At 37.6% G+C, this 123,566-nt stretch overlaps 4 protein-coding genes across 8 annotated transcripts in view; 3 read left to right on the forward strand and 1 right to left on the reverse strand.

Annotated features, from left to right (window-relative positions):
- Nucleotides 1–268: 268 nt before the first annotated feature.
- Nucleotides 269–18,767, reverse strand: LOC136251072 (uncharacterized). The gene is made up of 8 exons (XM_066043453.1): nt 18,291–18,767; nt 16,851–16,917; nt 9,982–10,079; nt 6,476–6,719; nt 1,053–1,287; nt 689–932; nt 437–639; nt 269–386 (listed from the first exon to the last, which is right to left on the reverse strand). Exons 1-5 carry the CDS (start codon nt 18,728–18,730, stop codon nt 1,087–1,089), a joined length of 1,050 nt encoding a protein of 349 aa, XP_065899525.1. The 5' UTR covers nt 18,731–18,767; the 3' UTR covers nt 269–386; nt 437–639; nt 689–932; nt 1,053–1,086.
- An 8,267-nt stretch (nt 18,768–27,034) lies between these two features.
- Nucleotides 27,035–72,229, forward strand: LOC136251068 (gamma-aminobutyric acid type B receptor subunit 2-like). Its single transcript, XM_066043451.1, has 15 exons — nt 27,035–27,326; nt 27,383–27,517; nt 48,140–48,310; nt 50,996–51,103; nt 51,642–51,707; nt 52,579–52,773; nt 59,445–59,678; nt 67,649–67,715; nt 67,760–67,852; nt 70,279–70,411; nt 70,464–70,707; nt 70,766–70,897; nt 70,942–71,259; nt 71,317–71,481; nt 71,937–72,229. The coding sequence occupies exons 1-15, from the start codon at nt 27,099–27,101 to the stop codon at nt 72,051–72,053; spliced, it is 2,406 nt and encodes an 801-aa protein (XP_065899523.1). The 5' UTR covers nt 27,035–27,098; the 3' UTR covers nt 72,054–72,229.
- A 9,498-nt stretch (nt 72,230–81,727) lies between these two features.
- LOC136251073 (gamma-aminobutyric acid type B receptor subunit 2-like) lies at nt 81,728–101,774 on the forward strand. 5 transcript variants are annotated; one of them, XR_010698899.1, is made up of 13 exons: nt 81,728–81,974; nt 82,094–82,228; nt 94,749–94,919; nt 96,135–96,251; nt 96,365–96,430; nt 96,512–96,675; nt 96,993–97,083; nt 98,201–98,304; nt 100,595–100,730; nt 100,783–100,934; nt 100,980–101,022; nt 101,071–101,113; nt 101,273–101,774. XR_010698899.1 is itself a non-coding variant. In XM_066043454.1 (8 exons), exons 1-7 carry the CDS (start codon nt 81,741–81,743, stop codon nt 97,039–97,041), a joined length of 936 nt encoding a protein of 311 aa, XP_065899526.1. In that variant the 5' UTR covers nt 81,728–81,740; the 3' UTR covers nt 97,042–97,083; nt 98,201–98,618. The 5 variants fall into 5 exon arrangements, 2 of the variants coding, with proteins under 2 accessions (XP_065899526.1, XP_065899528.1); XR_010698901.1 differs by lacking the exon at nt 96,993–97,083 and having other exon boundaries at nt 98,201–98,326; XR_010698900.1 differs by lacking the exon at nt 96,993–97,083.
- A 4,825-nt stretch (nt 101,775–106,599) lies between these two features.
- Nucleotides 106,600–123,566, forward strand: part of LOC136251069 (gamma-aminobutyric acid type B receptor subunit 2-like) — a 34,364-nt gene continuing 17,397 nt past the window's right edge. Inside the window, exons 1-5 of the mRNA XM_066043452.1 lie at nt 106,600–106,881; nt 106,937–107,071; nt 120,100–120,270; nt 122,791–122,898; nt 123,509–123,566. The exon at nt 123,509–123,566 is cut by the window's right edge and continues 8 nt beyond it. Coding sequence (XP_065899524.1) covers nt 106,660–106,881; nt 106,937–107,071; nt 120,100–120,270; nt 122,791–122,898; nt 123,509–123,566 — 694 coding nt within the window. The 5' untranslated portion in view covers nt 106,600–106,659. The remainder of the gene's footprint in view (nt 106,882–106,936; nt 107,072–120,099; nt 120,271–122,790; nt 122,899–123,508) is intronic.

The raw sequence follows: 123,566 nt of genomic DNA on the forward strand, positions 1-123,566 counted from the left end.
TATCTCGATCTTTTTCTACAAATTCAAGTAGCTGAAAAGTGGTCCAGCACCACGTCACCATGGGCTCCAGCCCTGCTTAGTACTACAACTATAGATTTTATAATGTGTAGTACAGTAATCAGTGCTGTCTAGTAACATTTGAGTAGAAAATCTGTGGTGCTAAAACTCAGGCCTGCTCAGCCTGTTGTTGAGCATTTTTACCGAGGCAGCTGCCTCAATGGTAGCTACTCCACTGATAACAATATCTCACTCATGAACTATAACATAATTCACCAAATTATTGATCAAAGTTTTGAAAGATTGCTACCAAAGTACTATTAACAGTTGCTAGCTGTTTGTCGATATTCTGGTTGGCTTTATTCCTTTATTCCTGCTCAGTCAACACCCTACATATAACATTACAGCCATAACAGCACAATGTAGCAACCATTCTTACTTGTGGTGTAGGAAATGTGCATCAGAGCTGTCGTGATCCAAAGCGTCAATCTGACGTTTATGAAAATAATGTTGATAGATGTGTAGAGTGGCTAACTCTTTGAACACTTGTCTAGGAGTATATTGTCTTCCACTTTCTAACAATCCATGATTTTGAAGTTTAACAATAGTGGGATGTTTACTGCAGTGCTCCACATTACATGCCTGTAAAACAAACATTTGCACATAGAGACAAAAAAATATATTTCTGGACCTCTGTCATATCTTGATAGTTACTTGGAAATCGAGCTACGTTAGGATCACCACTTAATTCAGCCTTTTGTGTAATCAACTTGTATTTTTTGAAATAACTGTGCTTGTATCCAATGCCAGCCATGATGTAAAATACTTCAGTACCAATAAGATGAGGCCACGAAAACCAAGCAACTGTCACCGATGTGATTGGGAAACAGCCAAAAGCCAACAATTTCCAAATACATGATTTTGTACCTCTCTTTCTATAATAGAAATATGCACAGTAGAATTACATAAATTTATGCCATTAATATTAATTTTATGTTAAAGATACAATTACATGACCCAAAAATAACTAAATTCTATATACATAAAATCTATACCTGCAGAGAAACACAGACAAAGCTTCCCAATGAGTCACTCCAGTGATGTAAGGCGGTAGTTAGGTACAAGCATATGAGAAGATGCTTGTGCCATAGAAATAATGTATGACCACATTATTGGGTTATATGGAGTAAGAACTGGATTATACCACTTTGGACCAGTATCCAAATCACCATTGTCATCATCATAGCACTCTTTTGTCTCATAGCTAAATTTTGTGTACATGGAGTTTCCCTACGACAATAACTTCATGATATTATGGACAGAAAATAGTTTCCACAGATCAGGTACACATAACTAGGTATAGAGGCTTTGCATTCAATCACACACTGTAAGGGTTTAATAATGCTTTTGTGACAGCCTACCAGGGGAAGTTTCCAGATTTAGTAAACCAGGGCAATAGGTACATGGAGCAGGCGAATCTGAGTGAAACTCCTCTCAGAAACTGAGGCATCATATGAATAGTATGTACTCAATTTTTTGGTGTAGTTTAGTTAACAAGTGTAAGGAAAAATAGAAATTTTACATTTGAGTATGGATCACAGAAAAAAAAGCAAAGGTCATCTACATCTGCAGCAACATATACTAGCTGCCTGTCAGTAGTATAGCTAGGACTTAAGTAGGGATTAAATGTTAACTAGTAATACTAGTTAACATTTAATCCCTACATTTAATCTAACCTGCAGTTATACTAGTCTAGTATATTAGGGAAGCACCCTTGTACAGGCTATGCCTTTTGGTGCCACCCTGTCATTTTGACAAATTAGATAAATAAATAAAAATAAATAAAATAACTGCAGGTTAGATTACCTAGCTAACTCCCTTGTTTCATTGCTTTTTTCTGTGATCCCTACTCAAATGTAAAATTTTAAATTTTTCCTTTCAAACATAATTCATTACCATCACATACCGAATCAAAAGAAAGAATGGTACCAGACACATTAATCATGCGACTGAATGTGTGTCCCAATTATCGATACTGAAATACAAAACCGCCATTCCACTTCTTTTTCAGCTACGTATATTCCACCCATATTACAAATGAAGAACAGCATGAGAAGTACCTCTGCAATCAACCCAGTCACACTGTGAAAAGTAAAGTACTATGAAGCCATGTACCACCAATCAACACCTATGTGGTAATGGAGAAGACATGGGGCACAAAGGAGGACAAATGTAGGTCCATGATGTGTGCATGTATTATAGCTGCTGAAAAGACACATATCGAACTGAAGTAATGTCAAACAGTGAAGAAATCAAGCCCATAGCATTATCCATAGTTGAGTTATGCTATATAGGCTGGAGGCGTTAGTCAAGCAGTCAATTAGCAGAAAATTTGCTTGAATTTTATAGGAAGAGTTTGGGATCGCTCTAAAGACATTTATGCATGGTCCTACCAAGTTGTTATGGCCATCTTCACTAGCTAAAAGCAGGTTGCAGGGATCATTACCAGGAGTGCTATCAATGTCAAGTTTGATTGCTTATGACTCAAATTTACATACACTATGACCTACTAGCTATTAAAAAAAATTTTAAAAGGAAGTAGGGATTGACAGTGTTGGGACAGTTACTTTTTAAATGTAACGCATTAATATTACATATTATTTACAACTGAACTATTTAGTTACAGTTACATATTACCCATATAATAAAGTAACTATAATAATATTACATATATTACTTTGTGACCACAGCCTTAAGCTGTCACGTGTGAAACTACCACTTTATCACGTGACATGATTGCGTTATTGGACAATGTGCAAATCTTGGTTATAAGCAAGAAGCTGGTGAGTAAACTTCATTCAATAAGCTTCGTTACTTCGCAGTGGATTACTAACGAGATTAGTAACTTCGTTACTTAAAGTAGCTCATTACAGTAACTTCATTACTTAGGTAACGTGTTGCATTTGCAAGTAAAGTAATTTTAGATATACCACTTTGACACCTCAGATCAAAGGAAACCACAGGGTTATATATCATATATTGCCCTGACCACAGGGTGGTATCTAGATATCGCCCTGTGGCTAGGGCGATATCATGATATAGCCCCGACCACAACTGCCTTTGATACTGAGGCAGCTACAAAGCATCAGTTCCCTTTGATTGTTTATATAGAGCTGCTTAAAGTTTTGCATTGTGGGTTTGAATTAGAGCTACTTAAAGTTTTGCATTGTGGGTTTGAGTTAAACATGTTAGGGCATTGTTGTAAAGCAAAAAGATTTGAGTGAGTCAGCATTGCATAGCTCAGCTACTAAGCATCACTAAATAATCATTTTTGCAATGTGGGGATTGCTTTTCTACAGAGTACATTTCAACTGCATGAAAAGATGCCCAACCTATATATCTATAGTATGTTCACGTTGAGCTGAATCCTGAAAAACAGCTAAACATTAAAAGTGGATTTTTTCTCAACAGAGTTAACATTTCAGCCAACCAGATGATTATTGGTAACAGCAAAGGTGTCAACAACAGACACGTACGGTTTGGCTCCATTACAAGTTCGGGAAAGGGCTGTAATGAACACTGTACTTATATGGCTTCCCCATAGGAAATGTATTGTGAAAATTTTGATTGGCCGTAAATATTATGTCAAACATTTGAACAAAAAGATTTTGAAACATTTTTAGCGGGTCAAGCAGTACTACAAATGAGCCAAATTTCAAGATCGTGTGTAATTGCATCCATGAGTTATTAAATGTTTTTGAGGGTTCAGCTCAACGTGAACATACTATAAGTGTTTATGTTAGCACCTTAGGTTACTTCATTCATCCACAAAGTGGTTATTTGGTTTAAAATGGTATCACTACAACCAGTGAAACCCACAATCATTTCTTTTTGTGCTCAAAATTTAAACCCACAATCGATGTTTGCAAACCTCTGTATAAAAGTAATGTGGTGAATGCAGTTTTGTCTTCCTTCACCTATTAGGTGAACATACCAGAGTGGTATATATTACTTATACCATGGGCACTCTGGACTTGCCTGATATATATGCTCGCGCCCTCGGGCCTGCGGCCCTTGGGCATATATATCAGGCAAATCCCTCGTGGCCATGGTATAACTATTAATTATATTACCTGTTTTTACAGCATATTTCGTTATATTACTTCGTTACCACAAAAGTAATAATTATTACATAATACTCCCAACACTGGGGATTGATATAATATACATGCTACAAAATGTAAGGAAACAAGCTCAAAAATGTTACAGCTGAAATGAGAAACGATCCAGCAATAAAAAGCAAGGAAACAAGATTAGACAACTACTTGCTAAAATGAGACACACTTCTTTTGGCTTGCATCTTGAAATGAGATCATCACATTAGCCAAAAGTAGGGATTAAAGTGTGTCTCATCTTAGCAATTAGTCGTCTAATCTTGTTCCTTACTTTTTCATTGCTGGATCATTTCTCATTTCAGCTGTAGAATTTTTTAGCTTGTCTCCTTACTTTTTGTAACACGTATATTATACCACTCCCTACTTCCTTTTAAAATTTTTAATTTTTTCAATAGCTAATTTGTTTACTTTTTTGTCTAGCTAGCTAGCCATATTATACTCTTTGTTTTTCACATAGTATAAATATCACTTGAAGTAGCTATCTTTTACCTTCGTACACAATAAGCACCTCTAAAATAATTATCATTTTGTCTTTTAAAGCTATTACAGCAAGCTTTAGCTACATTTCTAATGGCCTAAATGTCGATGAATTAACAGTAAAACATCGCTGAAGAGTCCACCATTAAGAGTGGAACCCTCGTTTTTAGAAGTCTGGATCCCTAGGTGGATCTGCCCCTCAAAGGGATTATTAGCTAACTACCTCGCAAAAAAAGCTAAACTGGTAAGACTATAAAACAACTACCCATCGTTAATACATGCTAGAGATAACTCATTGGGTACTACACCTGTTCACCTTCGTCTTACGCACAGGTACTCACACTTCGCTAAAATCATGTGTTTGGGTTGTGGCATGCGCCGCAACTATTAAGCACTGCAACTATTAAGCACTGCAACTATTAATTACCCTTCAAGAAGAACAAAGAAGCGAATGAATGATGAAAGCAAACAGCATGGTGCAGTGGACAGAACGTAATCGGAACAACAGATTCGTGAATCTGCCTTGGCTGTCTGAAATTTCTGGTGCTGTACACCTAGCGCAACTGGGTCTTACAGCAGGTAGGCAGGCAGGTAGATGATATCCAGGTGAATTTAAAAAATTTAAAACACACTGTACATCGAAACATTCGACTTTTCATATTGTTTACCCAAGGTACAGCATCATTACAGCAGTACTATTGTATTCCAGGTGATTTTTTAGGTAAAACTCATTGCAAGGCTGAGTGCAAAAATTATGAAGCCATATGATTTCTTACCAATCCCTACTTATTAAGTACTATCATACTTAATGATAATAGTATGCGAAGGACAGGATGGTCAAAGACTGTATTTGCAGCAGCACTGCACACTAGGTAAAGTATTTGACTGTTCTGTTAGAATATCCTGATAATTATCATTGTATTTCTTATCCTGAATTACACATATTAAAACTTAAAAGTGTATGTATTCTATTACCATTCTAAAAACATAATTCTAATGCAATGTTTCAGTATATAAACCATTAATTAATTAGCACGCAGTATCAAGTAATGTTTCAACCATTCCAAGCTGTGAAAAAGGAAGCCACACCTTTTCTTACAGTATGGATGTTTTGGTATAGATATAACTTATGTATGTACTTGCAAACTCCTTGTTATTTTGTCTGTCTTTGTTTTATTATCTACATGCATTCAAGACACTTTGATATCTATTGATTTTAATTAGCTACTCTAATAGAACACTAACAGTTTCCTTTGCACTCTAATATATCAGTCATTTAACATTCTAGAAGTTTCTAGAACTTTCAAAAATGCTGAATATAAGTTTGTAAAGATATATATGCAGCTTCCATTTATAAAATGGAAACTTAATGAGTTGGACAGCTGTCAGTGGTAGTCGAGTGGTGATGTTTAGTATGTGTGAGGTCCCGGGTTTGGATTTGTGTTGGTTTTCTGTTTTCCCCAGAATTCCCACCTTTTTAATACTGAGTAACTGCTATTATCATAAAGTATCTCCCCATGCAGATTACCATGCCAATGAAAAGGTTTGCACTACGACAGTTCACCAAGCCTTGCTTACAATTTCAGTTAGTTTTCATTGTTTGGGCTGTGTAGGTGTGGTAACAGATTACATTTGTTATTATTGAAAAATGCTCATCACTCACCTATTCTTTATCCAATCTGTATGAAAATTTTAATAATGAATTTGGTGTGTAGTACTTTTTGTTATGTTTAAACTTTGAAGTCAATTAAATAAAACACTTGCAAGTTACAGCACTTTATGTTCCACAAAATAAAATGGCTGCTCTACATAACTTGTGAACTTACAGCTCCCCAAAGAAGAAATACAAAAAGTGATGTGGCAAGTCCCCAAACTGGACATCTGCGGAGCAGTCCCATGACAGTATACAGCAGCACAAGAATCAACATCAAAATAAAACTTGCATTGATATCAAATACAAACTCTGAAGCATATGTCATGCTCTCATCCAGACCCAATTTAAACTGAGCCAGGAACATCATTGAAAGAGCAACATTCATTGGAATGGTGAAGAAGTGTACAAACTTTGGTCTGAAATATAATCAAATATATATATATATATAGAGTAAGCCACCAATGTTCGACCACCATGAGATTGGATGCAATATTTCTTTATCCCACTAAGAAATTTGTGCTCTTGCTATATATGCCTTTAGGCCATAGACTCTTGCATGTAAAAGTTTCAGACCTGCAGCTTTCTTCATCTGGCTGCAGGAGCTGCAAAAGTGACCTGTGCAAATGTTCTCAATTATCAGACAAAAAGTATTATTGGTCAAGTGGTACTGCTTGTAATGCTTGAAGCTGATCAGGTCTTTCTGTGCTTGATATGAAAGAGCAAATCTTATACTCTGTAGTATTATTTGTCTTGGCCATTATTGGCTGTGAATTATACAAAGCTCCAAAGTCACCTCTGCCATGCAATCTTAAATTCAACCACATGTGAAGCTCATGTACATCAAATAGCCACTGACATTGAACACAAAGCTATTTTATGAACACTGCATGAGAGCACCAGCTATGATTTTTTGTGCAAATAACCATAATATTGTATTTGTGCTTCTCTGACAGTAGCAGCCTAGCTACTGCACCTGGCATGATTTAATGGGTTTGGCCACCCTGTTTTTTAAATACCAACAGTTTCTCTCCAAAATATCTAGGACATTGTCTAGATTGAAATACTCTAATAGAGCAGTCAACTACTACACATTTGGAACAATAAGAAGGTCTGAAGGCCATGCCCAGGTATCTTTATTCTAATAATACTGTTATAATGGGTGACGTTCATTACTAAAGTGCTTAAATGTTATTCAAATGCTGATTAAATGTAATAATATAATAACTGATCATTATAATAAAGTAACTAATTGCTCTATTGGAGTATTTTGATGCTAAAGTCCTGGATGTTTTGCGGACAAACTGTTGACATTTTTTAAGAGAAATGATTAAAATGGATTTCAATTGTGTACATGTGTGCCAAGTACAGTAGCTATGCCGCTACTGTCAGAGAAGCGTAAATACAATATACAGTAGGTATTTGTGCAAAAAAATCAAGGTGTGGTCATTGTGGGTGCCCCTGTTTACTATTGAACGGTAGCTGATGCTTCCAATGTTTGTAAAAATAGTCTTGCATTCTACTATTTGATATGCATAAGTTTCGCATGTAGCTGAATTTAAAATTGCATGAAAGAGGTGACTTTGGAGCCTTGTAATTCACAGCCAATAAGGACTAAGCCAAAATACCTGCATGTATGTATTTGGAGAATAGTTGCTCTTTCATATCAAGCACAGAAAGACTTGATCAGCTTCAAACATTACAAGCAGTGCCACTCGACTGATAATAAATTTATTGTCCGATAATTGAGAATATTCACAGGTCACTTTTGCAGCTCCTGAAGCCAATTCAAGTCTAAAATTTTGCATGTAAGAGTCTATGGCCTAGACATTTCCAAAGGTATGGCAAAAGAAGGAATTCTTTTGTGGGGTTGAAGAAATATCACGTCCAATCTCATGGTCACTGAACATTGGTGGCTTACTATTATTACATTGCTAAGTTAATAGTCCTCAATAATGGCACTATGATCAACAGTAAGTACAAAAGGCCACTTTTAATATCCATAATGGAAATTAAATTATTAAAGCCATAGCAAATGTTTTCTAAATTGGACTCCCAACATGGCATGAAGCCATCTACAAAGGATATCTAGCAGTTACAAACTGTGTATAAAATATATTTGTGCTATCATGTAGCCTGGGAATGATATCAAGACAATTTAGTATTGAAAACTACAAGTTCTTGTTAGTCAATAATTCTTTCAGAGATTCGGCCAAGTGCTCGCTGATAAGTTTTCACAAAATTAAATTTCCTGCAAATGTGACAAATTCTAATGTATTAGTGCACAATTTTATTATTATAAGTACAACAAGGTCAATTGCCAGCCAATCATGTAACTGACATCCATAATAAAATTCACCAGATGATGTGATACTGTAGCTATCTGGCATGTAAAGGATGCACAAGTCAGGGGGATTGGCAGCATGCTGTCCCCCAGCCATTCAGTGGCTGTTTTATTCATAGTGGCTACTAAACTACAACTACTTTTATGAATGTGAAGCCAAACAGTACAAAGTGTTACTGAGATCAGCTGACATTACATGCATGTATGCTGCTGAAACAAATCAAGTGAAAAAATCAATTTGACTCGTACTGTACACTGCACACTGAGCTATAAGTATTTACTGTAGCTAGCTAATAAATTAAAGGCAAAACCATCAAAAACCATTCAGATTTGTTGACAGCATAGCGAAATATAAACAATACGTTTTTTCATAATCACTTAAAATCATCATATCGGATGCAAATCCCAGCCTGTATGAGCCACAGCAGCCATTAAAGTGTAACATAATAAAATAACTGGACTCAAACCAGAATATTGCAATAATAGATTTCTGCTTGAAAATTGCTTTTGAATAAAAGCACTAAAAGTGTCAAATGATCAAATGAATTTATTGTGTACTTAAGCCAAGCCAATCACAGAAATTACTATGAACATTCCTCACGTTCCTACACATTAATAATAACCTAACGTAAACACCAAGTGCTAATAGGTGAAATTTTATTATTTGAAAAGAAAAAGATACCTCCTACTAAAGCAGTCTATGGGAAATGCAAACTGCCACTCTTTGCATTGATCCACAATCAGTATGTAGTAAAATACTGTATAGCGTGTTATTATAGCATCTAAAATTTCACGCAAAATAAAATAATAGCAGCAGAAAACTAAGCAACAGAAAGCCACCACTAAAATTAAAGTTTTGCTGTTAATTATGATACACACAAAAATGTGATGTGGCAACATTTGTAACAAGCACTAACCATTTCCATTGCAGCAGGGTAAAAACAAAGTAAATTGTGCCACACAACATCATCATACATACATCATTTTTGTCTGCTGTCTTTCATGTCCATCGTTTAACCAGCCTGTATGGACTGGGAGAAAGCTTTAAAAAAAAGCTGGACCCTTGATAGAAAACTTGCAGGATACTGTAAAATTGTGAGTATTTTTTCCATCCAGAGTGTTTGGTGATGAAGCCTTCATAATGTTATTATCATGGTGCCAAAATTATCACAAATTAAATTTTAGCAAATGATCCCAAATGCTAAAATTAATGTCTCACTATAAAATTCTACTATATATATTTAAATTGTTCTATCCATAGACTTTAAGTATTGGTAATAACAGATAGTTTGGATGAATGAGGCCTATACAGTACTTTCATAAAGATAATGACTTACATAAATCCCTGATGAGTGATATCAAATGTATACATCTGATAGAGCAAGGCAAAGAAATCCCACTGCACTCTTGGAAGAATAAGCCACCATTTGATACACTATGTCAAGACAACAAGAAGTGAAAAGTCATACAAGTATTACTATACAGTTGCAACTAAACAAGTAAAGGGTAAATAAGGAATTTAATTATATTTGAAAAATAATAAACAAGCTGGGGAAATCACCTACACTTGTAATTACCTATTATACCTGTGGATATTTAATTTCTACTTCAGCCTGTAGTCCACTATAGTTAGGCACCGGCCTATTATGCCCAAAATTTTACCTATTATGCTTTTGAGCATTGCTCAAAAATTAAGCCTATTATGCTCAAAATTATGCTTTCAAAATCAAGATTATGCTCTAGAACTGACTGTTTTATTAGAGTATATCAGCCTTTCCTGACTGCTCTATTAGAGTAAGTGACTGCTCTATTAGAGTATCTCGATCTTATTTCTGCAAAATGTGAATAACCAACAAAGAAACGGTTTAATAAGTTATATTACGTGCTGTTAATTATAAAATGCACTAATAATACTATTGGCAGTGAATATTTGCTTTCTTTCAGGCGAGCGTATTGCGCATTTAATTAATTTTTCAAACATCGTCCCTATTATGCTGGCATTATGCTTGATGCTTTTTGGTCACATATTATGCTTTAAATTATGCTGGCATAATCGGCCGGTGCCTAACTATAGTATGTAGATCTGCAGGTGTAGGTGACCTCCTTTGTTGCATTGAACTTAAATTCCTAATTTTCCTTATACTTGTTTCTTCCCTTTTTGTGTAGCATAATTATGACTGCATGGTGAACCCATGCATACTGCATTTGAAGAAAGAATGGCACTAGACATAAATATCATAAAATTAATTTTCCATTTGAATGCACACCCCAACATCAATTACAGAAAGTGAAGTGGCTGAAAATACGCTTTGCATCACATGGCATTACAAACAAAAAATAGTATGCAAAGCACCTCTGCAATCAATCCAGTCACTATGAGGAATATACAGACAATTCCCATTACTATCATATAAAGAAATCACCATGCACTAACACGAATCAACACCTTATGCTGTCAGCAAAGAGAAATGAAACACAAAGGCAAGTCCATGATGCATGCATTATACATACTGCAGTATGCCAAAAGACACCTGTCAGGCTGAAGTGATGTGTAGCAGCACAAAAATCAAGCTGTATCCTTAGTCATTATTGAGTTATGCTTGTCTGAAGGCATTGGTAAGTTAACCAATACTACAAAGGTGCCATCAAGGTATTGTGAGGCTGGATATTTTTTTGTGAGAAAGTGCAAACCATCATGATCCCAAATATACAGCACTACCAATACTTGATAAATAGTATTGCACAATAATTGGACTGGGTATTAGAAAAATCATAAACTGTCCGTATTTTCTTTAAATTTTGTAGCAACCTCTTGGAAGTGTTTCTGACATTTTTTTTACATAATTACATCAGACAATCAACAAAATTAATATTCAAGAGTCATCATTTGTGATTCAAACCTGTATATTAAAATGAAAAAGAGGCACCATGATGCAAAAAGCAGCAGATACAGATATGTATATTTACTTGGAAATATGTACATGCTCATGTGCACCAAACAATCACTGAACTGCATACTTACCAGGGGCAGATCCAGGGCCTGGCAAGGAGAGGGACACAAACAGGCCAAGTTGTAGGTGGTTGGGGAGACCCAGATTCCCTTGTTAGTAGCTGCATTTTTGAAGCAGCAAATAATACACCTCTTAGTAGTATCTCACTGTTGATTTTTACTATTTTGGCCTTTGTAGATGGTTGTGAAGTCTTAAAAGTTGTTTAAAGGCTCTGAATGTCTTAAACAACAGCAACATGATAATCATTTTTAGAGGTGCTTAGTACGCACAAAGGTGCTGGGTGACAATTTCATAGTTAGTTTGACTTTGATTCACTTCGGTTTCAGGTGAATTTGTAATAAATGCTAGTAAAATGTACATATTTTCATGAATTTTATAAGCTGATCTTGAAGTTTAGTATTTTAATCAGAGGTATGGCTCCTCCACAAGGTTGGGGGGGGGGCGCCATTGCTTACTACTTACTATGTTGTTGTATGTACTGTCAGCTATTGCTATAGTACTGTAATACTGCCACTATGAGGTAAACTGGTCCTGATACAGTAGACCCTCGGTTATCCAACCCTTGTCTCATTATTCGAAATTGGAAATGACTGTTGTTTGATTGCATGATCGTTCTATTAGAGTATTTGAACCGAGCTCTGTATATAATGCATGAGCCAGTTGTCCAGGTAATTGACGTATCTGAAAACTTTTAACATTGCCTGAGTGAGACTGTTGGGATTCAGATAACCGAGGGTCAACTGAAATTAAATTTCTAGTAAAATTTGCTGACAGATAAGTATGCAGTACATATATTGACATCTATTGGCTTGAAAAATACCTAATTATATAGTATGTACAAGTTGAGCTGAATCCTGAAAAACAGCTAAAAATTAAAAGTGGATGTTTTCTCAACAGAGTTAACATTTCAGCCAATCAGATGATTAGTGGTAACAGCAAAGGTGTCAACAACAGACATGTATGGTTTGGCTCCATTAGAAATTCAGGAAAGGGCTGTAATGGACACTGCAGTTATATGGCTTCCTATAGGAAATGTATTACAAAAGTTTTGATTGGCCATAAATATTGTGTCAGACATCTGAAGTTTTTTAGCAGGTCAAGCAGTACTACAAATGAGCCAAATTTCTATATTCTGTGTAATTGCATCCGTAATGGACACTGCATTTATATGGCTTCCCCATAGGAAATGTATTATGAAAATTTTTGATTGGCTACAAATATTATGTCAGACATCTGAAATGTTTTTAGTAGGTCAAGCAGTACTACAAATGAGCCAAATTTCTAGATTCTGTGTAATTGCATCCATGTTTTTGAGGATTCAGCTCAAGACGTACATACTATAGGGCTGGAACAAAGGTAAAATTTTAACCTCCAAAGCTTCTTGAAAAAAGGCTTCAAAGCTTTATTGATTAAGTCTGTTAGTAGTAATTAATGATCAATACTGATGGGTACACCCATATGGTCTCATATTTTGTTGCAGCTGTATACAAGCTCTATAATAGTACAACTGCTTAGACTACAAATATGTTATATATACAGGGGCGGATCTAGGATTTATAAATGGGGGGGGGGGGGGGGGGGCTAACTCAAGGTACTAATCTCTTGGGTAGAGGTGTGCAAAGCACACTTCCCAGCATGCAAAGCATGGTGGAACTAGGGGGGTCTGGGGGCATGCCCCCCCCAGGAAATTTTTGAGAAGTAGATGCTAAAATACTGCATTTGGAGACATTTCCACATAAAATTCATAATATTTTCTGCCTGCAGATATTTCATATACTGCCTTTAGATTATAGGTATGGCTCTCTAAAACATTTTGCTAATGGAAAAGTTTGGGTAGGTACAGACAATCAAATACATGATGCATCCCTCTCACAATTGCACAACACTGAATAGGTGCATGTTAGAATAATAATGTTGAACGTGGAAAATTTTGAAATTTAAACAATACAAGATTGAATCTGAGAGCATTTTCAATGGAAATTGTGTACCTGAATTAAGTATTGCCATACATATTAACTACACAAGTGGATGAATGAAGCCCTTTAAACAAACCAATGCACTTCATTGTATGTATAGGTGCAGGCAGATTTGGAAAAATTCCATAACAGAACCAACTACATGTTTCCAGTGAATGTTCTATTAGAGTAGTTAGCTGACTGCTCTATTAGAGTATCTCGATCTTGTACACCTCCAATGCTGATCCGGATCCTTGTTGCATAAACTTTAGCATAAATCCACTGATAATACCTTGGAAAGATGTTTATAAGGTGGTTTTATGAGTATTTGTATTATTAGTGATCATATAATTATGTTAAGACAAAATTTCATTATAATACTCAGCATATTGATCAAGTAAAGCCTAAATATGAAGGGGGGGGGGGGGGCTTCAGCCCCCAAAGCCCCCCCCCCCTCCCCCCCGATCTGCCCCTGATATATACATATAATCCACTCAAAAACAGCCAAGCTGTAAAAAAAGAGTGTGGCTTTCAATAAAGCCTGGGTGAAAAAAGTTGTGAAATCATAGATGGTGGCCAAGAAATGGCTGCAATGATGTTAACGCTACTAAATTATAGCAATGCTGACACAGCCATTATTCATCATTGCAGCTATTTCTTCAAGTTGGCTGCCACCTTTGATTTCACAACTTTTTTCACCCAGGCTTTATTGAAGGCCGCACTCTTTTTTAAGCTACAGCTTGGCTGTTTTTGAGTGGATTTCACTTCTTTTTTGTGTTTTCAAATTAAGGTTTTGAGGCTTACTATTTCTTTTTATCTACAGATCATAACTACTACTACTACAGCAACAATGATGATCATACAAGTGATACAGAAATTACCTACTCATCCTGGACAGCAACTAACAAAGAGAGAAAACCATCAGTATTATTATTGATGAAACAAGTTGATGTTATGCTACTTCTAAAAACCAGATGCCATGCAGCTAGCTAACTCATCTGGAATTAACCATAGATAGTATATGCTACTATGAATTAACCAACTATGTATTACTATTTTACAATTGGGTAGTTTTGGGTTGTGCAATAATATTATTAGCTAATTCTCGTATTTCGTAATTCATGAAATTTCCGTAATTCGTTTAATTACGTTGCTATGCACTGCTAAGGAAGCGCTTGTTATACAAACCTCATTTACCAACATATTATGCACAGAAGTATCTTCTAAACTGTTTTATAGTTTTACTATCATGTTTTTTCCCACAAATTCTCTTGACAAAGCCTCAAAGCTACTCTTCATTTTCGTTTACATATGTAAGGGATACGCTCCCTTTCAACTCGAAATGATAGGCTATTCCTGGTAGTGTACGAGGCCTGCACCGTTGTTTTTCAGTTGTTAAATGCCTGAAAACCTCAAAGGGAAGGTAGTTTACAAAAGTCGCCACGCCCGTATTTCAGTCTGCCGAAAAGAAACCACCTCAGAGCAAAGTTCACCAGTGCAGAAGCTTAATACAGACTTCATTTCGCTTTTACTCCTTACGTAAAAGCTGCTTTTACCATTATTTAACGATTTTGCTCACGTGGGTGCGTACGGACAAACATAGATAGGTAGATAGATTGGTAGATAGGTACATACACACGTTTTTTATGAAAACAATTTCAGTAAACCAGGCGTTCGGCCGGCTGTGGGCACGCACCTGGTTTAAAAACAAACAATTTAGATAAGGGTGTCCTCAGACACATGCTAGTTACCACAAACATTATTTGCTTGTTCATGCATGTATGATGGCCACAATATAAAGCTGCATTATAGGTATTTATTTCCACTATAATGATTTATATGAAAGTGAAGGTATGCATGATTGTAGGATACATGTATTTTATTTTGCAGTGACTGTTCTATTAGAGTATCTCAATTTTCATGCAAACGTGAAATATGCAGTTGCTCAACTTTAAACAAAGCAAATCCTGCACTTTTTTACTGGGATATGATTTCCAGCTTGTTGTATCACAAGTTTTGCTAGCATAGCACTTATTATGATGATTATGATGACGATGATTGGCGTGAGTTGGTCATACTAGTCTGCTCACAGACCATCTGGGGGCAAGACTAAGTTAATACTACCAATATACCACTGATCGATATAAAAATGGCTCCAATTTGATGAAATAGCTACTAGACTGAGCTTCAAAGTGTTACAATAATAGTATGGTGCTAATGCTCTAATAAAGCACACATTTTTGTTTTCGTTGGAATCATCTAACAGAACACACATAGAATGTTCTAGAACACTAAGTTTTACTTATTGAGTAGAATTTTCATTTATAAGGTAGAAATTAAGTGGAGTGATCAGCTAGTGGTTCATTGGTTAAGGATGGTATGGAGGTCCTTGGTTCGAACTCTGTGGTAAGTTTTTATATTTTATCTCGACTTTTTTATGCACCTTTTTTTTTACCCTGCAGTGACTGCTCTATTAGAATGTCTCGATCTTGCAATTTTACACTTGTTTGGTTTTTGCTTTATAACTTTGTAGCCATAAGTATGCAGTCATCATCAAAGGCACTGCTATGATAATCAGTCTATGTACACACAAATTTTCAAATGATTCCTCTACTCGGTTTGCCCTGTAGGCATGACAACAAATTGATTTTGTTTTACATGAATAATCAGTCATAACTCATGAACTGTTTATTGAATTTACACCAAACTTGGCACTAGAATTTGCCCTTACACTACCTTGAGTGTACTAAGTTTCAAGGCGATCAGCTAATGCATTTGTGTTTATAGCAATTTTTCAAAGTGTGCGAAAAGACAAAGAATAAGAAAAAAAACGAAGAAATGAAAGCTAAATTTTGGGCACTCTTATTTCGGAAATGATTGGGGCGATTTCCTTCAAATTTGGTATGTGGGGTGGCCTACCTAGTGGGCACCTCTGCAGTGAAACTGGGATAAGGGATCACGGAGCTACAAAGGCGTGAAAATTGTGTTTTCTTTCTTCCTGTCAATATACTCACGGTGTGGTGCGGCAGCTTCTTGGGCTGTATAATATAGTTGCATGCTTCCAGGAAGCACATGACTTTTTTGACTGACTATACATACCAGTATCTATGCACATGGTTATGAAGGGTACAGCTATCTTCAAAGGCTACAAAACCTCTGAAGGTTTCAAAGCAGCCCAATATCAGTTAAAGGAATATTGGAAAATTTTTATATCAGTTCAGCACTAATAATAATACTTACTTTCCAGGGCACATTTTTCTGCAGGCTACAGCAATCTTCTGGATTGTCTGGATAGTCCTCATTTTTACTAGAAAAGTAAAACATGCGTGAAACTGCAAATCAATGTTACCTATTGTGAAATACATGCAGTAAGGTACAAGTTTAACACTAACAATAAATTAAGATTGATTGTTAATTTAACTGATACAGCCATTCCTCCTTACCGGATATGGTATGGATCATACGTACACATACATAACACCAGGATACTTATGGTGCACTAGGATACTTATGGTGGGTGATAAAGTGTCCATATTCCAATGTGAGCATGTATGAGCGTAAAGCCATGGGTTTCAGAGGTTTGAATCCACCATTTGGCTTTTGTATAGTTTTGGAGAATATGGAGCTTGAGACCTCAGGACTCCTAGGAGATCTACCATTGAATGGGATCATATTTTTAACAGTTATATTACATACAGTGTTGTCAAGTTATCACTACTTCTGTTGAGGATGTTATATAGAGTAGTTTCATGTGACTGATTAACTGGAACATATGGCAAAAACTTGTGGCATTTGTAAAGGAAATTTGTAAGTTTGATTGTCCCGCTGTTGCAGAGTAACTATCATCCAATTTTAGTATTGATAATTGCCTATTATAAGAGACTAAAGCATAATTGATCGTTTTCTGACTATGATGTAAAAATACCATGGCTCAAGTATTTTTAAAGCAGGTGCACTCATGAGCTAATAAGCATGCAAGGTTAAACTGATTTCTTACTTCATAACTGTGTCAGGAAATTCTTTCAAACACAATGGAAAAGGTAAGAAGATATCTGGTTTTGACAGCATAAAGCGGATATTTATTGCAATATCAGAAATCAGACCATGGCAGCTATGCTTTCATCCTTTTAGTACATTTATACCTACTGTATGAATATAACACTGTAGTGATTAAAGCATCTGCTGTGACAATAGAATCAAAAACACAGTTTTACGTGGCAATAAATTCTAGCCATTTTAATAGGTACACTAATTGTAATTATTTGTGCAACTGCTCTATAATTCTTTGGTGGAGAATGATCAAAATAATTTAGCCTACTACTCTAATAAAACAGTCACATAGATACTTTCACCATTCAGTGGAAACACCCTTAAAAACCTGTGAATGTCACTGACAAAGCTTAATTGAGGTAAAAGCAACGTGTATCAAAATAAGTGGCCAAGCCTTACATCATAGCTTAAGAATATGGAATCTCTAAATAATGTGGCACTTCTTATCAGGTACGCACTTGACAACATGCAAACCACACAGGCTGCTACACAGTAAAACACCTTCTATTACATAATGAACAAGACATTACATGGATGCTCTTCAAAATGCTACATTTATAGCTACAAGTTACTAAAAACTATACTGATCATAGCTAATACTGTGCTGTGTGGGTACTGTTATAGACGTACCTATAGATTGGTTTCCTCAATGTTGTTTGATTACGGAGTAGTAATTCAGTAGAAGTTAACTGGACTGTTTGAAAGTCATTCAGGAATTCTTGTACATGCTCTGATATCTTCTTCTTGCCATCGTGTTCACCGCTTAGGCACTCGAGACAGAATAAGTGGAAATTTACAACACAACCAACTACAGTTTCGCTATCGTCATTGTTTTCTTTGTAATACAGCTGTGATTTAAAGAAACAATTCAGTCCGTTAAGCATTTTGTTAACATAGGCAGCAACGGACTCCTTGAACAGGTGTGCCTCTGACAATGCGAAATCAAATTTTTGCGAGTAAACATAATCGCGTGACAGCTTGTTATCGACGATTTCTGGTTCCGGTTGCTGTCTTACGAACAGCTCTAATGTCGGGGTTGCAGTCTCCCCATCGTCTACACCAGTGGCCATCCTTTTGAAATTCCAAATGGCGAAGGGAAGCTAACTGCATAACCATGGTTACTCGACACGTGATCTTTACAGTTTAAAAAATAATAATTTATTTATTAATTTAAAATCTACAAAACAAACTATATAAGGCCGTGCAAAGTTAATTATATGTTTCTGGTCCTACCAATTCTCCAGGTGACCATGCAGGCGTTTTTTTTGTTTGTTTGTTTTTTTTCTTCAACTTTTTGATGTAGCTAGTAGCTACACTACATTTGACATAGCATTACATGGAATTAAAGAGAAAAGTTAGTGCATCTTTATAAGAAAAGAGTGTTTAAAAGAAATGAAAACATTACAACAAATTAGCTATAAACTAGTTGTATGGTGATTGTGCAATTCCGTCATTCAGTAAAAAAGAATAATGACCAAGAAGGGAACCAAAATCATATAAGTAATATTCGTGGCCTAACCACAACAAATAAAATACAACTACAGGGAAATGGAGACAACAAAGAAAGAGAAACTACAGGGAAAGGGGAAAGTCATCATCACCACCTTGCAGAGTTTAATACCTTAAAACATTATTAATTTTGTCCATAAACAACCAGAAAGCTGTTGGAGTAAATTTTTTCTGACCACTTTAGGTGAAATGCCACTATGATATGGGTGGTGGTACGATTGTAGAAAGTTCAGCTACAAAGAAACCATCATTAAGAGAGTTCAGCTGCAAACAAATCACCTGTAGGGAGTTCAGCTACAAACAAGTCACCCTGTAGAGAGATCAGCTAAAAACAAGTCACCCTGTAGACAGTTCAGCTAGAAGAAGTTACATTGTAGAGAGTTCAGCTACAAAGAAACTACCATGTAGAGAGTTCAGCTGCAAACAAATCGCCGTGCAGAGAATTCAGCTACAAACAAATCACCCTGTAGAAAGATCAGCTAGAAGAAGTTACCTTGTAGAGAGTTCAGTTACAAACAAATCACCCTGTAGAGAGTTCAGCTACAAACAAGTCATCCAGCAGAGAGATCAGCTAGAAGGATCACCTTGTAGAGAGTTCAGCTACAAAGAAATCACCCTGCTTCATCTTTTCTTCTTCCTGTGGTAAAGAAAAAAATGATAGGTTAAAAAGACAAATACAAAAAGAAATGAAATCTAATCCAAAATAGCCAAGCTGTAAAAAAAAGAGTGTGGCCCTCAAATAGGCTATGGTGAAAAAAGATGTGGAATCCAAGGTGGTGGCCAAGAAATGGCTGTGATGGTAGGTTAATGGTAAAAATTTTAATAACGACAATTCAAGTGAATTTTGTGCCAACACGTCATCCAACACAAGGATGGCCACTGGTGTAGAAGTGAATTTTGCACCAAATTCACCTGAATTGTCGTTATTAAAATTTTAACCATTAACCTACCATCACAGCCATTTCTAGGCTGCCACCTTGGATTCCACATCTTTTTTCACCACAGCCTTTTTGAGGGCCTTTTTTCACCATAGCCTTTTTTTTACCATAGCCTTTTCTTGGCTGCCACCTTGGATTTCACATCTTTTTTCACCATAGCCTATCTGAGGGACGCACTCTTTTTTTACAGCTTGGCTGTTTTGGATTAGATCATATTTAATGTAATTGCTTTAGACGATCAAACACTTATTATAACCAACTAACCTGTTGTAGTTCTTCACTATAACAGTGTTAGCAAAATGTATTTAAACCTGATTGACAAGTGTAACAAAACATTGTGGGATCAGTTTCACTCAACTATAATAAGAATAATTTTTATAAATAGATGCAAGTTGCTAATATGAAGAAATACTAAGAAATATATGTAAGATTATTTGTTTAAGTTAAAGTTAATGTTACTTGTAATAAGAAGTATGTACATACTAGTAATTATGTAAATAAGTGCTTAAATGTTGAATGCCATCTTAAACTTAGAAGTGAACTTTATGCTTAGAGTAATTTTACTGAAATTAAGTTGATAAATTCTAATTCTTAGAAAACAGTTTTTGCTGTGAGTGTCTGCAAATTCCTAGCTACTGAGAAAAAGTGTAAATTGTTTTTTACACCTTCTCTCAATAGCTAAGCATTTGCAGACATTCACAGCAGAACTGTTTTCTAAGAATTAGAATATCCAGACAACAAAAATAAAAATAAAACTTTATGCTATGTAGCTAATAATGAGTCAATTTGTGACAAATCCATGCACACTTTGATGGAGTAAATGTTGACGAACTAAATAAATAAAGAAATCATAGCTATGTACATCTAAACACTTAGCCACTGTTGAGATACTAATCAATGTTTGACATTTGACAAAAATAATGGGTTGATGAATTTAACTAATTAGTAAAAAAAAAAATTGTCAACTTTGTAAAAAATTTCCTGTCATATTGTAGCTGACTGTTTGGCATTTTTTTTATAAATGATCTATTCAATTTTGCTGTCTGTACTTATAGCTCATTCTCTAACTGTTTTCCTAGAAACTGACTGTTCTATAAGTATTGAAGTGCATATTTCAACGGCACTAGCTTAAAGTAGCTACATGTATGTTAATAGTAGTATAGCGGCGTAGCCCCAAAAATTGGCAATATTGTGCACTTTTTCATAAAACCATGAAACTTTCCACATAAATAGTTCTCCTCATGACATGCAATTTTTAGATATAGTGCCATCGCTGAGTTGACCTTTGGTGACTTTTACGGCCATTTTTGTACAGAAGATTGATCATTTTTGTCTTTAACTCCCTGAGGCAGTAATTAACTTGTTAAAACATGGTACCAAACCAAAGATCTTGCTGATAGAAACAACTTAGTTTTTATTTGAAGTCAATAGGTGATTTCATTACAAAGTTATGATCATTTGTACTAGCTGCAAAATCTGATAAATTTATGCATAATTATCTGCCCACAGGTAATTCACACCTCAAGGGCAGGTAAATTTATCAGATTTTGCAGCTAATAAAAATGCTAATGAAATCACCTATTGAATTCAAATAAAAACCAAGTTGTTTCTATCAGCAAGATCTTTTGTTTGGTACCATGTTTTAACAAGTTAATTACTGCCTCAGGGAGTTAAAGACAAAAATGATCAATTTTCTGTACAAAAATGGCCGTAAAGGTCACCAAAACTCAAATCAGCAATGGCACTATATCTGAAAATGCAGGACTACTATTTATGTGGAAAGTTTCATAGCTTTATGAAAAAGTGCACAATTTCTTGGTTGTGCCGCTATACTAGCTTGTTGCATATTTCATCTGTTGCATCCCCATCCCCTGTACTACATTTACTCCATCCCGGCCCTGTCCTCATCCCACTGTTACCCCAGGTTTCTTAGTATCAAAAATAATTATATGCACTCATGATTAATAGCCACAATTTGAAGTGGTAGAGTGAAGAGTAATGTGGGTGGTATATGTGATTAATTGTTTCTCAGGGTGGCTCCCAGGGAGTTTGGTGATAGGTTTCCAAATTTTCTGTTGCATGCACCTTAAGTCTAGGGTTTGAGGCCAGGCTTATAGGGTTTGAGGCCAGGATTATAGGGTTTGAGGTTAGGATTATAGCTAGGGGTTGAGGCCAGGATTATAGCTAGGGGTTGAGGCCAGGATTATAGCTAGGGTTTGAGGCCAGGATTATAGCTAGGGGTTGAGGCCAGGATTATAGAGTTTGGCCAGGGGTTGAGGCCAGGGTTTTAATTTAATTGTGCTGGATTATGACCAGGGGTTGCCATGAATTTCCCCACAGGGGATTCCCCACTCTCTGACATAATGAGTTGAGAGGCTTTAGAGCTGTAATTGAGATGTGTAGTGATGTGAAGGTCGAACCTCTGTTACAGTCTCTTACAGGTGAGACCCTTCAATTTGCAACAGCAAATAATTTAGCTTGAGTAGATGCTTCTGCTTCAACGTACTGGGGATGTAAACATCAGAAGGCTTTAGATGTCAAAGTGTTTAATGCTAATGCACCTTCATTATCATGGTACACAAGTATCCTCACTTTATTGACATTTTGAATATGAGAAACAACGGAAGTATGAGCAACGTATTAGAGAAATTAAGATGGGTTTGTCAAAAGACTTAATTTCTGTCTCTCTCTTCAAAACAAGTTGTCATATAGTGATGTCAAGGTTGCGTTGCAGGATTAGTTATTCTCCACTTGAGAGGAGCTAGGCCTAGGGCTGTCCACTTTCACCAGGAACACTTGATCGTGCACTAGCTGAGGGTCAGGTGGTTCCAGCTCATTAACTGATTGCAAATTGATCCTAGTATTTGTCTAGCACTTTTAACATCTTTTAGTGCTATGGGGATGGTCCAGTGGCAAGGGATGCAAGCAACTCCGGGAAAAATTATTGACAAAAATACCTTTAAATCTAGAGGGCCTGGCAGTATACTCCCCAGTAAAGTTTTGAAAATTATGTGTTCTGAGATCCTGATATAGGCTGCTTATGCTTGAACTATACAACAGATATGGATGGAATTGTGGGAGTTTGGAGGCATGCCCCAGGAAATTGTTCACATAGTAAACACTGGGATGCAATTTTTACTGTGTACTCAAAATGTGACTGTTCTATTAGGGTAATTGATTAGAGCCGGTACTTCAATCTGAACCTTTAATACCTTTGCAAGTCAGTATTAGCCTGAATATATAATTGACCAGTCTGGAAACCTCAGGAGTCCCACTGTATCTGCCCCTGGTATTACTATAATGTAGTACAGAAGTAACAGTATGACCAGGGTTAAGGAAATGGTGAACAAAGCCAAGTCTAATTGCTCACTCTGTGGTGGAAAACTCCCTATCTGGTTAAAAGGTCTAATAACTCCAGTACGAAAAGTCTTATTCAATAATGATGGTTCTCTCTCTTATATAATCGTAGAGATTCAAGTGGTACGCCCTCACAGGCCAGATTCTGGAACCACGGCTTTCAGTATAATTAGGAAATACATTAATATTACAATATTTAGATTAGATGAGACCTTGGACTTGTGCAACCCGAGGGGTCACCAACTCACGAAAAAGTGGTACGGATTTCAAAATCTTGAACAAATTTCTCAAGATTTCACGGGTTTCAAAAGATTTCGCAAAATCGAACGAGAGCTGCAGAATCTGATTTTAAATTACAGGTTGGTGTAGAGTGATAAGTTCTGAAATCACCAAAAAGTAGTGAGAGAAAGAAACAGAAGTTCAGCAGGCATGTAAGAGCAAAGCCTCATGAAATTGAGAGGAATTGTGAAGCCATATAAAACCAGGAGTAAAGCCTTGGCATAACTATTAAATGAAACCTTACAAAACCAGGAGCAACTCGCAGCTGAAGCCCTATAAACCAGGAAAGGCCAATCATTCAGGGGAAATCCCGTGCGAAACCCCTCAAAACCAGGAGCAACTGTCAAAGCTCTATCTGGTGTGAAACCCCACAAAACCAGGAGCATCTCAGTGTATGCTTAAGTCGCTTTTGTAGTTGGTGTGTTGCTAAGTTTATGAAGTTTTGCTAAGTTTATGTTGCTAAGTTTGCAGTTTGCTAAGTAAATCCATTCTTACTTTTGTGCAGGAGCAGTTTGCATGAATTCCCCAGGTTTTGTTTGGCTTCTTTCCCACAGCTCCTGGTTTTGTTTGGCTTCCACAACTCGCTTAATATAAATCAGCTTCTTTCCCACAACTCCTGGTTTTGTTTGGCTTCCACAACTCGCTTAATGCAAATCTGAAACGGAGAGGAACATCGGATTTCATTCTCAATTTAATTCTCTCCTGGTTTTGTATGGCTTCTTTCCCACAGCTCCTGGTTTTGTTTGGCTTCCACAGCTCGCTTAGCTAATACAAATCCGAAACGGAGCGGAACATCGGATTTCATTCTTAATTCGATTCTCACCTGGTTTTGTATGGCTTCTTTCCCACAGCTCCTGGTGTTGTTTGGCTTCCACAACTCGCTTAATACAAATTCGAAATGGAGCGGAACATCGGATTTTATCGATATACTTTTGGACAGTTTGCATGGATTCTCTCCTGGTTTATGTGGCTTCTTTCCCACAACTCCTGGTTTTATTTGGCTTCCACAACTCGCTTAATATAAATCCGAAACGGAGCGGAACATCGGATTTCATTCTCTCCTGGTTTGTGCGGCTTTTTTCCCACGGCTCCTGGTTTTGTGCGGCTTCCACAACTTGATTATACAAATCCGAAGCGGAGCGGAACATCGGATTTCATTCTTACTTTTGTGCCGGAGCAGTTGAGTGTAAGCTACGGTACCAGAACGAGTATAGAATCAGAATCACGATAACAACATAAGATTTCGTATTTCAGGCAGGATTTTACTGGAGGTGTACGAGATTTCGAAGCAGTTGGTGACCCCTCGGTGCAACCACAACTAGACTTCATAAGGAGAACTGTGTGGATACGGAAAGGTTAAGAAAAAATGTAAACTAAGAAGAAGAAGGAGAAAAACATCTATAAAAAATAGAAAATCTGTTGCATTATTACATACATAAACTAAGGTGTCCACTCACTGCATTTCCGGGCCAAGAAAACTTTTTTTGTGAACAGGAGCATGTATTAGCTGCATCGCTCTGCTGAATGGAAGATTTAGTGGTAACAGATGGCTGAATAAAGTCAGAAAAGCTTTTGAAATTCTAAGGCTGATAGTGGTCTAGCACAATAACAGTTATCAATCTGTAAATTCTGCAAGCAGCTGTAAGTAGCTAGCAATTCAGTATTATTTTGCTTCCTAGATCTAGCTGCTTGAAATTGAATGTGATGTTCAGAGTCCAAGGACAAGTCAGTTCCAGTAAAGCAACAGTGGATGTTTCAGAATTGTAGACAAACAATATCTGATCTGAAAGATGTGATTAACAGGTACGTTAGGTTTCTAGCACATGCGCTTATAAATGGGTACTAAGCGCTATGCTCTAACGAAGCCCGGCAAAGTGGTCCTTACTGCTGATTGCACGAATCTTTAAAAATTGCGTGACGCATGCGTGGTATGCGCACACAGGAATTAACGTGTTTTGTTTCACGGAACACGTTGCTTAGGTTGGAAATCTTAGTCCCCGACATCAGCAACCTGTTCCGTGAAACAAAATGTTTTAAAATCTTGTGTGCACACAAACGCATGCGTCACGCAATTTTTAAAGATTCGTGCAATCAGCAGTACTGCTGATTGCATGAATCTTTAAAAATTGCGCAATTTTTAAAGATTCGTGCAATCAGCAGTACTGCTGATTGCATGAATCTTTAAAAATTGCGTGACGCATACGTGTGTGCGTACACACGGAATTAAAATGTTTTTACGTTGGGAATCATAGTCCCCGACATCAGCAACCTGTTCCGTGAAACAAAATGTTTTTAAATTTTGTGTACGCACACACGCATGCGTCACGCAATTCGTGCAATCAGCAGTACTGCGGTTTTCCAAGTTCTTGCAATGCAAAGCGTCATGCGCTATACAAGCATGTGGTGCGCAGTTGTTCAACAGCAGATTTTCAGTGACGATTACAGCGGTTTTCCAAGTTCTTGCAATGCAAAGCGTCATGCGCTATACAAGCATGTACGTGCGCAGCTGTTCAACAGTGGATTTTCAGTGACAACTACTGACTCACAGGACTTCAAGGAGGCCTACGCATACAACTCGACAGTCACAGAATATTACAGGAGTTTTTAAAGAACTGCGCATACTGACACATTATTAGCGCATGACGCTTTCCATTGCAAGAACTTGGAAAACCGCAGTACCGACTCACAGGACTTTAGGCATGCCTACGCATACAACTCGACAGCCACAGAACATTACAGGTGTATTCAAAGAACTGCGCATACTGACACAATATTAGCGCATGACGCTTTGCATTGCAAGGACATGGAAAACCGCAGTACTGCGGTTTTCCAAGTTCTTGCAATGGAAAGCGTCATGCGCTAATAATGTGTCAGTATTCGCAGTTCTTTAAAAACTCCTGTAATATTCTGTGGCTGTCGAGTTGTATGCGTAGGCATCCGTGAAGTCCTGTGAGTCAGTAGTTGTCACTGAAAATCCACTGTTGAACAGCTGCGCACGTACATGCTTGTATAGCGCATGACGCTTTGCATTGCAAGAACTTGGAAAACCGCAGTACTGCTGATTGCACGAATCTTTAAAAATTGCGTGACGCATGCTTGTATGCGCACACAATAATTAAAGTGTTTTGTTTCACGGAACAAGTTGCTTACATTGGGCATCTTAGTCCCCGACATCAGCAACTTGTTCCGTGAAACAAAATGTTTTTAAATGTTGTGTGCGCACGGACGCATGCGTCACGCAAATTTTAAAGATTCGTGCAATCAGCAGTATATGGCTTGATGTGTGGCGTGGCTTAATTGCTGTTTTTGAGTTTATGCTTCAGTTTCTAGTTCAGCTTGGACCTCTTTGTCGTGAATGGCGATATTGAAGACGTTGATTATCCATGCCATTATCACTTTGGTGTTGTTGATTGATTTGTCCTATGGGAGAGATACGCTTCACCTTGGAGTGCTAGTTTCTCAGGATGGCGGTGAACGAATAGATTTTTCAGGATTCCTACCAGCTCTAGATTTGGCGCTAGAGACGATCGACAATGACACCTCGCTTCGTTATAGGTTTAATGTCACTGTTAATGATTCAATGGTTAGTGCATGGTGATGCGTACGAGTTCATCGTAAATTGTCGCGTATTTGTTGTAGTGTGAAGCGGCGTCCAGCCTACGAAGTTTCATAGATCAAATTTTCAGTCAGAATCTGATAATGCTGATTGGTTCGGATTGCTCTGTCGCTACTGAACCTGTCGCAGAGATTTCATCCAACTGGAACCTTGTACAGGTCAGTCAACCAGCTACTTGGCGAGCCAAGTTTTGACACTCCCCCTGGGGGGGGGCGAACTACATGTAAAGACCTACGTATGTGTGGTACAAACTGACAATTGAAAGGCCAAATTGGCTACTATGCAAAGTTGCATAGTTTACACTTTTTTCACATGCATGGACACTCAAAGTGAGTTCAACCCAGGTTGAGTAACTTCCAAACCCACTTTCAACCGGGTAGGTAAAACAGTGGACCCAAGGACAGGATATCCAATTCTTCTCGGAATTTTATATACTTCACAATATTCTATATGCTTGTACTAAGTACCTCTGCAAGTATAGTAGATATTTATTGTTGTATCTTTCTGTGTAAATTACATAGTCATTTTGTTATGATCAATATGTAAATTTTGCACTCAATACAGACATATGAGTATCTATCCAGTAACAAATAGAAGTGGCCTTTGAACCCCATTCACTGCATACATTGTAAACATCAGCCATTTGGTTATTTGTTGATACCAAAAAGGTGTATTGTTTAATATAATGACATAACATAATTCTTCAGAAGTAGCATGGCTACAATGTTTATGAAATGATTAAAGAATAAGATTTCTGTGTTCCTTATATATAACATCTATTGTAAAAATATCTATTCATGTTAACAAAGCCAAAATAGCCAGTCTATATTGTATTATTTGTTTTTATAGCGTAGTGCTGTCTATATAATCTAAACTAAAACAGCCAAACTGTAAAAAAAGAGCGTGGCCCCCAACACAAGGAGGCAACAAAAATTCACCTGAATTGTCATAATTAAAATTTTTGCCATTAACCTACCATCACAGTCATTTCTTGGCTGCCACCTTGGATTTCACATCTTTCTTCACCTTGGCCTTTTTGGGGCCACACTCTTTTTTTTACAGCTTGGCTGTTTTGGTTTAGATATCACTTCTTTTTGCATTGCAAGCCACAAAGCTGGCCATAAACTGGCTTTGGTGCTTCCTTTTAACTTGCTTCTTTTCTTTACTGCAGGAATTGTGAACAAAGGAAGTAATTGTGTGTATAGCTTTTGTCTAATTAAATATTTGTATATTTAACACTGAATGATTATCACATACTGTAGTTAATAAGGTGACTTCTTACATAACTGAACTGTAGCTGAAACTCTCATTGTTTGTAGCTGAATTCTTTTCAGGGTGATTTGTTTCTAGCTGAACTCTCTACAGGATGATTTGTGTCTAGCTGAACTCTTTACAGGGTGATTTGTGTGCAACTGAACTCTCTACATGGTGGTTTCTTTGTAGCTAAACTTTTTACAAGGTGACTTGTTCTAGCTGAACTCTCTACAGTGTGGCTGAACTCTCTACAGGGTGATTTTTTTGCAGCTAAACTCTCTACAAGATGATTTGTTTCTGGCTGATCTCTCTATAATGTAACTTGTTTGTAGCTGAACTCTCTACAGGTTGGTTTCTTTGTAGCTGATCTCTCTACAGGGTGACTTGTTTCTAGCTGATCTTTGTACAGGGTGACTTGTTTCTAGCTGATCTCTGGATGACTTGTTTCTAGCTGATCTCTCTACATGATGGCTTGTTTCTAGCTGAACTCTCTACAGGACGAATTTGTGTCTGGCTGAACTCTCTACAGATGATTTGTTTGTAGCTGAACACTCTACAGGGTGATCTGTTCGTAGCTGAACTCTGTACAGGGTAATTTCTTTGCAGCTGAACTCTTTATGATAGTTTCTTTGTAGCTGAACTCTCTACAAGGTAACTTCTTCTAGCTGATCTCTCTACAGGGTGACTTGTTTGTAGCTGAACTATTTGCAGGGTGATTTGTTTGTAGCTGAACTCTCTACAAGGTGATCCTCCTAGCTGATCTCTCTACAGGATGACTTTTTCTAGCTGATCTTTCTACAGGGTGATCTGTTCGTAGCTGAACTCTCTACAGGGTGATTTGTTTGTAACTAAACTCTTTACATGGTGGTTTCTTTGTAACTTAACTCTCTATAAGGTGATGTCTTCTAGCTGATCTCTCTACTAGATGATTTGTTTCTAGTTAGAGTTATAACTTTCTCTATAGAGTTATAACTTGTTTGTATAGCTGAACTCTTTGCAGGGTGGTTTTTTGATTGGTTGCTGAACTCTCCATCTACACAGTGACTTGTTTGTACTACAGAGTGACTTGTTTGTAGCTGAACTCTCTACAGAGTGACTTACTTGTAGCTGAACATTGTCTAAAGTAACTTGTTTGTAGCTGATCTAGATAAACTCTCTACACAGTGACTTGTTTGTAGCTGAATTCTCTACAGGGTGACTTTATAGCTGAACTCTATTCAGTGTGACTTATAATGTTCTGAATCTCTGTAGCAACATATTTGTAGCTGAACTCTCTACAGGGTGACTTGCTTATAGTTGAATTGTCTATAAGATTAATTGTTTGTAGCTTAACTCCCTACAGAATAACTTGTAATGTAATATAATTCTATAAAGGAGTAAGTTATAAACATAGCTGAATGCTCTATTAGGGTGACTGTTCTATTAGAATATCTCGATCATGCATTTGCTACACGTAGTTGGCTTTCAAATCATAACTCAGTGGTTTGTAATCCGATTCTTCTGTACTACTGCAAGTACTTTTTATGATACTTATTCCAGCTACATACTGATTTTCAGCTCATTGCTCTAAGCGGTTTGCCTGCTAGGCATGAAAACTAATAGTTTTTTTTATTCATAAAAATCGATCGCGTAATTGTGACACAGGATGGGTTTTGTGTCATATTATAATTAATATTATTATTACTAGGACCGCATCACATACAACCAAGTACATACACCAACGTGACAGCCCCCTGGTGAGGCTATTAGGTGGGGAAGGAACGATCCCCAAATCAACTCAATATGTCACAGTAGTGACAGATATAGCTAACACAATAGTGGCATCATAACTAAAGGCCGCCGGTAGCTAAGTGCCAGTATATCTTTGGTGTGGTAATGGCACAATGATGTGTAACACAGTGTATGTATACAAACATACAGAAGAGAACTATACATTATTGCAGTATTGTATGCAGCAATACATTATAGGCAACATCACCAGATAAAAATTATTAGCCAATATACAGCACAGTATCAACATCAACTAGAGCTAAATAAGGTTCATCAGTGGTGTATAGCAATGGCACAGTGATGGGTGACACTCTATAATTATACATACACAACTTGCTGGAGATAGCTACACAATACTGTAGGAGTATGCAAGCCAGATGAACCAGATAAAGGAAGACAGCCAAGCCAGCCAGAGCCTAGTAGTAACTAAGCCAGGTGAAGGCAATAAAGATTAAGCACGCATTGAATTGCCTGACACCAACACAAAGGAAGTTTGCCATGCCAGTTGCACAAGACAAGATTGTTTACTTGTATTTTATAGAGTAGAGTAAAGTATCAATTATCGGACAATATGATGTTCGGACAGCTGCCATTCACTTCCTGGGAATCCTGTAGCTTAGGTTATTGTACGAAAAGGTAGGCTACACCAAGCAATAATTATCCTACAATAATCAGCTTTGCATGACTATAAGCTTAAGAGTTACAGCCAATAGTATGCTTAGTCCGATAAAATCTATGCTCGGACAAAACTATCAGTTGTCGGATTTTGATTTTTACTACCAGTAAACAATGTCCAATTTATTTCAAATTTGTATGCAATATACCTGTACTCATTAGCTACTAATGGCCAAAAAATGGTTTCGTTATCTTAGCACAGAGGGAGTACGAGCCTCCCAATTTTTAGCGGTATTGTCGGACGCCCTCCGCTTTAATTTAGCCATGCCCACCACCAGAGTTCATGCTTTTTGCAACAAATGCACCAGTGCTAAATCACAGAAGAAAGTAAATAAATATCTTTCAAGAGTAGAGGTGTGTTTTAAAGTTGGTATTCAGGATATTTCTATTGGAATGCAGTATTTTTGGCACCTAAATGAAGGAGATGTACGCTAGGTGGAAAAATGAAATTACAAGGCACAACTTTCTGACCAACCACATTTGTTAGTCTTGGTGCCTCAATCACGAATACCACCTAGAAATGAAAAGATGTTCCATTTTCTACCTTCTATGGATGCACAAAGCAACATTTTCGTCCTTTTTGTTTCACCCATATAAGGTAGAGAAAGAAAAGCCTTTCAATTTCCGTGACAGTATTTGTGATAGGACACCAAGACTAACATATGTAGGTGGTCAGGAGGTGGTTTTGTATAACTTCATTTTTTCACCTTGCACGCATCTCCTTCATTTAGGAGCCAAAAATACTGCGTTCCAATGGAAATATCCTGAATATCAACTTTAACGCACACCTCTACTCTTGAGAGATATTTATTTACCTTCTTCTGTGGTTTAGCACTGGTGCATTTGTTGCAAAAGTATACAAACTCTGTTGGTGGGCATGGCTAAATTAAAGCGGAGGCGTCCGACAATACCGCTAAAATTTTTTTCTTTCACTGGGAGGCTCGTACTCCCTCTATGCTAAAGTAGGGTCCGCAACGTGAAATTTCGACCTCCGAGAATCAACTACCAAACCACCCACAAATGCTAGGCTTGGTATCACTTAGAAAATGCCAGATTGGTGTTATTTTTCATTAACGTCTTGTCGTGCAAATCGGTGAATATGCTTACAAATTACGAGATTTTTTGCCATATCTTCAAGGAAATGTCTTTTAAAGCTACAATACGCACTCTCAACCTTTCTTACTAACTGTACTCTAAACTAAAACCATCAGTGGCTGCATTGTCTAGAGCAATTTCCAGCCGCAGCATCGCGAAAATGTAATTTCGGACTCGAAAAAAGTTTCGATGCCACTGGAGCACATAGTAGCGATGCCAAAGTAACCCTCCCAGATCAAACTGGTCTGGCATGGGTCCAACTACTACCACACCAAATATCATCGAATTCCAAAATTGTTTGCCATCTGGCTGAGCTCGACGGCTGTCAAAAATTCATAAAAAATGCCGATTTTATTCACTGACGGAAATGTTTGCTAGCCAGATGTGCTAGTTTACTTCTCAAAAGCTTGCCGGACCGATAACTAGTAGCTTTCATTCCTAAAAAAAATTCCTAAGGTTGGTCTGGCAGCTCTTCTAGCGACTTCAAAAACCGCCAAATTCCGATATCCACGAATTTTGCCGATATCGACCAATTTACAATGCGTTAAAGAAATCTTGCACACCAAACGTGATGCATTGCCTCTCTAAAGTCATGCTGCATCCTTGTTTAGTTATATTCGTCCATAGGGTAGCACTGGCAGCTCTCTTATCGAGGCCAAAATCCATCAAAATACCCATCTCATCATTTGTCATCAGTTGTAGGAAGTTTTACAAGTCAAACATGCTGGTTTACCTCTCTACATCCTTGCTGGACCATTCAATCGCCTTTGTCTGTGTAGGCACCTTTCTTCAGTCTCTTGAAAACATCAGAGCATGCCAATTTGGCGCAACCATCAATACCAGTTAATGCTTATTTGTTTCATTGGTTCCACGCAAGAATGACAGGAAAACCAGCAGAAATGTAATAGAGCGCAAATGGAGTTAGTCTAGCTCTAAATATTGTACTCTACATTTTTATATAAATGATTACCGAAATGCAAATTCCAATTATCAAAAACCACAATCGAAATTTACATTCGTGTAGAGTTCTGAAGGGTGGATATTTAAAACTAGACTAACTCCAGTTGGGTTATGTAATATTTCTGCTGGATTTTTGTGGAATCAATAAAACAAAATAAGCAGTAAGTGGTGTTGATGGTTGCGCCCAATTGGCTTGCTCTGACATTTTCAAGAGACTGAAGAAAGGTGCCTACACAGACGAAGGTGATTGAAACGTTTAGTAAAGATGTAGAGAAGTAAACCAGCATGTTTGACTTGTAAAACTTCCTAAAACTAATATCAAATGGTGAGATAAGCACTTTGATGGATTTTGGCCTCAATAAGAGAGCCGCCAGTGCCACCCTATGGACGAATATAATTAAACAAGGATGCAGCATGACTTTAGAGAGGCAAAGCATCACTTTTGGTGTGCAAGATTTCTTTAACGCATTGTAAATTGGTCTATATCGACAAAATTCGTGGATATCGGAATTTGGCGGTTTTTGAGGTCGCTAGAAGAGCTGCCAGACCAACCCTATGAATGAAAGCTACTGGCTATGGGTCTAGCAAGCTTTTGAGAAGTAAACTAGCACATCTGGCTAGCAAACGTTTCCGTCAGTGAATAAAATCGGCATTTTTGACGAATTTTTGACAGCCGTCGAGCTCAGCCAGATGGCAAACAATTTTGGAATTCGATGATATTTGGTGTGGTAGTAGTTGGACCCATGCCAGACCAATTTGATCTGGGAGGGTTACTTTAGCATCGCTACTGTGTGCTCCAGTGGCATCGAAACTTTTTTCGAGTCCGAAATTACATTTTCGCAATGTTGCGGCTGGAAATTGCTCTAGACAATACAGCCACTGATGGTTTTAGTTTAGAGTACAGTTAGTAAGAAAGGTTGAGAGTGCGTATTGTAGCTTTAAAAGACATTTCCTTGAAGATATGGCAAAAAATCTCGTAATTTGTAAGCATATTCACCGATTTGCACGACAAGACGTTAATGAAAAATAACACCAATCTGGCATTTTCTAAGTGATACCAAGCCTAGCATTTGTGGGTGGTTTGGTAGTTGATTCTCGGAGGTTGAAATTTCACGTTGCGGACCCTAGCTAAAGATAACGAAACCATTTTTTGGCCATTAATAGCTAATGAGTACAAGTATATTGCATACAGATTTGAAATAAATTGGACATTGTTTACTGGTAGTAAAAATGAAAGTCCGACAACTGTTAGTTTTGTCCGAGCATAGATTTTATCGGACTAAGCATACTATTGGCTGTAACTCTGTAGCTTTTAATCACACAAAGCTGATTGTTGGAGGATAATTATTGCTTATTGTAGCTTACCTTTTGGTGCTATAACCTAAGCTGCAGGATTTCCAGGAAGTGAATGTCAGCTGTCCGAACATCGTATTGTCCAATAATTGATACTTTACTCTAAGCCACCAATGTTCGACCACCATCAGTTCGGATGCGATTTTTCTTTAAATCCGCAAAGAAAATTTCTACTGTTACTATGCCTTTGAAGAGGTCTAGGCCATAAACTCTTGCATGCAAAATTTCAGACCTGCAACTTTCTTTGTCTGGCTGCAGGAGCTGCTAAAGTGACCTGTCTGAGTGTTCTCAATTCTCGGACAAAAATATGTATTATTGGTCGAGTGGCACTGCACATAATGCTTGAGGCTGACCAAGTCTTTCTGTGCTTGATATGAAAGGGCATCTCTTATACTCTCCAAATATATGTAGATATTTGGCTTAGTCCTTATTGGCTGTGAATTACAAAGCTCCAAAGTATGTGGAATAACTTACCTAATCACATCAAAGAAATTACCTCTATTGAACATTTTAAGAATCAAATTAATCAATCGTAATTACATAAATCCCCCCCCCCCCCCCCCCGCTGTGTGAAGTCTTCGCTTGCGAAGTTGACACAGTAATAATAATTTAATTAATTAAAAAGTCACCTCTGTCGTGCAATCTTAAATTCGGCCACATGTAAAGCTCGTGCAAATCAAATAGTTACCTATATCGAATTCAAAGCTATTTTTATGAACATTGAGAGCATCAGCTACTGTTTAATAGTAAATAGATACATGCATGATGATCACACCTTGATTTTTGCCCGAATAGCTACATTGCATTTAGGCTTCTCTGACAGTAGCAGCCTAGCTACTGCACCCAGCACACATATACACAATCCAAATCCACTAAATGGGGTTTTGACTATCTTCTGTCTTAAAAATGTCTAAAGTTTCTCTTCAAAATGTCCAGGACATTAGCTAGATCAAAATACTCTAATAGAGCAGTCAATCACTCTAATATAACGTATTATCACATTGGTCTCGCGTGCCAGACGGTTTATGTGGGGGCAGCAAATAAACCGTCTGGTCACTGTTGCACACTTTCCGTGAACTCACTGGAATGTAATTAGATTACATCATGGTATTGTTTCGCGCCAGGGATGATGTAATAATTGTTCCAATCACCTCTGTGAGCAGACTAGGACGATGATTGTACTGGTAATGTCCTGGTGACGTATTTGAAACATTGCGGAACGTCTTCCTCGACAATTTCGCCGTTTCACAAATCTGTACTGAACCAAAATCGTTCTTATACAAACGCTTTTAAGAGTCCTGTACTAGGGAAACAAAGATCCTAAGCCCATGGCATTCTTAAACTTTCAAAAAAGTGATCTGTAGCCGAGATTCAGTTCTTTATTACACTAAGAATTTGAATTATTAGTGTTTGTTTCGTCACAAAGTCCGCAAAGCGATCTGATTGGCTCTGCCAACATTCCGGCAGTGGTCCCGGAATGTGTGCAACAGCGATCAGATGGTTTATTTGCCGCCCCCACACAAACCGTCTGGCACGCGAGACTATTATCACATATAATCAGTATTAATTTTAAGCGTTGTAATCAACGAAATTCACATAGTAATAGCCTTATTGAAGTGTATATGCCTTGACTTGGCCCTCAGATTTCCTGACTGCTCCAATTGTATAATAGGTGACCGTTCTATTAGAGTGTTTCGGTCTGGATAATGTTCTGGACATTATGGAGAGAAACTTTTGACATTTTTAAGACAGGGGTTAGTAAAAACCCCATTTAAGTGGATTTGGATTGTGTATATGCATGCTGGGTGCAGTAGCCAGTCTGCTACTGTCAGAGAAGCCTAAATGCAATGTAGCTATTCGGGCAGAATCAAGGTGCGGGCATCGTGCATGTATCTATTTACTATTGAACGGTAGCTGATGCTCTCAATGTTCATAAAAATAGCTTTGAATTCGATGTAAGTAACTATTTGATTTGCACGAGCTTCACATGTGGCCGAATTTAAGATTGCACGACAGAGGTGACTTTGGAGCTTTGTAACTAAGCCAAATATCTGCATATATTTATTGATTTATTATTACTGAGCAGCCAGCACTGCTGATGCGCTCAGGAAAAAGAATCACACATGTACATTACTACAATAAGTAGAAATGTTAATTGAGAAAGAGTCAGAGTCATTTAAATCAATTAGGAATTGTGGCAACAAGTTCCAGTCTTGAGCTGTTCTGGAGAAAAAACTTTTTTGGTAAGCTGTAGTAGATGTTGTAGGGAGTATGAAATGGTACTGATCAGCGGCGGAGGAAGTAGTTGATATGAGGGGGGGCTGGGCTGACCCAGACTTACTTCTATAGTTTGGTAAGGTAAGACCAAAAAAAAAAAAAAAAAAAAAAAGGTCGCAACCAACTGACAAGAGCTTTTCACCTCACTAGCTACCATTTCTAGCTGATAAACTACATAAAAATCCTTTCATAGCTCGCTACACACTGACTACTTTATTAGAGTGACTGCTCTATTAGAGTATCTCGATCTTTATCACGGTTTTCAGCCCCACTCCAAGAAAGATAATTTCGGTGTGATATCATTCTGAGGGGGGGCTTTAGCCCCCTAGCCCCCCCCTTTCCGCCGCCTATGGTACTGATGATATTGCCTGGTTTCTCTGGTCATTGGAAGATAATTGGATGGAATAGATAAGGGAATTTGGTTATGAAGTGCTTTGTAAAATGTCTGCAGTCTGGATATCTTGCGTCGAGTTTTAAGTTCAGTCCAGGAGAGATGTTGGAGCATGGAAGTAACTGAACTGTATCTACTGTAATCTTTCAATACCCATCTTGCTACTCTTCTTTGAATATTTTCAAGTTTATGTACATCGCTGTTATAAATAGGGTCCCATACTACTGAAGCATATTCCAGTTGTGGTCTTACCATTGCTAAATATGCTGCTGCTTTCACTTGTGTAGAACAATTGCTTAGGTTTCTCTTAAGAAAGTTTAATGTTCTGGATGCTTTTCCTGTTATTTTGGATACACAAGGTGACCAAGATAAATGTTTGTCCAAGAGTACTCCGAAGCATGCATGTCTATCAGTAATTGTTAAGGTATGGTTGTTCAGTTCATAGTTGTGAATGATAGGTGACTGAGATCTGGTGCATCTTATTACAACACATTTGGATACATTAAACCTAAGTTGCCATATGTGTACCCATTCTGATAGCCTGTCATGATCTTGCTGAAGGATGGAAGCATCTTTCTGGGAATCAATTACTCTATATAACAAGCAGTCATCAGCAAACAGCCGTAGTGGGGATGAAATACTTCTGATAATGTCATTAATATACAACAAGAACATCAGAGGACCAAGTACTGTTCCTTGTGGTACCCCTGATGTAACTGCTACTGGGGTTGAGGATTTGCCATTAAGAAGTACACATTGTGTCCGATCAGTTAACGATGTTTTGATCCAGTTAAATGTATTGTTTCTAATGCCATGGTATTGTAATTTCGTAAGTAATCGCTGGTGTGGAACTGTGTCAAAAGCTTTAGCAAAATCAAGCAATATGATGTCAACTTGTTTCTGATGGTCTAGAGCATGTAGAATATCTTATGTTAGGGTAATGAGTTGGGTAGCACAAGAATGACCAGCTCTGAAGCCATGTTGGTTTTCTATCAGGATGTCATTGGCATTAAGGTGGCTCATTATGTTGTGAAAAATGATGTGTTCCATTGTTTTTGAGCATATAGAAGTATAAGGGATATCGGTCTATAATTACTTGCTTCATCACGCCTACCTTTCTTAAAGACTGGACAAATGTTTGCTTTTTTCCAATCTGATGGTAGTAAACCTGAAGATAGTGATTTTGTAAAAAGGACTTGTAAGATAGGAGAAATTTCCACAGCAAACTGTTTAAGGATGAATGATGGAATTTCATCTGGACTACTGGCTTTATTTGTATCAAGGTTAGACAATAACTGACGTATGCCTTCCACTGAAAATGTAATGTCAGATATATTTGGGAATAGGACTTCAGAGCTTGGATCTGCCAGATTAGGTAAATTCTCTGTATCTTCTTTTGTAAACACTGATTTAAAATAACTGTTCAAGGATTCAGCTTTACTTTTAGCATCAGTACATGGTTTTCCATCAACAACTATAGTGGGGATTCCAACATCATCTTTATGCTTAGCCTTAATTTATTTCCAAAACTGTCTCTTGCTACCACCAAAGGAGTCATCAAATAGTCTGCTACGATAGTTGTTATGAGCTTCTTTGAGTTTGTCATTAATTTGGTTTTTGATTCTGCAGTAAGTACTCCAGTCTCCCTCACTATTGCTTCTTTTAGCAATATCATATAGATGCTTACGAACTTTCATGTCCTTTTCCAACTCTTTATTAATCCATGGCAAACCACTATTTGATCATATAGTTCTTTGAGGGACATGCTTGGAGATAGTATTATACACAGCTTCTTTAAAGTCATTCCACATTACTTCAACATCAATCAAACTTGGGTTCTGTTGTAGAAAACTGTTCTGAAAATTTAATAAATCTGCTTTTATTCCTTCCACATCAGCTTTATGATACAAAAAGGCCTCATCCCAGACCTGTACTTGTGAAGTTCTTAAGGTACACAGATGCCTCAAACATTCTCTCCAACAAGAGTAAGCTTTCCAAACCAGTTTTCGTGAAACCTGACCTTACCTCTGAAGAAAGAGCCATGGAATCTCTATTATTAAGACAAAGAAGAGCTTTAATAGAAAAGGGAGTCACTAGACAATTTATTAAAATTAGAATTCAAAGCTTATTTGTATTCAACAAGCTACATGCCAAAATACAGAATCAACAATTACATCTTACAAGTACTGATCATACATCATTACAAAACACTAAACCTTCCTCAAATTGACTATCTATCAATATAGATTCTAAGATACAAAGTGATTCACCATTGTCTATTCCTTCTCCTGATACGATTGATTCACATATTTCAGTTAGTTTTGATACTCAAGATTATACATGTGTCTCTGATGCCACAAATACTTACAGAAAGCCAAAAATACTAAGTCTTAATTGTTGTAGCTTAAGAAGCAATCTCAAGAAAGCAGCTCTTTTGGCCCTGATCAATGAATATGACCCTGATATAATTTGCGGTTGTGAATCTCATTTAGACAAATCTTACCTGTCTGCAGAAATTTTTCCCAAAAACTATAACATATTTAGAAAAGATCGCACTGAAGGAGCTGGAGGAGTTTTCCTATGTGTGCAGAAAGGTTATTCTGTAACTGAAGACCCTACACTTAGTGTTGATGCAGAATTGGTCTGGGTTAAAATCATTTTGTCCAACATGAAACAGTTATACTTGGGTTCATTTTACCGTCCTCCAGATCACAGAGCTTATCCCATGCTAGAACTCCAGACATCACTAAAGAAATTAATTGATCAGTGTTCCAGCTCACCCAATATCATACTACTTGGTGACTTCAATTTTCCTAGCATTGTCTGGTCAGATGGTCAAGGTCAAGTTTGTCCTAGCCCTAATTATGGCGCTGAAGTAAATAACTTATTCCTGGACATAGTAAGTGATACTGGACTAGAACAATATGTTGACTCACCTACTCGCCAAGGTAAAACTTTAGACTTGGTGCTTTCTACTAATTCTAATATCCACAATCTAGAAGTGGTACCAGGCATGTCAGATCACGATGCCGTAGTATTCAGTTTTTCAATAAACCATGTACCTGATCCACAGCATTAAAACAGTACAGGCAGAGTTTGGGTCACCATAAATAGCTCATTGAGCACATGGCAAAAACAGATATAGGGGAGTGCTTTTTCATAGAAGAATAGTGCATGCATGCATGCATACATACTCAAGACCAGCTTATGTGTCTAACTGGTGATACTTCTTTGCGTATTTGAACTATAGCATGGCTACCCTGAGCATTGTATTTGCCTAGGTGATAACAATCTTTGATAGAATTTTCATTGATTGGGTTTTCTAGTTTTGAGAAGGCGGAAATAACACTTTTGACATCTAGCTATAATCTGTCCTGTCTGGTGGAGTTTGAGGGGTTTTCTTCTAGGCCATACACAACAACATTCAATTTTCTTTCTGGTGGAACTGATTGATGACTACTTAGTACGTTCGTTGCCCGAGATTTTGTAGCAACAGGTGGGAGGGTTTCATTTTGTGGGCTTAGTGACAGTTCTTGTGCTCCTTCTAGTTCTGTTATTTTACTAGTTAGTTTCTTTACAGTTTCCTTCAGTTCACAGATTTCCTTATATTGTTTAGTAAATGTGCAATAGGAACACAAATAAGGAGTTGACTCACTTAGGTTATCAAAAGCAGGACGTGTCAAACCAGCACATGTTCTGTGTATCCACCCCTGGCAGTCTCCTTCGCAAAAGACTGCATCGTGACCCTCAGTATTCTCATCAGAATCCAATGTGGCGCATTCATAAACTAGGCATATCTCGTTCTGTTCTTGGGAAGACTGACTTTTCATTTTCTTTTCAGCAATTAACCTTTGAAGGAGGGGTGTTGTGAACCGGATGTTTTCGTTTAGTAGTCTTCCTAGGTTGTTTGGGGGTAGACAGTCTTCTCTACTCTAATTAATGCACACCAGATGGGAGGTAGAATCTGGTACAGGCGTTGCCATGAAGTCCAATCCAAATCTCTGATCCGTGGTTTGTCAAAACAGTCCTTGGAGTCAGAAGTAATGTCTAAAACTGCCAAATGGAAAGCGAAAATACGCAGGTCCTGATCTTGATAACCAGGTCCCTCGCCCATTTTTCTTTTAAATATATATATATATATATATTTGCAGAGTATAACAGATGCTCTCTCATATCAAGCACAGAAAGACTTGATCAGCTTCAAGCATTACGAGCAGTGCCACTTGACCAATAATACATATTTTTGTCCGAGAATTGAGAACATTTGGACAGGTCACTTTTACAGTTCCTGCAGCCAGACGAAGAAAGCTGCAGGTCTGAAATTTTGCATGCAAGAGTTTAGGGCCTAGACCTCTCCAAAGGCATAGCAAGAGCAGAAATTTTCTTTGCGGATTTAAAGAAAAATCGCGTCCAAACTGATGGTGGTTGAACATTGGTGGCTTACTCTATGTAACTGTATTGTAAAGAGCGTGGAATATATGTTTTAATGTTTTATTGTATTGTTTAATTACATATTCATGTGAATCAATCCACTGGTAGCTGGCATGGAGACTTGAGGCATTACAAACATAAAAACTTGCTTGTAATCTTACGTGTAAAGTGGCCTCTGGCTCTCCTGCTGTCCGGCACTACACGGACATCGCTAATCTTCTCCTTTGCGCAATCTGTAAATACGCAAGGGTGTGGTACTGGGCGTTATATAGAATTACACGTATGGTCAAGTCATCAGCACGAACGGGCGCGATGATTATACAGTTGTGCCTTCATTCACAGGCAAATCTATCCCCGGTTAGTTCATGTCTAGACCTTGTAGTTTTCTGAAACATTATTTATTTATTTATCTAGGACCACGTCACATACAACCAAGTACACACACCAACTAGTGATGTGCAATATACCAAAAAATTATCGACCTTGCAATATTTTTTCAATAGTGATATCATATCAAATCTCAATATTTTTATAACTGATATCAATATTTATTGTATAGTCAATATTTTGCTAAAATTTTCAATACATTGAGTAATATTCTGGTAATTTACAACTTTTTATGTGTGATTGTACAATCATGGTAGAAATGAAGCTCAGTTCTGTACAGGTTTAGCCATTTTAAAAACATCTAAGGCTTGTTATTACCTTCAACACAAATTCTATAAAGCATAGCCGCTAATTATAAACATTTTCCCCACGCAATTAATTAAAAGAAAAAATACCGAAAAAGTATCGAAATTTCAATATTTTACCAATTATCGTACCGAAACCAATATCCTAATATCGCACATCACTAACACCAACGTGACAGCCCCCTGGTGAGGCTATTAGGTGGAGAAGGCATGATCCCCAAATCAACTCAATATGTCACAGTAGTGACAGATAATCACAATAGTGGCATCATAACTAAAGGCCACCAGTAGCTAAGTGTCAGTACATCATTGGTGTGGTAATGGCACAGTGATGTGTACACAGTATATGTAATTATGTATACAAAACGTACAGGAGAGAATTATGCATTATTGCAGTATTGTGTTCAGCAATACATTATAGGCAACATCAACAGATAAAAATTATTAGCCAATATACAGTAAAGTTTCAACATCAACTAGAGCTACATAGGGTTCATCAGTGCTGTAGCAATGGCACAGTGATGGGTGACACACTATAATTATGCACACACAACTTGCAGGAGATAGCTACACAATACTGTAGGAGTATGCAAGCCAGTTGAACCAGATAAAGGAAGACAGCCAAGCCAGCCAGAACCTAGTAGCTAAGCCAGGTGAAGGCAAAAAAGATTAAGCATGTATTGAATTGCCTGACACCAACACAAAGGAAGTTCGCCATGCCAGCTGCATAAGACAAGATTGTTTACTTGTATTTCATATTGTAAAGAGCGTGGTATGTGTTTTAATGTTTTCTTGTATTGTTAATTAATTAAATATTTTATGTGATTGGCAGCTGGCACGGAGACTTGAGGCGTTACAAACATAAAAACTTACTTGTAATCTTGTTTACGTGTAAAGTGGCCTCTCGCTTTCCTGAAGTGACTTCACAGACATTTGCTAATCTTCTCCTTCGCGCAATCTTAGTTAAGCAAGGGTGTGGTAAGGTAAATGAGGGTAATTCCGGACACTCTTTAGTAAAATCGCTCTAACACTGCACTCACAATGAGTTAAGACAAACTCTAGCAATCGTTTTAAAGCCTATCTTATGTTGCATCTGCAGTACAAATTTCATTTTGATACAATCAACTGCTGAGGAGTTATGAGCCGAAAATTAACAGTGTGTAAAAAAGCAACATGCTGCTAATTCCGGACACTTCAAATAACAAGCCAGTAGCGCCAAATAGCGCGTTCCACAGGCTATACCAATCCTCTTTGAAGTATGGAGGCTAAAGTACCACTCATCTGCAGCTTACAAATCAAGTAGAAAGTTCATACCGTTTGGGAGAAAGCAGCAGTACGTATTTTTAAAAGTTCATGTAATTCTCAAATATTTTCTCTGTATTTCAACCGAGCAGCTGTTGAAAAATCGACTGCCACTCCGTCTGTGCTGCATGGATTCTTATGATTTTTAATATGCAATTAGCCAAGAGTATAACCTTCATATACTGCGATGGAGCAGTCCTAGCATTCTGTAGGTCTTAGGGATTATGTTTTTGTAATGTTGATCCCATATCATCAGACCTATCTTGGGATCAACACTACAAAAACATAATCCCTAAGACCTACAGAATACTAGGACTGCTCTGTCGCAGCTTCAGCAGGCATCAAACAGTAACAGCCAAGAGAACTTTGTATATTTCTTTAGTGAGATCGCAAGTCACATACTGTTCAGTGATTTGGAGGCCTAACCTTATCAAGGACATCACACTTATTGAACAGATCCAGAGGAGAGCAACAAAGTTTATTTTAAATGACTACAGTTCTGATTACTTTGATAGACTCAAACAACTTAACCTACTACCTTTAATGTACACCTTTAAGCTTAACGAACTAGTGTTTACACTAAAATCACTCAAGTATCCCTCTCCCTCTTTTAATATTGTAGACTACATAACTTTTGCTGATGGAAATACCAGGTTCTCCTCAAGTGGTAAAATGACCCATGTTAGAAACAATAATAATGCAGACAGACATTTTTTTTTCAATAGAATCCCTCGATTGTGGAATGCCCTACCCCCTATTGACTTATCTTTATCTATTAAAACGAACAAGACAAGGATATATAAGTTTCTATGGTCACATTTTTTATCAAACTTTAGACATGACAACCCTTGTACATTTCATTTTTATGCCCATGTAGTGGATGTTCCAACACACCCCGCCCAGGGGCGGATCCAAGGGGGTTCAAAAGGTTCCATGGAACCCCCCTTTGAGAGAGCCTCTCTTACTTGAGATACTCTAATAGAGCAGTCAAGTCGAGAAACTCTAATAGAGCAATCACAGTAGTCTTTTGAGGAGCGGTGTAGCAAGCTATGTATCTAGTTATAAATAAGGAAATATAGTTGGTGAGGGCATTTATGATGAGGGGCAGCTATTGTCAGTAGGTGATGACCTTTTTTTTTTTAGTCTTCAACCTACAGCTAGGCTGAAGTTGCAATTCCAAAGTGGAACCCCCCTTTTTAAAAGTCTGGATCCGCCCCTGCCGCCCCCCCTTTAATGTAACTCTTTAAGTATCATTAAGTACGGTAGTACTTAATGGTAGGGATCATCAAGGTTCATCATTTCCCGCCAAAAAAAATCACACGAAAAGCAGACTTTCTAAGCTATAACGGCGATTTGTCATCATTGTACTATGAAAACAAAACACACCTATGCTTTCAAAACAGCTCGAAACGCATCCAATGGATTTCTACGAATTTAATAAAATATATTATCCGAGCGAATTTTCTACTGACTGACTGACTGCCTGACTGACTGACTGACGCGTTCAGTCAAGCGTATCGGAAAACTGGGTACTGCTACAGCCCTAATTCTTTCACAGAAACGCTCAAAATTTCTGCAAGAAGAAACCTTTGACATAGCACTAAAGATACAGTGTGTGCGCTATTGTCTTACCTTTTATCCTTCTTTACTGCGGCCATCAGCCTTGGTAATCACCAGCATGGTAGGGCTTCACCACCGGGCTTACGCTAGCGCGGGGCCCAAACACTAGCCGGCCAGAAAGGTTGTCACACTAAATTATTCGAATACACGTGTTGTTTAGAAGTAGACCTTGAGAAAGAGCGAGTTGTTCAACGGAGAAGAAGGGGGCGTGGAAACAAAGAAAGCGATGATGGAGGCAGCCAATCTGGGACAGAAGTTAAAGTTACACCACCAGTGACTCATGAGCATGACACAGGACAGAACATAGCAACACAAGGTTGCAGTATTTTTGTTTATAATTATAAATAGTTGTGTATCAAGAGTAATTTGGATGAGGGACAGTGTCTATCTGCACTACAGGCACAGCTCTAAGTATCACCTCTGGCTTCCCTAAATAATTAGCCTAACCTCATCATCAACACCGATCATCGCCTATCAACAAATCAGGGTAGATGTGTGGTGATGTGTTAATGCTTTGATGAATCTTAAGCTATAACTGGTAGCTATTATAACAATGCATGGTACTTCTATGCACAATTTACTTCAGCAAAATTAGTACCATGATAAAATTAATTTGCAATTGCATCCTTATGAACTTAGCATTTGTAATAGATTTTGTTGTAGAAATGAGCAGTGCACAGATGGTAGATGAGAATCACATATTAAGATTTCTCAAATTACAAGAAAAAAAAAAAAAAATTACATTTCAATAAAGCAGTCAACAATTTCTGGTAATGAAAATATAAGACAACTATTTCTGCTGAGAAAGATTTCATTCTACATCACACCTCGCTGTATGGTCTGTATAAAAGTCCATTGTACTATGTTACTAGCATTTACATTGAGAACTTGTATGTAATCCTGGAGATTCTGCTAATATGCTGCAGGTGAATAAAAAGTACACAAACAAGTGTAACAAAAAATTTGGAATTTTCAATATGAGTAGGGATCAAAGTAATAAAAAGTACTGAAACAAGTGAGATTTACCACCTGATGCCTTACTACTACACACATATCTTACTAGAACTGCAGAGGGTCTTGAAATGCTGAAACAAGTGACATTATCTACCACCTGAAGTCTTGCTAGTACACACAATCCCTACTTCAGTGCCATTGTCTATAACTTCTCAGGAACTGAAGTAGGGATTGTGTGTACTAGCAAGACTTCAGGTGGTAGATAATGTCACTTGTTTCAGCATTTCAAGATCCTCTGCAGTTCTAGTAAGATATGTGTGTAGTAGTAAGGCATCAGGTGGTAAATCTCACTTGTTTCAGTACTTTTTATTACTTTGATCCCTACTCATATTGAAAATTCCAAATTTTTTGTTACACTTGTAAGTAATGTAATTTTTATAAGTAATGTAATACGGTAAATATAAATTTTTGATTTTTAATGGCCGGTAGCCTTGAGCTAGCGGACCATCAGTACTGTACCCTAAAGATTTTATCAATTGTACATCCCTTATTCTATACTTGTATGCAGTACTGTAAAGTTATAATCAATCAATCATAAATCTTTGAAAATCGAAAATATGAGCTTGGGCTGCCTGACATTTTCAAAGTTTTTGAACTAGCTAGACTACCCGTGATTGCGCTACAAATACGTGTCAAACTTCAAGGTGGAATAACAGTTTCGCTTCAATTTTGGTTTGTAGATAGGCCATAGGACACTGCATTAGCACACCAAATTATAGGTCCAGGGATTCTATCATTGTTGAGAATGGATCTAAGTGTCCAGAATTAGCCGCTATCCGGAATTACCCGCACTTACCTTACTGGGCATTATATAGAATTACACATATGGTCAAGTCATCAGCACAAACGGGCACAACGATTATATGTTTGTGCCTTCATTCACAGGCGAATCGATCCCTGGTTAGTTTATGTCTCTAGGCCTCGTAGTTTTCTCAAACATTAATTATTGATTAATTATTTATTATTTATGACATAATTTTAACCGCGTTTCATATTATTCTTAGTACTTGGTTGTATAATCATTCATTATTATTATTTATGACATAATCTCAACTGCATTTCTTATTATTCTTAGTACTCGGTTGTATAATTATTATTATTATTATTAGTGCTTTACGGTGACCAGCACTGAAGGTCTGAGAGCAACATGTGCTGCAGCCTTTGAATTACTCGATGGCCTTTAACTGGATTCCTTTCAAACCACAAAAAAGCACTCCTACAATAGTTACTCCATTTACATAGTATTTTTCAGCTCATTCCATCAAGGGGTTTACCATGTGGGCATGACAGACCTACAACCTTATTTTATGCAAATAATTGGTCATAACTCCGTGAATGTTTATCGAATTCCTACCAAAGTTGGTACTGAGATTCTCCTTATGAGCCCTTTACGTGTGCCAAATTTCAGCCCGATTGGAGCACGCATTCATGTTTTATGGCAGATTTTGCGAAGTGTGCAAAAAGAAGCAGAAGAAAAAAATGAAAAGAAAAAAAAACCAAACTGGCTGCTCGTATCTCGGAAATAGCTGGAGCGATTTTCTTCAAATTTGGAATGTGGACTCCCCTACCTAGCCGGCACTTCTGTAGCAAATTTGGTTGCAATTGGATAAGGGATCATGGAGCTACAAAGGTGTGAAAATTGCATTTCCTTTCTTCTTGTTAATATACTCACGGTGTGGCACACCGGCTTCTTGGGTCTCACGACACACTACCGTGTGTCTTGATAAGTTCTATTGATTGTAAGGTACTTTTTAATGGATTGCATTAACTGCGAAAACCTCCAGAAGTCACTATACAGACATATTTTTAAATAACGCCTTGCCAAAGTTTTCTGCAGTATTGAACAGCTTCTTTTAGTGATGTTCATCCAATTTTTTAATTTAGTTGCATATCTATTTTGTGAATCTGTATTTAGATTGGCACGCACTAATTTGTTTTTATTTTAGATTTCACAGGCATCATCATCGCCACGTCTATCTAATAATGAAACATTTCCACTATTTTTAAGAATAGTGTCAAGTGATGCAGAAATTGTTGCTGGAATTGTAGCAGCCATGAAGGAATTTGGATGGTCTAGAGTTGCCTTGATAACTCAATCAGAGAACATCTTTACGTTTGTAAGTTGTCTTTAGAATTTGCCTCCATAATTATTATAGGTTTTAAAATGATATTATAAAACTCTGATCTTAGGTGAACATGCTTGTTGCCAACATTCCATTCATTGGTTTTGGTTGGACTTTACAAACTTTCAGTGGGCTTTATAATATTTCTCTCTCTCTCATTTGTGCACACGCACACACATAATATATGCATGCATGTACACTCAGGGTAATAGCCAGTATCCAGGCACCAATAATATTGCACTATGGTAAAAATCAAAATTTAGATTATTATGATAGAGCAGTATTTCTAATGCAGCAGTCAAGCATATATCAATAGCATTCTGATAAACTGCAGAAATCGCTCAGGTTTAACTTTAGAGAGTTAAAATTTTCAAAAAAGTCCCCAGACTCCCCAGATTGTCATGCTTCACATGTACACTGACGTGTGCTTTCTCCTACATACATAGGTATATCATAGCTATATAGGCCTTGGAAATATAAAATATCTGGCTATGACTTCACACAATATTATACTGCTGCAGATTTCTATGAATTAATTAAGGATTACTCGTGGCCTTTTGAAGTCATACATTAAATGATTTTGTTTGTGTACACAAGAAATGTGTAAAATGAAGTCATATGCTACTTATATTCGAAGTGTTTCCCTTTCTCTTCAACACAAGCCAAACAGGATTCCACTAACTTGTACCATATGATAGCTAAAGGCAGGGCCACCCAGAGAAATTAAGGGGCCCAGGGCAAACAGTTAAAGTGGGGCCCCAGGTTTCCATTTTGAATCACAACTTCACCCAAGCTGTAAATTGAGGACCAAAAAAAAAAGGGTATTTACATGCTGACAATGATAATAGCTACCTCTCAACAACCAAATCTACTTATTTATAAGCTTGCTACACTGCTCCTCTGAAGAATACTGTGACTGCTCTATTAGAGTATCTGATCTGACTGCTCTATATAGTATATCAATCTTTTAAACAGGTATTCAAGAGGGCCTCCTGTGGGGCCCCTTTCACGCTGGGCCCAGGGTAAAATGCCCCAGTTGCCCCCCTGTGGGTGGCCCTGATATTCTTAGGTGAATGCATACATCTAAACTTGTCCTTCATTTTTTACTTTAGCATGCTGGAAACCACTCTGGATAGATTTGAAATTATAACTCACAACTCAATGTTTAGTATTAATAATACTTTTAAAGTGTGTTCTATTGTCCAAAACCTTGCGCGTGCGTTTTCATCACCATAGCTCATGGAGCCATAGTGCTATGCACAAATCCAAAAACACTGACCTGTAGAGAATTTATTAGTAAATCTCTATGCAAAATTTAAAGCCCACTTTAAAAATCTGTTTCTACTATTGGTGTAGACTTGTAAAGATATAATTACCACAAATTCCTATCACCCACCTGTGAGCACTAACCTTTCAAATTTCATATTGAATATTTAGTTGATCACGGACTACTGGACTAAATTTTATTTGCTGGTTACTATGAAATACAATAGCACCCTGGGTTTCACCTCTGGAGCAATCCTTAAACTCACCATACACCTACGTACCTACCTAAAATTAATACAGCCAGTAAAAGATGTCATTATAGACATCAAGACATCATATAGACATCAAAAGTCATCATATAGTCATCAAAGGACAACACGGTAGCATGCATGTCAGCTTCCCTACATTTGTAATAGTATTTTTTGTAGTGACTGGATTGATTGCAGAGGTGCTTGTTGTATTGGTCTTCATTAGTAATGCTGTGCAACAGGCTGAACATAGCTGAAATTGGAGTGTAATGACTACTTTCACTTTTTCAGTAATTGAGCATGTTCAGACAAAAACAATTACATTCTTTCATTTGATGCAGTATGTGCAGGTTTACCAGTCATAATTATGTTCCAGAGAAGTAAACAAACAGGTACAAGTTAGAATTTAACCAATCACAGAGCAAAGTAATGAAGCAAGGAAGGTTGCCTACACCTGCAGATATACATGCAAGTGGACATCTAATCCCTAATTCAGTTATGTGCGGTATAGACTGAAGAATTTCCACTTGTATATCTGCAGGTGTAGGCAACCCTTCTTGTTTCATAACTTACCTGTGATCCCTTAATTTAGACCACAGCAAGGTGAAATACTCAAATTTCATTGGTTACTTATACGTAGGTATCTAAATCCTGTAGATCCCTTGTTCATGTCTCAATAGATCCCTGTCTCTGGGGTGATACAAAACATGGCAATTGTGCACCTGTTACATTGGCAACGCATGGGCATTTAACTGGATAGCAAGGTGCAACTGGATAGCAAGGTGCCGTAACATGCATTACAAGGTGTATTGGGCTTGTTAACACTACATTTCTCGTGTCACAAGCAGCTGTGAAGGTACAACAACAAGCTTTGGTCTAAATTAGTTAGACATCGAAACACAGGGTTCTAAACACAGGGTTCTACGGAATTTAGAAACACTCAGGCCCTGCAGTAGCACCCTCATAGAATATGAAGAAACTTTCTATTGATATAAATCAATTTTCAAATTACAAATCATGTTTCAAGTCCCAAAAAGAATTCCAATCACATGTAAAAAACCCAACAAGCACATTAATTTGCTTATTCAATCAAAAGGTGTCTATTTATTTGGGTATATGATCATGATTCTACATGATGTGCAAAATTGGTTTGTTTTTATTCCAGTTATCAACTGATTTAAAGAGTCGTCTTGATGCAGAAGGCTTACAGTTGATAGAAGAGTTCCCATTCAACACAGATGAGAACGTAACTACAGTAATGAGGCAAGTGAGGGTAAGTTAATATCCCCTTATGTGCTGTATTTTTCTATCATAATTTATATGTGTACTAATTCACAAACTAGACTAAAACAATAATATAAGGCACAAATTTCAATGAAAGCTGTATTCAAAAATGTAGAAACCAAGAGTGGAACACCAGCTGGCTGCAGTAATGCATGGTGTTAATACAAAATCTGGCTTTACAACTTTGTAGTCACACACTGTACTTTGCATGGGAGGATCAAAGTGCCGACGAGCACTGTATTTTCTATACTGTACTACTTAGCTACGTAACTGTACTGTATGAGTCATACAGTACAGCTATGCGGATGTTTGGGGTATGCTGTCACACATGATCCAGAGTATGCTGTCACACATGCTGATAACCAGTTACACTATGAATCCCCACGCTAAGCAGTTAATGATAGTGCATACGGTCATTTAGATGTTCAGTTAAACAAAATTCTAGATAAATGGTATTTGGATAACTCATGGTCTATTGTATATACATGTATGCCAAACTTTATCTGTGATTGTATCAATTATTGTAGAGATCTCCTGCACGGATTATTTTTGTAAACATGTATGAAGAGAATGCAATCATAGTGATGTGTGAGGTAAATGTGTGTGTGTACTTGTTTATGAGTATATTATGTTTGTAACATTGTACATTAGTACATTGTGTGCATGTAATGGACTCTGTAAAACCAGCCTTGTAATCTTTTCAAATTCTGAAGTACTACATAACCAATCAGTTTGAAGCAACATCTTAATTACATTAACTTTCAGATACATACTCTTGTATTCACAGCACCATATTTATAACTGTCTCTGGGAAAACCAGTCTTATCACCCATTTAAAAGTATCGAGAAACGTCGGTTTTAAATATTCAGAGTGTTGTAGCTGGCCAATGGTGGTAGCTACGCATACCAAATTTTCACATGTTTACAACAATTTCTTACCTTCCTGATCGTCCACTGAAGAAGTAGTCAACAGCTAAGTTTCCCGCCATTTTAGATAGTTTTTATACCAAGATTGACTGTATCAGGCAAGCTCCAAAAAGGGTGGGAGGCGGGGGCCCTGGAAGGCCAGCAAGATGGTGTTCAAAAATTGAAAAGGAACGTGTTGGGATGAATTAGGCCACGTTATGGGCCATTCAGACCTCACAACTGGCTAAAATGAAAAGAAATTTACAGCACAGGTCATTGTCCAATACCACGGAGCTGTACAGCCACACACAGCCATCTCCTGGTTGGCCAGGGCTCCATTAAGACCCCAGACCACTCGTACGGCTTGCCACTGAACTTTAAAAAATCAGCCAGCAAAGGCAGACCACTTTACTCCGATTGGCTGTGACAGTGAAATTTGATAGTGCATTCATTAAGCTTTGTGTTTGTGTGAAAAAAATCAAACTTCCTGTCTTGGGCGATAAGAATGGTTATTGCAGATCCAGTGACATATACAGAATATCAATGTTGTTTGTGTAGGCACTGAGATATGGAATGATTCACCCAACATATTCGTGGATGTTTTTCAACTGGTATTCTAATGATTGGTGGAAAAATGCTAGTTGTACAAAAAATGATACAAACATTAAAAACCTGTTATCAACTTCACTAATCTTTGATCACTATCCCAGAATTGATGAGGATGATAAAAATGAAGTAAACGTGGGAGGCATAGTAAGTAACAATTGAATCTATATCATAATATTCATACAGATAAAATGTGTACATGTGCAGTGTATGTCTGTACAATGAGTGGCATTATACTTGTGTCTGTGGGTAGTGTGTACTGTATGTATACATATATCTAATCAAAAACAGCCAAGCTGTAAAAAAAGGTGCGGCCCCCAAAAAGGCCATGGTGAAAAAAGATGTGAAATCCAAGGTGGTGGCCAAGAAATGGCTGTGATGGTAGGTTAATGGTTATATTTTAATAACGACAATTCAGGTGAATTTGGTGCCAAGACCAAGCGGCACAAAATTCACCTGAATTGTAGTTATTAAAATGTAACCATTAACCTACCATCACAGCCATTTCTTGGCCGCCACCTTGGATTTCACATCTTTTTTCACCATGGCCTTTTTGGGGGCCGCACCTTTTTTTACAGCTTGGCTGTTTTTGATTAGATATCACTTCTTTTTGTATTTGTATACTGCAAAGCTGGCCTATGGCTGGCTTTGGGGCTTTTTTAACCCATGTGTTTTTTTCTTTACCACAGGAAGAAGAAAAGAAGTTAAAGATGCTTCAATTGTTTTTGATTTTATTAGTAATTATACAAATTATATACATATATTTATTACATGCCCATTATTCCCCACAGGATATTTTTTTGCAGTTGATCTCTCTACTGGGTGACTTGAAATGTAGCTGAACTATATACAGGATGGTTTCTTTGTAGCTGAACTCTCTACAAGGTGACCTCTTCTAGCTGGTCTCTCTACAGGGTGATTTGTTTCTAGCTGAACTCTCTACAGGTGATTTGTTTGCAGCTAAACTCTCTACATGGTGGTTTGTTTGTAGCTGAACTCTCTACATGATGGTTTCTTTGTAGCTGAACTCTCTATAAGGTGACTTCGTCTAGCTGAACTCTCTACAGGGTGATCTTTTTGTAGCTGAACTCTCTACAGGGTGATTTTTTTGCAGCTGAACTCTCTACATGATGGTTCCTTTGTAGCTGAACTCTCTACAAGGTGACTTCGTCCAGCTGATCACTCTACGGGGTGATTTGTTTCTAGCTGAACTCTCTACAGGTGATTTGTTTGCAGCTAAACTCTCTACATGGTGGTTTCTTTGTAGCTGAACTCCCTACATGATGGTTTCTTTGTAGCTGAACTCTCTACAAGGTAACTTCTTCTCTACAGGGTGATTTGTTGTAGTTGAATTCTCTACAAGGTGGTTTGTTTGAGGCTGAATTCTCTACATTGCGGTTTCTTTGTAGCTGAACTCTCTACAGAGTGATTTGTTTGCAGCTGAACTCTCTACATAATGGTTTCTTTGTAACTGAACACTCTACAAGGTGACTTCTTCTAGCTGATCTTTCTACAGGGTGAATTGTTGTAGCTGAACTATCTACAAGGTAACTTCTTCTAGCTGATCTCTCTACAGGGTGATTTGTTTGTAACTGAACTCTCTGCATGATGGTTTCTTTGTAGCTGAACTCTCTACAAGGTGACTTCTTCTAGCTGATCCCTCTACAGGGGGATTTACTTGTAGCTGAACTCTCTACAAGTGATTTATTTGCAGCTGAACTCTTTATGTGGTGGTTTCTTTGTAGCTGAACTCTCTACAAAGTGACCTCTTCTAGCTGATCTCTCTACAGGGTGATTTGTTTCTAGCTGAACTCTCTACAGGTGCTTTTTTGCAGCTAAACACTCTACACGGTGGTTTCTTTGTAGCTGAACTCTGTACATGATGGTTTCTTTGTAGCTGAACTCTTTACAAGGTGACTTCTTCTAACTGAACTCTCTATGGGGTAATTTCTTTGTAGCTGAACTCTCTATATGATGGTTTCTTTGTAACTGAACTCTCTACAAGGTAACTTCTTCTAGCTGATCTTTCTACTGGGTGATTTGTTTGCAGCTGAACTCTCTACATGGTGGTTTCTTTGTTGCTGAACTCTCTACAAGGTGAATTCTTCTACCTGATCTCTCTACAAGGTAATTTGTTTGTAACTGAACTCTGTACAAGTGCGTTTTTGTGGGTGATCTCACTGCAGGTTGATTTGTTTGCAGCTGAACTCACTAAAGGGTGATTTTGCTTGTAGCTGAACTCCTTGCATTGTGTCTAGTTTCTAGCTGATCTCTCTACAGGGTGATTTGTTTGTAGCTGATCTCTCTACAAGTTGATTTGTGTGTAGCTGATCTCTCTGCAGGTTGATTAATTTGTAGCCGATCTCTCTAAAAGGTAATTTGTTTGTAACTGAACTGTCTATAAGGTGATTTACTTGTAGCTGATCTCTCTGCAGGTTGATTTGTTTTAGCTGAACTCTCTACAGGGTGATTTACTTGTAGCTGAACTCCTTACATTGTGTCTAGTTTCTAGCTGATCTCTCTACAGCGTGATTTGTGTAGCTGATCTTTCTACAGGTTGATTTGTTTGTAGCCGATCTCCCTACAGGGTAATTTGTTTGTAGCTGAACTCTGTACAAGGTGCTTTTTTTGTAGGTGATCTCACTGCAGGTTGATTTGTTTGTAGCTGAACTCACTAAAGGGTGATTTGCTTGTAGCTGACTCCTTACATTGTGTCTAGTTTCTAGCTGATCTCTCTACAGGGTGATTTGTTTGTAGCTAATCTCTCTACAAGTTGATTTGAGTGTAGCTGATCTCTCTGCAGGTTGATTAATTTGTAGCCGATCTTTCTGCAAGGTAATTTGTTTGTAGCTGAACTCTCTATAAGGTGATTCGTTTGCAGCTGAACTCTCTACATGGTGGTTTCTTTGTTGCTGAACTCTCTACAGGGTGTTTTGCTTGTAGCTGAACTCTCTACAGGGTGATTTGTTTCTAGCTGATCTCTCTACAGGGTGATTTTTTGTAGCTGACCTCTCTTCAGGGTGATTTGTTTCTAGCTGATTGCTCTACAGGTTGATTTGTTTGTAGATGAACTCTCTACAGGGTAATTTGCTTGTAGCTGAACTCCTTACTTTGTGTCTAGTTTGTAGCTGATCTCTCTACAGGGTGATTTGTTTGTAGCTGATCTCTATACAAGTTTATTTGTGTGTAGCTGATCTCTCTGCAGGGTGATTTGTTTGTAGTCAATCTCTCTACAAGGTAATTTGTTTGTAGCTGAGCTATCTATATGGTGATTTGTATGTAGCTGATCTCGCTGCAGATTGATTTGTTTTAGCTGAACTCTCTACAGGGTGATTTGTTTCTAGCTTATCTCTCTACAGGTTGATTTGTGTGTAGCTGATCTCTCTGCAGGGTGATTTGTTTGTAGTCAATCTCTCTACAAGGTAATTTGTTTGTAGCTGAGCTATCTATATGGTGATTTGTTTGTAGCTGAACTCACTAAAGGGTGATTTGCGTGTAGCTGACTCCTTACATTGTGTCTAGTTTCTAGCTTATCTCTCTACAGGTTGATTTGTGTGTAACTGATCTCTCTACAAGCTGATTTGTTTGTAGCTGATCACTCTGCAGGTTGATTTGTTTCTAGATGATCTCTCTACAGGTTGATTTGTTTGTAGCTGAACTCTGCAAAGTGTTTTGTTTGTAGTTGATCTCTCTACAAGGTGAATATTTGTAACTGACCTCTCTTCAGGGTGATTTGTTTCTAGCTGATATCTCTACAGGGTGATTTTTTGTAGCTGACCTCTCTTCAGGGTGATTTGTTTCTAGCTGATCGCTCTACAGGTTGGTTTGTTTGTAGCTGAACTCTCTACAGGGTGATTTGCTTGTAGCTGAACTCCTTACATTGTGTCTAGTTTGTAGCTGATCTCTCTACAGGGTGATTTGTTTGTAGCTGATCTCTCTACAAGTTGAATTGTGTGTAGCTGATCTCTCTGCAGGTTGATTTGTTTGTAGCAGATCTCTCTACAAGGTAATTTGTTTGTAGCTGAACTGTCCATAAGGTGATTTGTTTGTAGCTGATCTCTCTGCAGGTTGATTTGTTTTAGCTGAACTCTCTACAGGGTGATTTGTTTGTAGCTGAACTCCTTACATTGTGTGTAGTTTGTAGCTGATCTCTCTACAGGGTGATTTGTTTGTAGCTGATCGCTCTACAAGTTGATTTGTGTGTAGCTGATCTCTCTGCAGGTTGATTTGTTTGTAGCCGATCTCTCTACAGGGTAATTTGTTTGTAGCTGAACTCTCTATAAGGTGATTTGTTTGTAGCTGATCTCTCTGCAGGTTGATTTGTTTTAGCTGAACTCTCTACAGGGTGATTGCTTGTAGCTGAACTCCTTACATTGTGTCTAGTTTCTAGCTGATGTCTCTACAGGGTGATTTTTTGTAGCTGAACTCTCTACAGGGTGATTTGTTTCTAGCTTATCTCTCTACAGGTGGATTTGTGTTGATTTGTTCATTGCTGATCACTCTAAAGGGTAATTTGTTTGTAGCTGAACTCTCTCCACAGTGACTTGTGTGTAGCTGAATTCTGTGTAGCTGAATTCTCTAGAGAGTGACTTAATTGTAGTTGAATTCTCTACAGGGTGCATGACTTGTTTATAGCTGAACTTTCTTCAGTGTGACTTGTACTGTTCTGAATCTCTATAGTGATATATTTGCTTAACTCTGTCTTCTTGCTGAACTGTCTATAAGATTAACTGTTTGCAGCTGAACTCCCTACAGAATAACTTGTGATGTAATAAAATTCTATAATGGAATAAATAAATTTGCCTAATGCTCTATTAGGGTGACTGTTCTATTAGAGTATCTCGATCTCGCATTTGCTACACGGAGTTGGCTTTCGAATCATAACTCAGTGGTTTGTAATCCTATTCTTCTGTACTACTGCAAGTACTTTCTATGAAGATTATTCCAGCTATACACCGATTTTCAGCTCATTGCTCTAAGCGGTTTTCCTAGTAGGCGTGAAAACTAATACTTTTTTATTCCTAAAAATCGATCGCGTAATTGTGACACAGGTTGGGTTTTGTGTCATATCTCCGTGGTCTTTATCTCGATTCCTTTCAAACCACCAAAAGGCACTCCTACGATGGTTACTCCATCTACATAGCAATTTTCAACTCATTCCATGGAGCGGTTTACCCTGTAGGCGTGACAACAAATCGATCTTGTTTTATGCGAATAATCGGTCATAACTCCTGAACCATTCATCGGATTTGTACCAAAGTTGATGTTAGGATTCGCCGTTGGACTCCCTTTCTGTGTGCTAAATTTCAAGGCGATCGGAGTACGCGTTTGCTTGTTATAGCAATTTTTGCAAGTGTGCGAAAAGACGAAGAAGAAAAAAAAAACGAAGAAAAAAAAACGAAACTTTGGCCACTCGTATCTCGGAAATGGCTTGAGTGATTTCCTTCAAATTTGGAATGTAGACTCCCCTAGCTGGTGGGCAACTCTGCAGCAAATGTGGTTCCAATCGGATGAGGTATCACCGAGATACAAATGTGTGAAAATGACGTTTTCTTTCTTCCTGTCAATATACTCACGGTGTGGCGCGCCGGCTTCTTGGGCCGCACGACACACTATCGTGTGTCTTGATCTGTGCTAAAACTACCAAACTGTAAAAAAAGGATGTAGCCTTAATTCTGGGTCCAAAAAGTTGTAAAATCAAAAGTGGCGACCAAGCAGGGGCGGTGGAGCAGGCCAAAGGGTGAGGGGGCCAGGCCAGTTGTAAGTTGAAGACCAAAAAAAAAGAAGGTCACAGCCTGCTGACAATAGCTGCTCTCCACCAGTTATTATATCTCTTTATTTATAACTACACATATGTAGCTAAGTAGCTTGCTACACTGCTTCTCTGAATACTGTGACTGCTCTATTAGAGTATCCATATCCTGACTGTTCTATTAGAGTATCTCGATTTTTATTTTTGCAAACTGTGTCCCATAAAAGTGTGTGTGAGGGGAGGGGGAGGGCATGGCCCCCTGGTCCCCCCCGTCTCCACTGCCTATGCAACCAAGGAATGATTGCAATGATGTCATTGTTAATAAATTTTAATAATGGCTTTGTGCATTACATATTAAAATTAATCTTTTAAAATTAACATCATTGCAGCCATTCCTTGGCTGCCACTTTTGATTTCACAACTTTTTCACCCAGGTTTTTGAAGGCCACACTCTTTATACAGCTTGGCTGTTTTTGCATGGGTTTCATTTCTTTTTTGTGTTTAAATACCTAATAGTTAGTCATAAACTGGCTTATTTTTACCAAGGGGTCCTCAACTCCCTTGAAATTTTGTACACTATATTTGAAATCTTGAAATCTCAAAAGTATCTTGAATCCTTAACATTTTGAAATCCTTATTAGTAAACTTAGTGGATGAATTAGCCGTAATGCATCCTTGAAGTAAGCCAATTTTCAAGGTGATCAAGCTATGCATTTGCTTTTATAATGGTTTATGTAAAGCATGCAGAAATCTAAGTCCTCTGAACAAGAGGAAAGAAATGAAATTAAGCTTAACTCAGATCATATTTCATGAATACATAGGTGAGCTTGTTCAAAGTTGGTATGTAAGATGCCAAATTTGCAGCGTAAAAATCATTCCGTTTGGAGAAGGGAGTACAAAGCTATGCATGCATGAATACCATGTTTTCTTTCTTCCTGTCAATATACCCATGGTGTGGTGAGCTGGCTTACTTGGTACTGGTATTGTATGTATGTATATATAGTGTGCAGTGTGTGTGTAAAGTGTATGTATACTGTGTGACATAACATTCTATAAATTTTCACAGACTTGGAATTATTATGAGTCATATCATGAACCAGCTTTTGCAGAGTTAGGACGTAATGCTTCTTCTCAACTAGAAGACAGTGCATACATGTTTGATGCAGTTTGGGCAGCTGCACTAGCTCTGAACAATACTAATGATAGTTTGGTCAATTTTACTTACAATGATGAAGCCTCTGCTAATATTTCTCGGTACATATATCAGGAAACAATCAAGTTGAAGTTTTTTGGGCTGACTGTAAGTGAGATTTTGTGTGCTTACTCTAATAGCACACACACACACACACACACACACACACACACACACACACACACACACACACACACACACACACACACACACACACACACACACACACACACACACACACACACACACACAAACACACACACACACACACACACACACAAACACACACACACACACACACACACACACACAACTTGTTCCCATTGTCTACGTAATATTATAGAAGAGGATGGGAGAATGGGATGACGTGCCATAGACTTTGGAATATTCTATACTCTAGACCTCAAGTAGTCACGTGACCTCCTACTAACTAAGGTAGAATGAGGTCGTGTATGGTTCAATTCCTAAGAAATGATTAGGGTTTTACCACCATTTTGTGGGGACCTATTTACCCTAATCCCCCTAACTCCCTCTCTCCTGCTACGGCACGACCCATTTCACACTAACGCACTAGTTAAAAGTGAGGACTGCTAGTGGAGGAATATAAAGAGGGAGGGATTTAGGGTGGGAATAATAATGCTAAAGCTACAGTGTAGAGTGCTGGATGTAGCAACTGAGTAATACTTTCCACTGTTTTAAATGGGCTGCAGTTGTAACTGAGCACCTATATTACTGGTTTGTGTTCAGGTTTGCCTTCTTAAATCTTGACACTATTTGATGCTTGTCTCCGCCTTCCCATGGGCCCTATACATAGTATGCATAAAGGGGTAGTTGGAAAGGTGGATACGATTGTATGTGGACACAGACACGGCGGACACAGACACAGACATTTTCAAAAAGCACTTTTACATTTATATAACAATTATTTTTCATACAGCAGTCTTCACTTCCAGATCCAGGCGCTCATCATCCATTTATAAGCGTACGCGCGAAGGACTAGACCAGCACTCCACAGAATGCCAAAGATCATACAATGTTGTACACACGCTCTAAAGTCTATTACAGAGTTATATAATTGTAGAGATTAGCTTGTATGTCCCATGCAACTTAGCTTAGCAGGCCAAATCCACAATCTTATGCCTTTTAGTATAAGGCGCAGGTGCTTATACCAAGCGTTGAAGGTTTCAAGGACCTGGCCTACAAGATTAGGTTGGGACATGCCAGCTTAATCTCTATGATATTGAATTAGATTTCTAGAGTACGTGTACAACACTATATAGTATTTAGAATGCTAGTCTATCCTTCGCACATGCGCTTATAAATGAATAAGTGCTGTGACAAGATCGACACCTGGGTCTGGAAGCGAATGCTGCTGTAAAAAAAACAACATTAGGTATGAAAAATAACTGTTTTGTAAATGTAAAAGTGTATTTTAAAATCCGTGTCCAGTCTGCATCCATGTCCGTATCCACCTTTTCCAACTACCCTATTTGTGTTACTAGCAATCTGGTTATTCCCAGTAAACAACCATCACCATAGAGACACTTCCAAGTTAACCCTGTTTAAACTTCAGTTAAACTTGTAGTATGTGTACACTATAGCTACATGTACGTATGGACACAAAGTACAATATCAAGATGCTATGTTTTATAATTGTGGCCACCCTATTATGGCCAGGTCCTTTGTGACCTTATTAATAAGATTACCTAATAGATGAATTTCATAATAAAGCCGCATGAGCGAGACGGGGCAAAAAGAATAGCGCTTGTATCTAGGTCACAATTACTTTGACAGTTGTGGCAATATGTAATGCAGTAATATCTAGTCACGATCATTGTTGTGTACCGTTTTGCCAAAACAGAAGAAAAAAGACTCCGTTTTTGTCATTTCATATGTTTCCTAAAGATATTTCATTGAAAAAGAAATGGATAGCTGCCATTAAGCGAGATGAAGGACCAGAATTTTGTGTCACAGATATAACAGTAATTTGTAGTGAGCATTTTGTAGAAACAGACTATGCCATTGGTAACCGCCAGGGAAGCACAACAAGACCATCAAGGAGCAGAAAAATGTTAAGGCGTTTGAAGAAAAATGCTGTGTCAACTGTGTTTTCTTTTCGTCCTTTGCCTCAGTGCAGACGAGAGCCTACTGTACGTGTTTACTTAGATACTACCCTGCTACCAAGGTATGGGCCACCCACATACACACAATGGCTAAAAGGTGAACTGAAAGCAACAGAAGATCTATTAGCCACAAGATTAGCCAAAGAGTCGTCCAAAGTACTAGAGCTAAAAACACAAATTTTGTCATGCAGAAATTTAGTGGAACAAGAAAAGCTGTTTAAAGGAAGTAACAAGAAAGGTATTCTTGATTTAGAATAATATACCGGATTTAACAATGAAGAGATTCTACAATGCTTAAATTTTCTTCAGCCTGAACAGATTCAGTCGAAAGAATAGAGTACTAATCTTCAACGAAGTATTGGGTATGGACCAAAATTTTCACTTAGTTATGAAGATCAGCTTCTCTTAGTTTTGATGCGGCTAAGATTGGGTTTACTTGAACGGGATCTTGCTACACGTTTTGGTATTAGTGAAGCTACTGCAAGTAGAACATTTGTCCGTTGGATCAACTATATGTACCTGTGATTGTGGTCACTCCCAGTATGGCCTTCTAGTGAGTCTGTGCAAAGGTACATGCCAACTGTATTTAAAGAAACATATCCAACCACTTTCTGTATTGTTGAATGTTGATGCAACCGAGATTGTGTGTGAAGTACAAGCATCACTTTCATTACAATCATAGTGCTATTCTTCGTATAAATCTCACACAACAATGAAAGGATTATTGACTGTGGCACCTAATGGTGCTATTATTTCTGTCAGTGAACTATTCACAGGTTCTATTAGTGACAGACAGCTAACTATACAAAGTGGCATTGTAGAAATCTTAAAAGATGTTCCTCCAGGTAAATCAATTATGGCAGACAAGGATTTTGACATTCAAGACTTATTGTTGAAGTAAACACCAAGGGAGTCACAGTGTTACATCTATCTGATGCGAAGAAGACACAAACTATAGCAAGAGTACGCATTCATATAGAGCGTGTGATTAGACAAGTGAAGAAATGTTATCATATACTGCATGACGTTGTGCTGCTTACAACCACTGGATCTATCAACCAAATATGGTTGGTGTGCTGGATGTTGACGAATTTCCACAGAAAACTAATCAATGAAGATGGAACAGATATTGATTGATTTAACCTTGGTTACTTTGTAAGTACACTTGTTACAAAAGTTAGTAGCTGTTGTTAGTGTACTATGTTTTTTGTTCCTGTACTTGTAGATATGTATAAGCATGATTAAAATAAAACACTGATGTAGGGTAGGTGGTACTGATGTTTCCCAGAATGAGGTGTTGTAGGGTATCCGCTGAATATGAATCTGATCTGGTTTGTCACCAAGCCATACTACAAAATCACACTACTCAATATCAGTGATGGCCAACTGTCCCTGTATCTGATAGTAATATTCATGTTCATTTTTCAAACTTGGAGTACCATTGGAAATATCACAACAGAAATTTGGGTGTTGGCTTACTTCTTTGATAGACTTGCCAAACACAGAATAAGGACATTTGATTTCTGCTAAGCGTAACATGTCATTCTCTTCTACCAACTGATCAGGACTAGCTCCTAAAAAGCTGTACTCTGTGTGTAGTACTAGCCCACACTCTCTGATTTTAAAGTCTTTCACCAGTGCTGATTTCAAACCGTTGTAAGCATTTGCAGCAATTGGTTCAAATTGTCTTCCATGTTGAATAGCTGGTATGTGGCTAATGTCTGGGGGATGAAACAACCACCGTATGAAGTTGTCAGTAACTTCTCTACATTTGCAAATAATTCTAAAGTTAGAGGAAGTGATTGTTCTTGTGTGGTACTCCTTCCACACCACAGATATGTTGCTTGTTCAGATTCTTCCAGTGAAATCCTTTCAGTAGGGGTGAAAGTACCACTGACCACTGAGGGGGAGTTTCACTGAGGGTACCACTGAGGGGGAGTTTCTGAACTATACTGCCACTACCACTAGCATCATTTTGAAGTTGTGCTTCAAGCCATGCATTATACTGTGAATCAGGAATATCATATATAGCCCTCTTCTTTTCGACGTTTGTACAAAGCTATGGTCTCTGAAGGAAGTGATAATGTTGGCTTTCGTTTCTTAGATATCCCGCATGCTTGATTTTCTGGTTTTCTTTTCAGTGACAACTGATATGACAACAAACTTCCTTTTGGTGCTGTTCCATAAGAAGTTTCAACATACTCTATTTCAGCGCGATCCTCTGGTAGAACACTGAAAAAACAATATTCACCATGCAATAATCTTCTAAAGGTAATTATATCAGCTCCACTCATATTCTTAGCCACATCACTTCTTGCTTCATATAGTGTGCACTTCAGTGGTAACTTTCTACGTTCTTCACTTTCTTTGGCACGTTCAACTGTGGTACTCATCACCGTCTTTCGTGTAACATCTCCTTTTCTAGGTCCCCAAATTTTCTTCTCTGATGTGCAAGATTGAGGTCTGGGTAAATTACTTTCACTTTCTGCTGGCTTTGGGGAGTATCTTTCAAGCACTAATAAGGAGAAAATGTGTGTTGGCACAGTTCCAGCAGGGCAGGGAACACAGGATGCATAATCAACAGCAAGCTGGTCATCCCTATTACCAAGTGTTAATTTCTGCTGGTACTTTGTGCTTTTGTGTTGTGAAGCCAAACAGTATGACTAAATAAACCAAGTTCCACTACAATGTTGGAGTTCAACTTGGTGAATGTAACCCCAAAAGGAAAACTCATAGCCTCTTTTTAGGGGTTTCTGCACCACAACTGTATCCTCTGAACCGGGAATCTGTTTCCCGGTCTTCAGCAGGTGGCGCAGTATGACTGTTGATGAAATTACAGGGAAACACTCAGGAGAATCCTGCCATCCACTTGCTGGCCAAGACCTTATGATACATGGGTTGTCACTAGATTTACAGCTGTAGCTCTTCCCTTTTCCGCCTGCCTCACTGTTCTCCTGGTAAAACTTAGTCCTGCCAACATAAATTAAATATTATATTCACAATTAGTACGGTATAGTTAGTAAGCTACATGGTGACTGTTCAATTAGAGTATTTTCAGTCGCAAAAAAAATGAGTTCTATTAGATAGGGTACTTGACAATATTTAGTTTACTATCAACTTTTATAAACTCGATTAAGCTAGTGCTTCATGAGTGTAACTAAGGCAAATCTTTCTATTAAAGCAGCCTTTTTACTGCTTACTCTCCCTCCATGTCTTCGTAAATATTCTTTTAAATCTTCTACCATCCATTTATCATCAATAACTTCAACTTTGTCATTACTATTCTCGCCTGTCTCACTATGCGAATCATTATGCGAATCACTTCTGTTAGTAGCCATGCCCAGTCTGGGCGGCTTGTGACTTATTATGAAATTCATCTATTATAGTGACCTGCTATGTCAAGTAATAGGTTCCTATGATCTACTTTATGACCTCATAAAAAGGTCAATGTCATCTCCCATATTTGGGTCCATGCTTCATTCAGGCCATCAGACTATTTGTACCATAATTGGTTTGTCCATGCAAGTGAAGTGCAGCACACTATTGTGTACTATATATTTAAGGATCATGAAAGTTTGTGCTTTTCTGGCCAAAAATGTCACCAGTCTCACAATACTTTCATGGCATCTTGGTAATATTGGTTAGGTATCACCACCAAACCCAAAGATTCCTTCAGTGTGACCCCAAAATGCTTCCAATAGGTTGTTACAAAATGTTTAATGCAGTGGAATTTTTTACTGACCAACCAACTGACTTACTAATACCTTCAGTCAAGCGTAACTTGATAACTGCTAAAGCTATGGGTTTGATGTTTCACTGCTAGACGTTGCTTCAGCTCAACAGGTGCCTTATGGTATGCCATAATACACACAGTACACGCATCATGGACTTATCTTTGTCCTCCCACTTAAAGTGCTAATTGGTAGAGCGGCATAGCACATAAGTATGAAGATTTTGTGCACTTTGTGAGAAAAGCATCAAACTTAGCACATAGTTTGTACTTCCAGTGGCATTCATTTTTGGATATGATGCCATTGCATATTTGACCTTTGGTGACCTTTATGGAATTTTAACGTTGAAAATTTATCGTTTTTGTCTTTATTTCCCTCGGGCATTGTTGGGTCTGGTTGAAAGAAACAACTTCGTTTTATTTTAAGTCAATCCAGGGACAGATCCAGACCTTTTGGGGGGGATTCTGCTCTGGAATATGGTAATTGCATATTCAGTCTAGCTACCTTTCAGTAATATTTCATAGGGAATAATTACTCTCCAGCAATGTCTCACTGTAAAATCTTACCATTTTAGGCCTTTAGGAATGCACTGAAGTCTTTGTAAGTATTAAATTGCAATAGCTTTGAGACCATCGAAGTAATAATTATTTTTAGAGGTGCCTATTACATAAGAATATGGTGGGTAGCAGTTTCAAGTGATTTTGCAGTGAAGAAAGGTAAAATGAGTGTTTTGTCACTATTACTCTTTTCAATGAGTGCTTATTTGACTGATAAATTGATTTTGGTGTACAGAATTAGAGAAAAACTTGGCATCAGCTCATCAAATAATATTAAGGCTCTTCCAAAAGGGGTGTTTCATGAAACCCTTTAAACCCCCTGGATCCTCCCCTGCAATCAGTAATTTCATTCCAAAGATATGATCATTTGTATTAGTCATAAAATTTTACAAGTTACCTTCCCATTGGTAATTTACACCCCAAGGACAGATAGCTAAATTCAAAGAATTTATGACTGATAAAAATAAAATAAACATAGCTTTGGAGTGGAATGAGCTATTGACTTCAAATAAAAATCAAGTTGTTTCTTAGGTTGACATCTTAAATTTGGAACCATGTTTTAACATATAAAATATACCTCAGGAAGATGAAGACGAAACTGTCAAATTTTCAATACAAAAAGCTGCAAAGGTCATCTTAGTTTAAATCTACGATGACTCTATATTAGAAAATGAATGTTATTAGGAGTACAATTGATATGGAAAGTTTCATGCTTTTCTCACGAATGACACAACTTTTATGCTATGCTGCTCTACTAAATTCACGGTAGTGCATTACAACTTCCTTGTGGTTGGCTATCACACATATATAAATATCCTGGATATAAAATGGTTTTATCCCATACACTTGGATGGTGTTATTGTTATTACTGTTGACCTCGGCTCCTCGTGTAATAAAAATGTGACTGGATCTGCAAAAAACGGTCTTATCGCCCAAGACAGGAAGTTTGATTTTTTCACACAAACACAAAGCTTTATGAATGCACTATCAAATTTTACTGTCACAGTCGATTGGTCTGCTTTTGCTAGCTGCTTTTTTCAAGCACAGTGGTGAGCCGTACGAGTGGTCTGGAGTCTTGATGGAGCCCTGGCCAACCAGGAGATGATAGCTGTGTGTGGCTGTGGAGCTCCATGGTATTGGACAATGACCTGTGCTGTAAATTTCCTTCGTTTTAGCCAGTTTTGAGCTCTGAATGGTCCATGACTTGGTCTAATTCATCTCAACATGTTCCCCTTCAATTTTTAGTAGCATCTTTCCTGCCTTCCAGGCCCCCCGCCTCCCACCCCTTTTGGAGCTCACCTGATACATCCAACCTCGGTTTAAAACTATCTAAAATGGTGGGAAACTTAGCTGTTGACTACTTCTTCAGTGGATGTTCTGGAAGGTAATAAATTGTTATAAAACGTGTGAAAATTTGGTACATGTAGCTACCACCATTGGCAAGCTACAACACTCTGAATATTTAAACCGATGTTTCTCAGTACTTTTAAATGGGTGATAAGACCAGTTTTCCCACAAATAATGTCACCAGAACATATGTATAGTTTCCATTTTTGTACCACAATGATCACGATAGCTGATCTCCATTTGAAAATGTAAACAAGTCTTAAGGGTATTTACAATATCATGCGTAGCTATAATATTATATAATCTTGTTAACTTCATAGGGCAATGTTTCCTTTCATGAAAATGGTGACAGACCTGGAAGAGTTCGTGTGTTACAATACAAACAACGTTAGGTCAGTAATTAATGAAAGAATTGTTTAATTCCTTTGCAGGTGGTAATGATAGTATGTTAGTGAAAGTTCCAATTGGAAGGGTTGAAAATGGAAGCTTAAAGTTATATGAAGGTGCCAGGCCAATATTTCCAGGTTTGTAGTCTTTAATGATATGTTAGTTTGTATCACACACACACACACACACACACACACACACACACACACACACACACACACACACACACACACACACACACACACACACACACACACACACACACACACACACACGCACACATACAAAGCAAAGCCTATAGCAGCCATGTGAAACACAGCTATTGCCACGCAGCGAACTAGCACTGGGATGCCTGTGCACCACTCAGACAGTTGAACTTTGTGCAGGTAAATCCTCCTGGGGCAGGGCTAGTTCCCACAGGAGGACTGTTCAAGTCTCATAGAGAGAGGCCACAGAACCTGAAGTTTCACAATGATCCAACACCGCTAAGTGAGACAAGGACAGTTGGCCATTTGCTTCCCCAGTAAACACCAGGTACCCATTGATGTTACAGCTGAGTGGGCCGCTTCCCCAGATAACACCAGGCCACTACACAGGTATCCAATATATAGCTGGGTAGACTGAAGCAATATAAGTAAAGTTTCTTGCTCAAGGAAACAACACCAAATAGGCATAACCAGGCATCAAACCTGGAGCCTTTTGATTAACAGGCCAATGCTCTAGCTGCCTCTCACACACACGCACGTACACACATGCACACATATGTTCACTCACATCCATGTATTGACATGGGTTAATTTACATTGTCTGTGATTTATGCCATGTCACACTAACATGAATATACAGTGCATTCTGTGTTTAAATTTTCAACTTTTAAAAGTTTAACGTTTTGAATTAGTGAACCTGTTTATTTTAATACAAAACACTGTGTTCAATTTCTCTAACACAAAATATGCTACTTTAGTGCAACACAAAAATGGCAGAAATATTCTAATCAATTGATCAATTACTTGTGAGTTTTTAATACTGAAGGCCCAATGAGTGTAGATGCACTGTCAATTAACCTTTTTGCATTGGCTGGATGATCCACGTGTACTGTAGAGGTGTGCGATTATCTAGATATATTTGATTATCGAGATATCATAAGACTTATCGAGATAAGGATGATAGGTTTATTAATCTAGATAATAGTAAACTCCCGTAAATTATTTGTATGCCTGATGGTGTAGGCACCTCCTGGGGGCCTCAACTCTCCTACCACTTGGGAACAGTGTTAAGACAAACATTATTCACTTTTTTATAGTCTTCAAATTTCAATTTGCTTACGTTACTGATTACAATATTGGCAGTTTACTAAAGTAAATAAATGCTTCAGTTATCGAGATATGTTAGATAATCGAGATAAGTTCAAAGGAAATATCGAGATATGTTTAAATTAGTCATCGCACACCTCTAGTGTACTGTATGTCTCATTGAGATGTGCTCGGACTGGGTGGTAACTTGGTATTATCATTGTATGCATAAGTGATATGTGACCCAGTCTGGGAAAACCGGGCTTATCGCCTATTTAAAAGTATTGAGAACGTCAGTTTTAAGTATTTAGTGTGTTGTAGCTCACCAATGGTTGAAGCTATGTGTACCAAATTTTCACACATTTTACACCAATTCCTTACCTTCCAGAACATCCACTGTGCAAGTAGCCAACAACTAAGTTTCCTGCCATTTTAGATTGTTTTTAAACTGAGGTTGACTGTATCAGGCGAGCTGCAAATTGGGTGGGAGGCAGGGGCCCTGTAAGGCGGGCAAAATCGTGTTCAAAAATTGAAAAAGAAGGCCAAGGATGACTTAGGCCAAGTTTTGGGCCATTGAGGTCTCAAAACTGGCTAAAATGAAAAGAAATTCACAGCAGAGGTACTTATTCAACACCACAGAACTGTACAGCCACATACAGTCATCCCCAGGCTGACCAGAGCTCCATTAAGGCCCCACATCACACGTACGGATCGCCACTGTGCTTGGGAAAAGCAGCCAGCAAAACCAGACCACTCAAGCCTAGCTGAAATTAATTTGCTATTATAATATTATTAATATTATCATAGTATTATAATTCTGTTTTCCTTGCCCTAAAATAGTTGTACACTGTTCTAGCATAGTATCAACCATGCTGCATACAACACTTCAAGATCAAGAGCTGTCAAACACCCTAATATAACAATCATGCAGTTATTCTTTAGGGCGTTCACTTCACACACTTTAAATTAAAGTGAGTTTCCAGGCATATAAAAATAGCATGATTTTTGGTAAAGTCAATTTCAATGATATATCGTAATGCCAAGAACTCTGATTTTTCAATACTATTAGACTATCATTTTCTGTGCTGGCTGTAAGAAATATAATAGCAATATGGAAGCACATGTAGTTTTGTTTAAAATTAGTTTCATGGGGAAAAGTGGTACACCACCTAGTCCAGTAGTTGGAACAACTTGCATTACTAATGCCTTAGCTATTCAGTCGCTACTACTCATATCTACTAATTGTGATGATATTGTGATTTTCCCAATAGGTGGTGTTGCAGAAGATGAGGAGTACCTCCATGTGGTTGAGGCACTGTTTGCCATCTACACTGTGTTATCCATATTTGGAATAATCTTTGCTGTTATTTGTTTGGTTTTCAACCTGTGGTTCAGAAAACAAAAGTATGTTATAAGATCATGTATTAGCCTGGGCATTACTATATGAAACACTCAGGCTGGTGAAACTGGGTAGTCCATATGTTAATGCGATGATTGTAGCTGGAGCAGTTGTATTTTACATAACAGTGATCTTGTTTGGAGTGGATGAAAATGTGGCATCATCGTCAACAGTAGATAACTTGTGTCAGACAAGAATTTGGATGGTAGCAATTGGATTTAGTTTATTATTTGGCACAATGTTTGCTAAAACGTGGAGAATATACTTTATCTTTAATCATGCTAAACCAAATACTAAATTGGTATGTAAGTATGAGCCTGTACTTTCAATGCAGGCATCATATTTGATATCTTTTGCAGGAAATGAAAGACATTTACTTGTTTGCAATTGTTGGAGCACTTGTTCTGATAGATATTGTAATATTGATCCCACCAACAGCAGTGTCTAGTGCCATCTTGAGATGGGAACAAGAAGAAATTGAAGGAGAAGATGTAAGTGATTTTATTCTATGATAGTTGACTATACAATGTTGCAGGCTGATGATTTACCTGGAATAGTCGGAGTTTGCAGATCAGATAATTCACTACCTTGGATAGCAGTCTTGTTTGGTTATAAAGGATTAGTGCTGCTAGCTGGACTGTTTCTGGCCTTTGAGACACATAAAGTAAAAATCAGATCTTTAAACGAGTCTCGATTTGTGGCAATGTCAGTTTATGGAGCAGTAATAACTTCAATAACTCTCACTCCAATTGGATTTTTTCTGAAAGATTATCCAAATGCTCAATATGGCATAGTGGGAATAATGACGTTCTCTATCACAACTTTAATATTGGGCTTGGTTTTTGTGTCAAAGGTAAGCAGCTAGCCATGCTGTGTGTACACCCTGTATGTATATAATGACTACACATAGATGTACAAGGTATATCGTGATCCAGAAGGACATCGTTATTTAGATAAAGGAGGCATGACTGAGCCAGACAATAATGCTAGTCGCCAATATTCTGAAGAAGACTATAAAGGGAGAATACAAAATCTGAACATGGAAATTAAAGGACTTAATGAGCAACTGGAAATGGTGTGTAGACATTTTTGTTGTGCTGTATTTTAGTAGTTGTAAGCCACAACTTGAATGAAGGTCACCATCTTTACTAAGTACAGTGGTCACAAAATAATTCCAGTAAAGCACACCATCCCTCAAATAAGCACCGCAGTTTTTTTAGTCAAGCTAGAGCCACTTAGTACAGTAACCAGTTAACTCATAGAAAGTATCCAGCTATAGACCTTCTTTGATTAGAGAACCAAGGCCACTGTACACAACTAGTGCTATAAAAGTTGTTCTACACCCCTGATTAGTGCTGCAGTTCAATTTTGAGTATTTAAAAAACATTAGAACTTGGCTACCACAATGAATTTTGCATGAAATTGATACAAGACACATACCTGAAAGAATATTGGTAGCTCATTTGTACAAAAAGCATATATTAAGAGTTATGTATTTGCCATACATTACTAAGATTGTGTAATTTGTAGTTCAAAGCTGATCAATATACAAGTACAATGCAGAGACGTAAGGATCTTGAGATGACCATAGTGTCGAAACGTGATGGTAGTGCTGGAAGCGTATCACCAGAAGATACGCACATGTAACAATTGGATTTGAGTTTGTCTGCTGAATTATATTGGGTGCATGATTGTGTGTTGTGTGTACTTGCATGTTATATAGTGCCTTATCTGCTATGTACATATACTTTGTTTAATGCTTAAATATTTTGGTAGGAGTTATAAATGTTTTATGTATGTCTTATATGCTTATAATAAATACTGTACACGATGGTAGTAAATTGGGATCAGGAGTAAAGGGAGACAATTCACCATTCCTACACAATTATCATCATTAAAAGTATACTGTACAATAAAGCAGTTTTTCTGTTGTTACCCAAATCAGTTTTACACAACTAGCTACTATATAGCCATGTCTTTGTTTAATTTAAAACTCAAGCTTTAAAAATTACATTAAAACCGTGTGTACTTTAGCTTTTAACTTTTAAACAAATGTATTGAGCATCAGAGATGACTGCAAATTGATATCAGTTCTTATAGACTTTTCCACTTAGACACTGAAGTATTCCACTTTTGGACACATTATAGCTATCACCTCCTGCCATGAATATCTTATGCAAAGATTTGTGGCCAGGGATGTCTTGAATTACAGTGCTTTGCTCTATTATTATTACTGGTAGACATCATAAGCACTGTATAAGGGATGGAGTAATGGGTTGCTGGGGTGCTGTGATGGTACTACCCAAGTGAAAACATTTGGAATCATCAACTCAAATAGATTGTGTGAGCTGTATTCAGCTGCTGTAGTGATGGGTAGAATTTACTAAGGATGCTGTGTTCCAGAGATGTGCATGGTAAGACAATAAAAATATAGCCTTTGTAACATCAGCTGGCCCAAAGGTAACCAGCCAATTATAAGCGGAAAACAAAGCGGTTGCCTGATCATGGAAAGTAAAAGAAGACATGTACAGCGTTGGGGGAAAACAAGCTGCTTCAAGTCACAACAGGTAAAACTGAGCATTCCACTATTGCAGTGTTATTGTGCACTGTAAAACTCAGCATTCCACTATTGCAGTGTTATTTATTTTATTAAGGGTTTTTTGTTTAGCAGGAAAGTGATAGATGAGTGCAGATCAGAGAAGGCCAAACCAGCTTGTCCAACTTCCTCTGAATGATGAGCTAATATGACAAAAGTTTTGGTCCCAACAGGTCTGGCTCCATACATTTTTACCTCTGAAAGAAGAAAACCTCTTTATTATGTAGACTAAATTTCTTGATCCCAGTGCCATATAGAGAGGTCCACTGTATCAGAGACAGGTAGGTATAACCCTTGGTAGGCTATGCCATATACCTTGGTGAATGGGATAAGTAAGCAAGTGAATTTCATGATGCATCCATGTGAAATCACTGTATACCTTGTACTGGGCAAGGAGGAAGGCTTGACGGAGCTCATTTAATATAGTAGGGTAGATTGATGAAAGCTGCGCTGCCTCCCTAAACTTCTATATAGCACCGTGCCTTATAATTAAACACAGACTAAAACCCTAGGTACACAATATACTAGTGTAAAAATAATTTTCAAAAATTAAAACATGGGAATAGAAATCACTGAAAAAAGTAAAGAAACAAGGGTCAAACAAGCCAGCATGTTAAACACACAGAGATCTCTATTTGGACTCAACGAATATGGTATAACTATATAGAGACTAAAGAAAATCAGTAGTTTTATATAAATAGGGGCAGGAAATAATTAGTAAGCACTGAGGATGCTTCTGTATAAATGTTTATTTGAGTCCAAATAGAGATCTCTGTGTGTTTAACATGCTGGCTTGTTTGACCCTTGTTTCTTTACTTTTTTCAGCGATCTCTATTCCCATGTTTTAATTTTTGAAAATTATTTTTACACTAGTTGTTTACTTTTTATAGCCAAATCCATTTATGGATAGCTAACATGATAAAAAGAGATGCTGGTGATGCTTGATATTACACAGTACTAAACATGTATATCAAATTAGTCATCATGTACAGTAGCTATTAAGTAGTCAGCTAATATTATCAGAGTTAGCAAACATGTTTCCATACTATTGAATGTACTTTGTGCTATACAGCTTTGACATATCCAACTATAGGCAGTGTATAGCATGTTGTGGTCAGCGATAGTATAGCTTCTGATTTGTGCAGCTATGTGATCACAATTAAGTCAAAAGTAATGATATAAGGTTTCCAAATGAACTTGTTAACATAAATAGATTGGATACTTATTAACACAATTAACACGTTGGTTACCCTTGCAGAAACTAAGTCAGAAGATCAATGGCTAAATGAACCTACAAGAAGCAAAATTGCTTGAGTTATCATTGTACGTAATATGCGTTTAAAAATAGGTCATGGACATAAAGAAAGACATAGGAAGGAAAGTTATGTAGTTTGTATCCCCAAAAAGTACTCACATTTTGCTCTAGCGCTAGCTATGCATGAGGCTATTATGCTCCAAAAATTGAGCAGTGCTCAAAAAATCACCTATTATGCTTTTGAGAATTGCCCATTATTCCCAAAATTATGCCACCATAATTGGCTAATAATACCAGTTTATTGCTTTATTAGACCATTTTCATTGATATAAGCTTCCAATAGTCTTGAATTCTTTAGCTGGTTGCTAGGCATGAGGCTATTATGCTCCAAAAATTGAGCATTATGCTTTTGAGCAGTGCTCAAGAAATCACCTATTATGCTTTTGAGAATTTCCCATTATTCCCAAAATTATGCCATCATAATTGGCTAATAATGTTGTATCAGACCATTTTCATTGATGCTTAAGCTTCAAATAGTCTTGAATTCTTTAGATGGTTGCTGTATTAGAGTATTGTATTTCAATGTGACTGCTTTATTAGAGTAAATAATATTCAGTGACTGTTGTATTTTTTGACTGCTCTATTAGGGTATCTCGATCTTTTTTAATGGAAATGTTCAATCTACAGATTTTCCTACTGTTAAAGCTTTATAATCACCTCAAAATGCTAGCATAATTCCTGATTCCCACACATACCTATTATGCCCGAAATTATGCCGGCATAATCGCCGCATCCCTACTGGTTGCTGTATTAGAGTATTTAGTTTCAATGTGATCGCTTTTTAAGAGTAAATAAATATTCAGTGCCTGTTCTATTAGAATTTCTGACTGCTCTATTAGAGTATCTCGATCTTTTTAACGGAATTGTGCAATCTACAGATTTTCCTACTGTTAAAGCTTTATAATCACCTCAAAATGCTAGCATAATTCCTGATTCCCACATATACCTATTATGCCCGAAATTATGCCAGCATAATCGCCGCATCCCTAGCGCTAGCCCTGTGAGAAAAAAATAAGAAGAAGATGATGAACAAAATGGCTCAAAATGGCAGATTTCAATTCTTTAAAAAAGTACTTTTATCAAGTCCTTTTAGTCGACCTTAACTTCTTCCAAATCAACTTCTAAGGTTGGAAAAGGTTTCTAAGGTAGTGTTTAGTTGAGTGTTCTATTAGGATTTCGGAAAAACATAGACGATCTCTTATGAACCACTACCGTGATTCATGATACCTTAGCATAGTGCAGTGCTCAAATAGCTACAACCTCTCAATTAAACCTAGTATCAATTATAAACAGTTGTATAAGTATTAATAGAGCTAATTCAGTATATTAGCTCTGTAAAAGGGATGGAGTAATAGGTTGTACCCACAGCAAACAAAGTAGAATCACATGATCAAATTAAACATGTGATCATGATCTGTGTTTGGGCAGCAAAACTTCAAATACAACTAGCTATATGTACATTCCTGCAACCATAGTTTGTTCAGCTGCAGAACAGACCAGGTATTTCATTTAACGGGTATAGAATAGCCATACAACACACACGTCATGAATATAACATAGATATCTGACAACAGGGAGCGTTATAATAGGATAGCAATATTGACAAAAGACCAGATTTATCAACATCCTATAACATGTACAATTAGCTTTATTGACCTAATAATTACAGTTGACAATTACAATCCACAGAGCCAAAGAAGCCAGGTAATGGGGATCCATGCAGTTTCACATAGCGTAAGCCCTTCAAATAGCTATAGTTTTGTGGCATCTAAATACCCTCTTTAAAGGATAGGGTTGATATTGAAAATTCAGTTTCCTTGCATGAAGAAGAATACAACCATATATTATGCAATTGAAAATAAAAGGAAAGCTAAAAGTGCAGAAGGCAGACACTCACTGAAACCAGAAAAGACACATGCCACATATGAGTTTGTATGGTCATGAAATTTATGATGTTTATCAAACAGTATAATATTTATACCAAGGTCTTTATGGGTAGTTGTATCAAGAGTTCATAATATAAAGTAGTATTATAAACTATCGGTTGTATATAGTGTCAATTTTTGGTCATTAATGTAGCAGAATCCAAAATGATGAAGTGGTCCTAGGGGTAATGTTTACACTTTAGTATAAATCTCAGCTGCCCATGCCACTGATCATGACCATTTATAAAGTGAGTTTAAATCATTTTGAAGGGCTGTATAGTCATCACTACTTATTGCATGAAATACCTTAGTGGTGTCGGCAAACATGAATACAGGACTTGAAACAAGAAGAACACAGGACCAACACTGCATGATCCTTGTGGTAGCTACACTACTTGTTACTGGCCATGGGATGGAGCAGGATGTGTGACCATTAAGTACAATTTGTTGTTCTCTGTTAATTTTGAAAAAAAAACCTTATATAATGTTAACAATAAAATTGCTAGTGACTTTGTTCTTTTCTGTCCTCTTGTATGAGACAGCATTCCCTTTCTATTTTATGATCACTACAGTTCACTCCGGTGCACTCTGCCTGGTAATACCAGTATTCTTTTTTGCTATCTGGAACAAACTCCATTTAGCATTTATCTTTGTTGAGCTATAATGCTTTTTATCATGCTGTAAAACAGTTTGTTGAAATCTAAACTGAAATTGTATCCGTGGGATCATTTTCTGAGAAACTTTGATGAGAATAATAACTGCACTCTACACTACTACTTATGTCCATGTTCCAGATGTCATCAAACAAAACCTCAATTACCAACTTATAATTAACCATGTAATTTAAGTAGTTAGAAATAATTGTACGCTGTTATGGCTGTTGGTTGCTACCAACAGAGACCTACCAATAGACCTTTGGTGTTTTTACACCATAAAGCCTAAATAATCAGTAGCAGATCCAAGATGGGGCATTTGGGGCAAATTCACCCCCTCACCTTGTGGAAGAGCCAGCCATACTTCTGATTAAAATAGCTAGCTATACTCAAATAAACTTTATGTCAGGCCAAGATCAGTTTATAAAACTCCTGAAAATATGCACATTTTACTAGGATTTATTACAGATTCACTTGAAACCAAAACAAACCGAACTGAGTCAAAATAACTGTGAAATTGTCACCCAGCACCTTTGTGTGTACTAAGCGCCTCTAAAATAATTATCGTGTTTTTGGTTGTTTTTTTTGGTTTATTTATTTATTTATTACGGCTTTACAGCACAAGTGCTGATTTATTAAATGCTATCCCACTAGGGACCTGTGAGAAGGCTAAAGCCTGTGAATACAGGGGGTCTGAAACATGCTGTAACTGACACATTGAAGTATGCAGAAAAAAATCCCAGCCAGAGACCAGCGTTGACTTGATCTGTTTAAGACATTCAGTGCCTTTTAAGACTTCACAACCACCTGAAAAGGCCAAAATGGCAAAAATCAACAGCGAGGCACTACTAAGAGGTGATCATTTGCTGTTTCAAAAATGCAGTACTGAACTAGACAATTGGCTGACTCCCCAGCCACCTACATCTTAGCCTATTTGTGTCCCTCCAGGGGCGGATCCAGACTTTTAAAAAGGGGGATTCCACTCTGGAATTGCAGCTTCAGCCTAGCTGTAGCTAAGTTAAACACCAAAAAAAAAAAAAGTCACCACCTGCTCACAATAACTGCCCCTCACCAATTATATTTCCTTAAAACCATATTACTTTATAAGAAAGGAGACCCAACCTCTCCCAAGAACTTCTGTCCCATTACCCTGACCTCGGTTTTTGGGAAGTTCTTTCATCGTATACTGTCTATTTGTTTAGAGAAGTTTGCTTTGAACAACAGATTGTTAAACCCTTCATTTCAGAATGGTTTTCTCTATGGAGTGAATGGCACAATGGAACATATTTTCAGTATTGATTCACTATTAGACAATGCCAGAACTACTAAGAACCCCCATTGTCATGTCGTTTGTTGACCTGAAAAATGCTTTCGGGTCAGTATGTCATCAATACCTCTTTGATATTTTGCAGTAAATCAAGTTACCTTCTCCTGTTGTTTCTTACATTACCAGCTGTTATTCAAAATTGACAGCGTATGCCTCTACCAAGAAATGTAAAACATCCGTATTTTCTATTTACCGTGGAGTTTTCCAAGGTGATACTCTATCACCACTTTTATTCAACTTAGCCATTAATCCATTACTAGCTTATCTCTCCACCTCAGAGGATTGTGGTTACTCTGCTCAACTACTGGCTGCTAACTCCGTTGGGCTTCCCCCTGTGGAGGTTCCAATATATGTGTTATGGTCAGACTCCTCTGATGATTCACTGTCCGGATGGTATAGAGCAAAAGTGACTTCCTATCATTGTGATGGCTCCTGTGATCTTGCTTATGATAATGGTGATAGTGAACAGTCTGTGCATGGATCTTCATGTTGTGGAATGGTGCTACACAAGCAGATATCGCAAAGTATACCGCCTTGATAAACCTTCCACCCAACCATCAACCTCCATTAGTGCTGCTGCTGCCCTTCCAAAGATTTGCTATTCGTCACTGCATAAAGCAAAGGGATTTGCTGATGACTTAACTGTCATCTCCAATGATGTCAAGTCACATCAGTGGGTTTTATCTTCACTAGTCTTAAAGGTAATTGACATATGTCTAGAGTTCCAACCTCTGAAATGTATCTCCCTTAACTTTAATGGCCACCGTATGGTTTCCTCTACAGTGTTTTCAATGGCAGATGTGAATACTGTTAATATCTGTAATGTGAATTGTACCAAGTTTCTGGGCCGCACTATTGGTATATCTGCAGCTACTACTCGAAAGACAGCTTCTGCCAACACGAAACAACAAATCGATAAGTGTTCTATCCACGGGGAATACAAGATATGGATTTTAAAAAACTTTGTGACTTCTGTTCTGCATTTTCATTTGGCTGTTGAGAGGCTTACTGTGTCATCTATTAGTTCTGCACAGTTGTCAGTGTTGAAGTTTGTGAAGAGTTGGTTGAACCTCTCCCGTAATTGTACTCCTGGAACTGTTTTTCATCCAGATGTGTTGAATATTCCCTTTTTACCCCATCTGAAGGAGTCAGCTAAATTGTCATACATTTTAGCTGTGGAACGGTCAGTTGATCCACTGATTGTAGAGCTACGACATTCTGTTGTAGCCAACAGTCCGGATATCTCTTCCAATGTCTTTGACTCTCTATCTGCTGCTAAGGCTTCAGTCGCCAACATCCACTCTGCAACCTTTAAGAACCATGCACATGACCATTTACATTCTACTCACATTGAGCATTGGGATTCAAGCTTTGAGCCATTAACTGTTCAAAATAATTTTTTAGATATTATCACCCTTGAGCAAGCTTGTCCTTTGTGGAAGAGATTAATGTTTGGCCTCCCTGAGAAACAACTGTCGTTCTTGCTACATGCTGATTGTGATACTCTTCCAACTCCTATGAAGTTTTTTGAACCTGTCCAGGTGGAATATAATTACTAATCCAAAGTGTGCTCTTTGTCAAACTCCCCAACCTACCACAAATCATATCTTGACCGGATGTTCTGTTGCTCTCACTCAGGGTAGGTATACCTGGAGGCATGACTGATTCAGTCTTGCAGGTTTTCGTTCATGGGCTTCAAAAGCATTTACCAGAAGTTTTTAAACTTTATGCTGACCTTCCAGGTTATCTTGCCAGTGTCAGCCTCCTAGCACTATCCCCACCAAACTTTCTACCTCCCTTAGCAGACCTGACTTGGTCTTGGTTTCCTAAGGATTCCATCTACCTGTTTGAGCTGATCGTTCCCACTAATACCCAGCAACACTCATTGGCTGCAAGAGCTCGGAAGGAAGATAGATATGGCTCTTTACTGTATGATCTTCAACGCACTGGATTAGTCGTTGATCTCATTTCTATTGAGATAGGATGTCTGGGTCACTTTATGCCAGAAACACTTGCTCAAGTGGCTACTGCTTGTTGTGTGGCGAAGAAAACTGTCCGGTCACTGTTTGAGCAGGCTGCTCGTATTGCTATCTCCTGCTCTTACAGAATTTTCAATTCTAGAGCTTCCCCGGAGTGCGATCTATTGGACCTCTTGACCTGAACCTTGTTACTTTGTAGTTATAATTTTGTACTGTAAGTTAAGTAATGTAAGTCGGGAATGTCTATTTTACGGACCGGACCGGGCCAATTTTTTTTAGGCCCACTTCTGACTTAGAAAATTTTTCTCATTTGGTAAACTTACCGTTTTTGTTTGTTTTATGCAAAGTCACATTACTCAGGGGGTTGGTGAATCTCGGGGACAAAAACCTTGAATCAACCCAGCTGGCATGGGTTCCTGGGGGTTCTTCTTCTCAAGTGATGTAGCAAAGATTAGTAATGGCAGTTGGAAGATCATTAACATAAATGGAAAATAGCAACGGGCCAAGAACAGAGCCTTGAGGCACACCAACTTTAACCTCACCCTTAGCTGACAAGGTACCATGTAGAGAAACCCGTTGAAATCTGCCACACAAAAAAACTCTGCATCCACCTGAGAGCATCTCCCCTAACACCATAACATGTCAACTTCTTAAGCAATATCTCATGGTCAACACAGTCAAAAGCTTTAGCTAAATCAAGAAACACTGCACCAACATACTTTCCATCATCTATTGCCTTGAGCCACGAATCAGTAACACATAACAAAACATCCTGTGTAGAGTGCCCAGGACGAAAACCAGATTGTTTTGTAGAAAGAAGTTCATATTTGAGTAAATGACCAACCATTGCATCAAAAACAAGTCGCTCCAAATCTTTGAAACAACAGGTAAGACGGAGATAGGCCGAAAATTACTCAAAGAATTGTTTTGTTTGGATTTTTGAACTGGAGTATCAATAGCAGTTTTCCACAAATCAGGAAAAGTACACGTCAAAATACTCATATTAATTAGTTTAGTTAAAATCACAGCCATACCATAAGGAGCAGCTTTAACAAACCTTGTTGGAATCTCATCAATTCCTACAGCTTTATGAATATCTAAAGCTTGAATGTGCTGAAAAACATCATCCACATGAACTTCAGATAGAGAAAAATCTGGTACATCTGCACAATCTATATAAGACAATGGGGAAATAGAGGAAGATGGCAGGTCAGAAACAGTCTTTCCTGCAACAGTAAGAAAATGTTGGTTAATTGTATCACATGAAACATCAAGGGTAGTGAGTGACATGTGCCTTTTGATGGGAAGATAAATGCTGGAAACTCCTCCAAAATTTACAAGAATTATGAGTTAAATTTGTAGCAAGGTCAGAAAAATACTGCTGTCTAGCTAAACGCACCATGCAGCCATCATGTAGTGGTAACCTTATTATTCTTTATAATGATGACGTATGCCCATACTCTACCATAGTATGTAGTATAAGTTATACTATCTATGACTCTACATCCTGACGCCTACACTCTACATCCTGACGAGGCAATGGCTTATGAAAAGTTAATGGTGTTTACGGCAAGAGCAATTTTATTCGTCGTTTTGGTGGAAGTAGCCTATGGAAAAGAAACACTTCGTCTTGGAGCGCTAGTATCTAGCAGGCAGGCAGGAACCAGATTTGATCATACGGGATTTCTGCTTCCCCTAGAATTAGCATTAGAAACGATTAACAATGATTCGACGCTTCAGTACACGTTCGAAGTCACAATCAGCAATTCAATGGTAATAACCTTAGTGCAATGTTGTCACTATTAATAGTCTCGCCCCAGGCCGCAAGACCTCTTGTGGTCTGGGGCGAGACTAAAACTGTGTGAATTGTCAATTGCTTAATACGTTTGTAGTATGAAGCAACACCTACCTTACGAAGTTTCATAGACCAAATACTTAATCAGAACCTGATCATGTTGATTGGTGCAGATTGCTCTGTTGCTACTGAACCTGTTGCAGAGCTTGCACCCAACTGGAACCTCGTGCAGGTCAGTGATGTGCAGTTGTTATAGCTATATCTGTGACATGCTGTATGTAATAGCCATGTTCGAGGTTTAGTTTGTGAGAGTATTGATAGGTGTGCGATATCTACTAGCTATGTCAGTTATAAACACTGTCTCAGAAACTCAGTGTTGACAAAATAATTCCCTAGATTTATGTTGCGAATTATGGCAAGATGAACAAAGAAAACAGTGTCAAGACAGTAAAATCAGAATGGTATAACAAGCTATCCCACGTTGGAGAGTATATTACATTTGGTTTGTTTGTAGTTAGGTGGTTTCTTTCTTTCTTCAAGTTGTACTTTTGGCGAGATGTGCACAGCTAAATGGTGTTGTAAAATTGCAACAGATATCTTGGTAGATGTTCTTTCTTTTCATTGCTGTGATTTCTTTTTGCCAACGGTTGGCCTGAGTTATGGACGAAAATGTACGTCCATAAACTCTATTTCCTCTTCTGTACTTACAATCCAAACACCACATGCACAATTCACTAGCTCTTTAGTTGGCAAACAATAGCCCCCAAGCACCATTCTGTACTGTTGAACTGCTATTCAGCTGCAGTAGGCCTAAAGGTAGCTACCTAATAGCTACTAATACTAATAGTAGCTATTAGTATACCTAATAGTAGCTACTAATACTAATAGCTATTGTATCACATACAAGCAGCAATTCTATGTGAATATTTGCATCGTGAAAACAGTAGTACTCACCAGTAACTCTTGGAGAAGTGAAGTGGTCTTGGCTGCTCTTCCAAAGTTTGAATTCTTAACTGGTATAAAGAAATCTATTGAAATTCATTAAATCTCAAATATGGTATGGATTCACATTTGATGTAGGAATACTTGATATTTGTAGATCCTAAAATCCTTCTACAAAACAACTACGTATATACACCAAAATACTGAAGTCATATAGCAACATATACTTTACATACCATGTGCACATTTAAAGTGATTCTGTTTGCAAATGTGATCACATGTTGATTGCTCAGCGTGCTTTCAGTTTCATGTGCATGTACACCATGCATTATTGCAGATTGTTTTCGTACGTGCACACCAGCTATATAGCTACATATACTTTGATGTGATTTCATGCTGTTGTTAAACCACATATGCATTTGAAGCAATTCAGTTTGCAAATGTGATCACGTACTTGTCTCATGATCATGTTAATTGCTCAGTGTGGTACATGCATGCACTTTTATACATGCCATTTTATGAATAGCAGGAGAGTAGCTGTACTTCACAAGTGTGTTTATTTACAACCACCATTGCTCACAATTATGTTGCTATAAACCCAGCATAGTCAAAGACTGAACATATAAATACTCAGTATTTGTGGTTACCTTCATTGAGTATGAGCCCGAGGCTGAGTTTATCCATTACACAAACAGTAATCACTGGCACATCATTGGTATGGTCATTCATTACACGGACAAAAATCAGCATAGTATACTGACACTCCATGTAAGGCTGGTATACTCGTGTATTACACAACCAATAATGGTTTACTGATACTTTGTATAAAGCAGGTCGTATAACATTCATCACAAAAAGTGTAGACAAACTTAGCAGCTGACAAGGACATGTTTGGTGATTGAAACTTGTAATTACATAGGGCAGTGTACAAAGAGTTTGCACTTTAATACCTAACCAGAAGAACTCCACACACGATGTTAAAAACAATAGTTAGACAAGTAATGGAGTTTTTCTAGGCAGTGGGTTGAAAGTTATTCGTGAACAAAATATTTACCCAATATAATTGTTGGTCACAATCAAAATGACATTGTTCAGCTAAATATTTTAAACGAGTTAAATAAGATTGTGAAAACGATAATATGGTGCCTCCAAATCCCAGAGGTTCATTGGAGTACTGTTTTCAGCTGTGCTAGTGAATATTATGTGAGGGATACTGTATTGGAAAAGCCGAAAAGCCGGGCTCAGAAAAGGGAAGAACTATTCTGGGGATGTGGCCAACTACTACCACATAGTCTTTTACTATTGCCACAGCCAAGTTATCAACACAACAAATGGTACATCTTGCTTCACAGTACTGGCTACTGAAGAATACAAACACACAACTCTCATGATCATTTACACAGGCACCATTTTTGCTTCACTTTTACTGCAACTGTCTGAACTTAATTTCGCTGCTTTTTAGAGATCCAGGTTCGTGGAATGACACTGACACTTAACACAATTGCATAACTCTAACTGTGTTGCTATGACTGTGAAGTCCACCACTTTCCAAAAGTTCTTGTGATTTTAGTGATTTCAGTACTGTTTAAATGCATGGGACTTGAGCCTTATTCCTAACTAGACCTCCAACTTTGAAAATAAGAACAAGTCATAGGATTTACTGGCCACCTAACCAAAGTGATTTCTGGTTCACCTATTTAGTATACAAGAAGTGCTTGACTCTCAGGTATGACTAGCATTGTCAAAAAATGGTAAGAGAGCAAACTGGAAAATGAATCATAGCATACCAAAAACAAGGCACTGAATAGTTACATGCAAGTTAAGCATAAATAAATAAATAATTAATTAATTGTATATGCATAGATAACTCACTACTCTCAGATTAGCTACATTATGGTATAGTGGAACTCTGACAAAAGTATCTAACCACCGTCTTGACAAAGCTTGAATCTTTATACCTATCAGTTGCGTAGCTCAGCATACAAATTGTAAGTTCACATGCACCCAACTAGCATCCAGCATGTAAAATATTTGCCTCTTGATGCTTTTAGCATCTGTCTAGTAGCTACAGATTAGTTCTGGCTGATATTGAGTGTGCTGTCAAAACAACGTAGCACATTCCAGTTGTGTGAATAGCATGCACATACGTATGTCACGTGCAGTTGGTAGGATTCACACAAGCACTTTTGAGTGTATGGCAGTTCCATCAAAATTGTGTTCTGTCTCTGGACATGCTATGGTTTCAAAGGCTCTCAAATTATAGAATGATTTAATAATCTTGTAGCATACAAAAGAACAGCTTTTAATACCAACACAAAAACAGTTATGTTTTCACCTTTCTTCTTTTTGGCTAGCTAGCTGTCATCAAGTTCTCAGCAAACCTTCTTATATATAGAATCTCAACAGCATTCTTTGCAGATTATATTTTAGGCAGCATGATCTAGTGTTGTAGGACTGTCCTATTTATATCATTACAATAGGCAGCCTTACAATTAAGGTGAAACAGATAAGTCACTGTTTATTATTTCTAGAATTGCTGTTATTATTTTCCAGAGTCACTGTTTATTATTGCTAAAACATTTTCTCCATATGTTGTGTGAACTAGCTAAAAATGCACTGTTACAGTAGTTAGCATAGTGAAATAATTTATCTAAAGATAATTGTAAGTCAGAAGCAATGAATGAATGTGTATGAAAAGGTGAAGTAAAGTCTGGTACCGCTCAAATGTAGCATCGTCTCGTGAGAGTGTGAATGATTAAAAAACTCACTAATTAAAGGGCTTGGCACCCAATTCACTCGCGAGTATTCATCCCGTTTCATTTGGGATGAATACTTGTGAGCGAAACAGCCTTTAGTTAGCAAGTTTTTTAATCACTCGCACTCGTGCAAGACAATGTTACATCATGAGCGGTACCATAGCTATATATTGTCTGCATTAGTAGCTGTATGCCATTATGAGGTTTTTGGATTATCAAGTTATAAAATGTATCATTGCAGGGGTGTAGGAAGGATTTTTTGAAGGGGTGGTTCCAACATCAGTATTGAGTTACCAGAAGCAGGGGTCTGGGGGAGCAGCCCCCAGCCGCTGAGAGACTTCAACATTTTAATGAATCAAAACTCAATAAATTGCTATATATTTCTATGCAAAAAAGTACATTAATTATAATGCATAATTATATGTGCCCCTGGGATGAAGCTAGTACTAGATAAAGCTAGTGGAAACAGACAGCATAACACAGAGAGACACAATATCTGTAAGTGATATATAGTCAGTGTTGGGAGTAACGCGTTACTTATGTAACGCGTTACGTAATATTATTACTTTTGTGGTAACAAAGTAATATAACGAAATACGCTATAAAAACAGGTAATATAACGCAAGCTACTTTACTTACAAATGTAACGCGTTACCTAAGTAATATAGTTACTGTAACGAGTCTAATATTGCATAATATTATTACTACAAGTAACGAAGTTACTAATCTCGTTAGTTGTCCTCTGAGTAACGGCTAGCCACAACGAAGTAACGAGACCTACTGAATGAAGCTTATTCACCAGCTTCTTACTTATAACCATAATTTGCATATTGTCCAACAACGCAATCATGTCACATGATAAGGTGGTAGTTTCATACGTGACAGCTTAAGGCTGTGGACACAAAGTAATATGATATGTAATATTATTACAGTTACTTTATTTTATGGGTAATATGTAACTGTAACTAAATAGTTCAGTTGCAAGTAATATCAAACGGTACGGTCGTACCGTTTAAGTAGGGATCGTGGTGAATGTTTTGCGCGCCGCCAAATTTTCTGCCTTTAAAAATCATCCTAGAGATATCTTACGAGACGAAAGCCACCTTTACGGAATAGTACTAGTCCATATAATACATAAAACAGCATTAAATACAACGAAACACTTACAGGTGGCCGGATATAAAATTTTAAAAAATCGCCAAAATCTCCAAATTTAGTACAACTGCCTCACTCACTGACCACATTCGCAAGCCTAGAGCCCAAACGAAGCAGCGCACGGTCACCATTTTACGCTACAACAACAAGCTCACCGGTGGGATGTGCCTTTTGGGGTTCCGACGAGTGTACGCCCTGTGCGCCTTGTCTTTTCTTTTATCTTCAATCAGGCTGCTTGTCTTCTTCTTCATCCAACGAAACCATATCGAGGCGTTAATTTTCCATATCAACACTTTCTTTAAGCAGCATAATAGACGCCACAAAATTATTTAAGGTGCTTAGAATACGCTACTGTAGCTACGGAGGTACCAGTACTCCACGATCAGGGCCAGCGCCATCAGGGCCAGCGCCATCTTGGAGCTGCATTGGGCTCTCGAGAATTTGCAGAGGGGTTTGTGGCCAAGAAGGTTTGTTCTTGGTCCAGTGAAGTGCTTGCTTTGGCTGAGATTGCTACAAATCATCCTCATGCGGTTTTTTGTGCTTTCACTCATGGGATGATAGGCCGGTGGGTATACATCATGAGGACCATCCCCAATGTCGGGCCCCTGTTCAGCCTCTAGAGGATGCCATCCGTTTGAAGCTGATCCCTGCCCTCACTGGCCATGGTGCTTGTTCTGCCTTACAGCGTGATGTGCTCTCTCTACCCTGCCGCCTAGGTGGCTTGGGTATTGTCAATCCTGTAGACATTGCTGATTCTCAGTTTACTGCATCTATCAAAATCACACACTCTCTGAGATCTTTGATTGTTGCTCAGAATCTACTAGCCCCTCTACCCAACGTTAGTTCTATCAAGGCTCAGATTCATCAGGATCGTCGCTCTACTTTGAGGGGGAGGGCTTCTACGATCAAATCTAATCTTTCGTCACAATCCCAAAGAGTTTTAGACCTGAACAGTGAACCGGGTGCTTCTGCCTGGCTGACAGCATTGCCTTTAGCAGAGCAGGGATTCCATCTGATGAAGCAAGAATTTTGGGATGCCTTGCATCTTAGATACGGCTGGAAGCTCCTGAACGTACCCAGTCACTGTGTTTGTGGGGTCCCATTTTCTGCGGATCATGCTATGATTTGCAGACATGGAGGCCTCACATTTGTTCGCCACAATGCTTTGCGAAACATCACTGCAGAGTGGCTTTCCAAGACATGTCATGGTGTGGCCCTTGAGCCACCTTTACAGCCACTTACTGGGGAGATCATTGCACCTAAGACTGCCAACCGTCAGGATGAGGCTAGGGCAGACATACATGCTAGGGGATTCTGGGGGCAGCGGCAAAGTGCCTTTTTTGACGTAAGGGTGTTTCATCCTAATGCACCGAGCTACTGCAACACCAGTGTCCCCTCTTTGTATCGACGTGACGAGGCACAGAAGAAACGTGAGTATGGTGACCGTGTCAGAGAGGTTGAGCAGGCCTCCTTCACTCCCCTTGTGTTTGCGACCACTGGAGGTATGGGAAGGGAGGCAATAGTTTTCTACCGTCGTTTGGCTGACCATCTATCTCGCCGCGGCTCTACTAGTTACAGTCAGACTCTGGCTTTTATCCGATGCACATTGTCTTTTTCTCTACTTCGGTCAGCTACAATGTGCATACATGGAAGTAGGTCCATCTCGCATCGCTCCTCTGATGCCTCTCCTGAGATGGGCCGCATTGATGAGTACAGGGACTTTTAAACTTTCAGCAATCTGGTCCTTTTTATTCAGTTGTCCAGCACGTGCTTTCTTTGTGCTGGGGGTGGTAGGCAAGGGCAGTCCATCCAGCCCGGGGAAATAAAAAAATAAAATATAATAAATAGTAAATAATAATTTTAAAAAAAAAAACCAGTACTCCACGATAGGCCACAAGATCACGCCCATTCTTTATTCTACGTATATCGATCTATGGATCGAGACCACGCCCCTTTTACGCTAGCTGTGTGCTTGTCCAAAAAGGGCTCGGAAAAAGGGTGTGGTTTCGATCGATTATTAGACTAGAGTATCTCGAATCAGCCTACTAACTTGAAGGTGTGTAGTCAAAACCACGATGAACACACCCTTTTTCGAGCCCTTTTGGACAAGCACACATCTTTTGCAAGCTGACTCGAGATACTCTAATACAGCAGCCACCCTAATAGAACAGTCACACGTTTATAGCTAGCTGTATGCTTTAACAAAAAACTAAACAAACTAGTATATTAAAAATTTTGTATTTAAAAATGAAGTAGGGATCCAAGCGATAAAAAGTAGTGAAACAAGAGATGAACAATGGTAGTTATTACAGCATAGCTAGTGGGAAATCCATACTTTGGCATGGTATAACAATTATTTTGTGTTCATTGCCGAAGTAGGGATTTCCCACTGAGCTATGCTGTAATAAATACCATTGTTCATCTCTTGTTTCACTACTTTTTACCGTTTGGATCCCTATACTTCATTTTTAAATTCAAAATTTTTAATATACTAGTGTAACTAGTTACTTTTACAAAGTAACTTGCCCAACACTGTATATAGTTGTCCCACTGGTATAGGAACCATGAATCCACTGATACAAATGAAATGACTTACAATCAAAACATTATATCTACTATATATGCATTGCATGGATTCATTTTGCATTCCCAAGTGATAAATTACTGTAGTTCTATATCTTTATACAGTGCACACCAAAGCTATAGCAGTATAAGGTCATGCTCAGTTTTGCTTTTAATGTTAGAATGTCTGGAAAACTCACTAATAAAGTTCCTTAACATATGGATATTTACAGGCATGTTCTATTAGAGTATATACCTGACTGCTCTATTAGAGTATAGCGATGTTTTTAATAAGTTTTTAAGAGGGCTCATGTTACCTCTGTAAATCCTTCCTTGAGAGATCAATGAAAGCTTTATTAATTGCTCTGCCATAAACTATTAGCTACTCACTCATTTTGTTCTGCCACACTAACTGTTAGGGTCGTGCTGTAAACTCAGAAGTCTAAATTTTACAGGGGCATGAGGGGGGTTCCTGAACCCCTGGGAACCACCTTCCCTACGCCCCTGCATTGTGTGATTCTAAGAATTATATCAGATTGAGGAGTAGATTACAGATATGCAAGCACGCATGGTCAAGACACACAATAGTGTGTCATGCGGCCAAGTACAGCTAGTGCGGTCGCACGACAGGCAAGTGTGTATTTTACATGAATGTAAGAAAACACCATTTTCACGCATCTGTAGGTCGATAAAGGCAGGACAGAAAGTAGCCATTTTTGCTCTGGAACTCCCTCGGGGTAGGGCACCTCCCATTCTAAATTTGAGGTGAATCCACCCATCCGTCACTGAGATACGTGCCTTCGAAGTTTGTCTTATTTTCTCCGTATTTTTCTTCTTAATCTTTTTCTTCTTCGTCTCACACACTTTAGAAAAATTGTAATAACTCGCGCGTGCTTTGGCTGATTTACTTAAAATTTGGAGGGCAGTAGGAAAGTAATACTGCGTCCAATTTGGTAAAGATCAGACAAAGAACAAGGGAGTTATGTGCGATTTTTCAAAAATCAAAAGGCGATTTGCTCCAAGGTGAACCGCTTGACAGAATTACTTAAAAATCGGTCTGTATATGGAGTAACTATCATAGTGCAAACCTTTTGTGGTGTGAAAGAAATCGCATTAACAGTCATGGAGTTATAACAAAAACGCCAACTATGTGTAAAAAGCGCACGATCGAGTTTTGTTAATTAAAAAATATTAATTGTCACGCCTACCAGGCAAACTAGTTTATGGAATCAGCCAAAAATAGGTACAGAGGTAGATTAATTGTTTTAGAACAAGCTTTCAGTGGTTTATAAAAACCACTGAGTTACACTACGAAAGTCAACTAGGTGTAACAAGTGCACGATCGAGATACTCTAATAGTGCAGTCACCCTAATAGAACATTCAGCTATATAATATTTCTATTAGAACATTCAGCTACTCATGTAGAGAGTTCAGCTAACAACAAGTTACCCAAAAGAGAGTTCAACTACAAAAATGTCACCTGGCCTATAGAGAGTTCAACTACAGTACAAACAAGTCATGAAGAGAGTTCAACTACAATCACGTCACCCTGTAGAGAGTTCAACTATAAACAAATCACCCTGTAGAGAGTTCAGTTACAAATAAGTCACCCTGTAGAGAGTTCAACTATAAACAAATCACCCTGTAGAGAGTTCAGTTACAAATAAGTCACCCTATAGAGAGATCAACTACAAACAAGTCACCCTATAGAGAGTTCACTGAGCTACAAACAAATCACCCTGTAGAGAGTTCAGCAACAAACAAGTCACCCTGTAGACTTCAGCTACAAACAAGTTACCTTGTGGAGATTTCTGCTACAAAGTGGCTTACCTGTAGGAGAGAGGACATGTGATAATTTTCATACAGTATTAATTTTTGTATTTAAAAAGCATCATTTAAAAAAGTATCCATAGAATCCAGGTCTTGATGTCTTCTCCTTTCTGCAGAAAAAGACAAGTAAAGAACTACAAAGCTGGCCACAGACTGGTTTTGGAATACAAATACAAAAAGAAGTGATATCTCAGCCAAGCTGTGAGAAAAGGGTGCAGCCTCCAACAAAGCCAGGGTGAAAAAAGATGTGAAATCCGAGGTGACGGCCAAGAAATGGCTGTGATGGTAGGTTAATGCAAAAATTTTAATAATGATAATTCAGGTGAATTTGGTGCCAAATCCTAGGAGAAGATAACACAAATTCACCTGAATTGTCGTTATTAAAATTTTGCCATTAACCTACCATCACAGCCATTTCTTGGCCGCCACCTTTGATTTCACATCTTTTTTCACCCTGGCTTTTTTGGAGGCCGCACCCTTTTTTCACAGCTTGGCTATTTTTGTATAGATATTGTATTACAGGTCTAGTGCTACAGATATTTTCTTTCAAATATTTGTGACCACATTGAGATATATATATATATATATATATGCAGTGTACCATAGCTTGGTAAACCCAGCAATACAGGTTTGACTTTTTTATCATAAATACAGTAGGAACAGATCCTTTGGAGGGAGGGTGTTACAAGGCTTCCATGAAATCCCCCTTTGGTAGAGGAGCCATGTCCACTTTTTTACTGAATTTGGTAAAGTGTATCACTAATATAGATTACTAATTGCGTAACTGGTATTCAAACCACTCAAATTACCTGCATTTGTTACAAAAACACCCCAAGACTAGTTCAGTTCTCTAATTGGTTCTCAAACACCTTCAAGCATACTAAGCACCTCTAAAAGTAATTATTGATCTTCAGAAAATTGAAAGGAATAGACACAGAAAACTTCTGCAGCTGTCCAAGAATATCCATGTCTTAAGCCTTGTGTGTTCTAGATGGCCAGTAGCTCTATAAAATGCTAAAACAATCCCAGTGGCTATTTAACACATACTGTTAGCAACATTAGCAATACAAAACATAATATTATAGTCTGTGTGCAATTACAGTTTTGAATCAAAGAGCCCCAAGATAATATACATAAACACTGGTTCTATAAAAGGAAAATATATAATAAGTACTTAAATTATCAATCTGTTAGTGTAGTGTTTTAACCTTTTAAATTTTTCAGAAGGGAATAGTTTAGCAAGTTGCTTTTATTTAACTTGCCACAATGGTTGTCTTTCTTACATTGATATTTATTAGTACTAGTCTAATTGGCTAGGAAAGGAAAGTGCTATAGGATGTACTGTAGTTGCCTAACAAAGTAGATCATAATTCACTGGTAGGTGGAAGTTATACTCACCACAGTAATGTACCGTATTGCCTCAAATTATGGCTGGTCCTGTATAACCATCTGGTCTCATTTAGTCGCTGGAGTTGATAACAATGTGACCACCATGAATGCCAGTTTGTAGTATTCATAGCTTTAATAGACATCATGTAATACCAACTGAAACCTTTGTTGTGTCAACAGAAACCTTTTATAGCAATTAACCTCAGATTTAGTGCTACTTTTGGATGAGCAATAGGTGCTTTAAACAAATACACGCCCGGGCCATAATTCGAGGCAATACAGTATATCTCTTACTTGAAGAGTACTAAGTATTGAGCAAGACACACAGTTGTGTGTCATGCCACCAAGAAATGCAGTGTGCCACACTGTATGTAAACTGACAAGAAGAAAGAAGTGTGTTTTCATGCATGCATAGCTCCATTGTCGTTACATTATAGCTTTTTGTACCCCACATATAGATTAAGCAAATATGAAGCCTCAAAGCTAGACTCAATTTCTATGGGTTTTGTTCCCTTCTTTGCAAGGACCTGTGTTTTTTCCCCTTTGTTTTTGCAAATTACATTAACCCACAATGTCATGGCAATTGAGTTATGCATTCACATTTATACTGGGTTTGGTAAAGTGTGAGAACGGTGAAGATAAATATCACATACCAACTCTGATGATTCACATTAGGGGTGGGCGGTATCTCGGTTATATCATAAAACCGCGATATTCTGATGTAACGGTACCAGTATCATCAAAAATTCTTGGAAACGATATTATTATGACCTCATGATTACTGCAGTGTTCTCCAATAATAGCTAACTACTGTAAAAATGGTGCTGCTGTTTTATCTCCAGGAAAGGGAAGGATCAGGATTATAGATCAAGATACTCTAATAGAGCAGTCACCTATATACTCTAATAGAGCAGTCAAGTAACTCTAATAGAGCAGTCAAGTAATTTTAATAGAGCATTCATGCAAATATGAAAGTAGCTACTAAAGGGACTTTATTATTTAGATTTTTATCGAGGAAAGAATATTTCTGTACATTGTAGCATTGTAATAAAATGTGCATGGGTAATGCAAAACTGAGATGAGCTTTTATTGCTATAGTTAGTAGTGTTTTAGTTGTGCATGGGAATCTGTAGAACTCCTGAATTCATGTCATGCACTTGGGTGTACAAGACACATCCTCACTATGCTTAATTATATGTCTACCTGATGTATATATCTCCATGCACAGTTCAATGAATGGTACATCCCATGTAGAGGCATGTACATGTCATGTAGAGGCATGTACATGTAATTTTGCACATCCATTCATGTTGCTGCAGATTATATCACTTGTGTAGGCAGGTGTAGTTTCATAGTAGAGCATCTGTCAAAATATGAAAAAATATCGTGATAATTAGTAATATCGTCATATTTTTCCCACGTGATAGTAAGATTTCAATACCGCCCAGCCTTAATTCACATACCAAGTGAATCTGATAAACATTCACAGTGTCATGAACAATTATTTACAAAAAATAGGCCAAGTTTTGTCACACCTGCAGAGTAAACTGCTTATGGGGATAAATTGAAAATCGGTCATTCAAACCTTTTGTGAGTTAAAAAAATTACAACAGCTGCAGAGTTACAAAGAGAAAACCAAAAAAAATTGTGGAAATCAGACACTCTAATAGAACAGTCTCACAATGGTGAAAAGATGTACAAAAAACATTGAAAAATAGTCAAAAACAAAGTCGTCTAGGTTTCAATTCAGGGTTATTCATACAGCCATTAATAAAATTGATAGCATAATTTTTGCCTTTTTCTTTGCCTCCATCTTTGAATTCACAACTTTTTTACCCTGGCTTTTGAAGGCTGCACCCATTTTTACAACAAATTTTCATTTATAATATAAATTAAATGACTCAAGTAATTGACAACAGCGATTCAGTGGTGAAGGGTTTGGGAGTTAGGTGTGCCTTGTTAAAAGTGATCAGCATTGAAACATTGCAGCTATGCATTTTTTGGATGCTATCTTTGACAATTTTTTTCACCCAGGTTTTGAATGTTGCATGCACCTTTTTAGCTGTTTTTGCACGATTGTTGGTGTGATTGTAACTTCAGATTGGCATCTTTTGTAGATATCACCAGGATCTACCTCACCTCGTCTTTCTAATGAGAAGTTATTTCCTCTATTCCTAGGAACAGTGTCAAGTGATGCAGACATTGCTGTAGGAATAACAGCAGCCATGAAGAGATTTGGTTGGTCCAGAGTTGCTTTAATAACACAATCAGAGAATATCTTTACTTTTGTAAGTCTTGTACAAGCTAGCCAGTGATGCATAAAACATATTGAGCATTATTGATCATGAGGAGTGATGCACAAATCATAATTAATACTGTTATTCTAAAATTCATCATAGTAAGTTACACACACTGGCATTGGCGTGGCAACCCGGGCATAGGCGGATCTAGGAGGCATTGTCAGGGGGGGGGGGGGCAAGAAGTTTTAGTGTACAACAGTGTTTATTCCACTAAGAGGAATTCTAGTACACAAGTTATATTCAGTTGCATAACTTTATTCAGTATAGCTGGATGAATAATAGACAGACATACAGTTTTACGACTGTAGTTAAAGAAAAGTTTTTAAAATTAGACCTACTAGGTTTGAATTTGGGAGCATTTTTGATAACATTTAGTTAATGAAGTGTATGCTTGCAATGCATATAAAGATTAGTTAGCCTATCTGAGATAAAACCTGCTTGATGGTAAAGTGTACTAAATCAAAAATAAGGTGTAGCTAGTATTGTTATGACATTAGAATTGTGACTGTTCTATTAGAGTATCTCGATCTTAGCACAAAAATTCAAACTTATTTGCCTCACTTTCTTTACAATGTATAGTATAACTGTAAAATATATTTATGACTGTTGTCTTATATTTGCCCATTGGCTTTCTATGCTTCTGAAAACAGTGTAAATGCATGATTCCAGTTTCTGGTATCAATATAGTACTGTGAGTACAAGGGGGGTAAGAAAAAGGCCAGGGGGCACAGCACCCCTTGGCCCCCCTCAGATCCGCCTATGAACCCGGGGGGCCCTTGTGATTTTCTGATTGTAAATTCAAAAAAAGATCGAGATACTGTAATAGAGCAGTCAGTTACTCTTATAAAGCAGTCACAGTATTCAGTGTAGCAAACTATGAAGTTGTGAATAAGGATTTTAATGTGCTTTATCAGTGATAGAATCTATATTATTTAGTGGAAGACAGCCATTCTTAGCAGCTATTGACCATTGTTTTCCTCTTCGACACCAAAGTAGAGCCCCCCTATCTAAAAATATCTTGCTACACCTATGACTGGCTTTCCTTGGTCACATGCACAACAACATGTATACTCTCCATTTTTAGAAACGCCAGGGATATATGTACCACAGATTGCAATAGCAAGTATTTTAAGATTACAGTTCTGTTTTAGAATACATGCAGATTAGCTTTGAGAATAAATTGTATTACTGATATTGCTCTAGTTTTCTACAGAGTTTAAAAGTCACCTTAATCAAGCAAACTTGCAGCTAATAGAAGAGCTTACTTTTAACACGGATGAGGCAGAAAATAATGTAGAGTTGCTTGTAAATACACTGAAGGTGAGCACTGAATCTTGTATTATTGAAGTGTGCATACATACACATGCATAATGTTTTGATAGCTACTGTCATTTGTACAATTACAGTATACATATCACTTATGCATTTTATAGAATTCTCCAGCACGGATCATATTTTTAAACATGTATCAAGAAAATGCAATAAGACTGATGTGTGAGGTACACGTGCACTTTGATGTGCATGTACATTATTGTAATGTAGTATTGTCGATGCGTGTTAGTTGTACTATTCATATATAGGCACTCGAAAATAATATGGTTCATCCAGAATATGCATGGATGTTTTTCAACTGGTACAATGACAACTGGTGGGCTGTGTCATTTTGTATGTCTCACTGTGTCATATTGTATAGCCAGTCACCATCATTGGTACGACGCTTTGATAGACCACCACCATCCGAAGTGTAGGTTAAGAGTGATGTATCAAGTATTATGTACAGATGATTTAGTTTGTATGTATGTTCAGGAGTCCAACAAATCTCGCATAGCCAGACTGACTAAGCCTTTCGCTATCGAGCAACATGCTTGTTTTGTATCCTGTTGTGTTCAAGCAAACACTGTGCCACATTTTAAAGTATAATAGTCTCAGAACCTAAACAGTAAGAAGAGAATGGCTTTGCCAATATGCACCAAGCAGTGGAACTTCCCCCGAAAAAGTTGGTCTAGCTATGTGAGATAGGAGGGTGTCCTGATATTCAAAATAAAATAAAATTCATTACAGTGGAACCTGTGTATTAAAGACACCTTGGGATCAACCAAAAATGTCCTGATTATTAAGATGTCCTGATTATTAAGATGTCCTGATTTTCCAGGTCAGTTTACATGTAAAATCTGGTACTTTGGGGCCTCAACTAACTAAGTGTCCAGGTTAATATGCAGGTGTCCTCTGTAAAACAGTAATTGTATATTCAGTCGAACCTCTCTAATCCAACCCCTGCATAATCCAGAATCCTCTCTAATCCGACCGAAATGTCATTTACCAACATTTTTGTATAGAAAACAACCTCTGTAATCTGACAACTCTGTACCCTGTAATCCGACACAAACTTTGATTCTCTAAACTTGGAAATGCATTGTTTTTGACCTTTGTAATCTGACAGAGAATAATAGCGGCATTAGAATAATCACAGAAAATAATTTTTAAGCAACCAAAGTATTTAATTGGTTGACAGTAATAGAGAAAAGCTGTAATACTTACAAATTCTAAAATTAATTCATGTTAAAAACATTGTGTGATCTGTTTTACCTATTATTTACTGCATATAATCTGATGTATAATGTCGGATTAAAGAGGTGACTTGATAATCCAACAACCTCCTTGATTCAGCAAAATCTATGGCTCCCATTGAGCGTCGCATTAGAGAGGTTTGACTGTATACTGTAAAACAATCATTGTACAAACTGTTTGCTCATGGCTAAAATGACAGCTAACAGGTATGTGCAATATGTTTCTGTAAAATTAATTATTGTGTACAGCCTACTTTGTGTCTGGTAACTTTTCAGGTGTGATATGTGTAGAGCAACCCTCAATGAGCACAATGACCTAATTCATGGAAATTTTGGCACCACAATGACCCAACCAACCTGGTGTAACAAATTTTGTATTGCGAAATGCAATAAAAAACATATCTCATGACACATGATAGATACCTCAGATTTTGTTGGAAAGAGTAGTGCATGGTAATTTAAATGAGTTATAGAAGAAGGAAATTGGAGAAAATTTTAGTGCATCGATTTTTTAAATTCCACGTAGGGCTACTACAGTAACTGAGTGTCATATGTTTGTATGGGTATGTGTGAAGGTCATCCTAGTTGATTACAGTGTTTATAGGGATTAGTGTGCTGCAAGGATTCCATGTATATATGTATTCCTATTCATAGTGTGGGTGGCTACTGAAAGTTTTATGGTGTGTACTCCTGTTTCTACAGTACCTACACGATGTGATGGAGAAGGCTACACTGCAGGAGAAAACTGTGGTCTCCCCTGGAACTTACATCAGTGATCAAGCTTATCCTTTTTATGAACGAGATAAGTGAGCCTACATGTGTGTATAGGTAGGCTACAGTACATTACACATGCACACACACATATACATAAATATTTATGCTACACAGTACACACATACAAATGCCCACACACATATACATAATAAATATTTATGCTACACAGTACACACATGCAAATGCACACACACACACACACACACACACACACACACACACACACACACACACACACACACACACACACACACAGACACACACACACACACACGCACACACACAGACACACACTGTTTTTACACTATGATGACTAAAATACTTGAATTGGCATTTTCTGGTTATACCCTGGTGGCTAAATGAAACCAGACCAGTGAGTGATATGAGATCAGCCATAATTTGAGACAATTATGATAAATTACTGAAATTTCTCTATAATTCATCCTCAGAGGATCTACAAAATTTTCTTGGAGGAAGCAACAGCAGCCTGTATGTACCTCATAGATTGTCAAGTTTCACTTTGTCATGCTTCACGTTCCAGTGGTGGTCTGGTAAAATGGCAATCATTGCTGTAAACTGGCATTACAATGGATGTTCATGACTGTACACAAACAAAGAATGTTGGGTGTAATCACATACATATAGTTAAAGAATCTGTGAATAATTCTACACTGTGTGTAGTAAGTGACCAATCTACAATGAATCATTTTTATTATAGACTAAAGTCTCCATCACACTATACGAAAGTATGCAGCTTACTTTTTGGTCTCTTGTATGACTTAACTGAAATCATACCCATAGTGCTAAACATTATAGAGTTATGAAGGCGTCAGTCGGTTAGTCACTTAGCAGAAAATTTGGCTAAATAGAAAATTCCATAGAACGAGTTTGGTCTGGGATGTGCAGACATGTGGTCGCGCCTACCTAGTGAATCAGCATTTGAGACAATTATGATAAATTACTGAAATTTCTCTATAATTCATCCTCAGAGGATCTATGAAATTTTCTTGGAGGAAGCAACAGCAGCCTGTATGTACCTCATAGATTGTCAAGTTTCACTTTGTGCTTCACGTTTCAGTGGTGGTCTGGTAAAATGGTAATCATTGCTGTAAACTGGCATTACAATGGATGTTCATGACTGTACACAAACAAAGAATGTTGGGTGTAATCACATACATATAGTTAAAGAATCTGTAAATAATTCTACACTGTGCGTAGTAAGTGACCAATCTACAATGAATCATTTTTATTATAGACTAAAGTCTCCACCACACTATACGAAAGTATGCAGCTTACTTTTTGGTCTCTTGTATGACTTAACTGAAATCATACCCATAGTGCTAAACATTATAGAGTTATGAAGGTGTCAGCAGAAAATTTGGCTAAATAGAAAATTCCATAGAAACGAGTTTGGTCTGGGATGTGCAGACATGTGGTCGCGCCTACCCAGTGAATCAGCACTGCAGTGCACCATTACTCATGGAAAACAACAGCACTTGCATGTGTCCAGCTCATTAAAATTTTCATTAGAGATAGGTACTATAACCAATCATATCAAAGAGGTGAGCATGTGTTCGCTTCCAGTGGTTTTACACATGTTTCTCTATGCCTGAATAGTCCGTACTAAATGTATATTATGTAAGGCCTACTTGTTCTTTCAGTGTGTGCTATCAAACGTTTGGGTAGCTGGCCTTTGTAACAAAATTTATTAAGGAAGAACAAGTAGCCAGGTGACTAGTGTTACTACAGGTGACTATATTAATATCACAGTCTTGGCCAAATGTATGTATGCATGTTGCTAGCTACCACTGTGGCTTACATACTGTTCCTAAAAGTTAAATTGACTACCTACCTTATATAGGACTTAATAATAATTTTCAAGTACAGATCCTCCTAATACTTTGTGTATGATATGACGATCAAGCCAATGTTCCCGGTACTGCAGCGGTATAAATGTGGTGTACGACTACCCAAAAGCATAGATGTTATGTACGCCAACAGTCATGTTCCACCAACAACTGTTAAGTATGCCTAAATACTGTATAATTAAAAAAGCATCGATGAAATGACAACAAATGCTAGAAATTTTTGAGGGATGAAATTCTTGCAAATTTGTGAATATTGACAGTTTTCTATATAATATTATATTGATGAAATCATTGAGGTTATTATAGTGATTACCTTAGTGAAGTAATGTATTCTCGAATGATGCTCTCTAGATTTTTGTGAATTTAAAGTCATATTTTACACAGTTTTGCAAAGTTTTGTCCCTCATAACTTATAGCCTGTGTGCACTTACTACTGATATTCTTGGTATGGTAGATTCAACCAGTAAAGTGTGCCAGATTCACTCAGTAGGGAGTACTCAAGTTGTACTATGACCTTTGTGCACTAACAACCGATATCCTTGGCAGATTCGGTCAGCAAAGAGTACTGAAATTATAATGACAGACAATCAGTAAGTATGATCATGGCCTTTGCATACTAATAACAGCTTATATTCTTGACAGATTCAGTCAGCAAAGTATACTCAAGTTGTTCAATGGACAATAATGACCATGGTCTTTGTATGATGGACAACTTGCAATAGCCTTTTGTGCACTAACAACCAATATCATTCGGCCATCAAGGAGTATCCAAGTTTACGGCAAACAACTGCTAAGTATGACCACGGTCTTTGTGTAATAATGACCGATATCCTTGGCAGATTCACTCAACAGAGAGTACCCATGTTGTACGATGGACAGCCGGTAAGTTTTCACTAGCATTTGTTCACTAACAACTGATATCCTTTGCAGATTCAGTCAGCGAAGAGAACTGAAGCTGTATGACATACAACTGGTAAGAACTGTATGTCTGAGCATTTACAACTTTACAACTGTTCTGAGCATTTACAACTGTTCTTTTGCAGTTTCTTTCAGTCAGTTATAAAGTTGTACCATAAATTTTATACTGGTAATTGTAGCTTATGTGCTCTTTAAAATAACTATGTCTTGGCAGATGCAGCCTGGTGAAAATAGTACTACATGTATGGCTTGAATTGATGTACAGCAACCACCAACTGGGTCAGGCCTGGTGTAGATGAAGAAAAGCCACCGTGACAGGGAACATCTTAATGTTTTTTTCTATACAAATGTAATTCTACATTAATGCCACTTGGGATGACAATGGAGCTGTTGTTGTGTGTGTTACAGTTTATTGAATTACATTTTTATACATAAATTCTTAAAAAATTGCACAAAATACATAAGAATTTAATAATAAGTTAGCTGTATGTACTGTGCCCACGTAACCATGCCAACAAGCTGTGGTAAGCTATACTACATTGTGTATATCTATTACATATGTACACATGATGTATACACACCAGTGTATAGCAGTCAATTTGAAATACACAGGATATACAATTATAGTATATCATATTCATACATACCTGTGTAAACTGAATGTATAATTGAGTTATGCCTACTTGTGTGCACCTGAGTATATCAAACTTTTTGCACAGTGATTACAAGTACCACCTGTGAGAGAATTCCACCAAGAAGTGGCAGACGAATGAAAGAAGTTTTTGGTGGACAAGTTTGCAAATTAGCAAAGCTGTCCTTGCAATGTATGTAATGACTTTGTTGTGGTCCAAATAAGATTGGTGGATTGAGAACCAAACACAGTTTACTGTTAATTGAAGCAGCAATGTGAATTGAAGAAGAAGCCAACTTGGTTTCTAGCCATTCTGCTGCATTGTAGCTATCTTTGTCAGCCTAATCTTCTGCATTCTGATTGAAGCCAGTGTAGTCACAACAAATACAGTATTCTAGTTTTAAGTATATTTTTCTCTTATAGTGTAAATTGAGGTTCACTGAGGGTGAGAATGAGCAGTCCTAATATTATTAAGTAGTGTACCTTGAAGTTAGAATAAATTTTCTTAAATTTAGAAGTAATTTTCTTAAATTTAAAAGGCAGTCTTAAAATTACAGTGCACAAGGAGCATTTATGTCGCTCTAAATTTAAGCCTACAACTTCTTAGATTGAACAGTCTAATGCTAGAAGTTAGTACAGTATAAACTATAGGAATAATTATCATAATTATAATTAATGTAATTACTTTAGACCATCAAACACTTATATTATAACCAACTAACCTGTTGTAGTTTTTCACTATAACAGTGTTAGCAAAATGTATTTAAACCTGATCGACAAGTGTAACAATACATTGTGGGATCAATTTCACTCAACTATAATAAGAATAATTTTATGCAAGTTGCTAATAGTTAATTTAAAACACTAAGAAATATATGTAAGATTATTTGTTTAAGTTAATGTTACTTGTAATAAGAAGTATGTACATACTATAGTAATTATGTAAATAAGTGCTTAATGTTGAATGCCATCTTAAACTTAGAAGTGAGCTTTATGCTTAGAGTAATGTTGCTGAAATTAAGTTGATAAATTCTAATTCTTAGAAAATAGTTTTTGCTGTGAGTGTCTGCAAATGCCTAGCTACTGAGAGAAAGTGTAAATTGTTTTTTACACCTTCTCTAAGTAGCTAGGCATTTGCAGACATTCACAACAAAAGCTTTTTTCTAAGAATTAGAATATCCAGACAACAATAATAAAAATAAAACTTTATGCTAGCTAATAATGAGTCAACTTGTGACAAATCCATGCATACTTTGATGGAGTAAATGTTGACGAACTAAATAAATAAAGAAATCATAGCTACATACATCTAAACACTTAGCTACTGTTGAGACACTAATCAATGTTTGACATTTGACAAAAATGATGAGTTAATGAATTTAACTAATTAGTAAAAAAAATTGTCAACTTTGTAAAAAATTTCCTGTCATATTGTAGCTAGCTGTTTTGCAATTTTTTTCTAAATGATCTATTCAATTTTGCTGTCTGTACTTATAGCTCATTCTCTAACTGTTTTCCTAGAAACTGACTGTTCTATAAGTATTGAAGTGCATATTTCAATGGCACTAGCTTAAAGTAGTTATGTTATTAGCACTAGCTTGTTACATATTTCATCTGTTGCATCCCCATCCCCTGTACTACATTTACTCCATCCCTGTCCTCATCCCACTGTTACCCCAGGCTTCTTAGCATTAAAAAAATTATATGTACAATTTGAAGTGGTAGAGTGAATAGTAATGTGGGCGGTATATGTGATTAATTGTTTCTCAGGGTGGCTCCCAGGGAGTTGGTGATAGGTTTCCAAATTTTCTGTTGCATGCACCTTAAGTCTAGGGTTTGAGGCCAGGATTATAGGGTTGAGGCCAGGATTATAGCTAGGGGTTGAGGCCAGAGTTTTAATTTAATTGTGCTGGGTTATGACCAGGGGTTGCCATGAATTTCCCCACAGGGGGATTCCCCATAATGAGTGATACTTTAGAGCTGCAATTGAAGTGTTTATAGTGATGTGAGGGTCAAACCTCTGCTACAGTCTCTTACAGGTGAGACCCTTCGATTTGCAACAGCAAATAATTTAGCTTGTGTAGATGTTTCTGCTTCAAGGTACATGGGGATGTAAACATCAGAAGGCTTTAGATGTCAAAGTGTTTAATGCTAATGCACCTTCACATCATGCATGGTACACAAGTATCCTCACTTTATTGACATTTTGAATATGAGAAACAACGGAAGTATGAACAACGTATTAGAGAAATTAAGATGGGCAACTTGTGTTTGGTCAAAAGACTTGATTTCTGTCTCTCTCTTCAGAAAGAGTTGTCATAATTATTGTGATGTCATGGCTGCGTTGTAGGATTAGTTATTCTCTGTTATGCTCCACTTGAAAGGAGCTAGGCCTAGGCCTGTCCACTTTCACTAGCTAGGAACACTTCATCTTGCAGTAGTTGAGAGTCAGGTGGTTCCAGCTCATTGATAGTTTTAGTATTTGTCTAGCACTTTTAACATCTTTTAGTGCTATAGGGATGGTCCAGTGGCAAGGGATGCTAGCAACCCCAGGAAAATTATTAACGAAAACACCTTTAAATCTAGAGGGTCTGGGGGAGTAAAGTTTTGAAAATTATGTGTTCTGAGATCCTGATATAGGCTGCTTATGTTTGAAGTATACAACAGACATGGATGGCATTGTGGGGGTTTGGAGGCATGCCCCCAGGAAAATGCCGGTTCACATAGTAAACACTCTGGGATGCGATTCTTACTGTGTTGGGGCAGCAACTCAAAATGTGACTGTTCTATTAGGGTAATTGATTAGAGCCAATACTTCAATCTGAACCTTTAATGCCATTGCAAGTGCAGTGGCGGATCCAGATGGGTTTCTGGGGTTTTGACAGAAACTCCCTTTTAAATTTAGCTCAGTGACAGTCTAAACACATAAACATTGTTGCACTGACAATTTGTCATAGCAAACAACTATATACCACTCTGTTTCGGTAGCATGCATGCAGTTGCACTTACTTAACACCATTTATAAGCTATTAAACTCTCAGCAATACTTCACTTTTCATCTCCTACTGCATTAAAAACGATCGAAATACTCTAATAGAGCAGTCATGTAACTACTCTAATAGAGCAATCAAAGCTACAACTTGTAGTCACCATGTTTGCCCTATAGTTAGCTATAGTGTTTACAGTTTAAAGTATTGGATTTATTGCAATTGGTAACTAAAAATAGCCTAAAAACCCTATCTGAGAGCTTCTAAAATCTCCGGAGAAATGTCTTATTCAGCTATACCAACTTTCAGAAACCCCCTTTTAAAATCCTAGATCCGCCACTGAAATGAATATTAGTTTGAATATATAATTGACCCTCTGAAAGCCTCAGGAGCCTCACTTTCTGCCCCTGGTATTACTATAATGTAGTACAGAAGTTACAGTATGACCGGGGTTAGCATTTATAAGGAAATGGTGGACAAAGCCAAGTCTAATTGTTCACTCTGTGAGGGAAAACTCCCTCTGTCTGGTTGAAAAGTCTATAATTGCTCCAGTATGAAAATTCTTATTTAATAATGATGGTTCTCTCTCTTATATAATCACAGAGGTTCAAGTGGTATGCCTTCACAGGCCAGATTCTGGAACCATTAGGAAACACATAAATACATTACAATATTTAGATGAGACCTTGGGCTCGTGCGACCACAACTAGACTTCATAAGGAGAATTGTGTGGGTACAGAAAGGCTAAGAAAAAAGTAAACTAAGAAGAAGAAGACTGAAGGGAAAAGAATGTAAACTACAAAAATAGAAAATCTGTTGCATTATTACATAAGGTGTCCACTCACTGCAGTTCCAGGCCAAGAAAACTTTTTGTGAACAGGAGCATGTATTAGCTGCATCATCAAGAGTCTGCTGAATGGAAGATTTGGTGGTAACAGATGGCTGAATAAATTCAGAAAAGCTTTTGAAATTCTGAAGCTGATAGTGGTCTAGCACACTATTATAGTTATCAATCTGTAAATTCTGCAAGCAACTGTAAGTAGCTAGCAATTCAGTCTTATTTTGCTTCCTAGATCAAGCTGCTTGACAGTGTTGGGCAAGTTACTTTGTAAAAGTAACTAGTTACATATTACATATTACTTGCAACTGAACTATTTAGTTACAGTTTATTAAAATAAAGTAACTGTAATAATATTACATATTATATTACTTTAAGTCCACAGCCTTAAGCTGTCACGTGTGAAGCTACCACCTTATCACGTGACATGATTAGTCTCGTGCCCAGACCGCTTTTTTTCTTTTTGTGTGGGGGCGGAGAAAAAAGCCCCCACACAAAAAGAAAAAAAGCAGTCTGGGCACGACACTATGACATGATTGCGTTGTGCAAATCTTGGTTACAAGTGTGAATAACCTTCATTCAGTAGGCCTCGTTACTTCGTTGTGGTTAGGCGTTACTCAGAGGATTACTAACAAGATTAGTAACTTCGTTACTTGTAGTAATAATATTACGTAATATTAGATTCGTTACAGTAACTATATTACTTACGTAAAAAAAAAAAAAAAACTTAGGTAATGCGTTACAATATGTAAGTTAAGTAACTTGAGTTATATTACCTGTTTTCATGGCGTATTTCGTTATATTACTTTGTTACTACAAAAGTAATAATATTACGTAACGCGTTACATAAGTAACGCGTTGCTCCCACCACTGCTGCTTGAATGTGATATTCAGAGTCCAAGGACAAGTCAGTTCCAGTAAAGCAACAGTGGATGTTTCAGAATTGTAGACAAACAATATCTGGTCTGAAAGATGTGATTACCAGGTACGTTAGGTTTCTAGCACATGCGCTTATAAATGGGTACTAAGCGCTGTGCTCTAACGAAGCGAAGTGGTCCTTATATGGCTTGACGTAATAAGGCGTGGCTTAATCGCCGTTTTTGAGTTTATGCTTCAGTCTTGACCTTAGTGGAATTTTGTCGTGAATGGCGATATTGAAGACGTTGATTATCCATGCCATTATCACCTTGGTGTTGTTGATTGATTTGTCCTATGGGAAGGATACGCTTCACCTTGGAGTGCTAGTTTCTCAGGATGGTGAGACGGATTTATCAGGATTCCTACCAGCTCTAGATTTGGCGCTAAAGACGATCGACAATGATACCTCGCTTCGTTATAGGTTTAATGTCACTGTTAATGATTCAATGGTTGGTGGTGATGTGTACGAGTTCAGCGTAAATTGTCGCGTATTTGTTCTTGTAGTGTGAAGCGGCGTCCAGCCTACGAAGTTTCATAGATCAAATTTTCAGTCAGAATCTGATAATGCTGATTGGTTCAGATTGCTCTGTCGCTACTGAACCTGTCGCAGAGATTTCATCCAACTGGAACCTTGTACAGGTCAGTCAGCCAGCTACTTAGCGAGTCAAGTTTTGACACTCCCCCTATGGGGGGCGAACTACATGTCAAGACCTATGTGTGGTACAAACTGACGATTGAAAGGCCAAATTGGCTACTATGCAAAGTTGCATAGTTTACACTTTTTTCACATGCATGGACACTCAAAAGTGAGTTCAACCCAGGTTGAGTAACTTTCAAACCCACTTTCAACCGGGTAGGTAAAAACAGTAGACCGAAGGACAGGATATCCAACTCTTCTCGGAATTTTATACACTTCACAATATTCTATATACTTGTACTAAGTACCTCTGCAAGTAGTCCTGCATCGCCAATCCACTTTTCCCCATCACGGTGTCTCACATGATGGTTTAAACAAATTAGAAATTATAAGTGCCTCTGAAAAAGTGTCTGAAGCTGACTGCATTTCAAAGCAATTATAGGCCACTTGCCTGCTGCATTATGAGTATACCAGTCTATTATGTCGCCCATGTACTAAAGTTTAGAAACATTGTGCAAATGCACCATGGTGTGTATGATATCTGGTTGTTGAGCTGCTGGACTGAATTTTGCTTAGCTAGTAATCGCTATTCCCCTGAATATTGCACAATGTTTCTAAACTTTAGTAGCTAGTTGGACATAATAGACTAATATGCTCATTGTGTAGCAGGCAAGTGGCCTATACATGTAGTTAGCTTCAGACACTTTTTCAGAGGTGCTTATTATTTCTAATTGGTTTAAACATCATGAGAGACACATGCACTGTGGCAGGAAACACGTGGGTTGGCCATGCAGGACTACTTTCAAAGGTACCTAGTACAAGTATAGAATATTGTAAAGTGTATGAAATTTCATGAAGAGCTGGATCCTTGTGCCTTGTCCCCAGGTCAACTGTTTTTACCTAACCCTTTCAACCCAGTTTCTGTTCACAAGCAATCATCAGATGATGGTATTCATTAATTTTAGTGATAATTGTCTTTTTAAGCACTTTATGTATTCACAACTTGCTTTTATTTTGCAGACCAGAGTTCAACCCCTAATGCTTTGTAGGGTTGAACTCACTTATGACTTTTTGAAGTTCAACCTGGGTTAAGATATGAACAGTGTTAACCCAGGTTGAATGTGGGTTCAACATGCCATATGAAAAGGGTATAATAACCTATGGTACTATTATTCCAGTGGCACAATCAATTGCAAGGTGCTTGAAAATGTTATTCCACAGCTATCATAAAAAAAACTGTAAGCTTATGAAGATTAAGTATATTTACAGTGATGCTGGTTTAGTAGTCCTATTGCAATCACATGCATCTGTAACTATATATCCATTGCATATAAAAGAAAACAATAACTAACAGATTTCCTTGTGCAAAGGCTCACAATATAACATATACTACAGGTTTCAAGAATGCACTCAACAGTACAGAGCTCTGTAATGTAACTGATTTAGTCAGAGTGAGGGAGCATAAGTTGTGCTGCATCTTTTTGATATCATTGCCGTATGACTAGTGACAACACTCACACCAGCGTTGAAACCGGGTCACTACTGCTGACCTGGAAGACCCACTGACCAGAATAGCAAACCCAGATTGACCCGGATTAAATTAAGTCGAGACGCACGATAAGAGCTATGTTTCGAGTATTCTCGAGCGAGCGAGACTACGTTTTGAGCGTTCGATTCGTGTTGAGTAAACAAGTAGTTATGTGATAACTAAGCCGGTAAGTTTATAATTTAAAATCAGTCAGTGGGTTTGGTTCCATGTAGCTATTGTGAGTTTACAGACAGCAATTGGGTGTGGCTTCGTACATACTTAGTATTGCAATTTCCCAATATATTAAAATGGGTGTGGCTCACAAAGGTACTTATTTTTATTTATTTATTTATTTATTATTATTAGCACTTTACAGTGACCAGCACTGAAGGTCTGACAGCAACATGTGCTGCAGCCTTAGGATTACCTAACCTAATTTCAGGGACTTAGATCTAATGACTTGACTTACTGACTTATCCTGCTGCAAGACTAGACCTAGACTATATACAACTCTTACAATAATCGATTAGTGGGCGTGGCTCCACGTAAGCTTGCAGACAGCAACGGACACAATTTCATGCTACAGACTGTACTTACTAATAAATGGGCATGGCTGAGCATATGTTTGTAACGCGATAAGTGGGTGTGGCTCACGAAAGAGCTACGCGACTAGCGTTTATAGGTTCCACGTCGTCAAATGATCAATTTCGTTTCTCACGTGATCCAATCCGGGTCAGACCAGGATAATTTGTAAACCGGGTCAGACCCGGATGACCTGGAGAAAATGTGACCCGGATGACCCGACCCGGTTTCAACGCTGACTCACACTTGTTACACGTGATTGTGCCTCTAGTGCTACAAAGTGGTACTGCAATCTGAGATAAGAATTGTTGCTTTAAAGTAAGCAAAAGTCATGCAGTGACACTTTAAGCTTAAGTCACATGCCTAAATGATGTACAGTGCTTAAAAAACATTGATTCAGGTAGTCTTAGTGTTACAAAGCTAAGTGCACCAAAGCAGGTACTAATTATAACAATGATTCCTAGTGCTGATAATTGTGCTAGCTTCATGACATGATAAAGAATCCCAAGTCAAGCAGTTATATCTTGGCCCCTTTCAAGTCCTATGCCATCTTTCATCACTCGATAGCATTGTTTCACTTGACTTACCACCCATGTATCTGTAAGTTTATGTTTGGTGACTTTGCAACTTAGCATTGTGTGCAACTTAGCATTGTAGCATTGTGTGCAACTTACAGTCCCTGTTGAACAAAACAATTGTGACCTAATTTTAGAAAACCGTTGATATCCACACAATTTTCAAAATGCATTTTATTTGTTCTTTGTTTTCTACAGGGACAGAGGAATGGACTATCTAAGTTTCAGCTTCATAAGTTAAGCAGCATTGGAAATACAGCACTAGACAGCCGGACGAGCAAATAAATTAATATGTACAGAAGCTGTCGAGAAAAGAATCTACAGGCGCTTACATAAACCATCATAACTTACTGATACAATGGTGTACGGATTTGAATCTTCACTCATTGTGTTCGCCATGAATGTGTGCATCCACCAAGGTATAGTTTTTGCCCCAGGCATGCTTCTGTGTTTGAGAAGGAAGGCAAATTCACTGAAAAACATTGTCGGTAGATTCTTTCGTCACCGCAATGTAAACAAACGTCTGTAACTTTGATATCCTTTCGTGTATGGAGATGAAACAAAGATTTTTGTATTCCCTATGAACAGGCGAACATGATGATGCCCAGGATTTATCCATTGAAGGCTTAATTCGCACACCAATGAGGCAATAAAAACTTGCGTAATTTTTTTCTGGAGCTTGCGTTTTTTACCCATAATTTTTAAATTCATTTTATTACAAAAATTACTATTGTGCGTATATCGACAGTTTTCCAAAATTCGGTCACAATTTGGTTTTAATAGGTAATTTCATTTCTAAGTTAATACCCATGAATTTTGAGATAATTTTTCCTCCCAACAGGTAATTTATACCCCAAGGGCAGAAAACTTAAAGAATTTTGTTCAATTAAAAACCCAAGTTGTTTTGTTCAGCAAGACCTTTATTTAGGTACCATGTTTCAGCAAGTTAATTGGGAGATAAAGACAGAAATGGTCAAATTTCTGTGTAAAAATGGCCATAAAGGTCAAATCTGCAATGGTACTATATACATCAAAAACCGGCCATTTTCAAACATTCCTCAAATTCTATTTTATTGCATCTCTGTTATATCTATAGTAACAAAGCCAAGGTTTCAGCCTTTTATGCTTGGAGATATAGTGCTAGATAGGTGGAACAGTGATAAACTCGATTACAATGCGGCAAATAAATTACAGGTACTTAAATAATTAATCATAACTCACAACTGAAACAAGCTATGGAGATGGGACTTGGCTCTATCTGTGCACCATGAACTGGCAAATCTATTAAGGCAAAGTGTTTCCCTGTATTACTCCATGTTTACAAAAGAAAGCCATTTCAACAAAGAAATGACAACGGTAAACCTTATTTCTACCACATCATAAATAAGCTCACATATGCTTTGAGTGTACGAACATGAAACAAAGATTTTCTTACTTTCCATGGACAGGAAAAATTCAGTGGTGTATAGGTTTTATTGATTTGAGCTTCGCTTCAGTGCGTACCAAAGCAATTAAAACATGCATAATTTTTTATGTAGCATGCATATTTCTATCCAGAGTATTTCAATACATTTTTATAGCAAAACAAACTTTTGCAAAGGTGTCATTGTCTGATAATTCTTTGGCATAACTGTTTGTTGTTACTACAAGAACCCTACTGAACATGATCATGCAATATATATGATAAAGTGTATAAAAATATATATGATTAACCACTTGTAATAAAAGAAAATAGCAATTGCTGGGACCTCACAAAGATTATGACAATAAAACTTTAAAATAATAGTTAATAACTTAAACAAAATCTGGTGCATGACTTTCTACTCTTGTCTGGCTAACCCGTTGGATGCATCATAGATAATAGACACCCCTACCTGGATTGGAAGCACACGTATAGTGCCCATACAAAACTACTGTTCTATCCGCGTTTCGCGCCTGAAGTTTTCAAACACTCTTTTTCATTCGAAGATTCTGTTTTACTGTCTGGATACAGCTCGGTTGCTTTAACTAGTAAGTTTAGTAGATTGTTTCTTGGGTGGCGATTGGCCTACTACTGGTATAGGCGCTTTCCGTATAAAAAGTATTTGAACATGTTTGTGAAAATGGCGGGGTGAACAAGTTTAGTTTAAGGCTGATGCTTATTACTAACTAATGCTACGTGTACTGGTATGTGTTTCATGGTATATTCGCTCCAGTTTAGTTAAGTATCACCTTTCGCGCTTGTCAAACTTCTAGCTAATACACATCAGTACACCCACTATGAATAGGCCAAACCTTATATTCCATAGCGGTAGGTTTACTACTCACCAGTTAGCAAAACATGTTCTTATAAAATATACTCCTGGTACTGTGTACAGTATAAGGGGCGCGAAGCGCGGATAGATTAGGTGGCACTTAGAAGTTTCCAATCCAGTATGGGGTGTCTATTATCTATGGATGCATATAGCATGGAAATGGTATGGTAATAGCCTTAGGCTTGTACTGTACTAGAGGTTGGTCTTTTAATTCTCTGCACAGATACATCAGTTTATAAACCTATATACAGTAACATGATAAGTATTAGTACAAAAAAAAAGAAGGTTTGCATTGCTAGGTGATGTGTAGTTTGCAATTGTGTAAAGGGTTCTTTCAGAATGAATTCTTTTGTCAACATGCAATCTAATAGTATCTCTCCCCCCTTATAGAGTTGTTTTATCACCTGGCAAACCATGTTTTATCACCTGACAAACCATGTTTTAACACTATTTATCTGATTGATAAAATTCTTTTAGGAACTCTTGTGCATATACACATTTAAAATTAGGAATTACAACAACAAAAGGCAAGAAACTTGTCTATACCTAAGGTCTTGTGTAATAGAACGTATGCTTCAAGCATAAAACTAACATGTTAGGTGTTGTTGATAAGCTAAAAAACTGCAGTAGGATTAAATGTATATTGTTATAGGTATATATTATTTATCATTATTTTAGTATTTTATATATGATTCCTTTAAATGCATAGCATTGTAGGGGCAAGCCTTGTTTAGATGGCTATTGAAATTTAGTCTTGCTGACCAGTTGTTAATCATGTAAAGTACATAGACTATTAATCCTACACTTCACATGTGTAGGATTACTAATCTACGATATGTTAAAGGGGATAAGATCTGGTTTATATTTAGTGACAATTGGGCATATACCAGCACACACAGTAGCATCATATAGCTGTTATACATATAGCTACCAGAGTTATCACTAACTGTTGGTGACCAAGTTATAGTTCTAAGTTATAGTTATATCCTGTTACGAGGGTGATATCATTGTTATTACATGAGTTAGACGAGGAAGAGTGCAATATCATCCGAGTAACTATTTAAATCCCAATGTATGGGAGTTTACGGATATTCCTGTTCGAGTTCCTGTCAGCATGCTCAAGATTTCATCAAACTTATGTAGAGATTTAACTTCAAAACTACCTGAGAAACACTATACACTATTTTACGAAACAACAGTTTCCAGGTACGATTTACCTTTGTTTTGGGGTTGGTGGAGTGGCATTGCATGGCATGCAAGGGCTAAAAAACTGGCAATGGTGAGTATTAGTCTGAGATAGAACGATGGGGGCCAGAGGTTATCAAAAGAAATCACCGCAGTGACTGCTGGAACTGATCGCCAGAGCAAAAATCTACACAGACTGTTTCTTGACATACTGTTGCATTGGTACAAGTGTAAGTATTATACTGGTGTGCTGTTTGTAATAGCATTTCCATATTTAGCTATTTGTTCCGTTGGTAAACATGATTGTTATAATGTCACGAACCAGTCTGAGTGCAGGGTGGTAAGTTAGTTATCACTGGGTGATAACTAACTTGTTGCACAGAAACAGAACCGCTCTGTATAGCTGTGTGGTAGTTATTACCCAGAGTAGCACTTTCACACTTCCATGCACAGGGGTAATGTATATGCATACTGAAGCCATGTAATATTGCTTAGTTAACACTTAGGTGGCTTTTGGTTACAATGTTTGGTGTTCAGTTTGATAACCTTTATACCTTATTTCCTTTCAATGAATCAATCCATTCTGGGCTTCCCAAGGCTCCCTCAATCAATTTCTCAATCTAAGTTAAGATAATTGTAAATGATACTTGTACGATTCTGTGATAAGGGGTTACTGAAACTTTGGAGATATAATGGAGGCTATAGCTATGGTGAAATTATAAAATCTCTGCTGTGAAAAAACGAAAGTTACCATTGTTTAAATTGTTTCACAGAGATGCTTGGATGCCAAGCTTCATATATGTAATATTTTGTGGATAATTTTCATAGATCAGAAATGCATATTCAATCCTTTCTGAAAATTTGTATTGTGTGGTAAATAATCATTGGTGATTCTGCATCAAAACAACGATATAGTTGCTTATAAATTTGCCGTGTGCATTCCAAACATTAATGAATGGTAAACAAAGTTGTTGTTCATCTTCTTCCCAATATCCACAGCCTAAAACTAACCCACTCACTTTCACTGTAGCAGGTGTAGTGCATACATTACAGACAATTCCTGGCACATGTTAGCTCAGTCACTGATGAGCCACCAGCAGCTCAATATCTTTGTAATAAAGATAAAAGAAATTAATGGGATGCAAAGAAGAAAGTCCATGGTGCCTATATGGTAACTCTTGTGGTAGGTGAAAAACTTGGCCCACAGGTCTAAAGATGTTTAGGTATAAAAATTAAGCCGTATATGTACATAGCTAAGCATGGCTACACTGTAAAGACTGAAGTGTCCACAGGACACCAAAATGTCCCAACACTGGCGATAATGGTGTCCGTATTGGGATATTTTGGTGTTCAGGAGACACTTCAGTTTTTACCAGAGTTTATACAGTTGCTATTCTAAAACCATTAGTTGGTAGGTGAGTCAGTTAGCAGAAATATATTGTGTAGATACATGATTCAGGCTCCACATTTGAACTTGATTATATGGAGCCAATGAACTATTTCTGGTCAATATATCTGGTGAACAAAATCTTCATTTCCCTACAATTATAAATTTATCAGGTGTTGTTGCAAATAACTGCAGGAAAAGACTTGCACTCTAATGCAATATACACTGCCAGCAATGTTTTTCTATAAAAATGTACTTGATTAGTTTTGGAGGTTGACAGGGCAAAACTAATGTATATGTTACAGCCTGTTTACACTAGCCATCTAGTTTGAACTAACTCGAATCAGAGTGATTTCCAAGTCAGTGTAAATGCATACCATATCGAACCGAACCATGTCGAACCGTTCTGAAATGGACCTGCTAGCTAGGGATGTGGGTCTGGTTCGAACTAGTTCGCTCTACTCACCCAGTATAAACAGTTGCAAACCTGCAGTTCAATTTGGCTCTAATAAGTGGGATAAAGATAATGAGAACTACAGCTAAAATGGCGACTGTAAAGACGAAATGAAGCAACAGCGAAGTATTTAGGGGACGATACAGAAGGACAGCCTCAAGAACAACAAAAGGATTAAAAAACAAACAGGTACGCGTGCAAGTGAACAGTTAACCGACTCCATAGAATTGAGAGGTTGTCGCCAACACTGAAACTTTATTGTGCCTACTAACCTTACAATAAACAGAGCATGCAAATCCTTTAACTTCATCAACAATCTCTACTTTGATGAAAATTATAACCGTGGGTTTAAGTTTTTTGGTGATTGGGGCGGGTTTGGCCTTCGTAGTATAACGGTGCTAAAAATTGATCTGGATCGAACTGAAGCTATCTCATCCAGAGCGACCTGTAGTGTAAACAGGCTGTAAGTAACAATTAGTGCAGCCCTATACTAATAAAGTAATAATAAACTCAGGTGATGTCATTTTGTAGTTGACTATATCCTTATCAAACAAAACTAATGAACCATGAGATGTTGCGTGTATCCACCTACAGTGTAGTCAGTAAGAAGCCACAAACTTAGGTGTTTTTTGTATTCATGGGTCAAGGGTAACATAGTCCGAAAGTTGAACACGTATATATCAAATACCAGATGGTACTTATGAAGTTCATAATATTTGTATGAGGAGAGTGTCTAAGGATTGGCCCTAAACCATGCAGTGATGATATCAAGTCAAGAATCAAATACCTATGTAGACAATAACACTGAAGAATCAGTGAAATCATGTGTGTACTATTGATACACTCCACTGCTGACACAACTAGTACTTTTGCTAATAACAGGAAGAATTAGCTACCCTATAGTTATTTCACACACTATATGTTGGCGCACAACAGTCACATATTATGCCATTGAACAGTTTAGTTTATTTGTAAACAGTGTAATTACTGAGTAAACACATACAGCGTATTTTAGTTACTGTTGTAAAACACAGGATAGGAAAGTTTTCCCACAATATTTCCCCTCCATATATTCACACTGATGATTACTTTAAAACTCATAGAAAAAAATATTCAGTGCTGGTCACTGTAAAGCTCTAATAATAATAATACTTGTTTGTAAGATGAGACACAAAACATGCGTATAGTAAACCATGAATAGTTGTGGCTACCACCATATTGAAATAACAACAATTTGACTTATATGCACAACAAAAGTGAAAATAAAAATCCTAAGCAAACAACTAACTATAAAATTAATGGTAATTGTATATAACATACTATGATGATGTACATGATAGGGAGTGTAGCACTCAAAATAAGTTTATTGGTATGATGAGATCAGTGTAATAACTGAAGTGTGGCTTTGTAACATAACAGGAATGAATAATACTATTAGCAAGTGATAATGAACTGCGCTATTCCATTCAGTGCATTTTCTAAGAATTATGTAGATAACACCTATTATCAACTATCATTTGCGCAAGTTTAGATCACAGCAAGATAAAATGCTCTAATTTCTTTGGCTACTTTTAAACCTTGTTTTCATTTCAATAGATCCCTGTCTCTGGAGTAATAGAAAACATGGCAATTATGCGTATCTTACAAAGGCAGGCCCAGGCTCTCAGGCCCTGTAGTAGTGCCCTTACTTTGCTTGGCCCTGGACCTTCAGGTTACTAAAGTCCGTAGAACCCTGTGTTTTGAAGTCAAACTATTATTTAGATAATACGTGAGCAAATTCATTCCTGCCTTCCTGTCTTAATTACTTTTCTCACAATTTACCAAGATATTTATTGTTGTATCTTTCTGTGTAAATTACATAGTCATTTTGTTATGATCAATATGTAAATTTTGCACTCAATACAGACATATGAGAATCTATCCAGTACCAGATAGAAGTGGCCCTTGAACACCATTCACTGCATACATTGTAAACATCAGCCATTTGGTGTATTTGTTGATACCAAAAAGGTGTATTGCTTAATATAATGACATGACATAATTCTTCAGAAGTAGCATGGCTGAAATGGCTACAATGTTTATGAAATGATTAAAGAATAAGATTTCTGTGTTGCTTATATATAACATCTATTGTAAAAATATCTATTCATGTTAACAAAGCCAAAATAGCCAGTCTATATTGTATTATTTCTTTTTATAGCGTAGTGCTGTCTATATAATCTAAACTAAAACAACCAAACTGTAAAGAAAGAGTGTGGCCCCCAACATGAAGAGGCAACAAAAATTCACCTGAATTGTCGTAATTAAAATTTTTTCCATTAACCTACCATCACAGCCATTTCTTGGCTGCCACCTTGGCTTTCACATCTTTTTTCACCTTGGCCTTTTTGGGGGCCGCACTCTTTTTTTACAGCTTGGCTGTTTTGGTTTAGATATCACTTCTTTTTGCATTGCAAGCCACAAAGCTGGCCATAAACTGGCTTTGGTGCTTCCTTTTAACTTGTTTCTTTTCTTTACTGCAGGAATTGTGAACAAAGGAAGTAATTGTGTGTATAGCTTTTGTCTAATTAAATATTTGTATATTTAACACTGAATGATTATCACATACAGGTGACTTCTTACATAACTGAACTGTAGCTGAAACTCTCATTGTTTGTAGCTGAATTCTTTTCAGGGTGATTTGTTTCTAGCTGAACTCTCTACAGGATGATTTGTGTCTAGCTGAACTCGCTACAGGATGATTTGTGTGCAGCTAAACTCTCTACATGGTGGTTTCTTTGTAGCTGAACTCTCTACAAGGTGACTTGTTCTAGCTAAACTCTCTACAGTGTGGCTGAACTCTCTACAGGGTGATTTGTTTGCAGCTAAACTCTCTACAAGATGATTTGTTTCTGGCTGATCTCTCTATAATGTAACTTGTTTGTAGCTGAACTCTCTACAGGTTGGTTTCTTTGTAGCTAATCTTTCTACAGGGTGACTTGTTTCTAGCTGATCTCTGGATGACTTGTTTCTAGCTGATCTCTCTACACGATGACTTGTTTCTAGCTGAACTCTCCACAGGATGAATTTGTGTCTGGCTGAACTTTCTACAGTTGATTTGTTTGCAGCTGAACTCTCTACAGGGTGATTTCTTTGCAGCTGAACTCTTTATGATAGTTTCTTTGTAGCTGAACTCTCTAAAAGGAAACTTCTTCTAGCTGATCTCTCTACAGGGTGACTTGTTTGTAGCTGAACTATTTGCAGGGTGATTTGTTTTTGTAACTGAACTCTCTACAAGGTGATCCCTCTAGCTGATCTCTCTACAGGATGACTTTTTCTAGCTGATCTTTCTACAGAGTGATCTGTTCGTAGCTGAACTCTCTACAGGGTGATTGTTTGCAGCTAAACTCTCTACATGGTGGTTTCTTTGTAACTTAACTCTCTATAAGGTGATGTCTTCTAGCTGATCTCTCTACTGGATGATTTGTTTCTAGTTAGAGTTATAACTTTCTCTATAGAGTTATAACTTGTTTGTATAGCTGAACTCTTTGCAGGGTGGGTTTTTTGATTGGTTGCTGAACTCTCCATCTACATGGTGACTTGTTTGTACTACAGAGTGACTTGTTTGTAGCTGGACTCTCTACAGAGTGACTTACTTGTAGCTGAACATTGTCTAAAGTAACTTGTTTGTAGCTGATCTAGATAAACTCTCTACACAGTGACTTGTTTGTAGCTGAATTCTCTACAGGGTGACTTTATAGCTGAACTCTCTTCAGTGTGACTTATAATGTTCTGAATCTCTGTAGCGACATATTTGTAGCTGAACTCTCTACAGGGTGACTTGCTTGTAGCTGAATTGTCTATAAGATTAACTGTTTGTAGCTGAACTCCCTACAGAATAACTTGCAATGTAATATAATTCTATAAAGGAGTAAGTTATAAACGTAGCTGAATGCTCTATTAGGGTGACTGTTCTATTAGAGTATCTCGATCATGCATTTGCTACACGTAGTTGGCTTTGGAATCATACCTCAGTGATTTGTAATCCGATTCTTCTGTACTACTGCAAGGACTTTATATGATAATTATTCCAGCTACATACCGATTTTCAGTTCATTGCTCTAAGCGGTTTGCCTGCTAGGCGTGAAAACTAATAGTTTTTTATTCATAAAAATCGATTGCGTAATTGTGACACAGGTTGGGTGTTGTGTCATATTATTATTATTATTATTAGACCTAGTGCTTTATGGTGACCAGCACTGAAGGTCTGACAGCAACATGTGCTGCAGCCTTTGAATTACTCGATAGCCTTTAACTGGATTCCTTTCAAACCACCAAAAAGCACTCCTACAATAGTTACTCCATTTACATAGTATTTTTCAGCTCATTCCATCAAGGGGTTTACCCTGTTGGCATGACAGACCTTCGACCTTATTTTACACAAATAATCGGTTATAACTCCGTGAATGTTTATCGGATTCCTACCAAAGTTGGTACTGCGATTCGCCTTACTGAGCCCTTTAAGTGTGCCAAATTTCAGCCCGATTGGAGCACGCATTCATGTTTTATGGTGGATTTTGCGAAGTGTGCAAAAAGAAGAAAAACGAAGGGAAAAAATCTAACTGGCTGCTCGTATCTCGGAAATGGCTGGAGCGATTTTCTTCAAATTTGGAATGTGGACTCCCCTATCTAGCCGGCACTTCTGTAGCAAATTTGGTTGCAAGTGGATAAGGGATCACGGAGCTACAAAGGTGTGAAAATTGCGTTTCCTTTCTTCCTGTTAATATACTCACAGTGTGGTGCACCGGCTTCTTGGGTCGCACGACACACTACTGTGTGTCTTGATAAGTTCTATTGATTGTAAGGTACTTTTTAATGGATTGCATTAACTGTAAAACCTCCAGAAGTCACTATACAGACATATTTTTAAATAGCGCCTTGCTGTAGTATTGAACAGCTTCTTTTAGTGATGTTCATTCAATTTTTTAATTATCTATTTTGTGAATCTGTATTAGATTGGCACGTACTAATTTGTTTTTATTTTAGATTTCACAGGCATCATCATCGCCACGTCTATCTAATAATGAAACATTTCCACTATTTTTAAGAACAGTGTCAAGTGATGCAGAAATTGTTGCTGGAATTGTAGCAGCCATGAAGGAATTTGGATGGTCTAGAGTTGCCTTGATAACTCAATCAGAGAATATCTTTACGTTTGTAAGTTGTCTTTAGAATTTGCCTCCATAATTATTATAGGTTTTAAAATGATATTATAAAACTCTGATCTTAGGTGAACGAACATGCTTGTTGCCAACATTCCATTCATTGGTTTTGGTTGGACTTTACAAACTTGCAGTGGGCTTTATATTTCTCCCTCTCATGTGTGCACATGCACACACATAATATACACACGCATGTACACTCAGGGTAATAGCCAGTACCCAGGCACCAATAATATTGCACTATGGTAAACATGAAGATTTAGATTATTCTAATAGAGCAGTATTTCTAATAGAGCAGTCAAGCATATATCAATAGCAAACTGCAGAAATCACTCAGGTTTAACTTTAGAGAGTTAAATTTTTCAAAAAAGTCCCCAGACTTCCCAGATTGTCATGCTTCACATGTACACTGACGTGTGCTTTCTCCTACATACATAGGTATATCATCCAGCATATAGCTATATAGGCCTTGGAAACATAAAATGTCTGGCTATGACTTCTTACAACATTATACTGCTGCAGATTTCCATGAATTAATTAAGGATTACTTGTGGCCTTTTGAAGTCATACATTAAATGATTTTGTTTGTGCACACAAGAAATGTGTAAAATGAAGCCGTATGCTACTTATATTCGAAGTGTTTCCCTTTCTCTTCAACACAAGCCAAACAGGATTCCACTAACTTGTACCATATGATAGCTAAAGGCAGGGCCACCCAGAGAAATTAAGGGGCCCAGGGCAAACAGTTAAAGTGGGGCCCCAGGTTTCCATTTTGAATCACTACTTCACCCAAGCTATAAGTTGAAGACCAAAAACAAAAGGTCATTACATGCTGACAATGACAATAGCTACTCCTCAACAACCATATCTCCTTATTTATAAGCTTGCTACACTGCTCCTCTGAAGAATACTGTGACTGCTCTATTAGAGTATCTGATCTGACTGCTCTATTAGAGTATAGCAATCTTTTAAACAGGTATTCAAAGGGCCCTTGATGGGGCCTCCTGGGGCCCCTTTCACGATGGGACCCCGGGGTAAAATTCCCCAGTTGCCCCCCTGTGGGCGGCCCGATATTCTTTGGTAAATGCATGCATCTAAACTTGTCCTTCATTTTTCACTTTAGCATGCTGGAAACCACTCTGGATAGATTTGAAATTATACCTCATAACTCAATGTTTAGTATTAATAATACTTTTAAAGCGTGTTCCATTGTCTAAAACCTTGCGCATGCATTTTCATCACCATAAGTCATGGAGCTATAGTGCTGTGCACAAATCCAAAAACACTGACCTGTAGAGAATTTATTAGTAAATCTCCATGCAAAATTTAAAGCCCACTTTAAATAATTGTTTCTACTATTAGTGTAGACATGTAAAGATATAATTACCACAAATTCCTATCACCCACCTGTGAGCACTAACCTTTCAAATTTCATATTGAATATTTAGTTGATCACGGACTTCTGGACTAAAATTTATTTGCTGGTTACTACGAAATACACTCTGTAGTGACTGGATTGATTGCAGAGGTGCTTGTTGTATTGTTCTTCATTAATAATGTTGTGCAACAGGCTGAACATAGCTGAAATTGGAGTGTAATGACTACTTCACTTTTTCAGTAATTGAGCATGTTCAGACAAAAACGATTACATTCTTTCAATTGATGCAGTATGTGCAGGTTTACCAGTCATAATTATGTTCCAGAGAAGTAAACAAACAGGTACAAGTTAGAATTTAACCAATCACAGAGCAAAGTAATGAAGCAAGGAAGGTTGCCTACACCTGCAGATATACATGCAAGTGAACATCTAATCCCTAATTCAGTTATGTGTGGTATAGACTGGAAGATTTCCACTTGTATATCTGCAGGTGTAGGCAACCCTCCTTGTTTCATAACTTACCTGTGATCCCTACTTAAGGTTAATTTAGACCACAGCAAGGTGAAATACTCAAATTTCATTGGTTACTTATACGTAGGTATCTAAATCCTGTAGATCCCTTGTTCATGTCTCAATAGATCCCTGTCTCTGGGGTGATACAAAACATGGCAATTGTGCACCTGTTACATTGGCAACGCATGGGCATTTAACTGGATAGCAAGGTGCAACTGGATAGCAAGGTGCTGTAACATACGCTACAAGGTGTATTGGGCTTGTTAACGCTACATTTCTTGTGTCACAAGCAGCTGTGAAGGTACAACAACGAGCTTTGGTCTAAATTAGTTAGACATCGAAACACAGGGTTCTAAACACAGGGTTCTAAACACAGGGTTCTACGGAATTTTGAAACCCTCAGGCCCTGTAGTAGCACCCTCGCGGAATATGAAGAAACTTTCTATTGATATAAATCAATTTTCAAATTACAAATCATGTTTCAAGTCCCAAAAAGAATTCCAATCACATGTAAAAAACCCAGCAAGCACATTAATTTGCTTATTCAATCAAAAGGTGTCTATTTATTTGGGTATATGATCATGATTCTACATGATGTGCTAAATTGGTTTGTTTTTATTCCAGTTATCAACTGATTTAAAGAGTCGTCTTGATGCAGAAGGCTTACAGTTGATAGGAGAGTTCCCATTCAACACAGATGAGAACGTAACTACAGTAATGAGGCAAGTGAGGGTAAGTTAATATCCCTGTATTTTTCTATCATAATTTATATGTGTACTAATTCACAAACTAGACTAAAACAATAATATAAGGTACAAATTTCAATGAAAGCTGTATTCAAAATGTAGAAACCAAGAGTGGAACACCAGCTGGCAGCAGTAATGCATGGTGTTAATACAAAATCTGGCTTTACAACTTTGTAGTCACACACTGTACTTTGCATGGGAGGATCAAAGTGCCGATGAGCACTGTATTTTCTATACTGTACTAATTAGCTACGTAACTGTACTGTATGAGTCATACAGTACAGCTATGTGGATGTTTGGGGTATGCTGTCACACATGATCCAGAGTATGCTGTCACACATGATCCAGAGTATGCTGTCACGCATGATCCAGAGTATGCTGTCACACATGATCCAGAGTATGCTGTCACACATGCTGATAACCAGTTACACTATGACTCCCCACACTAAGCAGTTAATGATAGTGCATAATATAGTCATTTAGATGTTCAGTTAAACAAAATTCTAGATAAATGGTATTTGGATAACTCATGGTCTATTGTATATACATGTATGCCAAACTTTATCTGTGTATTTTCATTGTATCAATTAATGTAGAGATCTCCTGCACGGATTATATTTGTAAACATGTATGAAGAGAATGCAATCATAGTGA

Source organism: Dysidea avara, chromosome 3 (genome assembly GCF_963678975.1).
Source record: "Dysidea avara chromosome 3, odDysAvar1.4, whole genome shotgun sequence".
Classification (NCBI taxonomy): Eukaryota; Metazoa; Porifera; class Demospongiae; order Dictyoceratida; family Dysideidae; genus Dysidea; species Dysidea avara.

Coding starts and splice junctions, on each gene's coding strand:
- LOC136251072 (XM_066043453.1), bottom strand. CDS start 18,730: ATGGCCACTGGTGTAGACGATGGGGAGACTGCAACCCCGACATTAGAG. Junction 16,918..18,290: donor TTGAGGAAACCAATCTATAG/GTACGTCTATAA, acceptor TTACTTTTCTAG/TAAAAATGAGGACTATCCAG. Junction 10,080..16,850: donor AGAAAAATGTGCCCTGGAAA/GTAAGTATTATT, acceptor GTCTTGACATAG/TGTATCAAATGGTGGCTTAT.
- LOC136251068 (XM_066043451.1), top strand. CDS start 27,099: ATGGCGATATTGAAGACGTTGATTATCCATGCCATTATCACTTTGGTG. Junction 51,104..51,641: donor CAGTAATGAGGCAAGTGAGG/GTAAGTTAATAT, acceptor CAATTATTGTAG/AGATCTCCTGCACGGATTAT. Junction 52,774..59,444: donor AAGTAAACGTGGGAGGCATA/GTAAGTAACAAT, acceptor AAATTTTCACAG/ACTTGGAATTATTATGAGTC.
- LOC136251073 (XM_066043454.1), top strand. CDS start 81,741: ATGGCTTATGAAAAGTTAATGGTGTTTACGGCAAGAGCAATTTTATTC. Junction 96,252..96,364: donor TGCTTGTAAATACACTGAAG/GTGAGCACTGAA, acceptor TGCATTTTATAG/AATTCTCCAGCACGGATCAT. Junction 96,676..96,992: donor AGACCACCACCATCCGAAGT/GTAGGTTAAGAG, acceptor AATTCATTACAG/TGGAACCTGTGTATTAAAGA.